We start from the raw sequence: 142196 nt of genomic DNA on the forward strand, positions 1-142196 counted from the left end.
CTCAGAAGCCTGTACCTCCTTGTGCCATCAAGTGGCCACCCCGGCTGGAGGGGAAGCCGTCACTTCTAATAGAGCTCAGTGCCCCCCCCACACACACACACACTTGGGATTCTGTGCAGGAAGGGCAAAAGAAATAGATTTGGGTTTGGGGGCAGGTAGCCACGTCTACCACACATGTTCTTGCTCAAAACCCCCTTCACCGACCAAAACGTTTCCTAATATCCCCTCCTCTTTGGAGATCAGATGATAGCAATGGACTGCCTCCCCCACAAGGTCACATGCGTGCATTTTGGGACGTTCACGAGTCCTTGCAGCCAGCACCTGGGCACCCATGACCCACGGGACCGACCCTGAAGGTGGGTCCTACCCTGGGCTCTTCAATAGCAGACCAGGAGGCTAGGACTTCGTGTGAGTGTTTTCCTAGGGATATGAGGCCAGTGTGTTCGCAGGGAGCAGCAGATGGATGGGAGGTGACTTCCACCAGAATGGAGGGAAAAATGGGGCGTCCCCTCACTGGACCCTCGACCTCACCGGTCAGCGTGCTCCAGGTCATAAGGATCCCACCCCCTGTTTCTGGGCATTTACCCTTGCAGTCCTCATGTCATGGCCTTGGTGAAGTCACCCCTCACAAACTCTCCAACCCCATTAATTTCCATCATGCCCATGCGCCGTGAGTGTCCGTTCACACGTGGCTTAGGAACCACAGCTTTACCCAGTTTGTGTCCACAGACACCACTGGGCAGGTGTGCACAGCTCCGGCAGCTCCTGGCCGCTGTGGGGGTGGATTGAGGAGCATGTGGCTGGGGGAGGCGCAGCTGGGGGGACGAGAATGAGGCGTTGAGAGCACATTGCCCCCACAGCTTGTCCAACCTCCTCGGCATGCTGCATGAAGTCCCAGGCTGTCCCCCCAGACCCAGCCGTGTGTGAAGAAGCTGGTATGCTTTTTCCAGCAGGCTTCACATGTCCTTGATTCACCCCTGAAAAAAAAATCACTTGAAGAGATTCTAGTTGAAACTTAAGGGCTCTTTTTTCTCTGTTTTTCTTTTCTTCAGCTTTATTAAGGTCTAATTGGAAAATAAAATTGTAATATATTTAAGGTGTTCCACAGGATAATATGATATATGAATACCTCGGGTCGGGATTTTCTCAATAAGGTGACACATCAGTCACCCTCATGTCTCACTTTTCTTCCTCCTCCTCTTGATGAGAACACTTGAAGTCTATTCTCTCATCAAATTTCAATACCATACAATGTATCAATTATAGCCACCACATTAAATACTAGATCCTCAGACATACTTACCTTATACCTGGAAGTTTGTCCCTTGACTAACATCTCCCCATTTCCCATGACCCCCTGCCCCCCAGTTCCTGGACATGTCCATTCTACTCTTTTTTCTTTTTTTGAATTTTTCCAAAGTTAGAAGTGGGGAGGCAGAGAGACAGACGCCTGCATGCGCCCCACTGGGATCCACCCAGCATGCCCACCAGGAGGCAATACTCTGCCCCTCTGGGGTGTTGCTCCATTGCAACCGGAGCCGTTCTAGTGCCTGAGGCAGAGGCCATGGAGCCATCCTCGGTGCCCGGGCCAACTCTGCTCCAATGGAGCCTTGGCTGCAGGAGGGGAAGAGAGAGAGACAGAGAGGAAGGAGAGGGGGAAGGGTGGAGAAGCAGATGGGCGCTTCTCCTGTGTGCCCTCACCAGGAATCAAACCCAGGACTTCTACACGCCAGGCCGATGTTCTACCACTAAGCAAACCGGCCAGGGCCCCATTCTACTCTTTGCTTCTATCAGTTGATTTTTTTTTGATTCCACATAGAAGTAATAGTAAGGTCCCATTTAACATATTTAATGACTGTGTACGTCAGTACTGATATACCTCACCAAAACATAGCAATTTTTCCACCCTTAGGTAAAACACACATGCACGCATTCAAAAAAAATAGTGTTCACCTAGGGACCATTGAACATGTATGAAGTACTTGGCCCTGTGTTAGGGGCCAAGGATACAGAGTGGACAAGACGGGGGGAAAAATCTCCCTGCTCATAGGGAGCTTAGATTTCGGTGGGGAGAGATGGACAATACGTCAATATGTGAACAGTAGAGCCGTAAAGGAGGTCAGAGTGTGCAGAGTGACTCTGAGGGCAGGGCTTTGGGGCGGGGGAAGCCTCCGTGCAGGACGGACACCAGGGGCGGGCCTGAAACGTCGCGTTCAGTGAAGGAGGGGCTCACCTGCCCTCCCAAGCAAGGAGAATTGGGCAGTTAAGGATGGAAGTGAGCACACACTTGATTGAGTCTGTGGGCACCTGGAGAGTGGGCTTGGATCCAGCTTCTGTGAATTCCTGCCGTTGGATTGGGGTGCCTCCTGGTGCCTTTTCGTAACTTTAACATTTGATAAGGAACACGTTGGCTTTGCCTAGGGTTGAAAATGGGCAAGGACTGTGTATTTCACAGGTTGTTGAATTCTTCTTTAGTTAAGACCTGAACTAAGAAAAAACAGCGTCCGTGGCCCCGCCCCGCACTCCGCGCTCACTTTCTTCCCCGAACCCCGATGAGACGGGGAGATAAAGGCTGTAAGTCAGTTTTTCTCTGAAGTGTGGGTCACGCCTCGGCAACAGGATAAAGTTCACTGTGGGAGCGGGGCCCTGTCGTTGGAGTTCACCGTGTTTCAGGCACTCGAGACACAAGTGCAGAGATGGTCTGACCCCAGCCACAGCCATGCAGGGCTCAAATGAGGCAGGAAAATCCCTTAGCAAGTAGAATGGGAAAACTGAGGCACCTAGTTGAACAAACTGGCTGGAGACAGAAGGTCATGTCCCTGAAGAGAACATCTGGGCCTCAGATATATTTTAGCTCCAGGTCAGCTGCAATGACTGATAACACCTGCCCTGGGCCTGACCAATCAGTGGAGACCATGACCCTGAAAGGGCACACCTGGAAGAGATGATGAAGAGTCTATTGAGATCCTCCCCTAAACTCCCAGCCTTCAAAAACCCTCAAAACAAAGTATCTGTGTCCTGGCCAGTTGGCTCAGTGGTAGAGCGTCAGCCCAGCCCGGCATGTGGATATTCTGGGTTCAATTACTCGTCAGGGCACACAAGAGAAGCGCCCATCTGCTTCTCCACCCTCCCCCTTCCCTTCTCTCTCTTTCTCTCTCTCTCTTCTCCTCCTGCAGCCATGGTTCCATTGGTTTGAGCACATTGGCCCCAGGTGTTGAAGATGACTCCATGGAACCTCTGTCTCAGGCGCTAAAAATAGCTTGGTTGCAAGCATGGCCCCAGATGGGCAGAGCATCAACCCCAGATGGGGATTGCCAAGTGGATCCCAGTCAGGGGCACATGTAGAAGTTTGATTCTCTATCCTCCTCCTCTCACATGGAAATGAAAGAAAAAAAAAAGAACACTCAGCATGCTCATCCTCCTGGGAGCACACCCAGGCCTTTCCCTTCCCTCTCTTCTTCCCCCACAGGCGTGCATCTCCTAAACTCTAAAGGACCCCATGAGACTTGCAACCAGGGGAGCCGTGGGTAGCAGCAGCTCGTCCTGGGCTAACCCTGTGAACCTGTCTCCAAGGCCCCCTTTTGTCTGACTTCCCAGTGTGGGCTCATTTCTCTCCCATAAATCTTGTCTCTCTCCTGTAGCTTCTTCTATCCTAGACCTTCCTTGGCTACTGTTCCTAGCTTTTAGTAAACTGTACTCTCAAAATCACCTGGACTTGGGCTGTGAAATTTCTCCTGCAAAGTCAAGAACTCACACCCGACGGCTGGCGCTAGGCAGACCCGAAGGGCCAGGTCCTCCTTTCGGTAACAGGATCACCAGACAGGTCCCTGGCTGCAGGCCCGAGTGAGAAACAATCACCTTGTGTTTGGACATCACGCTCTTTCCTCCCTCAAGAAGGCGGGAAGTCAATTTCACATCCTCTTTAGGAAGGCTCCTTGGGTATAAGACTCCATTCCCATTTAAAGTCAGGGCTAAGGAGGTCATATTAGCAAACATTTAATGGGTGTTATCTTCTCATTTGTAACCACCATCAGAGCTAACATTTATTGAGTGATATTTTTTGCTTTGAAAAAAAAAAAAGCTAACATTTATGGAGTGCTACATACTTTCCAAGCCCTGCTCTGAGAACCTTATATGTATCATCGCGTGTGCCCTTGCAGCCCTGCCTGGTGGAGGAAGGACCCAGACCACAGACACGCTTTGAAACAGAGAGATTCAGTAACTTGGCCAAGAGCACCCAGCCAATCAGTGTTGGCAACAGTGCAGAGAGGTAGGTGTGAGTTACATCAGATGGCAAATTATAGCTGTGAGTATAACGTGTGTGTGTGTGTGTGTGTGTGTGTGCGCACGCGCGCATGTATTTGGACTAGATCAAATCCACTTTCACCTTGAGTAAACCGAGGCACGGGCTGGCTCAGGGTCTGGCTGTTACTAGGTCGGGAGCGCCATCCTGGTGTTGTGGGAGGAGTATCTGGGGTCTGGTCCGGTGCGGCCACAGGGTGTCCCCCGTAAATAGCTGCACAGCTTCCATTCACCTCTGAAAGGGTTAAGGAGAAAAATGTGGTCAGTACTGATGTGGCGGGAACGTGGGTGGGGTTTATCTTCCTTGGCACCCATAGATCACCTCCTTTCTTTCTTTGGGCAAACAGGACGCAGCTCTTCACAGAGTTTATGGTTTGCCGTAGCCTGTGTAGTTTATTCACGTCTACGGTGACTCCGGCGGAGGGCGGGAGTGCTGGGGGGTTGGGGGTACTGATAAAGAGGCAGCCCCGTGCCTGTGTGCTCTGCAGATTTCCCCCATTGTCCTGAACAGGCTGGAGTTAGGACCCAGGAAGGACAGTGTGGTCCCGGGGATATAAATAGAGGACAGAGCAGAACAAAGTTTGAGGAGAGAGCTTGACATCACGCCCTCTCTCCACCCAGAGAGCTGGGGTGGGGGGTTAAGAGGTGTAAGCTTGAGTCAGACCAGAAGGACTTGGCCAGGGCTTGGGGGCAAAGTTCCTTCAGACATCCTTCCTTGATCACCGGACTTCAGGGAAGAAGAAATATCCCCTGGACGGAGACACACGAAGGCTGGGGACTGAGACAGCTGGCCGGTGACCGGCTGAGCTTCCTCCCTTCCTCCCTTTTTCCCTCCCTCCCTCCCTCTCTCTCCCTGGGCACGCTGCCTCCGGGTTGGGATTGCTGAATCTGCACCGTCGAGAGCTGGGCTTCCTCTGCGTTCTGCAGTCACTCTGGTCACTGCAATGTGTTTATCGATCATGGAAGACTCTCACGTCTGGAGACGAGGAGGAAACCCACACTAACTCCCCCGGACAGCTGCCTTCCACCGACGTGAGAGAGAAGCAGGTTTTGTTTTCTTTCCGGAACCTGTGACAATGTCCGTCGCCCCAGGCTGTGAAAGTTGAACGCTTCCCACCCACCCTCAGGAGCTGCACGGGGCTGGTGGTGAACCTCGCTGTCACCATGAGAAGGCTACCCTGTCACGGCTGGCCCTCCTGGTTCTTCTTACTTTATTGCCATTTTCAGGTAACGTCCCCACATGGCCAACACTGCGGCCGATCGGGCTGGGTTCTGTTGGGAGGTCCCGTGTCTTATGCTGTGGTGTTTTGTGTGCAGGTGCGTCCGGTCCTCTCCCGATCACAAGCCCATCCAGGTAAGGGAGCTTCCTTCTCATTCCATGTGCTACCTGCTCGTCCTACCCCAGGGGCCGCAGTGACCCCGCTTGGGTTAACTCCGGCCCAGCCGGCCGCTGCTGCACTTTGCTGTCCTCATCTCTTTGATCACCCTCGATGGGAGACCTCTGTGTCCCCGAGCTGAGGCTGGAGAGGCGGCTGTCTCTGTGCCCAGAGCTGTTAGCTCTTGGTCACTAGAAATCTTATATTCAGGACATGAAACATTCTCAGGCTGAGCGTGGTCTGTCTGTCTGTCTGTCTCACGTCTATGTGTCCAGTGAAGAAACTGCCAGGGTGACTTAGAGTCTCAGTCCTTCAGCCTCACGGAGCTGTCTCACTCCTCTCTCACTGTCCTGGGTTTGGGCGCTTGAGACCTGCTGCCCCCCTGAGATCATGGAGCAGCAGGAGGAACCCCCCACATGGCTGCCCGGCCCTCTGTCCTTTACTGTGTGAGTCCTCGGTCTGGCAGCATCACAGTGAGGCTTTTCTCGGTGGGGGTGGGGGGCAGAGGAGGCATCTACCAGTCACTGGAAGTGTGGGGACCACCCATGCTGACGGGGAGGCACATGGATGGGAGGAGAGCACGTGTGAGTGGCTGGGATTCGCTCTACAGGTGCGGTCGCCATTTCCTTCCTGGCTGGCATGGGCACGGTAGAGGGAAAACCCCACAGTGCTGTCCCCAGACCTTTGCTCAGACACCAGGAGCACAGCCCCTGACCTGAGTGTCAGGCCTATGTCACAGAGCTTCAGGGGGATGGGCAAGCTTCCCCAGTTGTTCCCATGGGCCACTCTACCACCTCTGGGGACTGACCTGTAATGACCAACCAGAGACCGTGGGCACAGCTACATGCCCAGCCCTGCCCAGGGACAAAGCCAGGTCCTTGGACAGTCTCGTGTGAGGGATGGACACATGGGGACCAGGGGGGGGGGTGTCTGTCAGACCTGGGGTGAGACTTCTGTCTCCTTTGTACTGTGACGTAGCTCAGAGTCAGGACAGTCTGACCATTGTCCCTGCCTCAGCTTATCAGCGTCGTGATAGATATGTGCGTGGCCACTGTTTTCTGTCCACATGTTCTAGTACAACCTCCTTTCAGAAGAGATGTGAAAGTGGAGAAGGTTCTCCTGCTCCCCTGTCCTCAGCCACAACGCTGGCAAAGAGGCCCTCTGTGGCCTGGGGAGAAGTAGTCACCTGGTACTGCATTAGAAAGAGGACACACATGCCCGGGACTCTCCCCTCCTCCTGTGGCAGTCTCGTAGGAGAAGACAATGACAGAGTTGACAGAGCAGGGGGTGGTGTCCTCCACCAGGACCAGCAGACAGGGTGGACAGGGCAGCCCCCAGAGACCCGGCCGCTGCTCGCGGTTAGGAAGGAGCCTGGAAAGGGGAGCTTCCTACATTGTGCCTGGACCCCATCCATGTCCACACCCTCCACACATGTCCACCGGCCTTCAAACACACCCATATGTGTCCCCATGCCTTCTCCCAGAACCTCACACAAGTCCACGTGTCCACACGCATGTCCGACCGTCAGCTCCAAGGAGCGAGTTGACTTCCATCCTTGTTCCCTAACTAGTTTTCTCTCAGGTCCTAATTAGGACAGAAAATAACATTTCTAGACCCACTCGCCACCGTGGAAGGTAGTAACAACACTGAGAACGACGGGAATGTTACTGAGAGCAGGCGAGGGCCAGGCTGGTGGGAGCCATGCCGCGGAGCCGTGCCCCTCAGCCCCGGCCCCGAGTCCCGGGTACCCTCTCTCCTCTGACTCTCCAGCTCCCAGCGATCTCCCTCTCCCTTCTCGTTCTCTCTCGCTTCCACTTTCCTCTCCTCTCCTTTCCTTCTTTTCCTTTCTGCTTCCGTCTTATAACAATGACGAAGCTCACACTCACTGAGCTCCGAGGGTGTTCCCCAGTGTTTCCGAGTCTTTTCTTCCTCTGCTATTCCCTCCCCTCTTCTCTCCTTCCCCATTCCCTTCCCCTCCCCGTCCTGTCCTTTCTTAACATCTTGGCCCCTGCTCACCCCTTCTATCCCTTCCAGCACCCCGGGGTGGCGGGGGTGGGGGGAGGGAGGGCTCCTCCACCTCTGCTCTGACCATCGGTCACAGTGTTCCACGAGAAGACTCAGTGCAGAAAGCCCTACTCCATGACTTCTTCTTACAGCCTCTGCTCGCAGACACAGCACGCTGCTCAGGGCTGGCCCTTCCTCGCCGGTAGAGGTCTGGAACCTCAGCCTAGACCCCCGCCTGCGTGGGGAAGGCTGCCGCAGGGCAGCGTTTTCTCCCAAGGGACTACGCAGTCTTCACCTAAATCCCTCCCCCCAACACTGCAAGGCAGGTGGTGTTAGTCCTCTCCCCCTGCAGGAGACGAAGAGTGACTTTCAGGGAGCAATAGCCTTGGCCAAAGCGGTGGAATGAGACGTAGAGATAAGTTTAAGGAGGAAGCCGGGGGAGACGGACGTCACGAGGTTATAGCAGATGACAGCGGAGTGGCCAGGCGGTGAGGAGGTGTGCCGGGATATCAGGGGTGCCTTTCGGGGTTCCCCGCATAGACCGGCACCCTGGTCTCCTGTCAGCCAGTCTCTTGTCCGCCACAACTGCACCAGACTTCTCTCTGAGGTTCCAGCAGGGGTAGCAGGCTTCTTTTGTGTTGTCATGGTGGCATCTGACTCAGGGCCTCCCACGTGGTCCATGAGATGTTCAGTAAACACCTGCTGGCAGGACTCGGCACCATCCCTTGGAGACTGGCTGGTCACCGGTGCCCTGGGACACTGATGGCCAGGACCTCCGGGGTGTGTTTGGGTTTCATTATCTGGTCTGTCTGTCCATACCAGCCAGAGTGGCTAGACCTGTGCCAGGTCCTCACCTCCACCAGATAGACAGGTGTTTAGTTTGGTGATTAATCAAAAAAGAACTTAAAATTGTTTTTGCACCCTTGTGGCGTCTGTGTCCCCCCCCCCCCATGACTGTATAGTCACTTCAGAGAAGTGACTGCACCAGGGACCACCTACACACTTCCCACTTGGCGGTGAGTCCCCGAGATGGAGAACCGGGGCCCCACCCCACCTCTGAAACCTTCGCCCTGTCCCCGGGTGGCCTGACTTCTTGCTCAGTCTCCAGGACAACGCTAAGGAGCCACGAGGGCAGACAAAACTGGATCTGTCCGTGGCCCGGCTAGGAAGTTGCAGGTCATTTCTCAACAGTTTAGGAAAACAGGCGCTTGACGGATAACTTTTGTAACAAGGCGAGAGAATGTGAACAAAACGTGCCATTCTCCAGATGTTGCCGGGCCCTGGAGCACTTGGAGCTGGCTGGCTTCTGTCCACTTCCAGGGGGTCAGGCCACTCACCTCGTCTCACCTCGCTGGCCTCTTAGAGGTTGGGGAAGCCCAAGCCTATGATTATAGTAATTAGAATTCCCTATATTTACTCGGTGGTTTTTTCTTTTCTGTGCGAATAAATAGTTTGTTCCCTTTATTTTTATTTTTTACATTGAGGTCTAGTTGACAAATGACATGAGAGTAGTTTCAGGTGCACAGAGTAACGATCAGTGAGTCTAGTTAACCCCTTGTCACCAGTGCAGGGTTGGATGGTTTCTAAAGGACCGTCAGAACCACTGGGCCATGGCAGAATCTTCATTCTTCATCTTTCTTCCTAGTGCAAAAAAAAAAAAAAAAAGTGTGTCTATGATGGAGTTTTATATCCTAGTGAACAAATGGGGATATGGCAAATAGAGATTTGGGGAGCACCAGAATTATATATAGATACACATACATATAATCTTTCTATGTTTATTCATTTATTCATAGCATGTACTCATTCATTCTATTTATATAGTTTTTAAAATAAATTGCTAACATTGAAATTTAGGAGCAATTTCAGACGCAAACGTCTGGATCTCTCTCTCTCTCTCCCTCTCTCTCTCACACACACAAACACACACACACACACACACACCCAGGCCATGTGTTAAACGTGAGGATACGATGCAGATAGAACAGACCCAGTCTCTATACTCCAGTCATGGAGAGTCTGGCAGGGAAGACAGTGAGCAAATATACTAACAAACAACACGTTTCAAAGAGTAGTCGATGTTACGAGAAAACACAACAAGGAAGGGAGGTGGGGGAGAGGACCCTTGGAGACAGAAGTCGGTCGTGGGGCTGAGGCTTGCACCATGGAGCTGGTCGTGCACAAGGGAGACGAGCACTCCCAGCCACGGTGGCGGCTGGCCAGTCCCGCGGGGTTGAGCCGGGTGTGAGGACGGTAGAGGCTGCGGAGCAGGGTCAGCCCGTCGATGGGCGGGGATCCCTGTCCTCGGTGCGGGGCACATTCCGTGGCCCAAGCCTGTGGACGCTGAAGATGTGTTTTCTACCAACATTTACAGGACAGGGGTGTCCTTCGGAGACACAAAGAGTGCATCATGGGGGAGAGGTGGACTAGGGGCAGTCTGGGAGGGGGGCTGAAAAGAAAGAATTAAAGGTTTTATTCGCTTTCTTTTTGAGTATTAATACTCCTGTCTGTTTGTCTGTCTCCAAACTGAATCACTGAAACATTACATATGGATGAGAAATTAATCTTGGAGAACTGATTTGTAATTGTGATGTGGACTCTCTCTCTCTCTCTCTTTCTCTCTCTCTCTTGTTTTCTTAATAAAGTTGGGGGATGTTTTGGAGTCCCAGAGCGAGCCGTGTTATCACTGGCCTTGCTGTCTTGTCTAAGTCAACATTTCGTCTTTCCGAGAGTTTACCTGGTGAAAACCGGGGTGATTACGTAACTAGGAGATGCCATGTCACCTTTTTGGGGGGAGGCGTAGCTGCAGGGTGTCTCATTGCAAAGAAGGCGACTTCCTGTTCTAACGACCACCGGCCAGCCTCTGGACTGTCCCCTCCTTCGGTTGTAAAGGGAATCTGGGCGTTGGGCTCAGCTCTTTATCCGTCTTGTTAGCAACACCATGTTTTAATTAAGAAAACACAATTCCTGACCTTAAAATTGGCGGAGGGTTGGATTTTAAATCTGAAAAGCTAGATCTCTGGTTTCTCTTTAAAAGCGGGAGGCTGATAACATCAGGCCCGTCTTCCTGCAAGGTGTTGGCCGTGGGGCCTAGCTAGCAGCTGCTCTCAGACAGGTCACCATCTCTCAGGGTGGCCCATGACCCCTCGGGATGGCACCGGCCTCTATCCTGATTGGTGTGTGCTTCTGCCGTCCAGGTCGGTAACCATTGTCCCGGACAGCAGCACCCCGGCCTCTAGCGAGAGAAGTCCACGTGACCGCTGGCCCCGTGCGTATTTCAGTTCGCGGCCCCTCCGTGACTCAATTCCAGCCCATGAACAAGCTCTGTGTGGCTAGTTACGGGATATTGGAGCCATGCTGTGGGCTGGCCGACACCCTCCTGACCTCAAACCTCTGTTTCCATCACAGGCTGCACGGGTACTGGAGAGCCTATGGGTGGTGGTGGTGGTAATGGGGTCTTTCTGGGTGGACAACACCCTCCCTTTTCTCCTGGACCATTTGCAAGTGGAGAGGACAGGAACACAGGGCTCGTTTTATGAAGATGCAGATTCTAAAGACAACATCTGTTCCTTGTACAACAGATGTTCTTTCCTTCTCTGACTTCTTTTCCCAGAGGAATTGAATTACAGGACAAGACTGTTTCCCCCTCAGCCCAAGGAGAAGCTGGGATTTTAGAAAAGACAAGGCATGGTGGGACAGGGCATGGCTATCTGACTTGACCTTTCAGGGTAGAGCTGTGCCCCGGGCACCCAGGCCAAAGTCACACGTCACCCGAGCACCAGCAGGAGTTAGGTGGTTGTATAGCTACTTTGTAGCCTATTTTCTAGAACAAACTTTGCTCTTGGCTCATGTTTGGGACTCATGCACACGACACTTGAGGAAGAGGAAGGACAGCGTCTCAGATGTCAACTGAAAAGTGGGACTAGGGACCTGGATGTGTGCAAGGCCAAAATTCAGATACCAGATGGGGAGAGGGGGCTTCAGTATGGACATTACCTCGGGGTTGTCCTAATTGTAAAGCGAGTCTTAGAATAAAATAAACCCAGGTCCCGACAATCAAGTAGAACACCAAGATAAGGAAATATAAATCTTAACATCCCACACCCAGGTCCCCAGGTTTCCTGAGCCCCTAAAACACTGTGGTCAGTTTCTAGAGTGTCCAGCCAACATCTCTCTCTTCCTTTCTTCCCTCTCCCAACTCCTGAACAACTGTGGTTTACACAAACAGTTCCTAGTACACACCTTGACTTTTGAAACTTAACAATGTAACTCAAAAACGTTCCATAGCAGGGGCATGTGGTCACCCACGTGTTGGCCTCACGGTTTGTCCAAACCACAGGCTTTGTATTTATTTAACCAGCACCCCTGTTGAGAAGCATTTAGGTGGTTTGCAGGATTTTGATACTGTCTATAAAAACCTGCAACAAACACCACTCCGCAGTGAGTTGATCTCTAGAATCAATTCCTTGGATGTGGGGATTATGAGGTCAAAGGGAATGCACGGTTAAAATTTGGACAGGTGTTGGAAAGCCTAGCCTAACGTCAGCACGCACCAAAAATGGGGTAGAACTTGGTAACTTCGGAGAGCTAACATTTTGCTTGCCAGCCTGCGCCAGGCTAGCTTGCTGTCCTGCCGACACACTTTTAACCCAATGCACCAGCTTCAACAAACACCCTTTGATATATTTTGAAATAATTCGCGTTGCTTTTTCTCTGGACTGTCTATATCCTTTGCCTCAAGAGTGTTCTTTTGGTTGACACTTTCTTCCCAACAGGAGGTTTGTTTTTTTTTTATTCGTTTACCATAAACGTAACACACCTGAAAAGAAATCGAATGCGTTTCTGTCCTCCGTGTGATGTGTGACCGACCCTCCTTCCCCAGTTCGGTGTAGCTTGATTTATTGTTCTGTGCAGACTTTAAAATTCTTATGCCGTCAGATTTACAACTGGTGCCCCTCTGCTTTATTGTGTTTAAATTTTGATCCATTAGACGCTGTTAGAGTCAAGAGTGAGGTTTGTGGGTGGCTAACGAGTTCTCAGACCTTTGGTTGAAATAATATGTCTCCTCCGATTTGAAATACCACCTTTATCATAAACTACATTTTCATGTGTGCTTGGTGATATCTATAGGCAATTTCCCCACGGACCTGCCCGTCCGTCTGTTGCACCAAATCATGTTTAGCGTGTGGCTTTATGATGTGTCTCACCATGGGCTGGTCTATCCCCTCATCCTCTCCTGCCCTGTCTCTCTGGTGGCTTGACTTTTTTGGGGGGCTTATTTATTTTTCTATGTAATCTCCACAATCAGCTTTCTCCCTCACCAAAAAAACCCACAAAAAACAACAACAACAACAACAAAACACCCAAAACAAAAACCTCTCAGTGTTTTGTTTTGTTTTATAACAAATTTCCTAATGTTTATATATCAGTTGAAGGCTAGTGGATATTTTTAGGGTTCTCAGTTTTCTTTTCCAAGAAGTCATGAAGTCCCTCATTGACTGAAGTGCTCTTCTGCACCTACCATGAGTCTTGTATTGTTGTTTTCTTGATGAGACTTCAGTACAGTTCTTTTCTTTTGTCTGTGTTTTCTTTTTGTTGGCACGCAATTATCCACAAGTGGTGGCTTTTTCTTTTTTCTTTTCTTTAGCATTACTGTTTGGAGACAGGGAACCGCTTGACACTTGCCTGCGAAGTCTGCACACTGAATTCTTTCGTTGTTTGTAATAACAGCTTTTCACTCACCAAATTCCTTTCTGATTTGTAATGGTATTTCATTTTCATTATCAGGCACACACCATGCAAAAATAACGATCCTATTATTTTCTCTTTAAAAAAATGATGTTTATTACAAAATAAACTGATGAACAAAATAGAAACGGAGGCAAGGAGGATATGTGGAACGGGATGGTCAGCCACAGCCAAAGGGGCAGGGGCAGAGCACACCAACCAGGGCTGTTCGGACCCACGTCCTCCTGCAGGTTGTGCATGCGGAGGCGAGTAGCGTGTGCGGAGAAGGTCACAACACGTCTGCGAGCGCTGTGTGTGCCGCATGCACCGTCATTCACTTTCCTAGAATATTTTGGGGGTTTTGTTTTGTTTTGTTTGTTTAAAATTCTTTTTTTTAATCGATTGGTTTTAGAGGAAGAAAGGATGAAAGATTGAGAGAGAGAGAGAGAAATTCTGATGTGTAATGTTCCACTAATTTATGCACACATTGGTTGATTCTCGCATGTGCCCTGGCCCCTGGGATTGAACCTGCAACCTTGGTGTAACGGCATGATGCTCTAACCCACTGAGCTACCTGGCCAGGGCTCGTTTCCCTAAAATAGAGTGAAGCTTTCTGTGGTTCTGATAATGCTTACCCTGCACCTTGTCAGGTCATGTAGGTAGTTGCGATTTACTGGTGGATCGCTTCTCCTTTTTATGCCCCTTCTGAAAAAGTGTGTGCAGCTTTCCTATAACACTTTCTTTCCCCCTTTGTGTCCTCTTAACGTGATTGCCTCTGAGTAAAAGTCATAGTGTGCTTTTCCCCTGGGCCTTGCACTTTGCACACGATTAATCCTTTCCCACCCACCTCAGTGGTGAAAACGGTAGCGATGCACGCGTGTGTGTAATGATTTCTTCCGGGTCAACCAAGACCCTTGTCTGAGCCGAGTCCAGTCTGGGACCGCTAAGCCCTCTTCCAAGTAGGCTTCTGCCTTAGGCTTCAGCACCCGTCTTTGTTGGGCCTGCAGCATCGTCCAGTTCAGCAAGAACTCCGTGAAGTCAGTGTCAGGAGAACACCCCCCCCCCCATCCGAGCACTTCGATATCTGATCAGATTCCTCCTCTCTCACCACCTCCCAGGTTATGTCGGACCTCCCGGGCCTGCCCTGGGCAAGACTCTGGTCAGGTTAGTTAAGCCAGAATCCTCCTTTCTGTCTGACATTTCCTTTCAGTAATTTTCCACTCTGACCCCCCACCCAGCCCCTTGGCTCTGAGCAGAGTCCCAATTTGTCCTCGTTATACTCAGCGCTGAGCCCAGCATTCCCCTGATGTCTCTTTCTCCCGATTGCAACAGTGCCTGAAATAAAAATGTCTTGCCAGTTTAATCAAATCTGTTCTCACTAGGAAATAAAACAATAATAATAAAATAAAAATAAAGTAAAACCTTTTATTGAAATGAATAATACAATGGTTAGTTTATTAGTTTTTTTCGTTTTCTACAGTCTGGCAGACATGGAGGGCGGTTGATTAGTATTTAGTCATCTGGACCATGATACTCACTCCTGGGAAGTGATCCAGGGAACCAACCCAAGGCGGCGGGGTTTCAGAGTGAGGGGTGCAGCTGAGTGTGGGACAGGGGCGGCCCCTCCAGGGACTGTTCCCAAATTCACCCGGAAGCCCGGAAAGAAGTCAATCAATGGGAAAACAGACATGGCACGAAGTGCAAAGAACACTCTAGAAAGGCGCACATCTGCACAAAATCATGTCGGCTCCAAGCGCGAGGACCATGCAGGAAACTGCAAAAACGATTGAAGTTAAAAATAAAGAAACAGAGATCATAGGAAGACCGGGACCGGATGGAGAGAGAGGCTCCTGTGCGAGGGTGGCCCCTGAACCTCCCCAGTGAGCCTACCTGCCATGCTCCATCTTTACAGGTCGGCTGAGACCTGTCTTTACGGTTCCCTCGAGGGTTACCATCAGGATGTAACCGGACAGGGTTGGCACAGCCTCGTAAGGCACCTCGGATGTGGTGGGCGCTGGTCGCCTCCTCCCTTTTTCAACCTTATTTCATCCTCTCATCTGATCGCGTCCAGGGGTTTCTTCAAAGCAGAGCTAAATAATTATGTGATAATGGACACGCTTATCTCTATCCTGACATTTAACAGGCTTGCGTCTGCTTGTTGCACCATGTGAAACATGGTGGCTTTATTTTCTTAGGTTAAAAGGTATCTATCTCTCCCCCTTTTTCATGTTTTATTCTTGTTAAGGAAATGTTGGTAGATTTTGAATTTATTATGAGTTTTTTGTTTTGTTTTACTTTTTAACCAGGAGAGAGTGTATTAAATTTATTCAAATGCCTTTTTAGTCTATCTTGTACTCACTGGGTAACTGCTACACACACACGCATGCACGTGCCCCCAACTCATGGGGCAGATTGCCAGTAGGGTATCACACTGGGTTCCTTTCTTCCAAACGGGGATTTAATGGCCTTTTCTTTGTCCGCAGGGTTCGAGGTCTTGCTCACTGCTTCCCATTACTGGCCCCTGGAGCACGTGGACGGGATCCATGAACTTCAGGAAACAACTGGAGGTAGAAATGGGTGATGAGGATGCCTGAGGCCACAAGGGCGGGTGACTGGGGGGAGGGGGAGGGGCCACAGGGAAAGGCACATGAACACCATGGAAGCCAAGAGGGTGTGCCCCCTCCTTAATCATTGCTATTCCAAAGCGACTAGAGTGTCCATGTACCTTAATGATTGAAGGGCAGAATTGACGATTCTTAATATTACAGCGTGTGTTTTCCCCAACAGCCTTCGGCTTTCAGCTGCGGGTGGGATGGGTCCAGGTGTGTGTTTTCCGGGAACATGGGGCTGGCGTGACCTCTGCGCCTGTCCAGATGGACCCATCTGAAATTAACCCAGGGCCGAAGTCTATGCCCACTAAGATGGGCTCACGTGTTCGTGGGTCATGGTCCTGGTCAGCAAAGGTGCCCCCACCTACCAATCAGCTGCTCCCCACTTCATGGCAATGCCACCTAAGATGCTTCCAGTGGTCCCCAACACCATGGAAACTTGTCTCTATCTGACTTGATTCAGACATTTCCCAGATGGAGGAACCCCCGGTGTTCCTGAGCACTTTTTCCCATTCCCATTAGAACTTTTAAAAAAAACTGTATGTGATTTTAAGTGATTCGGGTGCTTTTGCATTTCCATTTCCGCTTCCTCGATCACGCTCGATCGTGTTCGGGGGCTGATGTCCACAGCCAGCCTGGCACTGCCCACATCGTGCCTATGCTGGACTGTGGAATGGGTTTATTTAAAAAGCAAACCCACACAGTGCTGGTTATTATTATGCTTTGCACGCCAGCACACCGATACTCTCGTCGTTCCTGTGACGTCGTGTGCTCCATCAACAGCCACCTCAAGTTCTAGCACATTGCCCTTAAAAATTTGCAAGTTGAGAAGCGTCACAGCTGACGTCGTCCGAGCCTCTGGCCATCCTTAGAGTGGGGGTGGTGGCTCCTCGAGGGATGGCGGTGACCAGGGGGTGTCAGAAAACCGTCCCACAGCTCAGAACATTTCTTCCAGAGAGCAGGTTGGCACTGCAGGGCCACAGACCTCCCTGTGGAAGTTTATGATCTGCCTTGCCTGGGTTAAAATAAACCGTTCCCTGTTGTTACAGTGCAATCTTCTCTTCTCAGGGCCTTTATTTTAAAGCCTTTGTGAGGAGATCATTTCCACCAAGTGGAAATGCATTGTTGAAATAGCTCATTGTTTAGGACAGCGCAAACTACAATTTGGGGAGTTATTTCACACACAAGAGCTCAAAGAACAATAAGTACGTTTTTCTCCTCCCCCAAACCCCCTCGTCCAACTCATTGTTGTGGTTTGATCAAGTCCCCTTTGGCGTCTGCAAAACTTTTACCTAGGAAAAATCCTCCTTAGAAGGTGATATCATTACTCAGACACAATTACACTGAGATCGAATTGCATTCGCCAAGGGCATTTATTTCCCATAAAAGTCTCAATAGATGGATGTTTTTCCCCTGAAACCACCCGGATGATGAAGGTCTCATCGCGGCTTTGTGGCGTCCTCGTTGTTTATGGCACGAGGCTAGGTGGGCATATTTTTATGTGATTACAGGCTGTTTAGGGAACACACACACACACACACACAGAGAAAAAAATAGCACAAAACAAAACCCCCAGCAGAACCAAGCCATGAGCACATTTCACTGCTGGGACAGCCAAATGGCTTTGGAAAACACTTGTGGACAAGCCGCTTCGATGATTGTCGCTGGGTCCTCTGTTGTTTCGTGCACGTTGTCATAATATCATGTTGTTGTTTCCATGCCGTGTGTCTTTCTTGTCCCATCAGTTCCTGTGCCATCACCACCGTTCATTCGCCACCCCCACCCCCACCCCCGTGAAGGCTGCCGTGTGGCCGAAGTCAATGTCATATCTCTCAACCAAATGTCCAGGGGGGAGCTGGAGAGCCAGCTCCTTGGGAGCAAAGTCTGTGGCCAGATTCCGGGGATGTACGTCATCACGCTCCGGCTTAGGGAGCCCCAACGAAGCCACCGAGCATGAGCCATCCATGTGGCTGAGTGGGGTGGTGGTGGCAGGAGGGGTGAGGTCGGAGAGAGGAAACCCGCAAGGAGGGGAGCCCCGTCACCATGTGCGGACGTTGAGAGATATGTTATTGGTTGCACCTGTTATTCGTGTCACTCATGTGTTGTGCTTTGTCTTTTTTTTTTTCTTTTTCTTGTTGTCCAACCAGCATGGCGAGCTCACAACCTCACCGTGCTCCCTTTCCATAACGCTACCTTTGTGTCCACCAATGACTCAGCCTACTCAAATGGCTCTGCAACCGTAGGTGAGCACCCTCCATGCCGTCCTGCCCGCTGTCCCCTGTGTGTACCCTCCATGAACGTAGAAGCCCGTTCCACGAGGCTCTGGGTGGGTGCACTGTGCCACGACCAGCAGAAACGCCCAGACCCGGGAAAGAGGTGGCCTGGGGTTCCAACGATGACCGCTGCCTGGAGCAAGCGTCTGGTCTAGAGGAGGCGTCACAGGTTGCAATGCGCTGGAAGGTGCCTAAGACCTTTCCGGTGACCAGGCTCCTTTCAAACCAGCTGCTCGTTTTCAGAACAAAACAGACAGATGAAGAGAGATTTTTTTTTCTAAAAATAGACATTGTTTGGAATTTCTGGAGGGACGCTATTCTTGGGCGGAGGAAAAGCGAACCCTCTTCCTGGATAGTCCAAGTTGATGTTAAAATACCTCGTAAAACATTTGAGGTCTGACAAACATAAAACATCAGCTTTTTTCCCCCTATGGCTGGAATTTATTTTTTGTTTGTTTAATCGTTAGAAGCTGTTTTGTTAAACAGACACCGACTAGTGTCATGGTGAAATTATCATCTTATTTAATAACCTCCAGAGCCTGTATGTTAAACATTTTTTCCCCTGTGGAGCTCAAAGCAGAAGGACTAATGGCCGCAGTTGCATCTGTTGGGCTGGGTGGAGGGTGGAGAGTCAGACCAGGCAGTCGAGGTGTCAGACTTTCATCTCTTTCCAGCATAGAACTGATGGCTCATTCTGTGGGGAGCTGGTTTGGCTTCCAAAATCAACCTTGCCAAGCAGACAGTCTGGTTGCCAGCTGTACGCAGCCTAAGTCAATGATGCACCTGCTAGCTGTCCCTCTTGGGCATGTGCCTGAGGGCGGGCAAGGTGTTGAGGCGACTTTGACCCCATTAGCCATAAATTCCTGATCACGCCAGGATTTTATGATCCTCACTTATTGATTCTGGACACCAGCGGTTTTCAGCCTTTTTTCATGTCACGGCATACACAGACTAAATGACCGAAATTCTGCGGTGCACCAAAATATATATATATTTGTCGATCTGACAAAAAAGGGGGGGGGGAATGATTTTGATGCATTTGCACCCAGACGGCTATTATTGTGTGTGGGCTGTTGACATTTTTTGTTTGTTTGTTTGTTTGACAATCTAAGGGCAGAGAGGTCAGTGCCTCTAACTGAATAGTCAGGTACCGCCTTTTTTAACAGCTCTTGCAGACATGCCCACGGACAGTCCCTGCCATAAACCATTTACGTCACACTCACCCCATCGGATACGTCCGCTGTCAGAACGCCACAAATCCAAATGATGCCAGAGTGCCCAGTGCTTGGTCTTGTAGGTGGCAGGCTGTCCTGGGACGATTTGAAATATGACTCTGACTTTTCCTCTGAGAGTCAGAAAAAGGGATTTCTTTTTTTAAATCATGGATTTCCTCATTTGTGATTAGGGGCTGTCAATTAGAACTCACCCCCCCCCAAAAAAAAAAGAGAGAGAGAGAGAATTTAGGCATAGCTTTATGTCCACACTTGTATGGACAGTTTCACTTGGGAACTTGACTGTGACAATGACCTGGGAAGGGCTAACGCAGCCTGTGGGTGGAATTGAAGGTCAGAACATCCCATCGTATAGAAGGGTTATAATTATATCAGTCCTGGTAACTCAGCCCCGGACAAATATACTAATCATACAACATCATTAGAGCGCAGTCCACATTCTATCCTTGCGTAAGGTTCATGCAGATATTAATTGATCCTAAGCTCTTATTTCCTAGTCACATCAATGTATAGATTCCTTATGATTTAAATATTAATAACTAAGTATTGACTGAGGCTGATGCGAATATCACAAGGTAATAACATATATTAGAGATATTTAATGATGAACGTGAATAGCACAACGTGTTTATACGTATAGGTGGTCATGTCGGGCACATCACGAGGTGCCCAATCACACCAGGTGACTAACAGACAATGTCATTCCTCTCACTTAGATATCGTGGAAGGAAAAGTCAACAAAGGCATTTACCTCAAGGCAGAGAAAGGCGTCACCCTTCTCTACTATGGGAGGTACAAGACCTCCTGCATCAGCAACCCCGCTCAGTGCGGCCCTGAAGGTGCGTGGTCTGTCCATTTGGCAGATTTCTTTCTTTCTTTCTTTCTTTCTTTCTTTCTTTCTTTCTTTCTTTCTTTCTTTCTTTCTTTCTTTCTTCCTTCCTTCCTTCCTTCCTTCCTTCCTTCCTTCCTTCCTTTCTTTTTTTCTTTCTTTCTTTTTTTTTTCTTTCTTTCTTTCTTTCTTTCTTTCTTTCTTTCTTTCTTTCTTTCTTTCTTTCTACTTTTCTATTAAAATGTATTAACTTAAGAGAGAGGGAAAGGGAGAGAGAAACATTGATTTGTTGTTCCACTTATTCATGCTTCGGTGGTTGATTCCTGTATGTACCCTGACCAGGTATCGAACCTACAACCTTGGCATATTGGGATGATGCTCTAACCAACTGAGCTACCTGGCCGGGGCCTCAGCATTTTTTTAAAATGTGTTCTACTGTTAGGTGGCATCTGCCCCTCTGGGCGGTGGGAGACGTGACTGTGGAGTTCTTGTCAAGTCAGGGCGGGAGGGGAGGAACAGACGCAGGTGCTGGGATCCTTAATGAGAAGCCCGTCCTGTAGAGTAAAGCATCATCTTACAGAAATGTGAGCTCAGAGGATCTGGGCTTGTAAAGGGGGAAAAACCTCAAAACCTTCCATAAAAAGCTAGCACAGTGATGTCATGCGGGCGTTTGGATGGATCATGTGGAGCACACTGACTATTTCTGGCTGCCGGACGTTGACAGTGGCCTGGGCCGGGCGGGCTCGTGGCGCCCTGAGCCAGGGATGGCCAGCCTGGGGTTCAAATAATGCCCCGAATGAAACACACAGGTGTCAGAGAGAAATGAGGGGTGGATTCCTTCTTTACTTTCCTGTGAAAAGGAGCCTGCCCTCTGGAGTCTGAGCTTCGGACGCTGAACATCTGGGCCGCTTCTCCGAGCTTTCTGGGAGGTGGTTCATTCTCCGCCCTCCAGACCAGCTTTGATCCTTAGAATCTCATTATCCTAAGCAACGCAGAATTTTTATTCCTAGGGAGATTTAAAAAAAAAAGAGTTTAAGGCTGGCTTGTCTGAAGACTCTTGGGCTATTGAGATATTCGGCGGCTTTCTCAGAACAGCATGGTAATGAAATCATGGTCAAGGTTCTGGAACCAAGGGGCGACTTTCCAATGAAAATAAACAAAAGATTAATGAGGCAAACACACAAGGGAGCATGTGTATGGCGCTTCGCAGAACCCAGAGTTTGCTAAATGGTTCTGAGCTCCAGAACCACGGCCAGGTTGACAGATCGGTCACGTGGGCCATTCCCGAGTTCAGACAGCCCTGTGCGCATGTGAGGTGGGCTTGTTTCTATAAACTAAAAACAGCCCAGGCTCGGCTATAGGGGTGACAAGAGCCACAGAGCGGCCATGGTCCTCCCTGGACGCTGCCCCATCTCTGACAGGTTGGGTCTGGGTCTCTGGGGAGAGGAGGCTCATCAGCCCCGGCTGTGGACCAGAATTTATTTCCAATGGGATGCACATGATGTAGGTCCTAGGCATTCTAATCATTTGTCCCCCGAAAACCCACTCTTGAGGGGGGGACAGGCTGTGGGAAGTCACAGGCATGGGGAAGTTGTATCTGAACTCCAAGATCCCAAGCTCAGGGCCTCTAAGCTGACTTTGCCCCGTAGCTGTGTTCAGATGCACAGGCACAGAGCTAAAGTGTTTAATTAGCTGCCAACATGGAAAACTAGGAAAATGTCACGTGGAAATATGGGTTCCCAGTTTCTCTTGAGAAATGCCTCCACCCCTAGGCTCTGGGGGCACTGAATAGCGGTGGCCCCTTTAGAGTGGGCATTGCCCCCTCAATCCAACACAACCCCAACATCACAACCCTGTGAGACCTCACCCTCTTCATCTGCAGGCATATCGAACGCAGCATGTTAATAGCTTGGGCTCCCGGGCTGAAGGCCAAGTGCCAGTGCCAGGTCTGATCCTTTCTGTGATGACCTTGAGTGACCACTTAACCTCGGGGTCCAGGCTCCTTGTCTGCAAAATGGGTGACTTAACTGCGCCTTTCTCACAATTCTTGTGGAGCTTGGAAGCTAATCATATCTGCCCTGCACGGTGACCCAGTTTCACCAGGACGTTTGTCCTTAAGAGGCATCAATCTGCCTTCTGTTAGGGGCTAATTCAGCTGGACTGACCCTGACAATGACCCACAGGTGATAATGGTTTACTAAGGGCCAACCGTTCTCATTCTATGACATATGTCAACTCATTTAATCCTCAAAAAATAAAAAAGGAACTTGGGCTTCACCTCCCTCTCTCCTAACCTGAGCCTTTGAAGATAGTTCTCACGTGGACACGCTCTTCATACAGCCAGATATAAAATGAAGCTGGAAACGCTTCAATCCACCACAGGCTCCCTGGGTGGGTGTGTGCCTGAGGTGTGAGTAGATACAAACAGAGACCAGGCATTTGTCAGTCTATCTGCTCCATCCAGAGCTTGGCTTCAGGGCCTGGCACCCTGCCGTCAGGGGTCCTTTGCCCCAGCAGCTTTCCCTGGGGCCAGAATGAGCTTGTATTTATCCCTGGGCTCCAGAAGAACAAGCTGCAAATAGGGGAGATCCTCCCAGCATTGTCCAAATGCGACTTCACGCAGCACAACAAGCATGTGCCGTAATTCCAGGTGGCGTGGTGGTGGTGGGGGGGGAGCAGTTGAGTAAAAAATAGCCTGACCAGGCTGTGGCACAGTGGATAGAGCCTCGGACTGGAACACGGAGGACCCAGGTTTGAAATCCCAAGGTCACTGGCTTGAGCACGGGACCACCCGCTTGAGTGTGGGAATATAGACATGACCCCATAGTCGCTGGCTTGAAGCCCAAGGTCGCTGGCTTGAGCAAGGGGTCACTCACTCTGCTGTAGTCCCCCAGTCAAGGCACATATGAGAACGCAATCAATGAACAACTAAGGTGCCTCAATGAAGAATTGACGCTTCTCATCTCTTTCCCTTCCTGTCTGTCTGTCCCTATCTGTTCCTCTTTCTGTCTCTCTCTCTCTCTCTCTCTGTCTCTGTCACACAAAGAGAGAGAGAAAGAGAGAAAATGAATGGTTTTGTTTTTGTTTCAACATAAACAGCTCATGGGACATGTGCTTTCATCTATATTTACTTAGGAGGAGGTGTCAGTTAGTAGGAAGCTTTAAAACCGATAGGTTGACTTACAGAGCCGTGTTTTATAATAACATAGAGGGTGTTCCGATATGATGAAAACTGAGTGATTAAAACGTGAGGATCCCTGAATTAGTCTTTTCAGATATATTGGTTGTTGTTGTTTTTCCCAGCACCTAGGGCTTCTCGGTATTGAGAATGGATAATAGTCGATGGCTTAAAAACTGTGCCAGGGAAGCTCCCGTAGCCAGACATACCCTCATGGTCTCCATCTGGAAAAAATAAAACTGGCATGTCATCCCCTTCCCTCAGCTTACCTAACACGGGCCAGGGAGGCAGCGGGGCAGGGTGATGAATTGATACAATTATTTAAAATTCCGGTAATGGTAGGGTGCTCACTGGGACGAGTGATTCTTGTTTTAGGTTTTATTTATTCATTATAGAGTGGGGAGAGAGAGAAAGAGAAGGGGGGAGGAGCAGGAAGCATCAACTCCCATATGTGCCTTGACCAGGCAAGCCCAGGGTTTTCAACCGGCAACCTCAGCGTTTCCAGGTTGACACTTTATCCACTGTGCCACCACAGGTCAGGCCAGGGATGAGTGATTCTTACATTGAACTCACTTTAACTCATTTTACAACTAAAGAGGCGCCGTGTGACCGGAAGAAGTTGAACCAGCCAGGCCAAGTTAGAGGCTGTGCCCATCAGCAACGTCCCATCTGTTCTTCTAGAACCCTTTTTATTCTGGGATAATCATAAGTGAGCATGCAGTCGTCAAAAATAGTACAGAGATCCCAGTGTCCCCTCTACCGCTAGTGCGGTTGTGACATCAGGGAACTTGAGATGGGGAGGGTCCCAGGTCACCATGTGGGCCCAGTGTCAACACAGGTCCTTATAAGGGAGTGCAGAGGACAGAAGGGGGTCTGAAGGTGACTTTGCCCACAGGGAGGCCGGAAGTTGGGGCTGCAGGCACCTGGGGACACTGGGAAACAGGAGAAGCAGATTCTCCCTGGGGCGTCCACAGGGGACGCAGCCCTAGGGGACGCAGCCCTGGGGGACATCTCTGTGCTTTCAGCCATGAGACGTCTCACCCCCAGGGGACCATAGGGACAGGTGTGGTATTCTGAGGCAGAGAGCTGCTGTGAGGACATGTCACAGCAGCCCCAGGCGACACAGATGGAGGTTCAGGCTCGGCCGTCCCTTTGCGGCAGGTCACGGTCACTGGGCCTGGCTCTCTGCTGGCTTTGTGGCCTCACTAGCCCTGTTTTCTGCTTCTCTTCCCTTCCTCACCAAATCCTGCACAAACTGGCGTCAGCTGGGCCCCTCACTCAGATGCACCCTGGTCCTTCCCTTGTCTGAGTGGCACTGGAACCCCCCAGGTCCCCATCCCTGCGTGACTTGCTTTCTTGACCTTCTACTTAGATAGCGCTCACTATGCATGTGCCTTACGGCCTATGTGTCTCCTTAACACTCATTACAGTTGTCATTGTAGGGATCCTGTGACCCTTGACTGTCTGTCTGTCCCCCTGCCCTGCACAGAATTGGTCCCAGGAGCCCAGGCTCCTGGCGGGTTCATTCACCTTTCTGTCTCCAGACCCTCGCTTGGTATTTGAGCAAATGAATGCAGGGGGTGTTGTTGTGGACTGACCATGTGCTCCCCAAATTCATACGTAGAAACCAGATCCCCAGTGCGATGGTGTTAGGAGGTGCAGTCCATGATCACACCTACTTCGTAGGGCTTTGGGGAGGATGAGAAGAGCTAACATGCGTGAAATCCTTGGAACAAGTCCCCTTGAGCGAAGTACACTCTCATTAAATGCCAGTGAGCGCGCCTTTTTATAATAAAGCATTCTTTCTGTCGTAAGGACGTTCATCTCTTTGTCTATTCACTGTGTTACACATATTTTCCTCCCCCAGGGTTGTCATTTGTCTTTTGACTTCATTGTGGTGCATTTTTTTTTGTCTTGGAGAATTTTATAATGTTTACGTGTTCACCCTTATCCATTTTGTCTTGCGATGTCTGTACATTTATTTTCCATTTCTGCCTGGTTGAGCAAGTCTTTTCCTCACTGTGTCATTCGAACGGACTTATGGTTTCATGCTCAGAGGAAGAAGAAAAAGTGTTTCATTAATTTGTCAATATTTTACATAAGGAGCCTTTCCTTCAGATTTCTTTTCTTTGCATTGACAACACCCAAGCTCCCAAAGCAAGTTCCCTGTAAATGCTGACCGGGAAGGCTCGTGGTGGGTCTGTGAAGACTTAGTGAGAAGCAAATGGATATTTAGGTATAAGCCGTTCCCCAGACAGAGCACCTACGCTGTAAAAAACACAGGACACACAGGTGTAGGCGTGGCTGTCGGCCTCTGCTAACCTCATCTCACAAAAAGTTGGATTGAAAAAAAAATGTTTCTATTCATTGGGGCGGAGGGGGGGGGCGGGGGGGAGAGAAAGAGAAGTATCAACTCCTTCCACTTAAATTGTTCCACTGAGTTGCACCCTCATTTGATTGTTTCTCATACATGCCCTGACCGGGCGTTGAACCTGAGACCTTGGTGCACCAGGTTGATGCTTTATCCATTGAGCCACCCGGCCAGGGCCTAAGTTGAACATTTTATTTTCCTTTCCAGACAGAAAAGGACATTGGGCCAAGACAGGATTGAATGAAACAAACTTTTTTAAACGCAGCGAAGTGTTTGGGAAAAACTGACTTTCACGAATCCCTAAAATTTGTTTCATAACAAACATTTCGCAATGTGCTGAGTTTGTGTCCCGGTGAGATTGGTTGTTTCTGAGACCGGGGAGGCCTCTCAGGGAGGTGGGGTGGGGTTGAGTATATTCAGGCTCAGCGGCCACCCCTGTGCAGGGCCGATGGGAGAAGCGAGAATAGCGGGGGTGACCCAGCTGCCTTTCCGGGAAGCCGACTCGGGAGACAGCCAGTGTCCTCTGCGCAACCTTCCAAAGCTCCTGCTGCCATGGCGACCACATCATGGGGCACTCCTGAGGGCTTTTCAATTCCCTAAGTGGCCCTCAGAACATTCCCCTTACGCCTTGGACTTCCACTCTGAGCCTCTCGGAGGTCAGGAGAGGTCCAGGCCCCTTCCGTTTTTGTTGTTGTTGTTGTTGTTTTGTTTTTGTTCTTATATTTTAAAAAAAACACAATGGACAGGTTCCAAACCAGGTTATAAAATTAGGTATGTTTCATACACTGACTTTAATCATATTAGGGTTTTGAGCCCATAAAAGTCTAGCGCTATGTAATTATAACAATTATATTGCCACAAGGCACCTGCAAACTTGGAACAAATAAGGCATGACAGCCAGATTGGCTTTTAAGGGGACCCAAGTTTATAATCGATGACAAACGACTTCTTTTCAGTAAGTCTCTAAGATGGTGTCCATAATGATGTCATTCGAAGAGGAAACCCAAAGTCTGAATTTGGTGCCATTTACATGAATCAGGCCAATGGCTCTCACCTCTGTCCCACCCCTCCCCTGCTGCAGGCCTGCGTGGACCAGCTCTGGGCATGGCCCCCAACCCCCACTCCGCTGTCACCAAGAGCCCAGCCAGGTTGGGGGGCTGAGGCAGCTGGGTTTATCCCCAGCTGTCACACACTGAGTCCAGGCAGATGGCTAGTTTAGCACGCACCATGTGTGTGCACACACACACATACCCATGCACATGCATGCACACACACACGTCACTGTCGTGCAAAGGAAGGTAAATGTCATGGGAGTCAGAGAAGCAGAACCGATGTAATCCAAGCTCCAGACGGTGAGGGCTGCAGCCTAGAGCCCAGCCTCCCTCCGCTGCCTTACCCAGGAGCCTGGCCCTCCCAGGCAGCGAGGTGATCTTGGGCCAGGTCTTTTGGCTCTGGGTGCTTCCAGAAATGGAGACACATCAAGCCTGGGCAGCTCCTTCCCGCCAGCCCGTGGGCAAGGCCACTCAGTCCACAGGGAGCACCACCGTTACCCGTAGTGGGCGGGGTGGCTCAGGACCTAAAACCTGCAGGTGGAGGTTAGAAAGGAACTTGAGCCACAGGGCATCTATGCATCCCACTCTGTGGGACATGACCCATCGAAGCAGTCAAACTCCTAACACCGTATTCCGCCTGGGCCAGAAGCTCCTTGAGGGGCTTTATCCTACGGGCACCTCATCTGAGGTAGGCAAACAGGGTGACTCCCAGTTCTCTCTGGAAAATAAAAAGTCAAAGAACACCTTGAGAGCCAGGGGTTAAGATTAACACAGAGTCATTGTTTAAAAAAAGAAATCACGCACCTGTTTAGAAAGGTGATGTGCAGGCAGGAAGAGCACAACATAGAATGGTGTCCGCAGGCGTGGAAGAGAGGCAATTCCTGGCGTAGCGAGACCTGAAGACTGTGAGGTATAAACCAGCATGCGAATGTTGGCTCCTCTTTTTGTCAAATACATTTAGAGAAGAGATTCTGGAAGGATCTGCCGTAAGGACAAAGCCTGCAGACTCACAGCAGGAATAGACACATGGTATCAGTTATTGACGAGGGTTCTGGGATCAGACTACTTGAAATTGAATCTGATCTTCATTGAGCACTGGATCAGTGACCTTGGGCACGGGGTCTCAGTGTTCCCAGCTGTATAATGGGTTTTCACAATATTTGGGAGGAGACAGTTCATTTCAAATTCTTAGAAACGTAGCTGGTCCTTAGTGCTTAATAAATACTACCTATTACTTTTGGCTGCATTTTCTGAACTGAGTATACACTATCCCTAGGATGAGGAAAAAATTGCTCTTTTCAGGGAAAAAGCGCAGGGAGGTGGAGTTCCATTTCCGCTCGTCATTGGTAATGACCCAGTGCCTTTTTCCCTTCCTCAGGGGTCACATTCTCTTTTTTCTGGAAGACACAAGGGGAGCAGTCCAAACCGGTCCCCTCTGCATACGGGGGCCAGGTCATTTCCGAGGGGTTCAAAGTCTGTTCCAGCAACGGCAAGGGCTCCGTGGAGCTATACACGAGGGACAACTCCAAGACGTGGGAGGCTACCTTCAGCCCACCAGGTGAGGGCGCTGTCAGCCTAGGTGGACGGGCGTGGGGGGGGAGGGTCGCTGGGAGACCCTACCCATAACAAGGAGCTAAGGAACCCTGGCACAGAGCCCCTTCCCATAAGGGGTGGCTCGGGAAGACTTCTGGAGAGGTGGAAGGGGGTCTGTGCTGGACTGGCCCCTGGGGTGGCTTGCACAGGGCGGGACACAGAGGCCAGCACCCTGGGCAAGGGCGGCCGTGATCATGCAGGTGGGTGTTGACAGGCCAGCGTGGTTCTGTCTGGCCACTCCTGCTTTCTCACAGCTCGGGGTGAGCGGGTCATCTCAGGGCATGACAGAGGCATGGGGTCGGGGGTACAGGCCGGGAGCTGGGAAGCGTAGGTGATGGACAGGGCCTCAGAGGTATTTTGGGGTAGCCTTGGTGGTGTTGGGGGGGTGTGCCTAAGAAGGGAAGTGCGGAGGTGGAGGGGGCAGCATGAGGTCCAGATGGCTTCCTCCAGGAGGAAATGACATCTTTGAGATATTTAAGGAAAACTCGTTCTCTGGCCCATTTAAAAGAGGCCAGCCATGAGTTAAAAAACACAGACTCTGAGCCGACGACCTGGGTCATGTGCCTTCATGTGCTGTGTGAGCTGCATGAGTGCCTTGCTTCCCTCCGTGTGCCTCAGTTTCCTTGCTCATAGTATGAGCCTAATAACAGCCTCACCCTCAGACAAGGTGACTGAGACCTGAGTGACTTGATGCTCATGAAAGAGCCCAGAATAACGGGACCCAGGCAAGGCTTGCTCTCAGGGTGCTATTGCTCAGCCCAAGCATGGACCTCCACCCCCGTAAAAGAACAGTAAAAGGACATAGAGTTGGAGAGAATCTTGCATTTGTGTCCTCTCTGATCCCCTAAAGCAGAGACAACCTCTGCTTCCCCTCCACACCCCAGAACTGCCTGTACCTCGTCTGTGGCCCTCTTCACGCTGTACCTGCTGTCAGGGTCCTGTGCATGAGTCTTCCCTCCATGGTCTGCGGGGCTGACACGGTGGCAGGTGCCACGCAGGTCCTTGAACATGTTTTGAGGCAAAGTCGGCTGAGCTCTGCTTTCCCACCGGGCAATACGCTCTCTATTTTTTCATTGCAGGGATGTGTTCTTCTTGCTTCAGATTCAAGGGCAAGAGTACTCTAGACCCACGTAGGGTCCAAGGGCTCTGCAGGGACTCAACATTACAAAGCTGCTCAGTCCTGAGCAAGGAGCCCCAGTGGAATTGCTGGGAACCCGTTCAGTTGGGTCCTGGAATGGGCCACCCCGTTCCTTCCAGGAGCAAGTTTGTGAGGACGTCCAAACACAATGCTTGCAGAACAAAGCTGGGGGCCCTTTGTGGGGTACAGTCTGATGAACATTCTTCTAGCTGGTGAGCATAAAGCTCGTGTCAGAGAGAGGAGCAACCACATAAGCTCAGGGACGGAGCGTGGTCCTCACTACGGCAGTGCCGCCATGTTGGTTAATTTCATCAGCTCTGCGTTAGAGAAGTTGGGACCAATGGCCCTTGGATGGGCTCGATTGACCTGCACTGTGACAGCCTAGGCAGGAGTTAAAGAATGTTCTGAATAACTTGTGATTATTGGTCATAATTTCATTTTAATTTAAACTAGAAAAGGTTCTTATTTACAATATCAAAGGATCTCTTTGAATTGCTTCTGGGGTTTTGGGGGTGGGGGTAGTTTCTTTCCTGAGCTCCAAAGGGCCGAGGAAAGTCAGGTCTGCATTAGGAACAATGTGAGAACTCACCAAAGAAAACAAGGATCAGCCATCTCAGGAAAGAGGGATATGTCTAAAGCCTGGGAAGGCAAAGCCATGGCGTTCATTCCCACAGTTCTCAGAATGGCGGTCTCTGCTCTCTCCAGGCCCCTACTGGACTCATGTCCTGTTTACGTGGAAACCCAAGGAGGGCCTGAAGGTCTATGTCAATGGGACGCTGAGCACCTCGGACCCCAGTGGGAAAGTGTCCCATGCCTACGGGGAGCCCAACGTCAACCTCGTGATCAGCTCTGAGCAGGACCAGACCAGGCGTTATGAGAACAGAGCCTTCGACGAGTTTATCATCTGGGAGCGGGCGCTGACCCCGGAAGAGATCGCCATGTACTTCACGGCAGCCATCGGTCAGTGAGGGGGTGAGGTGGGGGCCAGGGCTGGCTGTTCCGGCGGGGGGAGGGGTTCCTACCTATAGGGTAGGGGGCCAGGGCTGGTATCTGTTCCCTGCAGGGGCACCTGTGTATCCATCCCCCTTTCCCAGCGCATCTCTGCTCCCCACGCTCCCGATGCAGCTGTCAGACCTGCGGAGACATGTGTCCTAATGAACCACAACGGCTTTTTCTAGAACATCTGTTCCCTAAGACAGAGGAAGTAATGATTTGCCAGAAACCCACTGAGATGAACAGTCCCCTGACATCGGGGAGTTCTCGAGGTCTGTGGGATGGGAGTTTGCAGGAGGCTTTGGGGAGCAGATATTGCAAGTCTTTCCATGCGTCTGCTCAATGAATGTTTACTGCCAGCCTCCTGCCCACTAGACGCACGGGCGGGCCCTCAGGTAACCCTGGGCTGTCCCTTCCTGCCCAGCATAGCGCGGGACCTGTGGGGCAGGTGGGCCTGGGGTCCTGTCTTCCCCCACCCACGATGAGTCATGGGACCTGGGAAGTCATGTTGTTTTTTATTTTTTTGTATTGAGATAAAACTCATATAACATCAATCTCACTACTTTAAAGTCACCATGAATGGCACTGACCATGTTTTTGCATCACGCAGCCTCCAAATAAACCCACCACCCGAGAGGGAGACCCCATGCCCCCAGCTGTGCCTCCCGGCTCCCCTGCCCCTCCCTGTAAATGGAACCGTGTCATTGGCAACCTTTTGTGTCCAAATCTCTGCCAATCGCTATTTTCTCCTAGTATGTCCACTGATGAACGTACTACCACCCCAGCGCTGGGGGTTGTGCCGATGAGCCATTTCCAGGGCATTTTAGCTGCTTTTAAGAGGAATATTTATCTCCCCCTTACAATTCCATTTTCATTCTGCCCACAAGTGAATAATAACATGCTGTCTATTTTTATGAGAAATGATCTGCCTGAAAGTGACAGCATGCGGCATAAACGTTTCTTGTTTGGCTGCTGCAGTGACACCCAGAGCCGTGAGGGACGTGGGGGATCATGACCAGGGTGAATGGCCCGGCTTCTGGGCCTGGCCTGACTGGGCCCTGGTTCCAACACGGAGCCCCTCAGTTGTTGGGACCTTGGCCATAATGTGACAGAAAACCCAAGGAGAAGGATTTAAGCTAAGAAGGTTTTTTTTTAATCTCGCATAATGGAAACAACAGTAGAGAGTCACTTCAAGACTGGCTTGATCCAGGTGCTCCAAAAATGTTGCCAGGGACCTGTCTTGACCCTGCCTCCCTCAGCTTTCTTGGAGTGACAGCACGGCTCTGCTGTTCCCTCTAGAGTCACACCCTCATCCTCTAGCAACCTCAGCAGAAAGCAGAGAGCTTCTCCCTTCTGTCCTCTCTGCAGCAGGGCTCATGGTCAGGACTCTTATTTGCCCAGTTGGCCCATGCATTCATTCCCCAAGAGCCAGTTCCTGTGGCTGGGGGTGTCACATAGGCTGATTTCCATATGCCTGAGTCACATCCACCAGGACATGGCAGTCTGGCAGGGTCAGCCTCGTCTGAAACACATGGGGGACAAGCAGGGTGCTGGTCTCGGACACACGAGGACAGCGTGTGTCCACTGCAGCCTCTGACTTGCCCGCCCACCTTTCACTAAGAAAGGACAATGGACATGGTGTAGTGTCCTTCAGAAGGAATGAGGATCTTCATCGACTGCATTTTATTCCCTGGGCATCAGAGATTTGTCACTCGAGATGCCTGAGATGTCTGTGATATGGAGAACCTCCAATGAATCCTGCCTTCCCGGTAGTTTATGAGCTCAGTAACTCTGGTGCTTGTAGCTGTCACAGCAGTCCCTTGTTACCAGGACACCTGTGGGCATAGGGACCCCCACACGGGGCAGCATTTCAGGAGGGCTGCATCCCTGATTCGTGTGCCGGCTGTTCACCTGGCTCTCTGCAACCGAGAACAGGGATGTCTGATTCTCTGGGGGATGAAGGACAGGCGTTCTGTTAATACTTCGTGCCCTGGGGAGCCATAGCTGGGCCAGATCTAGACCCATTGGAATCCCATGTCACTTAGGGACCTGATTCTGAGATGGTGTATGATGTCACGCATGAGTGGAGAAAGTGACTCTGACATCCCCAGGAAGGCCCCGTGTGGAGGGCCACGTGCTACTGCTCACAAGCCCAGCACAGATGCCTGGCAGCTGTGCTCAGATAGACAGCAGGGCTGACGCCGGCCTGCTCTCGGAGCCAGGGCCCTGGTGTGGCTGTGTCCACAGGAGGACCTAGAACCTGCTCTTTGCATCCAGAAACGTGCCTGAACAGGAAACTGGAGCAGCAGGTGCCCCCAGGAGGGCGCGTCTCCCGGTGAGCTGTCCAGAAGGGTGCCCTTCTACTCCCATTGGTCTGCTCTGTCCAAAGGGCAGGATCTTTCCTAATTCACACCAAATCACTGCCCAGGCTCCACCCAGCACTACTCCAGGTTCTGCCCATAACTATGCCAGGCTCCACCCACCACTACTCCAGGGGACATAGAGGCTGTGCTCAGAGCCCCAGACCGGACAGCCTCTCCCCTTGAACACGAGACACTCCCTCGGGACCACCGGACACTCACGTAGCACGTGGTGGGGACTGAGCCTGCCTGGGGACCTGGCACAGAGGTATTTCTCATCTGTCTCGTGTGGTCATCAGTCACCCGGCGGGCAGGATGGTAGACACATGCTTCCTGTCCTTGGCTTGACTGTGTGGGCTCACATGGGTCCTCAGGTGACAAGTGCCACTCCGACTCAGCGAATAGCCGTCCCGCTTTCTCCATCCACCCTCCTCTAGCCCCACCCCAGCCCACAAGGTTGATTCTCCGGGAGCTAACGAAGGCAATGAGGTCATTTCCTAGGTCACTCAAAGCTACCACGAGGACTTTCCCCAAAATAAGAGAGAGTAGAGTTCATCATGGCTTGATCTTTGATCTTGGATGGCTTCTCTCTTTGCAGCTCTTCATAATTATTCATAATGAACCAAGTTATTCATAACTAGCTATGTATAGTGATTCATAATTAATGAAATGGAGTCCTGAATAGAAGGAATAACTGAATCATCAGGGAGGAAGGGGCCCAGGGGGACTGTGCCCTCACCCCTTTCTTGGGTCTCCTTTCCTCTGTCTGTGGGAGAAGGTCTGATGAAGGTTGTCCCAGTGATCAGCCACCTGTCTTTTATGTCTAACTCACCCACATGTGATTGAACTCTCTTTCTTTTGGTTCCTTATTTATCTGAGGTTGGCAAAAGCTTGTGAAAAATCATCTTTTTATACAGTGACTTGAGGGAATGGCGTCCCGGAGCAACTGAGGATATAAATGGAGAAACAGTTTGACCTGGGAAATCCTTACAAGCGATCCGTGAAGCTCGTTTCTTAGCCTTTTATCTTTCCAGAGTCATTTCTGCTCAGAACCTCCCCGGCTCTCTTAGCTGTGTCGGAAGCCGGCAGATTTTCAAACAAGGACAGAACTTCCTGAGGGGTGACAGAGGTGCCCCGTGTTCTGGTCTGTCACCGATCACTCTCGATTTTTTTTTTCCAGGAAAGCATATTTGGCTGTCCTCAACACCCCCGAGCTTCCTCCTGACGCCCACGGCCAGCACCCTGGTGAGCAGGCGCTTGTGTTTTGTCCCCTGGTCTAGGTGCCTTTTTTCTGGGACTCTGTGCCAGGACTATAAAAATCCCATCAGAGAGCCCCTGTCCCCTACAGGCAGCGTGGTGTCTGGGGAAGATGTAATAAATGGATGGGAAGCCAGCGTGGGTGTGGGGCTGGTTGCGGAGAGCCACTGACCAGAAAACTCTCCGCTTCGGGCGGCGGCCAGTGACCTCAGATGCCTGAGGAACACACAAGACAGCAAGATTGCCTTGAGACGGTTGGACACTGGGACCTTTTCCAGGGCAGGTGGCACAGTGGCCCTTGGGCATGGCTCCTGTGTCCCTGTTTGAGGACAGGGACCATTCATACAGAACACGTCCCCTCTGACATCAGTATTGGTAACCAGACCGCTTTTCCTTCCTGAGAGCCCTAATGTAACAGTGAGTTTATACAGGGGAACCACCTGCTTGGGTTCAAATCCTAGTCCTAACACCTATTTCTGCCTAATCGCCTCTGAGCTTAGCTTCATCTAAGAAATGGGTGTGTATTTCATGGGGTCATCATGTCATGAGGATGCAGTGTTGACCAAGGGGACACAGCCACCGAGCCCCTGGTCTGTGGCAGGTGCCATCACTACTGTGACGGTGGGGAGATAAACCTGAGACCCAAGGACAGGTGACTGTGGAGAGGACAACCTTTCGGCTCCTGTTCTTAGCTCAGGAGCTCATGTTGCTGATTTTTTTTTAGATGCCCACCAATGCCTACCATCCCATCATAACCAACCTGACAGAAGAGAGGAAAAACTTTCAGAGCCCTGGGATTGTGCTGAGTTACCTTCAGAACATGTCCCTCAGTTTACCCGACAAATCCCTCTCTGCGGAAACAGCACTGAATCTTACCGAGGTAAAAAGCCCTTCAACTTCGGAGCTGGGGGCTTTGGGGGCGGCTGCCAGCCTGGCCAGCCTGGCCCATCTCCACACCTACCTGGTCCTTTGGCATCTGGGTTGGTGGCTCCTGCCTTAAACTCTGCTGCCTCCCTGGCACCAGGTGAGAGTCGGAGCTGCTTCTAGGGCAGCCATGAGGGCACAGACCATTGTCCGAACAGTGTGAGCCCAACACTGTGACTTTATATCTCAGTGAGAATTCCCAATGTTATCTATAGTGCAGCGTGAAGTCACCGTGCATGACCTTGTCACAGGGTGCTCCCTCTCTTTCCATTGTCCTTGGATACGTTCTGGGTGAAGGTAGAGGTGGACGCAGACTCTTGTGGACTTGGTATCTTCTATCTCAGCACCAGGGCTGGTGGCTGATGTGCAGAGAAGGGATGTTTCACCTCAAAAGCCCAGGGTTAAGAGCAGGTGTTCAGGCTCTGGTGGCCGGTTACTTGCCGTGTGCAAAAAAAGGCACCCTTGGTCACGTTCCTTAACACGTCACTGCCTTGCTATGCTCCCCGAGTCACGGAGGAGAAAACAGCATTGCTCTCCTCCTCGGGGAGTAAACGGGTTCCCAAGATGCACAGAACAGTGTCTAGCACTGGTGGGTTCTTAATTCTTACTGGTTTCCTCGCTGAAGACAGACCCAAAGCAGCATGTGCAAGGCCACATGTGTAGGAAATCGGACATCCTGCAGAGGAAGGAGGTTCATGTGGGCCCTCCTGCCCAGGTGATGGAAGCAGGTGTCAGACTCCTCATATTTCATTCATTCGTTCATGGGACCCTCTGGGTTCCAGAGATCTCAGCCCTCTCTGCTTCCAAGAGGCTCAGAGCTAAGAGGATGGAGATGGACCACAGGGTTTGAAAAGGGCTGTGACAGGATGTTCTGCGCTGTGAGGGGCTTGGGCCGCCCTCCGGGGTGGCCCCCCCCACTCTGTGTCCTTCTGCAGGTCATTTAACCTCTACGAGCCTCAGTTTCCCCTTGATAGCAGGACTGACAGAAACGGGGACCCTGCAGGTCTCAAGGTTCTGAGGCTTGCGGACAGTGCTAAGCAGGGTCATTCTGTCTGCCCTTAGACTTTCCTGAAGACCGTCGGTGAGGTCCTGCGCCTGTCCAGCTGGGCCACTGAGTCCGAGGTAAGAGGGAAGAATGCTTACTTGATCTGCGAACCTCACGCGCCTTGGGAACCATTCCATCTTCCTAGAAGCGGCATGAACATGGCCCCATTCACATCCAGAAGAGAGGATGCACCGCTCGGTCCCGAGCCCTGAGACCTAAGCCCTCAGAGCTCAGGATGGCAGCTGACTTGAAATGCCCTGTCTCCTACATGGCGTGGTGTCGTGTCAGCCCCCTAATGTCTCCGTCCTCCCCGCGGCATTTCTTAAGGAGGACGGAATCCTTGGCTGACCTCTGTGTCATTTTAATAATATATTTTATTACCATCCCATTATCCTGGAGAGGTAACAACAACAAAAAAAGCATCTCTGCCCTTTAAAGACCATTAGTACTCCGCAAAGTCAGTGGGAAAAACTAGAAAGCCTCTCCTCTGTACTCCCAGTAATTAGAAAGGAGAGTGGACTCATTTGTCTTCCCTTTTTAAAAGAAACTTTATTGATTGGCTCATTTAACAAATACAACAAGTGAATATTTGTGGAGAAGTTGGAACGGGCAGATGATAATAATAATAATAAAAAAAATAGCCAAGTCATCCAAAATCCCGAGATAGAGAGATAACAGTTGTTGACATTCTTGGACCGCTCTCTCCGAACCTAGGTTTCCATTCACTTACGTGCATAAGTGTTCCACAAACAGACTGTGCCTCTGATCTAGCCTGTTTCTCCTGACTCAGTTGAGAACACTTTCCAGGGATATCAGGTGTCATGGGACCCTCTGGGTTCCAGAGATCTCAGCCCTCTCTGCTTCCAAGAGGCTCAGAGCTAAGAGGATGGAGATGGACCACAGGGTTTGAAAAGGGCTGTGACCTTTTCAAAAGGGCTGGGCTTCCGTGACGACCAGAACCTGCCTCTCAGAGGTTCAGCAGAGCAGACAGCTAACTTCTCACTCCTGCCAAGTCCCACGCAGGCACAGAGCAGTCTCTTCTCAACCCTGTGACGCGGGGACCTGAGCTCTATCTCCATGCTGATGACCAGGGTTGCCGGTGGGGGTGGAAGCTGAAGAGGGCTCTCACCTGCCTTACCCAGCGGGGCTGCGACCCTGTCATGGGACAGCAGAGCTCACCTTCTCCTGAACTGCTGCACATTTTAAAAATATGTGCCAGTGTGAGGAGAGATGACATCTCATGCTCTCGTTGTCAATGAGATTGATCAAGGGTTCACACTGGATGAATTTTGATTAGAACGGTTTCCCGTGCAATGAACATGGGTTCATCTTTGGCAAAGGGAGCTAAAAGGGCAACGAGGTTAGTATTGTTATCATCTGTCCTAGAAACGAATCCTTTGGAAAAAGGCACCCCACCCCCCAGGGGTCATGATTACTAGCAGATGTTGTATGCCCGGCGGGAGCCCAGGAGCCCCCACAGTGGACGGCTGGTGGGAACCACACAGACATGTTAGCTTTGTCTGAATGCTCTGCTGCAGAATACGAATGGTTTGGTCGTGAAGCAATCAGACTTGGGAGGCTCTCACAGGCGGGTGCGGAGGAGAGGGATGATTCAGCTGCCACCCGGCCGGGCTGAGCTGCGCGCTGGAAACAGACTTCCACGTGCTCACCTGTCCCGGCCGACTGTAGTCGGGCTGTGGCCAGAAGTGAAATGTCTTAAGTCGGCCTCCGTGGTCTGGTCCCAGACCGTCAGGGTCTCACGGGCATGTCTGTGGGACCGTGACAAGGATGCTTAGCTGCAGACAATGCTCTGTCAGAAAAGCTGGGATGAGAGAAGGGTGGCAGGGGGATGCAAGCCACGTACGTCCCTCTCCCGGGTTGGCATGTGTCCGACGACAGGGACAGTCAACCCAGAGTGAACACCTAGGTGCTGAGCAGGCTGCAGAGATGGGGGTGACCAAGAGAGAAAAAAGCAGGGATGATTTGGGGTGCTGGCCCCTCTGGAACATCTCGCCGCTTCGCAGAGAATAGGACAAAACTGCTGGTGTCCTCATGCTAGGGGGGAGACATGGCAGTGATTAGCCCCCTCCTCGTGGGTGGGATGACCTGGGATAGGGGTAGATCAGAGACATGTCGAGGTCCCTTGGTGAGTTCAGAGTGGAGCTGAGACCGGGCGTGTGTCTGGGCACAGAAGTGTGTATGAGCAGGGCCCACATTCAAAGGGCTTGGCAGGCTGTGTGACCTCAGCAGTCACCTCTGTACCTGTGCAAGGGGGGAGGGGTAGGACTCATGGCTCCTCCTCACCTGGTGGTTGTGAGGACAGAGCCCAACCTACGATGACTCACCACACACTGGGTGTCCTTTTTCCTTTGGACCAATGTCCACAGAGCAAGGGCGGGCTTGACTCTGCATGTCTGGTGCACTGGTACCGCGATTCTGAGCAAAAGGGTCATGTCACAGCTCTCCCTGTGTCACTTCCAGAACAAGTCTGTGGTGCTGGGCTTGATAGAGACTGTGGATGTCGTCATGAGCCACATCTCCTCCAATCTGGAAGCTAGCAAGCCGCAGGTCGCCATCGTGGGCTCCTCCTCCGTGGCAGGTGCTTGGTGGGTCGGCAGAAGGGACAAGTGGGTGGGCAGAGAGGAGGGAAGGGTGGCCTCCCTGGTGACTGTGCCCCATTGAACCCTGGTTCCATCACATACACGCACACACACATGCACGCACACATGCGCACACACACATACACAGCCTCGCACTCCATGGATAACCGGTTCTGTCTCCCCGAACTCCGTTGTATTGTGTGAAATTGCACGTTGGGGAGACAGAGCGAGACCAGGGCAGTGTGTTCAGTGTGACGAGAGAACACACAGGACCTCGCGAGTGTTTGATGGTGACTCGAGGGCCGAGGGCCTGTTGTGCAACTGTCATCCAGTTCTGAGCAGGAGTCAGGCGGCAGCGACTCCTCCGTCTGTCTGGGGGATGTGAGGTGCAAAGCCAAGTGTCCCAGAGCTAGAGCTGGAAGCTTGGCCCGAAGCTGCCTTCCCACGGTCATTGTCCCACAGTCTATCCCTCAGGCCCTTCTGTTTTAAGTTTGTCTGGGATGTGGTCCTGTTAACTTTTTACTCTGAGAGCCGTTCATGCACACGGGATGGTGTCACAGGAGTACGTCGGACATGACAGCTACCTCCATGCGATGACGTTGGCCTGATGTCTAAAGACGGGCCCGTTGTTTCCATTTTCTGTGTCCCTCAGAGCTTGGGGAGCAGCAGCCCCCTCAGCACATGGGGTCTACTGCACGATCGGACATGTTCGGTGTTGAGGCTCCCAGAGCCAAAGGGCTGCCTAGGGAGGGAGGGGTCCCCTTGGGCCCAAAGTCCCGCACTGGGTATGGCGGAGTGGACACATGAGCCATTCGACTGCAGTCACTTCCCCAGGCTCATTATTTCAGGCCCTTGTTTTTCAAAGGTAACTACCCTGCCTGGGGAGCGTGGGGTTTCACCCCGACCCTGCCTGGAGGTCTGACTGGTCCTCTCTCCTGCCTCCCCTCAGAGTTCTCTGTGGCCAAGCTCCTGCCCAAGACCATGAACTCCTCCTTCTACCGCTTCCCGGCCCAGGGCCAGAACTACATCAAGATCCCCCATGAGGCCTTCCGCAGCCAAGGTGGGTGCCCCTGGACCCTCGGCAGAGGGGGATGCACTGTGGTCTTCCTTGAGAACCATCGGCCCCTGGAGGGCTGTGACTGGGCACCTGGCTGAGGTGCTGCCCACAGGCCTCACCTGTTCCTGTGGGAGCAACTTGCTCGCTCATAAGTGGACTCCAGGCCCACTCCACCCAGCCTGGTGCACGGGAGGAAACCGGGTGTGGGCTGGAAACCTGCGTCTCACACAGGCTCTCCGGGGTGACTCCGGTCCGCCTGGGAGGACACTGTATGTCCTCAAACATTCGCATAGCCCCGTTGGCTGAATAAGAACGGATATGCCATCTCCCCTCCACCCAGGGTGTCCTCAAACTGGAGTGTCAGCTCAGGGGCCCAGGGTTCTACTCCCCTGCAGGTCAGACAAGCAGCCAAGGGGACCCTGAGGACTGTCTCTGACTCTGGGAGCTCCATCTGGGGCCCAGGTGGCTCTGGCCAGTCTTAGTGCAATGACCATTGTCCCCTCTGATCCCTTGAAAAGTGAACATGTGTGTCCATCCATCCCAGGGGGCTTGGAAGCCAGGGAAAGTTGTGGATTCTCAGCTCCTGACACTGGCCAGAGGACATGCAGTTCGGGGTTCTGCCTTAGAGACAGGGAGCAAGTCCAGCCTGCGATCCAGGCTCGAATCTGGGTTCAGACACTCACTGGCCATGTGGCCTTGGGCAAGTTATGAGCCTGCCCATGCCTTAGTCTCCTCACCTGTAAAATGGGGACAACATTGGTACTTGCCCAATCATATTGTGAGAATTAAACAAGCAAAGCCCTCATACCCGTATGGAGCACATGATATGTGATTGTTAACTACATTCCTGAGACTTTAACATTCTCCATGAATAACCCTGAAGAAGTGAGAAAGTCCTCCCTAAGCTAGTGGAGGGAAACAATAGAAAGTAAGGAGTCCTGTTCCAAGATGGTTGTGTCAGAGAGGTGGGCCCGCCGCAGGCACGGAGGACGGTTGGGTGATCAACCGCTCCAGTCGGGGTACAAATATCCTGTGTGCAGACGGCAAACACACTGTGCCCACACCACAGAGCCGCGGGCTGGCACTGCCGTGCACGGCTCACGAGGCCTCAGCCTTCGGGGCTCAGCAGTGTCCTGATATGCCTGGCATCCTGGGAGCTGCTGTGTCTGCACGTCTGGAGCTGTCACAGGGAGGAAGCAGGGAGTCACTGTCACAGTTGAAGGGTCAGAGTCTCAGGAGGGTCCCTCAATTTCTTCTCCCCTGGTTCTTGGGTGTGAGGGTCCACACTGTGGGGTGAAGGGATCTGGCTAGAGGCTTTGTGCTTCTCCTGCTTGTCACTTGGAAGGTTGACAAAGGTCTCCGTCCCTCTGCTTTCCCACCAGTCTGGACCACCATCGTGGGCCTGCTCTACCACACGATGCATTATTACCTGAACAACATCCGGCCAGAAGACACCAAGTGAGTCTCAGGGGTCACATAGCACAAAGGAAACTCTGTATGTGTGTGTGTGTACAGGTGTGCACACTTGTTTACGGGTGGCTGACACTGTGACATGCCCAGCTCCTGCCATCACAGGTGTGTACGACATTCTGCAGAGTTCTCATGATGCTGACATCTGGTGCTTTGCTGTTACAGCGAAGAAATGTACAACCCTTAGAAGACGCAGGAGCTCTGCTTAGGGGTTTGCACGCCCTGGGGGCAGGCTGAGAGTGTGGAGGTCAGGAACACGGGCTGGTTGCCATATTGACCCCACCTGCAACTGTGTGACCGTGGACACGTGCCTTAATCACCCTGAGCCTCAGTTTTCATGTCTGCAGAATGAGAGGCCAGCAGCACATGCCTGCACCAGTCAGGACTATGTGGACACATGAGCTTAAGCAGAAGGTGAGGTCACTGAGGGCTCCTGGGCCCAGAAGGACAGGGGCAGGTGGATCTCAGGCTGGACCCAGGAACCCAGAGCACGCTTCTAGGCCTGGTCTCTCTGTCTCCCAGTTGGCTCATTTCCCGGAAAGCCCCTCCATAGGGGCGTGTTTGGCTCGGGTAGCTCCAGGCCCAGAGGGGGTTGGGTTCAGAGATCTCAGGAGAGGACCCTTTTCCCTGAAACTCCTGTGGAGACCCAGGGAGAGCTGTGATTGGTCCATTTGGGTTATGTGTCTAGCCTGGCACACCCTCCCCAACCACATGGGGAGGGGGCCTAGAAGATCCTGCTCTTTCATTGGTCAGTTATGCTCATATGACCCCTTGTGGAGACCCAGGGAAGGCTATGATTGGTCCATTTGGGTCATGTGCTCATCCTAGCACCCCAATCATGGGGCTAGGATCCTGTTCTTTCGTTGGTTAGTTAATTTTCACATGACCCCTAGAGCTTGGAGGTGGGTTAGCCCTATTCAACCCTTAGGGAAGGGCTGGTTCCCCCAAGGAGAGATTGGGAGGCAGGAATATCACCAGGCAGGACCCACTCCTCGCCTTTCGTGGGGTCCCTGGGACAGACACAGATCCCAGGGCCTGTGCCAGCCTGATGTGAGCCAAGGGATGTGTTTCCGCAGTTGGTGTTTGGACGGTCTGAGGGGCCCCTGGTCACGGTTGTCCACACTCCCCCCGGCCCATGGCCAGAGCGGGGCAGAAAGGTGTGTGGAGACAGCCACACATCTGAGTGTGAGCCTCATGCACTTCACCCTGGCCTTACTCTTGGCTTCCTGTGAAACTTGCAGACGGGCTGCTGGTTCCTCTGTGCCAAGGGTGTCAGCCCCCCACCCCGCTGTCCTCACTGCCCCCAGTGCCAGAAGTAGGACCCCTGGAAGCCTCAGGACCCTAGCCATCGTGACCTGGGTCCCCATGGTCAACTCCCATTTCTCCCCTGCAGTTGGGGACACTGTCACCTGCTCAGCCAGGTACCTCTCTACCCCTAGCGCCCCACCAGGAGACCGTGTGAACTCTGCCAGCAGCAAATCCAAGTCCTGACTGGTTTTTCTGAAGTCAAAGCAATTACTTTTCAATGACAAGAACACATTTTTCACGGGTTGAATGTGCAGCTCGGTGAAGCTCTGAAGTCAGCACTTCATGCGAAGGTGTTGCACGATCCTCGACAACAGCCACCACATGGCTTGAACAGGTGCTCCCTGGTTCATGGCAGTCTCTGCTGGGGTGTAAGCAGGACGGGAGGGGGAGCAGAGGCAGAGCTGAGGTCCCAGCCTGACTCCAGACTTCCTGCTCCAGCCCAGTGGTGCCCGACCGCATGTGGACCTTGGGCAGACACCAGGCGGCCCCCGAGCCTGTGTTCTCCTGCCGGATCAGAGGGGACGATTTCTGAGGGTCACTGCGGGCACTCAGAGAGTTAATTGTTTAAATAAATCTCGGCGCCCTTGACTGTGATGTGTAAGCGCTGACTCCCATCGCCTCAAGAGGGTGGCTGTCCGTTCTCATCACTCTGCCTTTGGGATAATTTTCAAATCCCACGGTTGATTGGAAGTAGAGTCATAGAAGCTCAGGACGGCTCTCCGGTGTCCCCGCTCATCCACACGGCTGACTTCCTTCCACATTACACCATATGATCTTCATGCACTGAGGGTTTCTCATGAGAGTGAAAGGAGGTGGTGGAATCTTAACGTCCTTGAAATCCCCAGGCAGGGCACATCTAAGTCAGCACATGAGTTTAATGCACGAAGAGTGAAGTCAGGGCCAGGACAAGCTTTTTATCCACGTGCCAAGCCCCAGGTTCAAGTGACAACTGCCTGGGACCAGCATCAGACCATCCACAGCTTCTGGGTGGTGGTGGACTTAGCTGGTTCCCACTGGGCCACCTGGATGCAGAGGGTCCTTCCAGGTTTGCTGTCCCCTGATCCCCACAGTGATAGACTGCTCACCTTTCCCTGACGCTCATGTTGGGCCAGCCATAGAACTGGGATGGCTGTTTCCTCAGAATGGAGCCAGGAGACCATTCTAAAGCAACAGCAGAGTTCATTGGATTGTGTACACTGGATGACACATGCGTTTCCTAGATGTAGGAGCAGCTTGGTCCGGCCTGCTAGTGATATCCTTTGGCTCCGTCTCAGCTCTCCACTCCCAATACTTGTGACTGTGATCCAGGACCCCATCCCTTAGGGCTGACGGGTAGCACAGAGAAGTGACCCTCTCTGACTGAGCGTTCTCCATCTGTGCCTTGGCGTCAACAGCGGAGCCCCTGGGCCAGAAGGAAATGGAGTGTCCTCCATCAGAAAGGCAGGTGCCCCGCAGTGCTGTTCATCACACCACGTGGTCACTAGGGAGACTGAAGTTCAGACAGAGCATGTCACATGCTCATGTTCACACTGCATGACAGTGGATGGCTGACATTCCAGCCCATCGTTTGGACCTTTGTGTCCCTGGGCCACCTCTCTGGGGCTTCTCCTAGATTAGAAACTCCGTGAGGTCAGGGCCCATCCCCCCAGTGGTAATGGCATCAAACCTTAAAGGGAACAGGTCTGAGCGATGGAATTCAAGCTACCAGCTTCGAATACTGAACATAAGACTCACCCAGCCTGAAAGGGAGCAGCGGGTACTGACCGATGGAAATCAAAGTCCCACCCGCCAAAAAAAAAAAAAAAGACACCAGTCCCAATATTTTGGGCTCTTCGCTGCATGCCCTCCCTTTCTTCTAGGTAATGACTTTCCGTTTATTTCCCAGGGTTGCCGAGGCAGCGACTTACAAGAACTGCCCGCTGTCAGCGGCCAGCTACCTCATTTCCCTGGAGGTCGCCCCGTTGCCCGTGCTCTCCCAGAATCTGTCAGGCTCTCCGCTCATCACCATTCGTCTCCAGCACAAATTGGTGAGCTTGGGAGGCTTCGCCCTCATCTCTGTCCTTTGATTTGCTTTTCGCATGGAGGAATATGCAGCCGTCTCCATGATTTTGTGTAAAGGATCTATGAGGAGATCGGTGATGCCAGCCCCATGGGTGTTGCCTGTCGCTGGAGCTCCCGTTTGAGGGACCGTGCAGTAGGAGAGGCATGCAGCTTAGATGTTCAAAGGGCTCTGAGGCAAGACGCAGCTTCTCCAATGTGTGTGGGTGGGTGTTCTGATTTATAGCAAATGTCCTGTTGGAAGCGAGGGATTGGCGGGCAGTTCTCGCTTACCGGGATGCCGGCCATTAGTGGGACGAAGGGAGTGGTTGTCTTTCCAGCTTCCTGTTCTGAGTGATGAGCTGTGGTTCCCTCACTGTGGTTCCCCATGCTCACTTTGTCTTTGTTGATGAAGCAAGCGCTACAAACAGGCTGGGGTCACAGACGGGCCACCACCCTTTAGAAAAGGGACAGCTGTTCTCCTGCCAAGATTTCGTCTTAAGGTAGAGTGGATTCAACCCCCAAAGGGCACGGTTTTTCCAGGAATTTATCAGGGGGACGCAATAGATCCGTGGTCATTTGATGTCATGTGGGAGGTATCTCCTGCCAGGATTTTCTGTGTCATTCCATCCTGTCCCATCGTTCTCCCAGCACTGACCGAAGACCTACTATGGGCTGCCACTGTGTTGGTCACCTCTGTGGTCAGTCCACATGTCTTTATGCCCCTCCTCAAAGGGGACAGCCACCTCGCCGACTGCTGAGTGAGGCAGCTTTGTGTTCCCCTGCCCTGTGCCCCTCTCCACCACCTGTACCCCTTTCTGAGCACCCTGAGATGCCAGCTCCAGTCAGCTGGCTGTGTTTGTGAGTCCCCATGTGGTTGGCACACCAGACAGTGACTCCTCCACTGACATTTCATCGTCAGGGTCTCACAGGTTTCCCACAGACCCTCCTCATCCCTTCCTTTCTCAGGAAAGGGCACTTCCTCATCCTGCACAGAGCTCACCTTTCTTCAAGGACCTGCCCTCCCTCAGGCACCGAGCCCTCTCCACAGATTGGTCCTCTGCCCACAGATCCCCCTGTCCCCTTGCCAACAGTCCTGCCCCAAGCATGCTCTAACACCCCCCACCTCTCTCTCTGAAAATCACAAAGCATTTAAATTTTTAAAAAGTTGCCATAAAATATACATAACAAAATGTACCATTTAACTATGTTTAGCGCACGGGTCAGTGGCATTTTGCATTCACACTGTTGTGTGGCCGCCACCACCATCTTCTCCAGATGACTTTGTCATTTTCCAAACTGAAGCTTGATCCCTATTATACACTAATGCCCCCCTGCCCTGTCCCCAAGCCTCTGACCCCCACCCTCTCCATGAATTCGACGTGTCTGGAGACCTCATACAAGTGGAATCACACAGCATTTATCCTTTTGTGACCGGTGTATTTCACTAAAGGTCATGTTCTCGAGGTCACCGTGCTGTGGCCCGTGTCAAAGCTGCCTGGACCCAGTGCTACCTTTTGTCCTTCCCGCCCGGTGCCGCGGTGAGCCCTGGTACAGAGAAGAGGCTGAGCTGCAGCATCTTGAGTGCCCTGTCCTGGGGCCGTGGTGTCATCTGTGTATTTATATGACTCTTTCTATGGGGACCATGCTCCGGGGAAGAAACTCCCCTGACACCACTTGAATAGTGCAAACACAGAAGGGTGCACTTGGCTGGTTGAGCCTCACTACACCCTGCACCCTGGTGGCCGGAAGCGGAGGCATTCTTAGTGCACCTAGCATTGGGATTTTGTCATGTGGATGTGAGAGACTGCAGGCCTGAGATGGAGCGTGTCTAGCAGCAGAAGAGGCTGTTGTGAAAGTCCTGGGACTGGGGTGTGCTTTGTGCGTGAGGCTGATGCAGCCCTAGTGCAGAGGCGGAGGGGACCATGTGACCCAGAGGCACAGATGCATTCTGGAGCTAACTTTCACCCAAGTCTGAAAGACATGGGCAGCATGCGCGGACAAGGTCTGAGGGCAGCCGGGCCCATCCTGGGGAGCTCTGGGCCGTGGGCCTGGGTCTGCTGCCTCTGCTGCCTCTGCAGCCCTTTCGTGGGGGCTCGGTGGGGCCAGCCGGTGCTGTGAGCGTGGGAACGTGCATCCGACAAGGGTGCCTGTGGTCCTGCAACCCAGAGCGTGTGGGCGGCTCCTCAGGGCGTTGCCACAGCTTCTGAGGTTGGCAGCGAAGCCATAAATCTGGATTTCAAATGATATCTTTGGATGTGTGTTGTTGGCAGCTCACTCAGATTTGCTTTTAACGTCGTCCGCCAGAATACATCTGTGGGTTGAAGTCAGCCAGCATGCTCACCAGTTTATAGCCTCTTTTTTTCTTTCTTTCTTTTTTGGCTTATTTGAAATAATTTTAAACTTAAAATGTTGCCAAACAGGACAGAGTTCCCTTATACCATTCACCCCTTGTACCCTAACATTGATATTTTTAAAAATTTTAATTTCTCAGCTATAGTTTATCTTCGCTATTATCTTGCATGGGTTGCAGACGGACAGCATAGGAGTGACAGTCATTTACCTTACAGAGTGGCCGAGCACCAGTCTGTGCATGGGAGGTAACTGGGAAACAAACCTTCCAGGCAGGCTCCCACCCCGTGAGCTCTCCTGTGACCCTTGGGTGAGGGAGGGTGTGTGTTTAATCATGTCTGAACACACAGCATTTTGAGTTGACCACAGATAATATAGAATGGATCTTATAGATTAAAAATCTTGTTACAGTCGTCACAATCCAGTTTTGGGAGCTGCAGAGCCTAGAATTAGCTGCCCTGGGATGACGGTGTATTTCTGCCCTACACTGAGGCCGGGCAGGAGTAGGGGCAGGTGCGAACAGCTCTGCTAGCCTGTGTGACCTGGACCAGGGCTGCAGGGAGGCAGGGTGGGGGGTGGTTTCCAATGGTCCTGAAAGCCACTGGGCTTCAGGCGAGGCAGCAAGGTGGCGTCAGATGAAACAGCGAGTTCTGTGTTTTTTTGGAAGCATGACTTTTTCCTTGAAGGACATTCAACATTCAGCCTTGTGGACGTGAGAGCTAGGGAGAACATGTTGGGGGGAGGCCTCTCTTGTCCAGGAAGGCTCTGGGCAGGGGCTCTGTAATATCATCCTCCACGGAGTCCTGGCCACTTTTGTTACCAGAGCATCTTGCCGGGTCCAGAGACCAGTGTGAGCGCTGGGGACGGGGAGGCCAGTCTTCCCAAAACGCTCCCAGCTTCCTGGCCACTGCTGGACTGGGGGCTCTGGGGGCCTGGCTGCCCTCGTGGGGCATTTGTGGAAGTCTGCGTTTTAGTCTCCGCGAGGTCATGTAGGTGCCAGTTTGGAAACGGGAGAAAAAGAAAGGGCGGGTTGCAATGCAGCCCTGGTTTCATGGCCGGTTGCCGCAGTTATTTCTGACACAGAGAGTTTCTGAGTGAGGCCTGTGTCCCGCAGGGAGGCGGGGGGCGGGGGGGTGTTTATCATACCAGAGAGGACAGTAATTGAGGCCTGCAAAGCCAAGCGCTCTCCAGGGTTTTGGGGTTTTCCTTTGAAGGTTGCTTTTACATTTCTGAGGAAGGTTTTTGGAAGCCCGCGTTTTTGAGTTGCAATGATTTGTCCAGTGAGAAACATCTGTCCGAGGGGAGACCAGTGTGCTGTGGGGTGGGGGCAGTGAACAGGAGCTCAGAATAGAGGTGGGTGCACGGTCTCGCCAGCACGAGGCTGAGGGGAGAAACATGGGGAGGGGCCCCTCAGCCCCCTGGTGTCAGGTCGCCTCGGACACACGCAGGCACGTCGTGGCCTCCGCCGCGTACTTGTCAGTCAAGCATGGTCTACCAAGAAGTGGCCCTGGTTCTTTTGCTCGCTGGCAGTGCAGGTGAAGCTCATCCCCGTCGGGCTCCTGAATGCGCTGTCCTGAGCACCAGAGGTGTGGACGGCCTGCCTGGCCTCTACACCTTCGATGCCAGGAGTGCCGCCTCCCAGCTGTGACTGCCATGCATGTCCCCAGACCATGTGGTGTGAACTGTTGAGACTCACGGTGCATGCTGCTGCCATAGCTGGTCCTTGTCGCTGCTGTGTCACCACCCAGTGAGGGACGATCCCACAACCCACCTATTCCTCGGTTGTCCCCAGGTTTGGACCATTAGAGACATCCCTTTCCTATGCTCCTCTAATTATATAACACTCAGAACCCGATGTAAGAGAGGTGAAGGCGGGTGGGCTGATGTCACTCTAAGGGTGAACCCTCCCGGCAGGTTGTGGAAGGCAGCGGGGGTGTCTCTAGGATTTGCTATGAATGAGGAAAGGTTTTGTTTTCTTCTTGTCATTCTTGGTACACTAGGGACCCAAATAGTCCTACTCTGCACACTCCTGCAAACCATGATGGTCACACATGGTCATTGAAAAAACACACACACACATGCACACAGATGTGCAGATGCATGCATATGTGAATGTGTGCACACATATGTATGCACATGCACACACAAACATGTATAAATGCATGCACACACACAAACATACCTACATGTACACACCTTGTGTTGCTCAACGTCACTTGAAGCCCCGCTGTGCAGAGATCACGGGTACAAGTGTTCAGATGAGCTTCCACTGGGACCCCTGGGGCACACGCGTGCTGCGCAGTTTCATGTCCACGGGGCACTGCTGACTATGCTGTTTGCAGCTCTCATCCACCTGTGCCTCTGTCCAGTAACTGCAGTGTGTGATCACTTCACTGGCTGCACACGCGTCCCATCCTCCTCCTTCCATGTGACAGCTGTCTGCTTCTCATTTTTGTTCCTGCAAATGACGCTGTGTCGAGGCTTCTGTGTCCCGTTTGGTCATCTCTTCAGGACATACTGAGAACTGAGATTGCTCACGTCAAGGCCAGCGTACACGTTACTCTTCTCCTTTTCAAGTGCATTTTGGATGTGTAGGCATCTCCTTGCCAAGGGAGCGGGTAGAACCACAGAATGAAAACGTTAGACCAAACGTCTGACTCCTCTGTTACTGGACTGCAACCTGCCTATAGGAAAGCTCACACACACATGTGCAGGACGGCATTTCTACCAAGTGAACACACCCAGGAAGCCACCCCCAGAAAAGAAGCTGAACGTGGATGCTGCCCAGTGGTCAGTCTGGTGGTGACAGACAGTACTTGGACACACATGTGCCCCGTGGTGACGGACACACACACATGCTTGTCTTAGCTGTAAACCCAGGGGAGGAGTTGTGAGGCCGCTGGGTACACGCCTACTCAACCTGAATAGGTCATGCCGACCAGTTTCTCCACATGGACCCCAGTTTACATCCCCCTGTCACGGATGAGAATCCCAGCCACCCATACGTGGAGTCACCTCACATCTGCAGGTTAGCCGCTCTGGTAGCTACACTTGTTTCTTTATTCACTTTTTCCCCAATGACCAAGGAAGTTGGACTCCCTTCTAACCCCGTATTGGACATCTGTCTCCCTTTCCATCCAGCCTGTTCAAGTCTTTGGTCCATTTTTTCTACGGGGGTGTCTGATTATTCTTTTACTGATACTTTTTTAGGAGTTCTTAATATACTGCATTTTGGATGTGAGCTGTTTGTTGGATGCATGAATTGCAAATGTCTTTTTTTGACTGGATCTTACCTTTTTCATCTCAGAGTATCTCCTGATGAGCCGTAGTTTTGAATGTCAATGCAGTCCAATGCGTCAAGCCCTTTCTGGTACCTGGTGGTTTTCGTGTCCCAGTCAAGGGTCTCGCCTGACCCGAGGCCACAGACATGATCTCCTGTGCCATTTTTCTGTCCACGTGACCTGTGGTCCTCCCCTCGTTGTCTCTGTGTGTGCCCTGAAGTGGGCACCAGGCTTTATTTATTTTTCCCCTGTGGACATCTAATCTCCCTCGATGCTGAACAGATAAGCCTCCCTGTGTCATAAATCAGGTGACTCACTACAGCCAAGCTATAAAGCGAGCCCATCTGTTCCGTGGGCCCTCGTTCTGGGCTTTGCTCCTTCTTTCTCTTTACTTGTTTTCCTGTTGCCACAACCCCCCTGACGAGCCCTGGCATCTGCCTCCCAGCCCCTGGCTTGGTTCTTTGGGGCTGCCATGTTTTTAAATCAATACACATTGCACCTGACCAGGCGGTGGCGCAGTGGATAGAGTGTCGGACTGGGATGCGGAGGACCCAGGTTCGAGACCCTGAAGTCGCCAGCTTGAGCACGGCCTCATCCAGCTTGATCATGGGGTCGCTGGCTTGAGCAAGGGTCACTCGCTCTGCTGTAGCCCCCCACGCCCATCAAGGCACATATGAGAAAGCAATCAATGAACAACTAAGGTGCCGCAATGAAGAATTGATGCTTCTCATCTCTCTCTCTCTTCTCGTCTGTCTGTCCCTATCTGTCCCTCTCTCTGTCTGTCACACAAAATAAATAAATGATAGATAGATAGATAGATATGCATTGAGAAACTGCCCTTCTGAAAGGTTGTAGCAATTTATACTGTCCCCAGAGCTGCAGCCGGCACTGATAGTCCCACATCTGACTTCGCTAGGCAAGCCTTGTGTTGACTGTTGCTGTTGTGATGTGCGTCCCCTTGATTATTAGTGAGGCTGGACACCATTTCCTGAGCAACAGGGCCGTTTGCCTTTTCACCATTTCTGTTGTTCATTTCCTCTTTGACTTCCAAGAACTCTCCGCATTCAGTCAGATGTATTCACTGTTTTCTCTGGAAGAAGGGTGTGTAGGCTTCCTATGGCTACTGTAGCAAATCCCCAAGGTCTGGGGGTTTAAGACTGCACTTCTTTGTTACCTTCCAGCTGGGAGGTCAGCCTCAGTCTCATTGGCTGCGAGGACCACGTGGGCAGGTCTGCGCCCCGGGGGCTCTGGAAGGGAACCCTGTTCCTTGCCTTTTGCCATCACTGGGTGATACTGGCGCTCCTCGGCTTGTCCCCCTCTTCCATCTCCCAGTCTCTCCCTTGTTGATGCCTGCTTCTGGCTCTGGCTCTGGCCCTCTTTCTTGTCACAGAGCCCCAGTGAGGACACAGGGCCCCAAGTCAAGTTCTCTACCCTAATCCCACCTGCAAAGCCCCTTGTGCCACATGACACTCACAGGATCTGGGGACTGCGACATGGACATTGTGGGGGGGCGGGTTTCGTCCACCACAGAGGGGACAGCAGGAACCTGGGGAGCCCCTTCCTTGCAGGGGTAAGTCACATGTTCTGAATGTGTGGCCACCAGGGCAGGGCAGGCAGTGTCCTCCTAAGCCGTGAGACCCTGAACCCAGACCTTTCCTTCCGACATGGTGCACATGTTGGGGCCAGGGTGTGGGACGCGGTCCGACACCCCAAGGAGCCACTGTCGGCTCCCTTCCTCGGACCAGCACTCCATCCTGGCTGTGCAGCCAGTGGACAGCACGTCACCCGCGTGTGTCCCAGTTACACTGAAGAGACTCAGGAGACCAGCCATGGAACACGCGTTTGTAAAAGCCGGCCACTTTGAATGAGCTGCAGTTGGCTGAGAGCACAGCTTCCCCCTGCCATCGGTTAGATGGGGCTCCTTATGCAAAGCGACCTCAGTCCTGTCCAGTTTCATGTACCACACAGGGGCAACTTTCCCTGCCACTCAAAAAAACAAAACAAAAACAAACAAACAACAAAATGATATCATTACCCCCTTCCACATCCGGGATGTCTGTTTGCTCGATCAGCTATTCTGTGAATTGCCACTTGGGCAGGAAGTCTTTGAAATGACCCCTGACTGGCCTTGGCCCCACGATTCCTCCCACTTTGGCTCACAGATAGAGCAGGGGACCTCTAGGTCTTCAGACACAGACACCACTCAGTCCGGCAAAGCCCCTCTTCCTGGACTCCGGCTCCCAAACCAGCAAGCAACCTCCTCCTCTGCCTGGGGAGCTGGGAGAGCTCCTAGGCCAGATCTGTTTGAAAAACATCTCATCTATCCACCCTTTATTGTTCCCACTTGTAGCCATTTGCGGCTCCTCCCGGGCACAAGGCACCTGACAGACGCTAACGCTTCTCAGCCTGGTGGAGGTTTCACAACTCTGTTTGGTGCCCTGAAAACACATCGGAGGCCTCGGCCGAAACTCCAGCCTCGCGCCGTGGCCTTGATGGTCAGGAAGGCAGACAGACTGGTGGCCCGTTCGGGATGCATGCCGGCTCCGTTCCCAGAATTTCTCATCCCTTTAGGACAGTCGTCACTGCCTGGAGTGACTGGGCAGCTGGCCGGCACCTCCCTCACAGTCTCTCTCCTTCCTCTGCCTGTCCCCAGGCGGGGACATTTATTAGAGAAATAGCGAGACTGTCACCACAGCCATTTCATTTGTCTGGTCACTGTCCTCCCCAATTAAATTAAATGTCATTAGCACTCGCTCCCGAGGAGGTTCCCGGGAGGCTGTGGTTTGTGCCCTGTAATGAGACCAACCTGGTTTATCCCTGAGCCGCCTGGAGGCAGGGTATGTGGTCTCAAGTGGCAATGGGCTGGGACTGTGGCTGGGGGGAATGTGGACGGAAAGATCCAGGCAGGTGAGGGGTGAGGGCCCCGCCAGGGGGCTAGCTCCTTTCTTTCTGTCCTGAGAGGGATAGAGGATTGAGGGGGACAGCTCATGCCCCTGCCCGTGAACTTGCTCCCCGGGAGGGTGGACATCCCCCCTCGTAGCCCTGATCAGCTGCAGCAGCTCACGGCCACCGACCTCTTTCCCAGGAGGACTGTCCAGCCAAGAGTGCATTCTTTCTCCTCCCCTGGACAGAGGTGTCTCTGGTACCACGTTCAGCACCCAAGATGACCCGAGCTGTTTTGAAACCGTTGTCAATATTCAAAATCCGGGGGTTTCGGCCTTAGCATTGCGTCTTCTACTTTCTCTCTGGACATCGGGTTTCTGGCTGCTCATGTCCACAGGGCGGGTGGACCCGAGCAGTGGCTGTGCCCTCTGCCCCCCAGGAGGGGCCATTGTCCACCTGGCCCTGCCTGTGGACCCCTGGGCTGTGACCGGTCAGTGGTGCAGCCGTGTCTCAGGGAGGCCCTTTGCAAATGTTCCATGTGCTGTTACCGGGAAGGGAGCTCACTGAGCTCAGAAACTGGGTACCAGCCCCTGAAGCGTGAATCTGAGGATCAGGCCTGCAGCAGCATCCATGGGGTCCCTTCAGGCCCCTCCCTTTATCTTGATGGTCACCTCCAGGGCCTGACATTCCTGTGGACGCGGCACCTCAGGCGTTCGGGAAGGGACAGGGACACAGGGGGGCCCAAGAGCACAGGGTGTGGAGGTGCCGGGTGGGGGTGACCGGGGAGACTGCACCACGCAGGCCCTGTACATCTATCTGCAGGGATGAAGGGGCTGTGAGCCCTGCCGTGGAGCCTTCTGCAGGATAAAAATCTGCAGGCTGTGCCGGCCACCTGTTGCTCCTCCTCTGAAGTGGCCACAGTCTCTCCTCCTGCCGCCCACGCTGACAGGAAGGAGGTGTGACCTTGGGGAGGCTTTGTCTCCTGGGCTGTGGAGGCCAAGCCGTGAGAAGCAAACACTCACTCACATCTGGGAAAGCATGCTTGTGGGTGAATGGGACTCCTGCAGAGGCCCGAGGCCTTGACCCGGCCCTCCAAGGTCACCCGGACGGAGGTCAGGGTGGACAGGGCTGAAGGATTCCGGTGTGGATGTCTCCGTGTGTGCCCTCCAGAAGGGCAGGCAGGCTGCAGCACCACCGAGCTGTCCGTGGCTCCGTCCGCTCTGTCTGTGTCCTGCCAGGCTCCGGGATGGGGCTGAGGGGAAGCCGGGTCCTTCTGATAGGGGAGGGTCAGAGTGGGGGGGCTTCATCCTCTCCTCCATCTGGCTCTGGTGGGACCAGATACAGATGTGAAGGACACAGGGGCTCTCAGCTCCATCAGCCTGGAAGCTGGGTGGTCTCCTCCGCTCAGGCGTCGGGTGTCCTAGTCCCCACCTGTGAGCTGAGGGACTCAGTTCAGGTGAGGAGCCCTTAGGGGCAGGAGGTGAGGCCCCCGCTGTCAGGACCCAGGGGCGGAGAACACTTGGTGAAGTGAGCAGGCAGGCGGTGGCATGTGGCCAGAGTGTAGTGTCGGGAAAGCCACGGGAGGTGTCCTGGAGGGACGTCCTGTCTCAACCCTGGGACAGATGTTCCCGCCAGAGCAGGCCCAGGCACAGGACCTCTGCTCCCTCAGAAGGAACTGCGATGCCGAGGTCTGTCCCAGTCACCTTATTTTACAATGTCGGCAGCAAATCGCGCCCTCCTGCCCTGCGGGCCCCACGTTCTGTGTCGTTTTCCTCCGCAATGTGCATCACTGCTGCGTATTGTGCGTCTTGCCCGTGCCCGTTTCCCTCACGGCTGCACGCATGCCTGGCTCACAGCCGTCACTGAGCAAAGGTCTGTGAAGGAAGGAATGACGGGTGGGTCACAGAAAACTTCCACCATGCTTTATGACTCCACGCGTCCTCCGTTTGAAAAATAATGTTATGATCGACCACTTTCCAAACCGAAGACGATTTGTTTTTAAAGAAAACTCCCCCACCCCTCACAAATTAGTGTCACCAGTGGACGCGCCCACACCACATGGGGCCATCTCCTAGGGGTGTCTCGTGAGCAGACCCTGTTCCTGTGGCCGCAGCAGGTGCTGCCAATGGCCAGGTGTTCTGGGAGCTTCGGGGTTACTGCGTCTCCCCCGAGCAGCTGGAGCTGGGCTCCGCTGGCCTATGGCCAGACTGATCATTTAATCCACTGGCGGCTGTGACGAGTTGCCTAAGCTCACACGCAGTCAGACTTGGGGCTGGGCTGGGTGGCTGCATTCCTTGCAGATAACGCTCGTCTGCGGCAGAGGGGTGGTGGCTCCTCAGCCGGCGGCTTTGCCCACGCCCACCCTGTGCACCCCTGAGCCCAGCCTGGCCCCGTGGGGAGCCGGGTATGCTGGTTCCGTTTCAGGGAGAGCCTGCAGTTCTCATGTGTCAGCTCAAAGCCAAGCAAAAGCAAAGTTAAGGGGCAGGGATGCTCCATTAAGATGGAAACATGTGGCCTGGGCCCCCAGAAGCAGCCAGAGTCAGGATGATGTCAATTCTTTGCGTCGAAACAAACGATGTCCCATGGGTCCCCCACCCCAGTTCCGGGAAAGAGATGGACCGTCCTCCCTCCAGGAGGGTGAGCACAGGGGTTTGTGGCATCCGTGGCTCGGGACCTGTGTCTCCAGGCTAGCACAGGAGTGGGGCCGATGGCCCCCATGGTCATGCAGGGTTGAGTGCTGCCTACCCACCCACCACCATGCGGACATGATGCATCTCTGCTGCGGAGCCCCCTGTTGAAGGTCCAGCCTGCGGGCAGGCTGCTGCTGTCTGCCCTATTGGTGAGGACGGGACCCTGCGCCCAGGTTACCAGCATGGCCACGATGCACACAGCACACGGGGCCACACGGGGCTGCATGCGGGAGCAGAGCCCACACCTGGGGAGTGGGAAGTAGTGACAGAGAGTGGTGACCCTGGTTCCGTGGGCTGGCAGAGACCTTGCACGCAGCCCAGGGGCTGCCCCTTCTGTTCTCATGTGGCCCGTGAGGGGGACTAAGGCCCGTGACCCTCAGGCCAAAAGATACTTAGTTCAGGGGACTCTCCCACCGCCCACCCTGTGCTCTGGACACCGGACAAGGGGACAGAGGCTTAAGTCAGTGGTCCCCAACCTTTTTTTGGGCCACGGACCGGTTTAATGTCAGAAAATATTTTCATGGACCGGCCTTTAGAGTGGGATGGATAAATGTATCACATGACCGAGACAAGTGTCAAGAGTGAGTCTTAGACGGATGTAACAGAGGGAATCTGGTCATTTTTTAAAAATAAAACATCGTTCAGACTTAAATAGAAATAAAACAGAAATAATGTAAGTTATTTATTCTTTCTCTGCGGACTGGTACCAAATGGCCCATGGACCGGTACCGGTCCATGGCCCGGGGCTTGGGCACCACTGGCTTAAGTAACCGGGTGAGTTGGCTCTGTGAGATGTTGAAATGGCCAGCAACCCCTGTGAGGGCATAAACTGTGTCCTTCTGCATGGCCAGGATGGGGATTCTCGTCTGAGGCTTTGGGCTCTCCAGAAGAGAGTTGGTGCCTGCAGGGCCCTCGTCGGGCGCTGGGCACAGCCCGGACACCACCAGATGCCCCGCGTGCTGCGAGGGAGGCCCTGAATTCGAGAGGAGGTTTGGCTTCACGTGAAACATTGTTGTCATGAACACCCCCCAATGACAGAGACCTAAATGGTGGCCTCTCTTTCTCTCAGAGGTGAATGACCCTAAACCTTGCAGGATGCGGCCCCAGGACACAGCCCGTCCCAGGACTGGGACCCTGTCCTCCAAGCCCAGAGAGCATTCTGCTTGTCACTTCCATGTCACACATGTGGGGGTGGGGGACTCAGAGCCTGGCAGGTCCTCTGAAGGAGGCTCCTGGGACCCGCATGCAGTGTGTTCACTGATGTCCTATAGGTCAGAACTGAGTCATGTGGCAGTGGCCACCTTCCAGGGCCGGAACATGGCCTCTCCTGGTGGTCAGTCAGAGGCCCTTTACTCTGACCACAGAGAACAGGTGTCCACAGGGTACGCCGGTCAGCAGCCTTTCTGACACCATGCATGGGGCCTGGACAGCCTGGGGTGGGGACCCCGTCTCCTCTGAGTCCCCTCCCCAGAGATAATGTTCCTTTCAGCCCCCCTGCAGCTGTGGGGATGCACCAGAGTCCCCTTCCTCGGGGAGCCCAGGAGCTGTGCAGGCGTGGTGATTTCTCGGGTCTGAGCCCTGGCCTCCAGGAAGAGCCCAGCAGGCCAGTGAGGGGGTTCCAGGAGGGGTTCTGGGCTGGACTCCATGCACTCGCAGGGCCCAGGGCCAGCCAGGCGCCGCCCCGCTGACATCCACCTCAGTAATCTATTCCGCGATGATGACAGGGTGGCGACCCTGTGACTTTTTATAGTTCACATGAAAGATTCCTGTCTGCTGAGGAACTGGCCACGCTTGTGGGCGGTTTCGAGAATTTTCGGATGGGCGAGGCCGTCTCTGCTCCCGGGGACTCACCCGCTTCTGGAACCAGGTCCCTCGCGTGCTGGGGCTTGGAGCATCTCTCCTCCACAGCTCCCTCCCCCGAGCCTCAGGCTGCTGAGCCTTCTGAGCACTCACAGGAGTGGCAGGGAGAACCCTGCCTGTCGACCTGGGGGCTGAGCTGTGGCCACAGCAAGAGGAGGAGGACGCTGAGAATGGTGTCCAGGAGGCAGGAGTGGGGGCGGGGATGACACAGGCAGTCTGCTCTGAAGCACGTAGCGTTTGCTGTGTACCCCTGGGCAAGTTCCTTGAGGTCTCTGGTCTCTGCTCCCTCCTGTGTAAAGTGAGGCCCATGGCGCTTGTGCCATTGGCTCAAAGTGTCTGGAGTTCCCAGGTGGGGGGGCAGGAGCTGCCCGGGGTCACGTGGCTGCCATCGTGGAGTGGCCACAGCCTCCCACCCAGGCACGACCCTAATGCTCCTCCTCAGCCTCACCCACGTGTCCCTCCCTCATGGTTTGCTCTTCTTTGCTTTATGTTGATAAGCTTCATTTCAACCTCAACACCCGCTTTTCTCACCTGAATAATCAATCATAGCCTGAAACTCCGTGTGGAAAGAAATCCTGGCATTTGCCCGGTCTGCACTGAAATACAGACGAAGCTAAAATCCAATGTCCACCCTGGTTCCGCCCACTGGGGGGTCACCTGGGCTGCCTTCTGCGAGTGCTGGTTACAAGGTAGGCGCCTTTCCAGGTGACCCCAAGACATGACTGTGAACTGTTGCACTCCCCGTGGGTGGGTGTAACAGCAGGGGACGCAGTGTCGTTTTTGTTGTGTTTTTTTTTTTTTATTTCCCTTTTTATATCAAGTGAGAGGCAGGGAGGCAAAGAGACAGACTCTTGCATGTGCCCGATCAGGATCCACCCGGCAACCTCTGTCTGGGGCTGATATTCTGCCCATCTGGGACAACCGATATATAAAATAGCTAGGCAACTGAGCTATTTTAGCACATGAGGTGAGACCATGAAGTCATCCTCAGCGCCTGGGCCAACTTTGCTCCAATGGAGCCTTGGCTGCGGGAGGGAAAGAGAGAGACAGAGAGGAAGGAGAGGGGGAGGGGTGGAGAAGCAGATGGGCGCTTCTCCTGTGTGCCCTGGCCGGGAATTGAACCTGGGATTTCCACATGCAGGGCTGACGCGCTACCACTGAGTCAACCGGCCAGGGCTAGTGTCAGCTTTCAAGAACAATTTTATTGGAGAAAGAGTGGCCTGTCCTAGAGGTAGTGGCAGCCAGAAGGCCCGCCCAGAGCAGAGGCGTCATGGACGTGGACGTGGACATGGGACCCATGGGAGGAAGAGTGGGTCTGATAGCACTTGCAGCTGAAACAGAGAGGATAGTTCCCGGCTTACAGATGTTGCCCTGGGTGGTCCAGGAAGCCCTCTTTCCTCTGCGTGGGCTTGGTCTTTTCCCCCAGGAACTGCGCAGAAATACTCCATGTGCACAACATCTGGGGCATATGTTGGAACAGGGGGTTCCAGGAGTTTGTGCAGGAGGCTGGGACCTGAGCCCATCCCGGCTGGGACAGCACCATCTTGCCGCCCTCTGGTGGCCCCTTGCACAGCGGAGTCCCCTGTGTTTCAGACAGGTCGTGGTCCAGCCTGAGCTGGAAGGTGACTTGCATTTTCATAGTCTAAATTCCCAGAGATCACAAACCTCTCTGGTGGCTAATTCACTTCAACGCTATCTGCGTGTGTTCAGCGGGGGATGAAGATGGCGCGTTGTGCCTTGTCAGGTTAAGATTACGCTGATACGCCCCCTGGGGACAGCAAGACTTCCTCTCTCCCTCGGATGGATGTCAACAAGAGCCCAGGCAGACCTCATTATTTTTTGTGATTTGATTTGAAAGAGAATTTGAGTGTTTGCCTTGAAACACATTTCCATCAAAGGTCCTCTGCTTAAGTAAATTGCGAAGTCTCCGTAACGATATATAATTTCCTGAAGGTGGGATCTTGGACGCGGTGGCCGGGCTATCATTTCCCAGGGCTTTCTTAACGATTTTGGACTGCCAGGTAACTATTTAGGGAGTGTGAATTGAAGCTCACCTGTGAACATCTCCATCCTCAGCATCCGTCCACCTTTGTTCATGAAACAGTTTCTGTTGGGATCTTGTCCTTCTCACGCTGCATAAATCACATCTGTCTTAGCCCAGTGAGCTCTGATCCAGGTTCCAACCCCTCCTGGCGTCTATGTGGGAGGCCCTCCTTTGTGAGCCCAGGAGAGACCAGGAGAGAAGGGGCCGTGGGAAGGAAAACTGCCATTGATGTTGAGCTCTGGGTGTTGCCTCTGGGTGGGCAGCTCATTACCTGTCTGGGCAGGACCATGCCTTCGTTATGTTACAGCCGAGGCCCCGGGTGACAAGAGAGCTCAGGGGCAGGAGGGACAGAGCAGGGGGGCTGTGAGACCGTGACTGAGGTCCGTCCTGGACGGGCTCCCACCCTTTCAATCCGGCAGGTCCGGAGACACTGAGCAGTGTCGTACATGCCACATTCTCGTTTCTGTCTTCTCATCTGTCCTGAATCCGGCCCCTGAGTGAGCTCTGGTGTTACCCACTCCCTTCTGGGCAGCAGAGCGGGTCTCCCCAAGGGTGGAGTTCCTGTCCTGGCCATGATCACTGGGGAATCAAAGGACAGAAGGGCTTCCTGGGCTTTCCTGGTGGCCATGGTGGGATAGCAGGACTGACAGACCTCGCTGATGCGAAGTTGGAGAGAGAGACAGAGACAGAGAGAGATTAGGGTAAATCGAGAGACGTGGGAACAGGTCCTGAGCAGCCAGAACGACAGGACTCGAAGACACTGTCCTTTCTCAGGGAGACGTTCGTGGTTCCGTGAGCTCTTTACCAGCCAGCGGTGTGAGGACAGGGGAGGGAAGTCCTGACATCAGCAACTCAACCTGCTGACAGGGACAGAGCTCCCCATGAGTGCGTCCAGGACCTGGGTCCCCAGGCACCTGGGGCTTGTCTCCAGCACGGACAGGTCTGAGGGACTCTGCCGGCCCCAGAACACGTGACATCTGGGTCAGCCACACCATCCTGTCCCTGACAGGGCTCAGGCTGCTGCTCTCTCTCAGGTCCAGGCTCTGACACCTCCCATCATCCCCGTCATGTGCCGGTTTGCACCATGCCATGTCTTCTCTCTGGGCACCTTTCGTGGACTCAACACCTGCCCCTCCCACCGATGGACGCCCCTCTGCTGCCTTCTCTCTTCCCCACACCCACTTTGTTCACAGCTTCTCCACTCTGCCCCATGCTCAGGAAAGGCGCATCTTTAACTAACAGCTCCGCCCAGCAGCAAGCACAGCGGAGTGGACAGTCCTGGGAACCGTGGGCACTCAGCAGACGAGTCTTGGGACCTCTGGGACCAGCTTAAGAATCCGTTGTCTGTCCCGCAAGGTCAGGCAGCGGCCTTCCTCACCCCCTCCTCTTACCTGTTTGTTCTTAGTGTTCACACTGAAATGTAAATTTTGTCTGTGGAAGAGACAGAAAGCCCATGGAAGGATTGTCTCCTCATGGATATAATCTGTGTTGACGGCTTTGTCTCCACGTAGCATGTGCATTCCCTCTTTCCTGATGGCCCGACGTACGTAGGACTCTTTGAAGTCTTCCCTGGAAGTGACGGGAACATCCCGGTGGTCGCCTCATTCGTCAGGGAGTTAAACTGTGCCTTTGATCCATGCGTGCGTTCCTTTTAGCCCTGTGTTGAGAGTCATGGTTTCAGCCTTTTGAAAAGGTGCCTTTTCATACACGGGCAGAGGATTTCGGTGGGGTGGGGCGAGGGAGGCTTTCTGTGAGTCCTCTTCCTGTGGGTCCTGTTATCTTATGAAAAGAATTTTTTCTCTCTTTCTTTTTTGTTGCATGTGAGGTGTTTCAGGTCCAAGAGAGATTTGGGCGAAACAGGTGTACTTACAAACCTATAAAACAGGGTAGCCTACAGCCAGAATCAGGGACAAGTGAGATAAATAGAAACATGTACCCCCAACCCGGATGGGCAAGACTCACGGGCCCCCAACACACCTCCTCTCAGACGGTGCTGGCCTACGCATTGTGGGGCTCTGACCCCTTCCTCTGTCTTCTATGTAAAATCACCCACTTCTCGTGGGAAATAACATTATTTCTTAACATGGTTTATAAGCTGGTTAGAGGTCCCCAAATAGGATACATTCTTATTATACCAGCTGCAGGATTGGGCTATCCAATAGATCAGGATTTTATAACCCTGCAAACCCATCCCATTATTTGCATAGAAATAAAAGCATTCCCCCCTCCGTGGAATGGACCCAAATTCCATGGCCTCCTGGGGTGGACCCAAAATTGAAATTTCTTGTTTATCTGCAAATCCTCCAGCCTGAGAGCGTGTGTCCTGGGAGTTCTGTCTGGTTGTTTGTGCTACGAAAACCGTATTTTCCCCTCTCACCTGAGGCGGCGTTTACCTGCTCTGACTGTGAACTCTGTTTTTCAGACAGACATTCGAGGGTATATTTTAGTTTATCATTCAGGAAGGTTTTCCAGCTGCAGGGGAAAAACAAAATTCTGACACGCAGCTTTGGAAACAAGCCCCGGTCCAGGGCAACGGATCGCGAACCACCGCTCGTTCTTCGTACCTTCGAGGAGAATGTCTTGGACAGTCCGGGCGGCCGCCCCGGGTCGGGGCAGGAGGGAGAGGCTGGGAGGCAGGCCAATTTTGCAGAAGCTGTTATCTTACATGTAGCTTCTTTTTCCCCTTCTGCTATAACAGTGAGGATAATATTAGAAGGAACTTTGTGGAACATCATAGAAAAAAAAAACCCGAGCCAGGTGTCTAGGGAAAAGTAAATGATGACAGGTATTCCCTGAGCGAGAGGTGTCTGGGGACAAAGAATGCAGGAGAGGCCGTGGCAGAGCTGAGCCCAGGGCGGGGGAGCAGGTTCCACTGGGCCAGGCTGGTCCTTCATGAATAAAGGCCTTGCTGGTTCCGGCTGGACCACCTGGAGGTGCTGTGCTTCAGAGTGAGAGGTGAACAGCTCCGGTGCCGACAGGACAGGACTGGAGCCCCCGGGGCCCCGGGCAGAGGGAAGGGTGCATGGTCGTGGAGTGTGCGGCGGACCTGACTGTGCTGGGATCGCTCACGACTGTCATCCAGTGACTGTGCACAGATGGTTAAGATCCAAGGCTCCAGGCAGGCGGGCAGAGATCATTACTAATTACGGATGAAGTGTCCACAATCATGAGAGTCACCATCTGTCACCTGTGCGCGGTCCCCTTAGCTGGCTCCAGTCCACGCTCCTGTGCAGAATTCTACCGATCCGGGGTTGCAATGCCCCTCAGGGACCAGCTGGCTGGGCGCGGGGGTCTCTTCCCTGGGGGGGGGTTCTGGGGATGCCCGGCATCTCTGTGGTCACTTGGGGGGATTAAGGGGGTGCAGGTAAAGGTTAGCAGTCCGAGGGCAGGATAGGTGCTCGATGCTACCTGAGCCAAACGGGAAGCCTGTCTAGGTGGCAGCCCCAGGCTCACAAGAAAGCAGGAAATGAGTAACACTCCCAACACCGATATCCTCAGCTTGGGGCTCGGCGCTAGCTCACAGCTGCCCTCGTCCATGCGTGACCCCACCTCAGTCCTGCCCCACCTGCCCCTCCCCGCTAGGTCCCCATCCCTCTGAGATGTCACAGCCCAGAATGCCACCCTCAGACACAGGCTGGGGGCCCATCTTCCTGGCGCAGTGTTCCTGGGCACAGGGGATAATTTGAAAACATTTCCTGTTCAATTTTTGGGGCAGGCTGTTCTCATTCCAGATTCTCGTGTCATTTCACGGGGTGTTTCTTTCCTCGTTTTTTGCTTGAAGCGTGAAAGCAGTCTCCTCTGTGCACGGGTCCCTCGCCGCTGCCCGGTGGTGAGGCCAACACACAAGCTGTGTACGTGAGTCAGGCAGCTGCAGGCTCCTGGGGTTCAGAGGAGGACGGTTTGGGGAACCTCGAGGACCCCAGCTTCGAATTCAGTTGTCCCCGAAGGGTCCCTGAATCCCACGCTGATGGCGAGAGGGAAACTGAAGCTCCCAGAGTTGTACAAACACCGTGTTCCCAGGGCCCTGGGACCTGGGGACTTGGGGATGGTGTGTCTGACCTGTTCCTAGCTGGGGACATTCCCGGGGGGTCCCCATCAGACACGCGTCAGTGGGGGTGTCTGCTACGGTCGGGGGCCGGCCCTGTGTCAGGAAGGCTTCTCTGTTGACCCCAGGACTCTGGAGGGTCCGCTGGCTTCAGAACTCGGGGATTCAAAGTGAATGTCACCTTCCCCTCACCCTGATGATAACATTGCCACTTCCCAGTCACTGATGACCGGATGACTAACAGAACAGCCCTTGTCCCCCTCTCAGGCACCCAGGAGGCTTATGGGCGGCTGGCACCTCCTGGTCTCTCCAGGAAAGTGGGCCATGACCATCCGTCAGTCCCTCTGCAGCACCACGCCCATGTCAGTCGTCCACCCTGGCCTGGATCCAGCTCCTAGGAACCTTCTAGCCTCTGTTCTGGGAGGCTGTGTGCAGCTTTTATTCCAGTCTGGTTGCAAACTCCACACACATACAGAGGCCATCTGCGTTTCCCACGGCAGGAGCCTGGCCAGCAGGGGCTGCGGCCAGTGGAGGGCAGGAGATTCCTGGTTTGGGTGTGACCTTGGCCCTGGCCCCAGTGAACACTGCCTGCCCTCCACCCTCTGACCACACGCACGCTGGGTTTGTTGTGGTTGGGGCTGAGTTTTTAATTCCCCCTCCACCCCTGTCGAGGGTGGTAATGTCGGCCTCCAGGGGGATCTGAGTGCGCCGGCTCTGCCCAGGTCATGGTGGAAAGTGGCGCTCAGTCTACGGCGGCCCTCAGCACCTCCAACACTACAGGTCCGGTGCTGCCTCCCTCCATCCAGTACTGGGCTGTGTGGACATTCCTTTCCTGTGACTTGAGCAGCATACAACTGCACCTCCTTGTTGCTGAAAAAGGTGACTCAAAAAGCCATGCTAAAGGGTTTCATGTCACATGCCCTGCCACCTGACAGGCCACTGAAGCCTGCTGCTGGCTCCCACCCCAGTAGGCCCCCACCCCAGTTGCTGGCTCTGTGGCTCCCCCGTGACGCTGGTGGGACCACATGTGGAAACCATTGAAGAGGCGGCAGCTGGGGTGTCCATGGGCGGCACCGTGGGCATTGTGGACGCAGCCCAGAAAAACAGGGAGAGAGTAAGTGTAGGCTGAGGATTTTAGGGTTTGTTCGTGGACTTTCTAGAGCCCGAGTCTGTGTTATCCGGGCTCCCCGAGTGTCTTCGTAGGTCCTGAGGTTCAGTGGAACTAGCCTGCTTGAACCATGCCCGCTCGGGCGAGGACGGGCTCTGGTCCCTGAGCCACATGTCCTGCAGCCCAGCCTGTCTGGGTGGGTGTCCCCTCAGAGACTCCTCTTAGAAACCAGGGCTCATGCCGCCGGCCCATAGACTTGCACGGCTAGCACTTCTGAGGGTCCACACGTGCTGGCGTGTGTGAGCCCAGCACCATGGTGTTCAGACAGAGAAACTCCTTGCGCAGGAAGCTGCATGCTAATAGGAGAACATGGGTGATACACGAATGGGCAGGGGATAACTGAGGATGTTTCAGAGAGTGGTCAGCACTGTGGAAGACATAAAGCAGGTAGATGGAGATGGTAGTGGGGAGCCCAGGGTGGCCGGGACAGGCCTCTCCGAGAAGGTGACAGCAGGAACGACTGCAGGAAGCAGGCATGGTCTCCAGGGAGATGTGCTTGCTGGCCCTGGACTGCAGGGTCTCCAGGCACAGGTGGTTTGACGAGACCCCATCCTATAGTAAATAATCCTAAGACACTACAGGAAGGGGCGAGAGGGGTCGTGAACGGCATTCATGGGTACATATGTGCCCAGGGGGACGAACAGAGAGGACTCTAGAATGAAGGACGACGGAGAGCCCTTTGGTGTGGCGCTGCTGGCCCTGGTGGAGGCAGAGGTTCCATGTGACAAGTGAAAACGGCTCCCGGGAGCAGAGGTCACACCGCTGTCTCTCACAGAAAGGGTGGCAATGAGGACGGGGCTCACCCTGAGTGCTCAAATTAGAGATGTTTGGCTTATTGATCACAGATCAATTAGGCATGTTTGTCCTGTGAGCCGCCTCGGTTTCTGGTGGAGCTGCTGGGTCCCCGAGCTTCTCTCATCAGTTCCTGGGTGGATGTCTCATTCAGGACAGAGGGGCGGCAGCCGGGTGCCCTGAGCTGGCAGCCAGGAGAGTCCAGGAGCAGACGCTTGAGCTCCTGGGCAGGAGCGACCATCCTAGGAACAGGATCAGTGAGCCACTGACTTGTTAATTCTTCTGTCTATCCAGTCAACAAATATTTAGTAAGTGCCTGCTGTGAGCTAGATGCCCAGGCCAGGCCCTGGGGTACGTCAGTGAACAAGACAGCCACAGGAGGCAGAAAAAAAATCCATAAGTAAAAACACAACGTACTGTGTGGTGATCAAGGCTATGGGAATGCAAACAGTGGGGAGGGTGGGGCAGTCACTGCTCTGAATTGGCAGGCCTCTCTCAGGGGCTAACGTGCAGCAGAGACCTGGAGGAAGGGAGGTTGTCTTGGGGAAAGGGCATTCTGAAGGGAGAGCACAGCACATGCAAAGGCCCTGAGGCTGCAGCCCTAGCCTGTGGGCCAGGACAGGGTGAAATGGAAAGTTGGCGATTTTGTGCATCACGAACCTGTGGCCTCACAGCTCTGGGGGTGCGGCTCTCACTTCAGTGTTGGGCACCCAGCATTCTGAAGCATGTCACTCTCTCATTTCAGACAACCAGACAGCACCATGAGGCCACCAATGAGAGCAACCGTGTCTTCCTGTACTGCGCCTTCCTGGACTTCAGGTACCGTCTGCGAGGGAGGCTCCGGGGGAGGGGAAGGGGAGGGGACCACCTGGGTGCCAGGCATCCAGGCCTGTTCTCCTCATGCGCCAGTCACAATCCGGGTCCCCCATTTCTGGTGGCCATGCGGTCACATCCCCTGTGGAGCAGGGAGATGACTCAGGGCACTGGCCTGAGGTGCTGGGACACGTTTCTCTCTGGACCACACTAGGACTTATCAGGATGCAGCCCTAAAGCCCAGGCCGATCTTCCAAACCCCCCTCATCTCGTTTGGCAGAGACACCAAGGCCTCAGGATGGATGACACTTCGCTGCTATGTGGTCCAGGGAAATGGGCCCCTTTAGCATTGTCCAGAGCCCCTCTCTCCCTGGGAAGTGGTCGTTCTCAAGTCCACTCGGTCTTGTGTTGATGTAGCTCTTCTGGGTTTCTTGCTTAGTTTGTATCTTTCCCATTCTTTTAGTTTACTTTACTTATCTCTATATTTAAAGTAAGTTTCTTCTCGATCGCATACAGCTGACACTTGCTTTTTTATTCAGTCTGAACATTTCTGTTTTTGATCGGTATATTTTCGATCATTTATATGCAATGTCATTATTGGTGTTATCGGATTACAATCTACCACCTTGCTAGCTGTTTTCTGATTTTTCTGTCTTTGTTCTTTTTAAATTTCTTCCATTGATTTGAGTGAGAGAGAGAGAGGAAGGGAGGAAGGAAAGAAGAGAGAGAGAGAGGGGAAGGGAAGAAGGAAAGAAGAGAGAGAGAGAGAGGAAGGGGAGGAGAAAGAGAGAGAGAAGAAGAGAGAAGCATCAACTCATTCCATTTAGTTGTTCTATTTAGTTGTGCACTCATTGGTTGCTTCTCATGTGTGCCCTGACCGGGGTCAAACCCTCGACCTCAGTGCACAGGAATGGCACTCAATCCACTGAGCCACCTGGCTATCTCTATCCTTGTTCCCTTATATCCTCTTCCTCTTCATTTAGATTTGGGGGTGAATTTTATGTCATCTTCACACCCTCGACCAACTGCTGATGTGCACGTCCCTTTAACTAGAGGTGCAAGGCGTTTGTGTCTGGAACTGATCCGCACCTACCTTCAAGTACTGTGACGTCACGTGTGTTCTGACATTCTCGTCATAGGTCTTTTCTTTCTGGTACCTTAAAGGAATGCTACATTGCTAGTAGTTTTGCTTTGGACAACTAGTGATCTTCTAGAGTAATCAGAAATAAGCACAGTAGTTATCCCCCCCCCCTTTGCATTTTCTGGCATAGATCAAAGTTTCCATCCGGCATCACACGCCGCCATTAACTTCCCTCAGAGGGCAAGTCTGCGGGCAGCGCAACCCGTATCTGTCAGTCTGAGAAAGAATTCTTTTTCATTTTGGAAAGATTGTCTCTCTGGGTGGGCGTAGAATTCTGGGTCACTTTTTTCTAGACGCTCATTTCAACCAACCAGCCGAGCAATCTATCAATACACTCTTCTTCTGAAATGAAAACCACTGTAAAGAAGCCCATGTCTACTACCTGGGGCCTTTCTGTCTGCTCCTGACCCGCTCCGGTCTCCCCAGCAGGAACCTCAGTGGGGTGACTTTTTGAGCACGTTTCTTTTCTTTTTTCTTTTTTTTTTTGTATTTTTCTGAAGTGAGAAGCAGGGTGGAGGGGTGGGGTGTGGGAGTCAGACAGACTCCCACATGCGCCCGACCAGGATCCACCTGGCATGCCCACCAGGGGGCGATGCTCTGCCCATCTGGGGCATCGCTCCATTACAGCTGGAGCCATTCTAGCACCTGAGGTGGAGGCCATGGAGCCATCCTCAGCGCCCAGGCCATCTTTGCTCCAGTGGAGCCTTGGCTGCGGAAGGGGAAGAGAGAGACAGAGAAGAAGGAGAGAGAAGAGGGTGGAGAAGCAGATGGGCGCTTCTCCTGTGTGCCCTGGCTGAGAATCGAACCCGGGTGTCGCTCCATTACATCTGGAACCATTCTAGCACCTAAGGTGGAGGCCATGGAGTCATCCTCAGTGCCCGGGCCAAACATTGCTCCAGTGGAGCCTTGGCTGCGGGAGGGGAAAAGAGAGATAGAGAGAAAGGAGAGAGGGGAGGGTAGAGAAGCAGATGGGCGCTTCTCCTGTGTGCCCTGGCTGGGACTCGAACCCAGGACTTCCGCATGCCAGGCTGATGCTCTACCGCTGAACCAACCGGCCAGGGCCTTGAGCAAGCTTCTTCAATAATTTAGGGACGACTTATATTAGTGTTCAGAGTGACTGTGCGGTCCTAGCTAGTGCCCCATTCTTTCCATTCTCCCATCACACCCTGTATCCTGTGGTGCTCATGTTTCTTGTAACAAATGTATAGTGTTTTATCATGTTTATACGCACACCCCGTGTGATGTCGACATGTGAGCTTTGCTGCTTAAGAGCAGACATCCCGGGTCACAGGGTGACACATGTTTGCGCTGTTATTGGCATAGCGGGGCTGGCCCTCCATGGCAGATTTATTTGTCCCCACTGACTCTTCGGGAAGTGGATTGTTAGACCCACGGGAAGGTGACGCCACACTAATTAAGGCATGGTCACACCTTCATGGCTCCATGGGGGAGATGTGCCTTTCACGGTTTGTGATTTCCAGCCACCCTTTGCCCAGGAGGGATGGTTTATGTCCCAGTAGCTGCATTCACCTAATTCAATGCCCATTAACTTCCAGGTCACTGTCTAATTGAGGTATGGCCTTCTTGCCATCGGTAGACGGGTGGAGGTGCGGTAGATAAATAACATAGCCAGGGCTGCTGGCTCTGCTCAAGGTCCTGGGAAAATTAGACCAAAGGGGCAGGTGTCGGGCGGAGGGGGGAGGGGACAGAACCCCATCTGCACATCTCTTTTTTCTGACGTCATTAGTGGGATTTGCTGCTCTAAACTGGTGTGTCAGAGACCCTGGCCATGCTCTTGGCCAGATGCCCCCACCATTTGTCAATGAAACTGCCTCGGAAGCCACTGTCCAGAGTCCCAGCCCTCAGCCCTAAGGCCCTCCTGAGTCACCTCCAAAGGGCCCCTCTCACCCGACCTGAAGCTCACCCACTTCCAACAACACCAGGTCCTCTTGGGGACCCTCCGCCTCAGGGATGAGAGTAAAAATGCCACCAGCGTGTGGTTCATTCATGGATGTGCCGCAGAAACCGTAATGGACCGACTGTCCTCTTCGGTCACCCCATCTGATGACCGCATGTATTAGTGATGCGTTCACGGCTGACATCACAGTTTAATCTGTACACATAGCAAAGCGAAACTAGAACGTTTTAAATTCTCCAAAGGGGCCCCGCCAATGATTCTTCCAGGAAGAACCATCTAAATATCTATTTTCAAGTTTAAAAATACAGGAAGAGCCACAGAAGGAAATTGGAATCCCTGATATTTTCCAGGTCAGGATGAACCACCGTTGACATTTGAGCATATTGGCTTCTGGTCACTTTTGTATCAGTCTCTGCCCTCTCTCCCTGGAGGTAACCACTCTGGGCAGTTTTGTCAATGATATACGCATAATTTAATGGTTCTGTTCATAGAAAACATGATCTTTTGTTTCATGCATGAGGCATGATACATAGTATGTTGTGTTCCACCCCTGCTGGTACCCAACCTGCCGTATTTGTGGGCCCACTTTCTATGTATCCAGTCCCCAGCATGGACACTGCGTTACTCTATGTCCCCAGGCACCCCCATCACTCAATAAATGCCCGACATGGCCCTGCACGTGGAGCCCAGAGCTGCCCTGGAAGGGACGCTGGGTCATCACACTTCATTGTTCAGTGGACACCAGCCCAGGTGCTTTCCAAAGTGATCGTGGCAACGCGGTTTTACGGCTCCCCTCTCCCAGAAGGAGCTCCTGGTGTCCCTGTGGCCTGACCGACCCTGGCCATGTTCTGCCCTCGTCAGCCAGGGCAGGTGCTGCCTCCCCACTAACCATCTTGCCCATGTATTTGCAGCTCCGGAGAAGGGGTCTGGTCGAGCGAGGGCTGTGTCCTCGTGGAAGGAAGCCTGAGCTACTCCGTCTGCCGCTGCACTCACCTCACCAACTTCGCCATCCTCATGCAGGTGGTGCCGCTGGAGGTAAGAGCCGGGGCCCTGAGGAGGTGCCCTCTCTGCATCAGTCTGAATGATGCAGCTTAGGGCGGCATGTCCTACAGGGCAGCACCCGGGGGGGCTGACGTCAGCCTTGGGGGCAGGCAGGAGGCCCTCTGACCGGAAACATTCTTGAGGCTTTGCTTCTTTGGCAGGTAGGTGTCTTTGGGCAGCCCCTGAAGACCCTGGTCCCCCTTGAGGCGTCGTGTGCGGACTGGGAGGCGGGCACGCCAGCATTTCAGCCTCAGGTCCCTGGGTTGTGAAACCCTCCTATGCTCTAGGGCAGGGGTCCCCAAACTTTTTACACAGGGGGACAGTTCACTGTCCCTCAGACCGCTGGAGGGCCGCCACATACAGTGCTCCTCTCACTGACCACCAATGAAAAAGGTGCCCCTTCCGGAAGTGCAGCGGGGGCCGGATAAATGGCCTTAGGGGGCTGCATGCGGCCCGCAGGCCATAGTTTGGGGACGCCTGCAGGGGGAAGTCAGGACATGGCCAGTCCTGCAGAGTGATGTTCTCGCTTCTCCCTGGTGTGTGTGAATGTCCAGAGACGATGTCCCCAGCAGTGACAGGTGGGTGGGTTTCTACACTGTACCCTCTGAGCATTTCTGCTGTGAGACCACAGGTGTTCTGGCGACCCCTCTCCTGTGACAGGTGTGGCCCGTCCTCCGTGGCACAAACAGCACAGGCTCTGCCTGTCGGAGAACAGACCCCCTTCTCCTGGGATCTGTGGCCCAGGGTCTGCGTGTGTTGGGCATGAGCAAACCCTTGATGGGTTGTGTCGGTTTTGTTTGGGGCATGTGGATCCTACAGCAATGCCAGGGTCACACCCTGTCACCTAGGATCACCCCTCAGCCCCCACCATCAAAAAGTCCTTTCGACCCCTAGAAGTGCGGGACCGGGGACAGGGCGGGGGTGTATGTGACAGTTGTCAACAAGAAAAAACAACGCAATTCTGCTTTTGAGGAGTTTATAGTCTTGTGGGAAAAACAGATAATACACAAATTAGCAGTGGAGGAGTATTAACCTGAACATAAAAAGCCAAATTGAGAGGCAATGAGTGTTTATTTTAAACCAAAGAATAGCTACTCCGGGAAGCACTGATTTCCTACATATATCCAAATAGTTTTCCAATTAGTATGTGAATGCCAGGAGGTGTTTATGGGGAGGGAGGAGAGATAATTTTCGTGAATGGAGGAAGGAGTTTTTATTGGTCCTAATAAGCCAAGTCCTTCTGCGCAGCCGGTGTTGGTGGCACTGATTCTGAGAACGTCCTTCATTAATGTCCAGTCCTGCCACCAGGGTGTCTGCTGCCCGGCTAGTTCTGCAAATGGTTGTGTGGGATGTGAGGTTGGTTGGGGGCTGTTTTAACTTTCCAGGGGTCTGGAGGCTAAGATGAGCAAGGCCCTTCACTGGGATGGTGGTTCCGGCTCTGTTTTCAAACGGTGCTGTTTCCAGGTGATTTCAAATAGTAGCAGTGCAGGATGGAAAGAGAGGAGAGGGTGGAGAGATGGCCGGCCAGGAAGGACACTTTTCTGCAGTGTGGTCAGAGAGGTGTCTGTGAGGAAGTGACCCGTGAGCGACCAGAAGGCTAGGGCAAACATTCCAGGCTTCGAGAGGGCAGGTGCGGCGGGTGGCACCCTGGATGGAGGGCTGTGCATGCGGGACACACGTTCTGTTTGCAGAATGCGCCGAGAGTGTCACACCCAGACTGGGAATGACGTACGGTGACTCCGAAGGGGATTCCAGGCTGACCCCTACAAGGATGCGGGGGCACCACACCCCATGCATAAGCACGCCTGCCTAGTCCATGTGTTAGAGCTGGGACAGTGACCCCCTTGCCCTGCCTGTGACAAGGCCCCCATGAGGAGTGGGATGTGCAGACTTCTCCAAACCTCATCAGGGGTTGGGGCACCTGGAAATCCCGACCGGGCCTGAGATGAGACCTGGACATTTTCACGGTGTCCTGCAGGCCATGAGCTTCCAGGGTTTCAGAAGGATGGTTCTGGAATCAGGGTGGAGGGTGTGTGCCCTGCGTTCACCCAGCACCCTTAGTGCTACGTGTTGGTTCAGGCAGGTGCGACCCCCACGCAACCCCCATGGCAGTGTTTTCTTTAAGGGGTGACATCCAGCCCCCATGGCAGTGTTTTCTTTAAGGGGTGACATCCAGGGAGCAGCCACTCCCACGTGAGCGAGGGGCTGCCATCCTCACTGCCACAGATAAGGGTCAGGGGACTTTTCCAAGGTCACTCAGGGGGCAGAGTCTGGCCTTGAGCGACACTCTCTAAACAAACCCCAAAGCTCGGGCTGGCCACCTCGAGCCCAGCCTCCTCCCCCAGGTCCTTTACACAGTGAGAGCTGGAGCCAGCCGTCTCCCCCTGTGATGTGGGTCGGTCTGCTGGACGGGCACGGAGGCAGAGGGGCTACACCCTCAGCAGGACGTTACATTTCTGCATGTTGGTGGTGGGAGTAGGGGTGGGGTCAGGGAAGGGAGGCAGTTTCATCCAATAAGCTAAAAAACGCAAGTGTGACTATAGATGATTGCAAATCTGTCACCTCTTGGTGTAGGAGACCAGATTTAGACTGTGGGGGGGGGCGTGTCTTCATAGAAGCAAATCCTATCAAGTCATTGCCAGGGAAGTTCGGCTTAAAAATGGTTTAAAATTATCCACACTAAGAAATGAAGCTTCTCATGAATGTTTAAAAAAAAAACCTGAAGGCAGTTATCACAGTTGACACCAAATCCGTGGAGCATTTAGAGAACGAATGAAGATAGCAGGGATGACAGGGCTCCCAGACGGATGGATGGATGGATGGACAGACAGACGGCTGTGGAGCCGGCATCTTTCTGAGATCCACCTCCTGGCCACAGGGAACTGGAAGGTGGGCTACGAGGACACACAGAACCCAGAACAGAGCCTGTCAGTTACGGATGCCCTCGTGAGACTCTGGCGTAGACCTGAAGGAATCAGGAAGCAAGATCGTACCTACAAGTAGAAAGTGAAAGAAGCTTCGCAGCCTTCCCTGGGGGGGGGGGGGGTATAGCCGATGTGCAGAAACATCAGCAACATAAATGGTGAAGTGCACAGACTCTGATGCATCTACGCCAGGGGTCTCAAACTCAACTCAGCATGTGGGCCACAGAGCAAGATTACAGCCGTTCGGCGGGCCACACTAGGTCTACAAAAGGCAACTGTTATGCAACACTTTTCCCACTGCAGTTGAAAACAAAAAAGAATCAGTACAACAAGCACAATTGTACATGCAGTTTACTCAGTGTCACAAAACGACCAGAAACTGTAGTTCGCATCACAACTGCTGTTAACTAAGCTGATATCTAGCTAGGATGCTAGAGAAATGAAAAATACAAGTAGGCCCCTAGGCTCACTTAATTTTATCCAAAATATTTTGAACTTTGTGGATTAGTCTGCGGGCCACACAAAATTGTTCGGCGGCCGCATGCGGCCCGCAGGCCGTGAGTTTGAGACCCCTGATCTACGCCATGCACCTCCATGTTAACAGGGGGGTGATTAATCAGGGAATAATATGCACTTATTAAATAAGGAGTTATAATGATGGCAATGGACCTGGAGGGGTTTTCGAGGCATGTGAAAGGGTAGCTCAGAGGCAAAGGGTGGATGGTCCCACCGAGGCTGCACACAGTGGGCAAGGGGGACACCTGAGGGAGGGTGGTGCCTGGCCCCTGAGTGGGCAGAAGCCCCAGGGGCCTCGCAGTGTAGGGGCTCTTTTCCCAGATGTCTGCGCCCCGATGTGTAGCCAGGTTATGCAGCCCCTTGCCTGCCCTTGGCTCCTCCGGTGGGCTCAGTGGGCGTGGCCTGGCCTGATATCAGGAGCACTTGGCCAGGCAGGTGCACCTGGGGATGCCAGAACAGGACCCAGGTGTAGAGCAGGCAGGGAGCCTGGGGAAAACCAGGGTAAGGATACCTGGCAGCTGCAGGGAAGGAGGGAGGAAGGGAAGGAGGGAAGGACAGAATCACAAACCGTGGTCTGGAGGCTGACCTCAGCCAGTGGACATATTTTATTTAGCCCATGGAGATTCTAAAAAATAGTTGTTAGTATTGCAAAACTCTATCTAAACTTTTAAATTTCTGGGTTTTGTTGTTTTTAAAAAATGAAGAGGGCTTCCACTTCTGACTGGGCCACCACTGCCCCCTACAGGCAGGGCTGTGGACGCTCACCACAGTCCCCACCATCCCCTCTCGCCCCCCTCACCCTGGTGGGAAGACAGCCATCATCGTCACGTATGCATTGTTGTCCTGCTTCTGGGAAGACAGTAAAATGTTTCCTTTTTCCTTCCAGGGTAGGAAACATTCACTAAGAGGGGAACTTTTGTCAAAGCAAGGGAAGATAAAGGGACCCCTTTTTGGAAGGACAGTCCCACTTGTTTACATGGCTGCATGCTTCCCAGTTGGTCTCCGAGTTTATATGAAATGCCTGTCAGAAGGCGCTGGAGCTTGTGGTCTCTGACTCAGAGGGACCATATCCTGAAGCAAAACTGGGCTTTTCTGGCCACTTCTAAATCTGGCCATGAGCTGGGAAAGGAAGGGCACCACTGGGTCGTAGCATGCCTCCCAAGCCCCCCCTCCCCCGACTCCACAGGGCCACGTCCACTCTGAGCCCTAGTGTCTGCGCCCCGGCCCCGGCTGCCAGGGAGGCCGGACTGGTTCGGTGTGCGGCCCAATGCCAAGGTTCTGAAGCTGCATTTGTGGCCCAGGGGGGTGTAGCACACACAGGCCTGTCCTCCTCCACGGCCTCCACATGTGCCGGACACTCATCCAAGCAACTTCTGACAAACCCCTACTGTGTGCAGCTCTGTTCCCTTAGCAGATGCGTGGGGTGCCTCCTTGACACACTGCATGAGCGTGGGAAGTGCTTGCCCTGAGTTTCAGCTTCCTGCCTGTGACATGTGGGGGACCCTCTCCTCCTGCAGCGGGGGTGGAGGTCGGACACCTCCCAGCCCCAAACACTGAGCTCTGAGCACAAAGCCCCAAACGCAGAGCGCCTGCCTCCCATCTCTACCCCGGGGCCCTGGTCTGGCTCCTCTCGAGGGGCTTGTTGGCTGAGTTCTGGGCCGGTGCTGAGCGAGGAGTGTGCAGGAGCCTATGCGCTGCTTCCAGGATGGAATGAAGCTGTCCCCTGGGTTTTCAGAGCCTTTGAGGACAGACATTAGGTGTCCACGACAGGATGGTGCCCGCCTAATGTTCATCTGGGCCGTAGCCAGGCTGAAGCGCCCCTCGGGCTTGGGCCACGCTAACCACAGGGCCAGTCCCCTACTGCAGTGGTCCCCAACCCGGTCCATGGGCCATTTGGTACTAGGCCGCAGAGAAAGAATAAATAACTTACATTATTTCCATTTTATTTATATTTAAGTCTGAATGATATTTTATTTTTTAAAAATGACCAGATTCCCTCTGTTACATCCAAGACTCACTCTTGACGCTTGTCTTGGTCACGTGATACATTTATCTGTCCCACCCTAAAGGCTAGTCCATGAAAATATTTTCTGACATTAAACCGGTCCGTGGCCCAAGAAAGGTTGGGTACCATTGCCCTACTGGGACCAGGCGGCTGACCCCTGTGCTCTGCTTTCTGCGCAGCTCACACTTGGACACCAGGTGGCGCTCTCGTCCATCAGTTACGTCGGCTGCTCCCTGTCGGTGTTCTGCCTGGCCATCACGCTGGTCACTTTCGCCATGCTCTCGTGAGTCACCTGCTCTCCCCCGTGTCTGGGGAAGTTTGTGTAAACATGAACATCCACCCTGCCCCCTTAATCTCTCTGCTGGCATTGGCACACATGAGCTTGCAAACACCTGGACCCTGAACGTCACAGCTGAGTGTCTGCTCCTGTCACTTTTTGTTTTGAGATCTGGGGTGCACTGAGGGGGCCTTGGGGTGCTGGAACGGGAGCGGACAGACTGGAGGAGCTATGGGATTATAAGGCACTGGCTTTAGCTAAGCTGGAAAGTTCTGGAAAGGGCCCACAGGTGACTGGCCAGGTGAGAGCCAGAACTGAGGATCCCCCCACCCCCTCCCAGTCCTACAAAGACATCAGAGTGGCTGCACCTCTTGGGGACAGAAAAATGAAATGGGAAGACAGCTGTGAAGCCACACTCCCCGTGGTGGTTGTGTGTTGCTCACACCTAGCGGGCCTCCCACCCTCTGGGGCTACTCATGGAGCTTCTCCTGGAGTCCTGTGCCCCCCTCACCTGCTCATCACCTGGGCGGTTCTGTGATTCTTGGTTGGTTGGGAGGTTTGAGGCAGGCAGGTGCTCAGGGGACACATGAAGAGGTTCTGGGAGTATCCAAGCCAGGCAGGAGCATGAGCCCAATCAGGAGGGACCCCATGCTATGCTCAGGACATTCAGTCTCTGACCCAGGTTCCTCACCTGTCAGCTCTGCACAGCGCCCCACCATGAGGAGGGGTCAGCTCTGAGGACACAGCCGTGCCAGAGACATAAACATGTCTGGGTGGGGCCGGGTGATGAGCAGGGACCCAAAGTTATGAACACAGATTTCATAGCCATCAGGGCCAGAAGGAGACAGTTACAGAGTGAGGAAATATGGAGTCCCTTCACAGGCAGGGACGTCCGAGCTGCCATGCAGACAGACACCCAGGAAGGCAGCTGACCTCAGAGGAACCGCTAGTGTGGAGGCCTGGAGGCCGCAGCGGGCTGGATGACCAGAAAGGGCTGCGTCTGAGCGGCAGGCAGGGCCAGGTCATTTCTAAGAGCAGCAGGGAGCCATTGAGGTCCACGGCTGCTGGGAGTGATTTCCTCTGGGCCAGCTTCATAGAGAACTCTCTGGAGCTCCCTGGGAACTGTAAGGAGTAACCAGCTCCAGGCCCGGGCCTCACCCCTGCCCTCTGCCCTCAGCTCGGTCAGCACCATCCGGAACCAACGCTACCACATTCACGCCAACCTGTCCTTCGCCGTCCTGGTGGCCCAGGTCCTGCTGCTCATCAGCTTCCACTGCCAGCCAGGCACCGTAAGTAGGCCCTCTATCCTCCCTCTGGCGTCGCTAGAGTGACACCTTCTGCTACCTAGAATCCTTCAGCTCAGAATTCAGATGTACCCACCCCCAGAAAGCCTGGCCAGGATCCCACCAGGGAGACAGAGAAGACGGTGTGCAGATAGTTTCTGTGCCCATCATTCAGGTGACTAACACCTAGAGGTGGACAAACCGAAATCCCAGAATCTAGGGGTGGAAGCCACGTCACAGAGCTGCTTTCTCTGTCTCTGAACCCCCTTCCCACAGGCCTCCCCTCCCCTCCAGGGCCAGGATGGCTCCCAAAGCTCCAGGCTCCTGTCCACCTCTGCAGGGAGGAGGGAAACCTCATTCCCTGGTGACTCTACAATGGGGAGTTAGGCAAGTCATATGCCCACTCTGAACCAATCCTGTTGCCGAGGATGGGGATGTTTATGCTGATTGGCCAGGCCTGATTCCCATGCCCTCTTGAACCAATCACTATGCCTGGGAAGGAGCATGGTGCAGGGATTGGTTACCTGTAAGTCACATGCTCCACCCAACTCACCCAGACTAGGAAACAGGAGCCAGGAGGCCCAGGGAAGATCAGGCCACATGACCAGGGGATGCTGGCAGACTGAGACAGCAAGAAACCCCAGAGAGTTCTTACCCTCTGCCTCTTTGCGTGGACCCTAGATCCCGTGCCAGGTGCTGGCCATGCTCCTGCACTACTTCTTCCTGAGCGCCTTCGCCTGGATGCTGGTGGAAGGGCTGCATCTCTACAGCATGGTGATCAAGGTCTTCGGCTCTGAGGACAGCAAGCACTGCTACTACTACGGGATAGGATGGGGTAGGTGCAGATGGGAGAGGGCAGGACAGGACGGGATGGATAGGGGTGGGACTTCCCCTTCATATTGTCCTTCTCTTCGCCTTGGAGTGGCAAGACAGAAGGAGAATCATGTTGGCCAAGCAAAAGCAAAAGTAAAAGTCTTATATCACTGGGCAACATTTGCTCCCAGCATTCCTGACTTAACTTTGGTGATCTTGACAAAGATTGATTTGGTTGGTTTTATTTCTTTTCTCAATGGTGTCTTTCTATTCCCTAGTTTATTCGTTTTTGCCACAATCTTGATTCTTTCTTTCCTTCCACTTGCTTTTGGTTCCGTGTGCGCTTTTTTCTTTTTTCCAGTATGTTAACGTGAAAATTTGGGTTATTGGTTCAAGATCTGTTTTCTTTTATTTTAACATAAGCGTTCACGGCTATAAATTCCTTCAAGCGCAGCTCTAGCTGCATTCCATAGGTTGGGTATGGGTGGCTTTGTTTTTATTCATCTGAAAGTATTTTCTCATTTGCTTTTTGACTTCTTCTTTGACACTGCTTTGGTTCTAGCATGTTGTTTAATTGTCACACATATTTTCATTTCTTGGGTTTTTTTTTCTGTTATTGATTTCTAACTTCATTCCATTGTGGACAAACAACATACATTGTATGTTTTCAGCCTTGTAAAATATATTAAAAATTAGTTTATAGCCTAATAAATGGCTTATCCTAGAGAATGTTCCATGTGCCCTTGAGAAAATAGAGAAGAAATATGTGCCCTATCTTTTATAATATCTTTTAGTAGTGCTGTGTGGTGTGTGTGTGTGTGTGTGTTTTCACAGTGCCTGGGGTTATTTTCTTTCAGCCTGAAGAAATTTCTTTAGCATGTCTTGCAAAGAAAGTCTCACAGCAACAAATCTCTTCCTTGCTGTTTATCTGGAAATATTTGTTTTATCGAAATTTATGAAAGAGTTTTACTAGCTATAGATTTTGGTTGACAGAGTTTTTCCTTCAGTAGATTATGTCATCTCATTGTCTTCTGGCTTCATTGTTCCACATGATAATTCATTAATCTCTTCATCTTATTAGGGTCCCTTCTATGTAAAGACTTTGTTTTTCTCTTGATTTTTTTTAAAGATTTTCTCTTTGTCTTCCAACATTTTTATTTGGGTGTATATCTCTTTGTATTTACCTTACCTGGAGTTTGTTGAGATTCTATCTATTTTCAAGTTCACCGATTCTCTCTTCTGCCATTTCAGATCTCCTAATTAACTCCTCTACTGAAGTTTCATTTTTATGTTGTACCTTTCAGTTCAGTTATTAGGGAGGTTGGATGGAGGAAGGGAGCTCTGATCTCTCAGCTGGTCTTATCTGGTATTGAACCTCTACCAACTTGGAGTGAGGGGATTGAGAAATGCCAGCAGCCTGCCCCCAAGGAGATGTCATGGCTCTCAATTGCGAGCTGGAGGAGAAGGACCTGTGTCCTTGATTGTCCCCTCTAGAGTAGTGCTTCCCTCGTGCTGAGTGGGGTGGAGAAGTGGGTTATGTCTTAAGTATCACAGACTCTTTATTCTTACCCAGACTAAATAGGTCTTCCTGAATAAATTTTTCTTAATTTGCTGTATGCCCTTAGGAAAATTTATAGAGACTTTTAAGTGGTTGGATGGATTTCTTTTTTTAACTAACTTTCACCCATTATCTTTGTCTCACTAAGGAGTAGCTCTGTGGAGTTGCTCATGCCATCATTCTGGAAGTCACCTCCTCGCTGATGCGACTGGTTTGTTTAGCTTCCTTCTCACCCATCCAGGGAGCACAGGGAGACCGTGTTTCCTGCCAGAGGGGCCTGTAGCAGTTGACATGTGGTGCTTTTGCATTTGCTATAAAGCATTTACCCAGCTGTTACAAACTAGCTTCTTGTTCCTGATTTTCTTCAGACTGATTTAATTTCCACAGCCCTCATTGTGCAAGGAGAAGTGAGCGTGTTTATTCTGTGCTGGGAGCTGGCTAATGCAATTTACCTGAGGGTGAAGTGAAGCCACCATGGCTTCACCTTGATGACCCAGAGAGAGGAGGCAGGGCATCCTCCTCCAAACCGCCCATGGCTACACGGAGCACCCTGTGCCCTGCCTGGGCGCAGGCTTGCTGCTCCTGCTGTGCTTTTCACAGCTGGGTGCCTTTGCCCACCAGGGACTCTCAGCACAAATGTCCTCTCCTCCCCGTTCTCCCCTTGGTGAGTCCAGTTCAAGCATGACCTGCTCCTCAACCCTCCCATGACTCCCATGGGAAAGAAGGCTGCTCCCACCTGTGATTTCTTACTTCGTTTACAGTAAGGATTTATAGGGTGATATGTGACAACTACCTGTAACTGCTAGTTCCTTTATGGCTCCGGTCACACAGTTTAGAGACGTGCACGCACACATGCATGCGCACGTACACATGTGCGTGCACACACCAAGAGCCACAGCAAAGACAATGGAAATGAATTAAAGTGTTTATGAAGTTTTCTCTACAGAGAGGAACTCAGTAGTGGAATTGTCTGTTAGCTGTAAGATGGAGGGAGGGGTCATAATCCAACTGAGTTCAGCTTGGAAGGGTGTCTTATTTTGTCTGCACAGTGCTAGAGGGGGGAAAAATTACTTGCCCATATTTTTAAGGGGAGACATTTATCTAAAATGACAGAAGGGGTGAGCTGGGAACCCTGAGTTTGCATTCCTCCTTGAGGATGTTTGCTGGACATGTATGGTGTCTGATACCCACTCGGGTCCCATGGATCTGCGTGTGTGGCCCCCTGGGTATAAACTTTCTGCAGACTGATGACCAGGCTGGCCTCCAGGGGGCCTGCAGCCCCGTCCCTATGTCCACTGTCCCTCACAGGTGTCGTCAGGGCTCACGAACTGTGTCCTCCCCGTCCTGATCGGGTTAGATTTCTCTTTGCGCCTAAATGGAGACAGTGCATGGGCTGCTGTGCTCACGAGACCTTCCGCTCATCACAGCTCCAGAAAGGAGCTGGATGCTGACCCAGGGCCCGGCCAGGCTGCGCTGCATGGAGAGCCCAGTGGAGAGAGCCTCTTCCCACCGGTGTGCACCTGCTCTGACCCCAGCCTCCCAGCAGCGTTGCTGTCTGAACCCCTGAGGCTCTGTTCAGAGCTGAGCCAGGTTGGAGGTGTCAATTCTCCAAGAAACTCCTTTCCAAAACTCCTTTCCAAGGAGATCATTTGAAACAAATACAGTAGCTCCCTCTCCCCTAATTCAGGGTTTCGGTTGCTTGCAGTCAGCCACAGCCCAAAATATTAAATGGAAAATTCCGGAAATGAACAATTCACCAGTTTTAAATCATGCCCCACACTGAGTAATGCGATGAAATCTCACACTGTCCCCTGCCAGCCCGCCTGGGACAGGAGTCATCCCCCTGTCCGCCGTCTCCGCACTGTGCACGCTCCCTGCCTGCCGGCCACTTAGTAACTGACTCCGTGGTCAGGTCCACTGTCGAGGGGGTCACGGCGCTTGCGTTCACGAAACCCTCATTTTACAGAGAAATGCCCCATTGACATAGCTTCTTTGACTGTCTATTGTTATACTTGCTCTATTTGATTACTGTGGGTGTTAATCTCTTACTGTGCCTAGTTTAGAAGTTAAACTTTATCTTAGGTATGGCTATTTAGGTTTAAAAATAAAAACAGTGCACACAGTGTGCGATACTATGTGCCATTTCAGGGGGGTCTTGGAATGTCACCCCCATGGACAAAAGGAGGACAGCTGTACTCCGAAGGGCAGGCGTGGAGTCAGGACAAGCGTCTCTTCTCTCTCTGGAGCAGAGACACCCCCCCCACACACACACACAGTCCCCCAGGGACCATGCAGCGTCAACCCCTGGCAGGCAGAGCAAAGAGTTGAGTTTTTGTGTGTTTATGCCCCTCCTCCACCCTTCTACGCTAGGAATGTGCGAGAGGCCGTTTTCCTGTCTGAGTGGGTTCTGTTGAGTGCTCACTTGAGAGAGTCCGTGGGTGGGCGGCGTGAGGGATGGGATCCTTGGCTGTCTCTCCCCTCGGCTCACAGTGTTCACTGCAGGGGGAGCAAGGGAGAGAGGCCGCTGTGCACAGAGACGCTGACCAGACGTCGGCCCTGGGGCAGCCCGGCCTTCCCGACAGCCAGAAGTGGGCTGTCCACAGAAATAGAATTGGATTCATAACAGAATCTATGTGTGCACGGCTGTGTGTGTGTGTGTGTGTGTGTGTGTGTGTGTGTGTGAAAGTGCGTGTCAGCTCTCTTCACACTATTCACGCTGTAGGTTCTTGGGGGACCAGGCTGCTCTGGGTCCACACACAGCACGTGCTCTGTGCGGATCAGGTACAAAATGCTAACGAGCCCCAGAAGACGGCATAGGCTCACATGGGTCCCCTCCCGTCTCTGCAGGGTCCCCTCTTCTCATCTGTGTCATCACCATCGCATCTGCCATGGACAGCTACGGAACCAGGAACAAGTAAGTGCCGGCTCTGCCACCGAGCCCCCGTGTGCCCCAGACTCCCAGGGGAAAGGCTCCCAGGGCCTCGACTCTTGTCTTCCATGTTCTTCAGGGGCAGGGGCAGCACGAGACTGGCGTCTCCCCCCCCCAACCTTCCAGTAAGAAAGCCCAGGCAGAGTGAGGACCAGCCCCGCAGTGCTCCGGGCACGCTCCCACCTCAGCACCAGCAACTGGGCTGTCAGAGGGCATCTGGGGTGGGGAGGTGGCTGGTGGAAACTGTTCCAGCCACGTGAGCTTCTGAACATGTGCTCACCCCGAGTGCAGCTGGAGTGTGTGACCCAGTAGCCCTTTTAGGGGTGGTGAGCAAGGGCTCAATAAGGACAAGCCGAGTGGAATGTGGGGCTAGGTGTGCTCGCTGTGCACCGGGCAAGGTCGGCTGCTCATGGTGTGTGCCGACGGGGCTGCACGACCAGCACACCTCCTGCCACGTGTTCCACGGCAGCTCAACCAGGATGAGGACGGCTTGGTGCCGTGGGCCAGGCCAGGGGTTCAAGTGCAGAAATATGATTTCCTCTCCGTGCAAGATATAAGGGCTTTAGCTCAGGTGTCTTTGGGGAGGCAGCCCCTCCCCTGGGCCGAGCTCAGGAGCCACTGAGTGAGAGTCCCCAGAGAAGAGAAAAGATGTTACGTTGTCACAGCTCCGGGACAAGACATTTTCAGCAGAATGGTTAAATTGGGAGGAATCTGGCCTTTTCCACGTCGGGGCAGCAGTACTCTGGAGACAGGCTCACAGAGGACGCTCATCTGAGCACACACAGGAACAAGAATAACCAAAGAGACCAAGCAGACCACACATAAAAGGCACTGTTCTGTCGCAAGGCCCCTTCCTTTCAACCCTGGACTGTTTCCGGGGTTGAGGCACAAATTAGAAAAGGAAACGTCTCGTCAGACACATTTCCGTGGCGTTTGCTCCGTTTTGTTCCATCTGGAGCTTGCAGCCCTGCGTCCACCCACGGCACGGCCAGGGGACTGTCTCTGACACAAGCATTTCCCGTGCACGAGTGCGAGGGCCAGGCGGCCCCCACGAAGGGGCAGGAAGCTCACTGAGTCTCGGAGCAGGGCCGGGTGCCGGGAGACCCTCATTGACTTACAACTTGGCATGACAATGTGGGGAAGCCCAAGCTCTTTGTGCAGAGCCATCCCCTCGGGAGCCTGGGCTGGAGCGGTCCTATGCAGAGGCCGCACTCAGACGGGCTGCACGTGCGTCCCCAGACGGGAGGCCTCTGCTCTCTGTGCTCTGGGTGCCTGGACAGAGGTGAACATGTTGGAAGGGCTGTCACCTGTTTGGGGGCTCCTAGGGTCCCTGGCCCAGGAGGTCTCAGGGGACAAATAGGGTCAGAAAGGCAGGGCATCTGATGAGTGGACTTGAATCACCTAACCACCCAACCTCTCTGGGCCTCAGATTCCTCAGCTGCAGGGGGAGCAGCCAGCCCTGCCTCAGGGGCGGGGGCACGGTGGGGGTGAGGCGTGCAGCATGGGCTTGGACATGCTGTAGGCAGACGTGTGGTCAGTGAGCAGTCCCTGAAGGGTGAAGGAGGCAGCCCCGCCCGGTCGTCCCCACCGTGGGTTAGGACTGTGCTGTGCACATGGCCAAGCCCCAGAGCTGTCCTCACGTCAGGAGAGACGAGGTGTCTTAGGAAACCCCAGGCTCTTGGCTGGTTTGATGCTCTGGGAGAAAAATGAGATTGTCCAGGAGCTGGTCTTCCTGTCTGAGTCCCTGAAGGTACATTTGAGAAGCAAGGGGGAATTTCACATCCTCACACTGGACCCCGCGTCCAAGAGCTGGCTTCTTGGAAGGTCAGAGCCGTTGCTGGGAACCACCGGGACGCTTCCTCTGGACCAAGAGGCGCTGCCCAGAGGTGTCAGTGACCCACACATAGCTGACGAGCAGAGAAAATGGTCAGTGTTGTGTCATGTGGTGACTCATTGGCCCCCTGACCCCCTACAGTGAGGTCAGTGTTGGCAGCGCTCTGGAAGAGAGCCAGGCCAGGCCAAGGTCTTTACATTTATTTTTTATAATAAAGTTAGAAGCCACTTTGGCTCCTGCCTGGACTTTTGCAAGGCGAAGCTCTCTACTCCCTGGGGGCTGTGAAAGCTCTTTGTTCCCTGAGCCCGTCTGCAAACCTGGAAAGTCCATCCAAGCACAGAGGCAGAGGTCACCGTGGACAGGACACAGCACAGGTGTTGGCGTGAGCAATGTCACATGACTGTGCCCGGGCTGACCCCGCGCTGACCTGGCAGCTCCTGCTGGGCAGAGGGGCCCGGGGCCGGAGCACAAGTTGTTGGAGTAACGTCCTGCTTCCCTCCACAGCTGCTGGCTGTCCCTCCACAGTGGCGCCATCTGGGCCTTCGTAGCACCTGCCCTGCTCATCATTGTGGTAGGTCCCCTGCCCTGAGGGCAGAAGGGCACAGACAGGCTGGGAGGAGGGAGGACTGGCGGGGAGGGGGGCATGAGGGATGTGGGCCTGGTGGCTGAGGTGGCTCTGCCTGGGCAGCCAGCATGGTTCCTGTCCCCTCCTGGGGGGTGGCCCAGACTCTCCCTTCCCCAAACGATAGGCTGGGGGATGGGGCGCAGGTTTCCAGGTAGAGCCACGGGTGTGGGTGCAGGGGCTGAGGTCAGGGGCCGCTGGGATTCTAGGGCTGCAGAGAACCACACCTGAACGACGGTTAGAACTCCTGTGGTCACAGGGCCAGGAAGGCCCGCTTGAGTCGAGCAGAGAAGGGGGTTTTCAGCCCACAGGCAGGAGCATTTTCTGTCACTGCTGGGCCAGGGGTCAGACAAGCCCCCTGTGTGTGTGTGTGTCCCCCTCCCCCCAAAGCTGCTTCCCTGAGAGCTGGCTCCTTCCTCGATGATTGTCTTAGTGCTGGTAACAAACTCTGGGATCACGGGAACTCCAGTGACAACTGTCAGGGTAGGGGAATGTCAGGTAGTTGTCCTCTTGAAGGGGCTGGCCCCTCCCTCCCTGGGCTGGGCCCCAGGCCATGCTGGGCTGGCAACTTCAAACTGTTCTCCCAGCCCTGTGACAAGTCACGCTTTCCACGTCACCAGTGAGGGCAGTCCGCAGGGACTTCGGGGAGGGTCTGTGGGTGATACAGACACATCATCCTGTGGCCCTCCTGCCCCTCCCCCCAGCTGCTACCTTGAAAGCGCCTTGGACCCTGTTGTGCATTCTGGGCGCCGACCAACCGTCACGTGGGCCCTGGCGGGTAATTAGAAAGGAATCGAGGGAAGCAGCTTGGAGACCTCGTTTATTGCCTCTGAATTAATATTCCCCTCAGACGTGCCCGTGCCATGGGACAGAGCAGCAGTGTCTTGTTGGGAAAGGGTTTCCAGAGGACAGACTGAGGGGATACATCGCTGGGTCACCGTCGTCCGTTAGGGACAGGGGGGTGCAGCCTCATCCAGGGGACTCAGCTCCCCTCCACACCCGTCCCCTGCCAGGTGATACATGCTCTGGGCTGTCCGAAGGCAATGGGTGATATCCTTGGTGAGGTGTGGGCTCTGCTGGCCTCCTGGGTCCTCTGTGACTGCAACCGCCATGCTGAGAGGACAGGGCTGGAGGGCTTTGTGCTACCAGCTTGGGAGGCTATGTGGGTCCACCGGCTGCTCCATGGGGTCCCAGTGGGGGCCTGGTGGGTGGGGAAGGGACAACAAGGAGACGGGGCTGTGTGGACATTGGCCGTGGCCCCTCCCACGCTGCTACCCCTCCTGCCCTCGCTGCTCTGGTCAGATGTGGACGAGGGTCCTCACCCTCTGGTCCTGGGGAGTCTGGGCACGTGGAGGCTCCAGCAGGCGGTCACAGGGCAAGACAGTAAGGCCAGCTCCCCCCCAGGCTCCCTCGTGCAGAGCTGGGGACACAGGGGCTGCTCCATCCTCCACAGGCCACAGCCCCGGCCACAGGGCTCCCTCTGCCCTCAGTTCCTCTCGACTCACAGGAGCCCGGGCCCAAGGCACCTTGCTACCCTGTCTCTTTCTAGTTGCTGGCTCTGGGTGGAACGATGCCTGGCTGTTTTCTTTGTCTCCGATGGTCAGAATCTCAACCCTGTGTTAGTTCTGTGAGTGGAGGGGAGGTCACCCTCTGTTCTGTAAGGGAAAGTCCTTCTGGATGGGCCCCGGGCTGGGGGACAGGAACAGGGCCATGGCCTGAGAGCACTGAGCTGAGTGCATGGTCCTTCAGATAATCACGCTCAGCTGGGAGGCAGCATGTTGTCATGGTGATGTGTTATTGAGCTTTCAAATCCAGAGCTGTCCCCATCCCCAGGGCTGCCCGAGGCTCTCGTCCGCAGTCACTTTGTCACCAGCCTTTTCGGGATTATGGGGGCTTCTGTCAGAGATCCTGGCCCCCCGCCTCCACTCTCTAGGGTCTGGCTGAGTCCTCACGTCTCCAAGCGAAATGGAGATGATTCTGCCACAGACGCCAGCCTCCTTCAGGAGTTCCACGCTTGGCCATCCGGGAGGGAGGTTTACAGGAAACATCGTGACAGACTTTTGAGGGGGAACGTTTGTAAGCCCCATGTCCCCGGTTCTCTCCCTGGCCCGATTTAACCTCCAGATCTGCAGGCCCCGGGCAGGGCCAGCCCGTCCCGGACGTTCCCAGGTGACCTGAGTTTTTCTCCGACTTTGGTCAGTGACAACGGGGGTCCGTAGGCTGCAGGCTGGGTCCTTCTCCTCCACCCACTAAGGCATAGGGTCCCCCGTCAGGATCCCTGTCCCCCCCAGGCTTGCTGGGGCCCTGCTGTCGTTCCTAAGGGGGTGTGACCTACAGGCCCTCTGGCTCAGCCCACTCCTCGAGGTCAAGCTCCCAGACAGTGTTAACATGGAGCCAGTTTGAGGTCCACGGTGCTCCCTGGGAAAGCTGGAGAGCGCAGGGCGGCAGGGAGGGAGTTGTGGGCTATAAAGCGGTTCCTCAGTGTCCTAGTCAAGTCCAGCAGTCAGCTAACCATGGCCCGAGGTGGCCCGCTGCCCGTGTTTGTAGATGGGCTTTTACTGGGACACAGACAGCATTTAGGATGGTTTGCATGTTGCCGTACAGACTGAGCCTGCCAAGCCAGATGTGTTGACTACCTGGGCCCGGGCAGAGAAAGCCCCCCGGTGAAGACCCCCCAGATTTTGAGTGCACATCCCACTCTTTGTTTTGCTGAAATGCAACCCGAGAATTATTCCTTTGACATCTGTCCTGAGTAGCCAGTTGGCTCTTCCAACGCAGAGACACCCAGCTGAGGAAATGCCTGAGACTCGTGTCCCCTGTGTCCCCCCCCCCCCCCACGCACCGCAGGGCCTTGTCCGATGGGCAGCAGGGCACACACCAGGATAAGTGACATGCAGTTGTGTTTCCGTGAAATTCCAGGTTGGTTTCTCACCATCTCCCTCCCCTTAGTTGTGTACTGATGGGGGCATGGAGGTTAGCTTTGTACTTACTGAAGAGGAGGAAGTGTGGGTGTTGATGAGATCAGACCCAGGCAGAGAGAGAGACAGAGAGAGAGAGAGCGAGAGAGAAATTAATAAACCCCAGCAAAACCTGTGGGCAGACGGGGGCAGCAGTGAATTGTAACAGCTGATAATGAGAGCCACTGAACCGTTCTCCCCACACTTTTGTTCTGAGTCGTAGAGAGGCCAGCCGGTGACAAAGGACCTGGGATCTAATTAATCATCTGTGGCATTGTGATGTTTGTAAAACACTTTGCCATAATTTGATCATCTGTTCAGTGGCCACACTGTGGAGTTGGCAAACAGCTGCCTTTGTATCCGTGACTTCTCACCTGAGAGGCTGGTGTGTGTGTGTGTGTGTGTGTGTGTGTGTGTGTGTGTGCAGAATACGCCTCTCACCAGCAGCATCAGAGGGGGTTGTGATGAGACCTCCAAGCTAACATGCATGTTGGTGGATAGACCTCCGGGCTCTTGTGGATGATTATGATGAGACCTCCACACGCATGTGGGGCATTCGAGCTTCTCTCTGGAGGCTGTCGGATGTGCTGTCCTGCTCCCTGTTCCCAGCTCCATGGTCTCCCCACCGCCTTCCCGAACTGCTGGGACACTTCACATGTGAATCTCTTTTCCTCCCGATCCCGAGGACACTACTGCAACTTTCAGAGGAGGAAAAGATTTCTATTATTTCCCTTTTAATTTTTCAAAACTGAAACTTAGTTAAGTCATTTGGTTTTTGACTTGTAACACATGGTTAGACATTGGAAAGAATAAGGCCGTAGAATACGTAGGGGTAGCGTCTGCCATCGCTCTCTCTCAACCCGCGGTTTCCTGTCACCGCCACACGGGCAACCCTGGCACCGACTTCCTGTGCGTGCCAGGGGCTTCACGCAGAACCGGAGGGATGGCCGCTACATACTCCCCCGGAACACAAGGGAGCAATGGGGGAAGGAGGCGTGTGAAAACCAAACCATTTAGAACTCTAGAAACTATCCAGAGGCGTAAGAGTGGAGAGCATTGAGTCAAGGAGAAAAGCCACTGAATCCTGGTGAAGAGTGGCAGGATCTGTGGTGTTTTGAGATGTCCTCCCCACTTCCTGCCCTCTGTCCCCACCTGGTGCCATGGAGACAGCGCCTCCAAGCAGACGCCCCACGCCGGCCTGCTTTCAGGCCAAAACCGTTCTCAGATGTTCGCTCTGTTCTCTGAAGCTGAGGTCCCCACCTCGCTCCTGATCTGGCTGAGCGTCTTCCTTGTGGCTGGACAGTCATGTCTGTTACCTCCTCCATGTTCCCCTGACCTTGGGAGAGACACCCACAACCACAACCACCCCCATTCTACTGGAGAGACGAGGGGGCCGGCAGGCTGGGAGCCGCCAGGGGGTGAGCTGCCCACTTAAGACAAGGAGCCAAGCTGGAAGCAACGATTGGGTCTTTCTCTGCCTGTTGGGGAAGAGTGAATAGGCCCGAAGGGGAAAGTGCTGAAGCCCCATGTTTCCTCTCCCTCAAAGGCTCCTGCTGACTCAGGACCAGGAGCTGGGAGGGGATCGGGGTGCAGGACCAGGGCTGGGGGTGGGAATGACAGTCCAGGGGCTGCAGTGCCTGGGAGTCTGCAAGGGTCCCTGAGATGATGTGGGACCACAGCAGGTGCTCGGCCCCGTAGGAGACCTTCGAATGCAGGTACCTAGGCTGGGGAGGCAGGTGTGCATGCGGTGCAGCCGGCCGCCCAGCAGGAAGGGTGGATCATTTTCTGCAGCTCCATTCAGAGTCCATGGCGCTCCACCCTGCGTACACCAGGTCGGGTGGGGGACAGCTCCTCCCTTCCGTTGCTACCTGTGGTCGGCCTGAAAGTTCACACGTGGGGTTTTGGCCTCCCTGATTCTGTAAATGACCTCAGAGTTTCCAAACACAAGGAGGACATTGCTCTGTCCTGACTTCAGGTGCAGACCTCACAGCTGAGGGAACTCAGAGCTGTCACCCCTTCCTGTCACCTGCTCTGACCCAGCCTCTCCTTCAGCACCTTGGAGAGCTGCCCATGGGCAGGGGACAGGTTGTGCTAGAGTGGTCAGGCCTCTCTCCACAACACCCTCACCTTGCCCCACAGACCCCAAGGCAGGTTCCCAGTAAGAAGGCGGCCCGGGGCGGGAGGTGGGTGCATCTGGGGTGGGCACAAGGTGAGCCAGGAAGTGTGGGGGCCTTTGCAGGTGCTCTCGGTGTCTTTGCCTTTTGTCATTACGTGGAGAAACTGAGGTTCAGAGGACACACGTGAGTCCTCCCCAGGGGGATGCAGTGAGCCAGGGCTCTGTCCGCTGTGCTCATGGGGACCAGAATGGGCGTGTTTTGCTGTCTTTTCTGTGTCACGCAGAGTTGAGCCCTCAGAGGGCATTGGGCAAATGCTTGGGGATGTGGGTTACATCTCTCCAGAGTGTTTGCAGCCTTGGGGGGGGGGCAGGAGAAGTCAGGCCAGGTGACCAGCAGGGGCAGCTCCAGCCCTCACCGTCTCTCCTGTCCCCCACTGTGCAGGTCAACATGGGCATCCTCATCGCCGTGACCAGGGTCATCTCACAGATCAGCGCGGACAACTATAAGGTCCACGGAGATCCCAGTGCCTTCAAGTAAGCTGGCCCCGCGGTGCAGGAGTGATGCTGCCCGCTGTGCCCCCCGTCCTACACACGGGCGGCTCAGGACACCGCACCCCTGGGGGTGTCCAGGTGGTGTCTCTCTGGATCCGTGCAGCACCTTCACATGCCTGTCTGTGTGATCATCACTTGTGGTCACTTCCCGAGGGGCCCCTAAGTGCAGGCACCATGCTCTACTCTGGGATTGCAGAGACAAAACAACGTCATCCCAGCCTCTGGGAACTCACAAGCTAGTGAGGGGGACAGACTGTCCCTGTGCCAGGCGATGAGGCAGGTGGGTGGCATGGGGCCCCTCAACCCCAGGCTTCTCTCTGAAGCTCAAATGCAGCGAGCCCCACTGCAAAAGCCAGGCTAGATGACCTGGTCAGCGTGCCGGGATTTGTAGGGCATGCCGGGCAGTTGGGGCTCGACAGCCCCTGGGCACAGCTCCATGCATTCAGATGCCTCTGGGCCGGCTCTGTTTTGGGCTCTGGGGGACCCCGATCCATTTTCCTGCCGAGCTCACTTTCCCAGGGTAAGCCACAAGGTGATGCTATCAGTGTCTGGATGCTGGGCACATCCCCCCACTGTGGTCCTCTGTGGGCGCCTGGAGCAGCTTTCCACCAACCTGTGTACCCAGCGGGCATCCAGCCCTGAGCCAGCTGGCCAGGACACCACGTCACTGTCCCAGGTGGTCAGCTCCTCACCAAGGTTACAAAGGGAGGGACCACTCCCAGCAGCGTCTGAGTCCACTCCATCAGGACGCTTCGCTCCCAGAGGCCTGTCCCCGTGGCCCAGCCATGCCTGCCACTGCCCAAGGTGGCATCACTCACTGTTCCTCTTCCAGGTTGACCGTGAAAGCTGTGGCCGTGCTGCTGCCCATCCTGGGCACCTCCTGGGTCTTTGGCGTGCTGGCCGTCAATGACCGGACGGTGGCCTTCCAGTACATGTTTGCCATTCTCAACTCCCTGCAGGTAGGTGCCCAGGAGGCCCTCGGGTGTGGGTGGGGCGAGATGGCTGTGAGCTTAGTGAGGGGCGTGCGGGGAGCAGGCTGTCACAGGGCTGGAGGGTCACCTTCTCTCTGTTCCACATACACACCTTCACGTGAGCCCATAGCTTAGGGCTCCTGTGTGTGGCCTGGGAGAGGGGCCCTCGGGAAGCATTTGTGACAGAGTGCATCTGGTCCTGACGGTCCCTCCCTCCCTCCCTTCCTCTCCAGGGCTTCTTCATCTTCCTCTTCCACTGTCTCCTGAATTCAGAGGTATGTGTCCTGCACGCCCAACAAGGTGATGAGGGTTCTTCACTTCTGAAAGGGCACAGAGCACAGGAACAGAGTTGCCCTGTAGGGCTGGTGTCAGCGACAGGCTGATGGTGGGGCTGCCTCCCATCAGCCCCATCTGTCTCTTCCTGTTGCTAAGCAACCTCCAAGCCTCCTCCCTCACTGCTGTCCTGCAGGGACTGTGAGCCGTGTGTGAGTGAGGCTGGGGAGAAGGGACAGGAGAGGTGGAGACTCAGAACCCCACTGATCTCTGGCACAAAAGGTGAAATGTGCAGCTGTTCCTAAGCGACCCCAGACCCTTGGGGAAACTGTCCAGGGTTTAAAGGAGGCCTCCAGGTGGCTGGTATCAGAGAAGGGACACTGGATGTGGGCTCATCTTTTCGGAGCCATCTGGGGTGTGGCCCCTGCTCCGTGTTTGGCCAAGGGGCAGGCGGGGGCTTCTCCAGTCCCCTGGGAGAAGTTTTACCCTTGAATTGTGGACTTGGCGTTGTACTCTTTGGCATGCGAGCCCCTGCCGACCTCAGTTGTGGGAAAGTCCCTCCGGGGTGACCAGTGTGAACCAGGCGGCGGGAACAGTCTGCACCATGACGAGTCAGGTGGGAGGAGAGGATGTGGGGTGGGGCACAGGCAGGGTGTGTGGCCAGTGGGAGAGGGGTCCCCAGATTGCAAAGACCAGGAGCAGCCCAGGCGGGCTCACGACGGTGGTCCTTGTGGTAGGTGGGTTGTGGTGGCCCATGTAGGCATCTGTGTCCACCCCTCTTGCTTCTGCCCCCTGTCACACCTGTCCCCCACGCCACTCAAGATTGTGTCCCATCTCCCTGTCAAAACTGTGAGGGGCCAGCAAGACCACACCAGACTCCGCCCCCGTTCCCCACACGGGGCCCGGCGCATGGTGGGCATGGCACTGGCACTGCCTGTGAGTTTGCAGGCCGAGGACACAGCGTGCAGGTCCTGTCCTGACCTTGCATCTGGCCTTTGGGGCCTCATGTCAGCAGAGGTCTCCACAGACCTTCCCCAGTGAGCTCTGGTTGTTACCATGTCCAGCTCTGAGGTTGTTCCTAATGAACGCGTTCTGCCCTCAAAGGTGAGAGCCGCCTTCAAGCACAAAACCAAGGTCTGGTCCCTGACGAGCAGCTCCAGCCGCAACGGCAACGCAAAGAACTTCAGCTCCGACGTGGTGAGTGCGAGGTCACGTCACACCGGTCCTCCTGGGGCATTCAGTGCGCTTCCCTCACCGCCACCCGGAAAGCTGTCCCGTCAGCTGGCCAGGGGGTCGCTGAGCCACACGCAGCCTCTGCCTCCGCAGCGTCTGCCTGGAGCTGAGGCTCTCGGTCCTTTAGTGCGGAGCCCCTGCCCCGTGGGCTGTAGGGAGGGTGCCATGCAGGTGGCTGCCAGGCAGCGGGGGTTGGGGGGGGGCTGATTGTGCTTGCTTAGCCTCTCACGCCTGACCTTGGCCTGCAGGCCACAGGTGCCCCAGGCTGGTGTCATATCCACATCGGGGCCTCTGTCCCGGTGAGGTCACACGAACATCTCCTGTCCCCCGCCCCACCCCAGGGCCAGTACTTCCCGTGCTGACTTAGGGGGATAGAAGGAGGTACAGGTCCGGTGACCAGGACACAGACACCCAACACACTGATGGGGAGGTCCCTGTGGGGACCTTTCCTCTGTGTCAGGTGTCCTCCCCCTGCAGGTGCCTGAGAAATTGAGTCTCCATGCTTGGAGTCCAAACCCCTCACCTTTCAGCCTGATGTGCCCTTGTGCTGTGGGAGGTGGTGGTCAGCTCCGTCCTCCATACCCCTGGACATTCGGGAGCAGACATGACCCCCCTGCCATTAGGTTCTCACTTGGGTGTCACATGCTTGGGAAGTCCTTCCTGGACTCACTGAAGCGGGTGCTCCTGCCCCGTGTCCCCCACTGGAATGCTAGCACCATGGAGCCAGGATCTGGTCAGCTTTGTTCACTACGGTGACCTCACAGCTGACATCAGTGCCCTGTCACTGCACACTCAAAAAAAGCAGATGACGGCCCTGGCCGGTTGGCTCAGTGGTAGAGCGTCGGCCTGGCGTGCAGAAGTCCCCGGTTCGATTCCCGGCCAGGGCACACAGGAGAAGCGTCCATCTGCTTCTCCACCCCTCCCCCTCTCCTTCCTCTCTGTCTCTCTCTTCCCCTCCCGCAGCCAAGGCTCCATTGGAGCAAAGATGGTGCGGGCGCTGGGGATGGCTCCTTGGCCTCTGTCCCAGGCACTAGAGTGGCTCTGGTCGCGACAGAGTGACGCCCCGGAGGGGCAGAGCATCGCCCCCTGGTGGGCGTGCCGGGTGGATCCCAGTAGGGGGCATGCGGGAGTCTGTCTGACTGTCTCTCCCCATTTCCAGCTTCAGAAAAATACAAAAAAAAAAAATGCAGATGGGGCAGATGTGTGAATGAACAGATAGAGAGGAAAATGGATGAATGAGTCAGTCAATCAATCAACAGAGGGAGAGGATAGGGTGGGATGTATTGAATGAATGAATGAATGAATGAGTGGATGGTTGGATGGATGGATGGATGGATAGATGGATGATGGGTGGATAGATGGATGGATGGTGGATGGATGGATGTATGATGGATGGATGGTGGATGGATGGATGGATGATGTATGGATGGCAGATGGATGATGAGTGGATGAATGGTGGATGGATGGATGGATACAAGAGTAGACTGATGAACGAATGATCATGAGTAAGTGAATGTACACCAGACCCTGGTAGGGATGAGGAAGGTAGGAGAAGGTCACCTTCTTCAGTTCAGGATTTTAGTTTCTGGGGAGCAGTGGGGCCCCAACAGGGAAGATGCCCAAGGCTGGCTTTCTGCATTCACGTGGGGCTTTGGTCTCATCCTAGAGCAGGCCCTCACTCCTCACTCCTCTGTGGTTTACAGATGAATGGGACCCGACCAGGCACAGCCTCCTCCAAGCTTAGCCCTTGGGACAAGAGCAGCAGCCACTCTGCCCACCGCGTGGACCTGTCCCCTGTGTGAGCAGAGGCTGCAAACCCGGCTGGCCTGCCACTCAGAAGCACTGCCCCCCAGACAAAATGCAACACACACTCTGCCTTCGCCAATGGGAACCTCTCCTCATTGCTGCCTGGTCGTGGGATGCCCATGACAGCTGTCCTACGTGTGACAGAGCCCACTGTTCAGCCCGCAGCCTGGTGCACAGCCTCGGGTGCCCCCCCCAGCTTGGGTCCCCTGTGTGCTGAGTGACTGCTCTCCGGGATCCCTGGGGACTCACAGAGGTCCTGCTGTCCTGCTGCATGGGCCTCACCTCATCTGTGCAAGTGCACCAGCGTCAGACCTGTGACTCCATGAGCACACAGGACCCCGGCGTCATAGCACCACACGGGGTTGTTTAACCTCTGCTCCGACGGGATTTGACACCACAGAGGCGGGTGGTACTGAGAGAGAGGCTGAGGCAGACAGGGGCACGTGGGCAAGCACATGAGGAAGGTGTCAGCCTGCTGAATCCACCATCAAAAAGCTCCCTGAAGCCAGGCTCGAGCCCAAAAGCCACTCTTTCCATCTGGGGACATTACAGCGTGAGGGCTGAATTAGGGTCTGTGCTGATGCCCGGGCCGTGGGCTGAGTCACCGGCTACCGGCCCACGTCCTGGAGGGCTTCGAGGCCACCGCTGCTTGGGAAGCTTCTCCACGTGCTCCTCACGCATGTTGACGCTTCAGAATCAGCGCTATCCGCTCTTCTAGGACCCGAGCCTTCTGCGTTCATGGTGGATGGCTCACCAGGGCCCCTACCTCGATGTTGTCCAAGGCCTCATGTCCCCTCGAGAGTTTTCTCCTCGTTACTCATAAGTGCTTCTCCGTCTCTAATGGAGATCACTGCAGCGGGCGGCACACTGTACTATTTTGCGTTGCTACAAAGGCTGCCTGCTGCCTACATGGCCGATGGCTCGAGGGGGTGGGGCAATTGATCTCTGTGACTTCTGAGTTGATGTTAATTCATGGACTCAGCCCCTCGGGCTGTGGAATAGTGACAACTCTGCATGTGGTCGGGACCCCACAGAACGCCGGGGTTTGCCATCGCGGATGTGAACCAGACACCGCTGCGATGTTTGGGAACAAGCTAACAGAGGCAATACTGTGACCACAGCACCAACAGTGTCTGTGAAATGTGTGCGTCAGAATCCAGACCCAGTTCCAATATTGGAGACGCTTCCTTTAACCCTGTGACCACCGATAGCCCCCAGCCCCCTCCACACGCCCGCACGTCTGCGTCTTACGTAGCTCTGTAGACCGTGGCCGTCCTCCAGCACCTTCTCCATGTCCCCTGCCCCGGTCACAGTGCGTGTGACAGGCATCCACAGGCAATCCCGCCGTGGCAGGGGCCCTGCGGAGCTGCACGTCCATGGGCGTGACATGTTCCTTCATCCAGTCTAGGTCCCAGATGCACCAGCCGACAAGCGCGCAGTGGCAACGCCACGCAGCTCGTGGACAGCCACCAGGGCTGCTGGGGGCCCCACATGCTGGTCCGGCCCCAGCTCCACCTCATGAGCCCCCAGAAGTGAGAACACTGTATTCCTCAGATTTACACTTGGATTTTTTTTTTTTTTTACTTAGTTCCTGGTGAAGCAGATCAGATAGGGACTGCCTTCCTTACAGATGAAGCTCTGTTTCGACTCTCTGTGTGCTCTCTCCTCACAGCTAATACATCAAGAGACTTCTAAGGCGTGAATAGGGCACTTTATTTATACACTGCATAGTCTGGCTTCCGTGTTTTATCCCTGACGCGTCATTCGGCCAAAGATAAAATGGAAAAGAACTGTGTGTTTAAAGCCGTTTACAGCACGGGGAAGGTGATAAATGCCACTCGGTAGTGAAAATGAGTTGTGATTTTTATGAAATAAAAACCTTAATGTCCTTAAAATAGAGTGTGGCTTCCCGTCTCTTGGCTTGCAAAAGTGGAGCAGGACCGTGTGAGGCGCACAACAAAAATCCAAAGAGAAACACGCGGCTCAGATGTGAGCTGGGACTCACAGCCCCAGACGTCTGCGGAGGGCCCACTGTGTGCAGCACAAGGCAGTTCTGGGGACACCGCGGTGGATGGCGCCCCTCACCTGCTTTTTCGGGAACCTCCGTGGGGTGAGCAGCACAGCCCGCAGCATGGGAGGAAGGGTGGGAAGGCGATATGCAGTCCGTGTCCTCAGGCCAGAGTTCTGCACGGTGGGCTGGTGCGTCTGCCCCGTGGGTGAAGGGGTCAGTCACACGCCAGCCTCCCAAGCTGACAGCCTACCTTCCCTCACATCCTTGTCCACAGGAAGATGTCACCCACATGGTCCGACATCCTACCTGCTATGCCACCATCTGCCTTTACACTGAAGGGCTCCCCTAAACCCTTTGCCGTATTCCTATACATTGTTCATAATTATAATTGTAATATATACATATATAATATATCTATACACACACACACACACACACACAAAGCACCCCTTATATATTTTGCAGAAATCTGTTTTACAATGAGGTGACGTCTATGCTTCTGTTGTCTATACAGCATACATTATATATTATTGACATACATGTTTATATGAGTTTTTAATATATATACAATGTGTCCATAAAGTCATGGTGCACTTTTGACTGGTCACAGGAAAGCAACAAAAGACGATAGAAATGTGAAATCTGCACCAAATAAAAGGAAAACTCTCCCAGTGTCATACCTATTCAGTGCAGTTCGATGTGGGCTCATGCACAGATTTTTTAGGGCTCCTTAGGTAGCTATCCCATATAGCCTCTACAGACTCATCACTGACTGATGGCCTACCAGAACAGGGTTTCTCCACCAAACTGCCGGTTTCCTTCAACTGCTTATCCCACTGAGTAATGTTATTCCTATGTGGTGGCGCTTCATTATAAACACGCTGATATTCACATTGCACTTTGATCACGGATTCAAATTTAGCGAGCCACAAAACACACTGAACTTTCCTCTGTACCGTCCACATCTCGACTGGCATGGCCGTGGGCTGCTCCTCTGTATACACAGTGTTACGTCATCATCTGCGCATGTGCACATGCTGCCACATCATCCTACAGAAACTGGGAGGGTTTTCCTTTTATTTGGTGCAGATTTCACATTTCTATCGTCTTTTGTGGCTTTCCTGTGACCAGTCAAAAGTGCACCATGACTTTACGGACACACTGTATATATACACGTACCTACACAAGATGTATCAATTGATAGATACTGATTTTTTTATGTCTTTCTGCTGATGGCTCCCCCCCCCCATATTGATTATGTTCCAGATTAGAATGTCAAAACGAGTTTCATCTTTGGAAAGAATACACAATTCCATGAGCCATGAAATATTTCCCCAAAACAGTGACTGGATCCCTTTTCGCCGCGATGATAGCTTATGGACGCTCTCGTTTTTCCAGAATTTCACCAGTGGAGAGTGTCACCCATATTTTTGTTGCCAATTTAACACGTGATTTCATCATCATGCACATCTCTGTTTTGGGTTTTTTTTTCCATGTGTCTTTCCTCTTTCATTTCCCTTAGAAGGGGGTGGGACTTTGGGATGCACAAAGGGGGATGTAGCTCACCTCAGCCAGGCTCTCCTGTGGCTGATGGGACTTGGACTTGGGCGAGAGGAGGGAGGCGCCCCTGTGGGCCAATCAGCGACAGGAGTGGAGCGGGAGCCCTTTTCTTGTTCTTCATCCTTCTGTGATGATGACGCTTCCACGTTGGAGGAGGTGGAGAGTGGCCAGGTGGGTCGCGCTAGCTGCTGCTCCCACCACACCACGCCTCCCACGGGGCTGCCTGTTTCTGCAGCTGCGAGAGAGGGGGGTGGGGCTGAGGCTGGGGGCTCCAAGCTAAGGTCTGCTGATGCCCTCAATGCGCTTGCTGTCCCGACGCCCCTGCTGGAACCCAGCCCCGCCTGGCACAGCCCCTTCTTATGCCACCTCTCCTCTGGTTGGTCCTCCACTCATGGGGACTGTCGTCTTTCTGGCTCAAACAGGCCTTGTTCTGAACACGCCTGTGCAGAGCATTTGGGTGTGAGTGCCGGGCTGTGCAGAGACAGAGGTGCAGCTCGGGGCACCTCACTGGCCAATCCCCTGCTTTCTAAAACACTTGATTACTTCGGTGAGATACATTCGACACAGAACACTGAGTTCGTGTTCCGCGTGCAACGTGATTGCACACTTGTATATATTATGCAGTGACCACCACGATAAGTTTAGTCATCACCCGTCACCCCACGTAGATACAGATATTTTTTCCCCTCATGATGAGGACTTTTAAGACCCATCATCTTTGCAACTTTCAAGTAGGCAACACAGCAGGGGTTAACTACGGTCTCTGTACCGTGCATGACACCCCGGGACTTGCATCTCGTTAAAAATAAGTTTGTACCTTTGACCGCCTTCCCCCGTTTCAACCTTCGCCCCCTCCCCACACACACCCCGCCTCTGGCCCCCACCCGTCCACTCTTCTTTTCAAGGAGTTTGGGTGATTTTTTTTTCAAATTCTTTCTATATATACGATCATACAGCATGCGTCTGTCTCGTCTGACTTATCTCACTTCGCTCAATGCCCCCAACGTCCATCGGGGTGTCACGGATGGCAGGGTGAGTAAGGTACCGCTGTATAATATACATCCCATCATAGACCACTTCTTTAAAAATGTATTCATTCATGATTTTGATTGAATTCATTAGTTCTAACCAGTTTTTTGTTGTTTTTTAAGAGACAGAGAGGCAGAGAGAGGGACAGATAGGGACAGACACAGGAAGGGAGAGAGATGAGAAGCATCAATTCTTTATTGCAGCATCTTAGTTGTTCATCAGTTGTTTTCTCATATGTGCCTTGACTGGGGAGCTACAGCAGAGCAAGTGACCCCTTGCTCAAGCCAGTGACCTTGGGCTTCAAGCCAGTGACCTTTGGGCTCAAGCCAGAGACCATGGGGTCGATACTGCAACTGCATGAGCCCGTGCTCAAGCCAGCGACTTCAGGGTTTCGAACCTGGGTCCTCTGCATCCTAGTCCGACACTATCCACTGCGCCACCACCTAGTCAGGCAGGTTTGTTTGGGGTTTATTTGTTATTGTTGTTTGTGGGATCATTAGGGTTTTCTATATAGAAGATCATGCCATCTGCAAACAGTTAACTTCACATCTTCCTTTATGATTTGGATAGACACCTTTTATTTCTTTTTCTGGCCTAATTGCCCTGGCCAGAACGGGCAGCACTGTATTGAGCATGGGTAACCTTGTCTTGTTCCTGATCTTAGAGGAAAAGCTTTCAACCTTTCACTGTTGGATATGATATTACCTGTGGGCTTGTCATGTATGAGCTTTGTCATGTTAAGAGTTGTTGTTTATTTGTTTGTTTGTTTTTTACCATGAAAGGATATTAAATTTTGTGAAATGCTTCTTCTGGGTCTCTAAAGCTGGTCCTTTGATTTCTAACTTCTGCTCTATTAATGAGTTGCGTCAGATTTATTGATTTGGGTCGGGTGAGTTATTCTTGCCTCCCAGGGCTAAATCCCACTTAATTGTGGTGTGCGATCCCTTTGACATGCTATTGGATTTGGTTTGCTAGTGTTTTGTTAAAGATTCTTGCATCGATGTTCATCAGGGCTATTGGTCTGTAGTTTTCTTCTCTAGTGGTGTCATCTGGCTTTAGAATCAGGGCGAGGCTGGCCTCGTAGAGAGTTTGGGGGTGTCCCCTCCTCTTCAGTTTGTTGGAAGAGTTTGAGAAGGATTGGTATTATCATTTTTTTAATGTTTGACAAGATCCACCAGGGAACCATGGGATCCTGGGGTTTACATTTTGTTATGTGGTGGGTGGGATGGGTATGATGAATGATTCATTCTCGTTACTCGTTATTGGTCTATTCCAATTTTCTGTCTCTTCAGGGCTCCATCTCAGCAGGTTGTATGTTTCTAAGAAATTATTCATTTCTTCTAGGTCTCCAATTTGTTGTCCTAATTGCTCACATGGGCCTGTCCATGGTGTCGGCTGCAATGTCTCATTTCTGATTTCTGTATTTGCGTCTTCTCTGTTTCTGGGTGGGGACACCCTCTTCCGGCCCTGCTATGTAACTGGAGGCCATCTAGGGCCTTTTCTGTCTGCACCACCGCTCCACACCTGTGGCTCCTTGTGTCGGAATTCTCAGGCTCACCTGCCTTCTCTGCAGAGCACGCCAGTGCCACCGCCCCCTCCCGCTGCCCCGAGGGCAGTGCTGAGCGCTCAGACCTGAGACGTCTTTCCCAGGCCTGCAGAATGCATTCTGTAGCCCCTGCCATGGGCTCCACCCCGCGGCCACAGAGAGCCCACAGGGAACCTGCCCTCATGGCTGAGAGGGTGGCTGAGATGCGCAGGGTGTTGGGAGTTCCTGACGGACTCTGCAGTGTGGTCAGTGTGCTCCTCCGGGAGCCCTGTCTGCTGTGCCCCTGCCGCCCCTGCCTCTGCAATGCCACATACTCAGTACTCGGGATGGAGGAGAAGGAAGGGGGTCCCTGCAGCGTCCATGCTGCTGGGGGAGCCCTGAGCTCCTGTCCCCGAGCTGCACCGCCTTGGGGAAGGTGAACCATTCTTCTTCATTGTCTTGAGACGTCCCATTTCGGACTCTTCTGGTCCAACCTTGAGCTGGAACCTCGCTGCTGTCCTCCTGGACTTCCCCAGAGGTGATTGTCTGCACTGGTGTTCTTTTTTTTTCTTTTTTGTATTTTTCCGAAGTTGGAAACAGGAGGCAGTCAGACAGACTCCCGCATGCGCCCGACCGGGATCCACCCGGCATGCCCACCAGGGGGCGATGCTCTGCCCATCTTGGGGCATCGCTCTGCCACAATCAGAGCCATTCCAGCGCCTGAGGCAGAGGCCACAGAGCCATCCTCAGCGCCCGGGAAAACTTTGCTCCAATGAAGCCTCGGCTGCGAGAGGGGAAGAGAGAGACAGAGAGGAAGGAGAGGGGGAGGGGTGGAAAAGCAGATGGGCGCCTCTCCTGTGTGCCCCGGCCAGGAATCGAACCCAGGACTTCTGCACGCCAGGCCGACGCTCTACCACTGAGCCAACCGGCCAGGGCCTACACTGGTGTTCTTTTGGAGGCAAGGTGGTAGGGAACTCCTCATCCACCATGACAAAGCTTTCTTTGTCTCTCTCCTGGACACTGGTGTCTTTCCAGGAAGCCTGGGACCCCGGTGTGACCCAGGGCAGCTGACCTGGCCACAGGCACCCCCAAGGATGGCTGTAGGGAGTATGGACAGAGCTGAGCGTGGGTTGCAGGAGGAGCTGGTTTATGGACGGACCCTGGAGCCACTGCTGAGAGAAGAGCTTCCATACCTCCATGAGAGCCAGAGCAGGTTTCGATCATTCACAGCCGGGGGCCCCTGGAGGACCCTGAGATATGGGGAGGGCCCCCCTGTGCCACGTGCTGGCCGCCACCTGCTTGGGGCTGGGGAAAAGCTGTGGGGACAGGTCCTATATGTCCCCTAGCTAACACGTGGCTGTTCCCCCCCACACACACACACACACTCCTGACAGCATCCTTAACAGAGGTTTAATCAGGAAGAGCAGTGGGCCTCATGGAGGCTGTCGGACAAGTGGGACGGGGACTGACCCTGCGTGCCGTGTCTCCTGGTCACATGGTTGGTATTCTGGAGCCTCCTCTGCTTCTGTTAGGTTAAAAGTTCTGTTTGCCCATTAGAGGGCAGACAGCTCTGTCCCTGTTTCTACTCCTGGTCTCACAGACCTCCTCACTCAGCCAGGACAAATATCTCTCCCAGGCTGGTTGATAGAGGGTGTTGGTGGGTGTGACTCGGCTGGCACCCAGAGGCCCGGGACACTGCGACACCTTGACTGTGTGGAAGACAAAACTCACTCATTACCCCAACAGGTGTTCGCTGAGTGCCACCTGGTAGGGAAAGTTGTCGACTACAAACCGTGCATCGGGGGAGACACTGAACAGATCTAGTGGGGCAGAGGACAACAGTGACCACAGTCACCGAACCGTAGACGCGGTGACCCCAGGTGGTGATGGTGGCGTCCTGAGGACCCGGATGCTGGGAGTGTAATAGACTCCGTGTGTGGGTAGGTGCATGCACAACTTTCTAATTTAAAATGAACGGTCAGGAAAAGGGTCCTGAGAACCGACCATTAAGCTGTCTTGGGGCAAAGGATCCAAGGAGAAAGGACAGAGTAATGGAGGCACTCAGGGGGGGGCACACAGGCGTCCTGTGGGCAGAGGAGCCCCGGGAGCAGAGAGGCGAGGTGGGTGAGGCCAGGTGCTCCCTGGGCTGCAGACCTGAGCAGCTTTATTCTAACTCCCGTGAGAAGCCCTGGGGTTTTGGAAAACATCTGTGTTGAGATGTAATGAGTGACCGGCACACATCGGTATCTTCACGGAGGCTCTCTTCTTTCTTTCTCCGCAGCTTTCACTGGGATAAATTTGCACAAACTTGTCAGTTACAAGGTGTCCGGTGTGCTGACTCATAGCCCTCGCATACTACAAAAGCTAACACCTGCATCCCCTCCCACGGTCACGTGAGAATGCGTGAGATTTTTGTTAGCAACTTTCAAGTCCCTAACAGCTGTCCATGAGATTCCCCAGAACTTACACTTCTCAGAACCGCACGTTTGAACCCTTGAGACAGCACTTCCCATTTCCCACCCCTTCCCTAGCCCCCCATCCCAGGCCACCAACATTCTACTCGCTCCAGGTCCATCCATGCTGTGCAAGTGGCCGATTTCCTCCTTTTTCATGGCTGAATAATATATATTACATTTTGTGTGCATGTGTGTGTGTGTGTGTGTGTGATCACATCTTCATCCATTCGTCCACTGTCAGACGCCGGGGCTGCTTCCATACGTTGGCTGTTGTGAATAATGGTGCACAGGACGTCTGTTTTCATTTCCTTTAGATGAACACCCAGAAGTGAGGGTTGCTGAGTCACATGGTTCATTCTATTTTTAATTTTTTTTAATTTTTATTTTATTTATTCATTTTAGAGAGGAGAGAGAGAGAGGGAGAGAGAGAGAGAGACAGAGAGAGATAGAGGAGAGAGAGAGAGAGGGAGAGAGAGAGAGAGACAGAGAGAGAGAGAGAGAGGAGAGAGAGAGAAGGGGGGGAGGAGCAGGAAGCATCAACTCCCATATGTACCTACCTTGACCAGGCAAGCCCAAGGTTTCGAACCGGCGACCTCATCTATTTTTAATTTTTAAAGGAATCCCACACTGGATTTCCACAGCGGCTGCACCAGCTGACATTCCCACCAGCACGGGGTTCCCTTCTCCCCATGCCCTCGCCAGGACTGAACCTCCTGTCTCTGACGATAGCCATCCTGGACAGGTGTGAGGAGGTGTCGCACTGTGGTTTTCATCCGCTTTGCCCTGACAATTCGTGTGACGCTGAACATCTTTTCAAGGTACCCCTTGGCCACCTGTATGTCTTCTTTTGAAGAATGATGTATTCAGTCCCCCCCACACACACACCCATTTTCTAATTGGATTTCTTCTGTTTTCCTTCCTGCTGTTGCGTTGTACGAACTCTTCATACACACTGCTCACAAAAACTAGGGGATATTTTATCGCTTCGTATTCATTTTGAAATACCCCCTAATTTTTTTTGTGAGCAGTATAGTTGGCATAGGAGCCTGTTTTCAGGCGCATGGCGTGTTCAGTACTTTCTCCCATTATGTAGGTTGCCGTGTTGTGTTGTTATTTTCTGTTGCTGTGCAGGAGAAGCTTTCTCATCGGATGGGACCTCGCTTTTTTTTAAACTTTTGCTCTTGTGGCTTGTGATTTGTTGTCATATTCAAAGCAATGCCACCGAGACTAACGCCCAGGACTGGCTTCATCTACGTTTGTTTTCCTCTGGGAGTTGTATGGCTGCAGGCATCGTAGGCAAATCATGCATTAATCTCAGTGTTGTGTGAGTGAGTATCCTTGGCTGCTTGTGAAATATTACTAGTTGAGCGTGTGTGCGTGCGTGCGTACATGCAAAGGTTTTATTTCTGGGCTCTCGATCCTATCTCCCTGGTTAATGTGATTGATTTCATGCCAGGACCGTGCTGTTTTGGTGACTAGAGTTCTGTATCCTATTTAGGGATCGGGCCGTCTGATGCCTCTGGCTTCGATCTTTTCTCAGTGTTTCTTTGGTTGTTTGGGGTCTTTTGTGGTTCCATAGAAATTTTAGGAAATTTTTTTTTCATATTTCTGTAAAAAAAAATGTCATTGGCATTTTGGTAGAGATGGCATTGAATCTGTAGATGGCTTTGGCGGGGGAGGGGGGCCCGAATGTTTTAACAGGGTCAATCATTCCGGTCCGTCAGCACGGAAGGTGTGTTGGCACCTTTGCTCTCTTGCATCAAAGCCTGTAGCTCTCATCAGTTCTGTTTTGACCTCCTTGGTTCAATTTCTTCTGGAGTATTTTACTGATTTTGTGACTTTTTTTTTACTGATCTTACTGTGAATGGGATTGTTTTCTTCCTTTTTCAGATACTTCATTATTAGTATCCAGACACAATTGATTTTTCTTAAGGTAGATTTTTTTTTTTTTTTTTTTTTTTTTTTTTTTCATTTTTCTGAAGCTGGAAACAGGGAGAGACAGTCAGACAGACTCCCGCATGCGCCCGACCGGGATCCACCCGGCACGCCCACCAGGGGCGACGCTCTGCCCACCAGGGGGCGATGCTCTGCCCATCCTGGGCGTCGCCATATTGCGACCAGAGCCACTCTAGCGCCTGAGGCAGAGGCCACAGAGCCATCCCCAGCGCCCGGGCCATCTTTGCTCCAATGGAGCCTTGGCTGCGGGAGGGGAAGAGAGAGACAGAGAGGAAAGCGCGGCGGAGGGGTGGAGAAGCAAATGGGCGCTTCTCCTGTGTGCCCTGGCCAGGAATCAAACCCGGGTCCTCCACACGCTAGGCCGACGCTCTACCGCTGAGCCAACCGGCCAGGGCAGATTTTATTTTTTAATGACAGTTGACATACACTATTAGCCTCAGGTGTCCCACATACTGATCAGACATTTATATAACGTACAAAGTGTTCCCCCAATAAATCTAGGACCCACCTGGCACCCTCCATAGTTATCCCAGAATTATTGATTATGTTACCCATGTGATACTTTTATTTTGTTTTTTAGATTCCTCCTATGAGTAAAATCATGTGGCATTTGTCTTTCTCTGACTGATTCCACTGAGTATAGTACTCTCTGGGTCCATCTTTTTTCTTTTTTCGCAAATGGTAAGGTTTCATGCGTTTTTATGGCTGAGTAGTATTTCATCATGTATATGTACCTTGTCTTTTTTATCCCCTTGTCTATTGATAGGTACTTAGGTTACTTCCATAGCTGGGTTGTTGTTAAATAACACTGCCATGAACACAGAAGGTGCATGCATTCTTTCGAATTAGGGTTTTGGGTTTCTTCAGATGTACACCCAGAAGTACTGAATCACTGGGTCATAAGGCAATTCCATGTTAATTATTTGAGGACCTTCCACACTGTTTTGGCTGAATGTCAAGTATTTAGGTTTTTGGTTTTTTTGTTTGTTTGTTTTTTGACAGAGACAGAGACAGATAGGGACAGACAGACAGGAAGGGAGAGAGATGAGAAACATCAATTCTTCATTGCGGTTCCTTAGTTGTTCATTGATTGCTTCTCATATATGCCTTGACCGGGGGGCTACAGCAGAGCGAGAAACCCCTTGCTCAAGCCAGTGACCTTGGGCTCAAGCTGGTGAGCCTTGCTCAAACCAGATGAGTCCACACTCAAGCTGGTGACCTTGGGGTTTCAAACCTGGGTCCTCCATGTCCCAGTCTGGTGCTCTATCCACTGCGCCACTGCCTGGTCAGGCTCAAGTGTTTGTTTTAACATGAGTATTTAGCAGTTTATTCCTCACGCTCCTTCACTGTTCTCATGGTAGCGGCACTTTTTTGCATTGGCTGCTCTTGTCTGCATCCCCACCAGCAGTTCATGAGGGTCCCCTTTCCTCCACACCCTTGCCAGGACCTATTCGTTGATTTATTGATGACAGCCATTCTGACAGGTGTGAGGCAACCTCTTTCTGATGATTGGTGACATCGAACATCTTTTCACGCCGGTCAGCCATCTGCACGCCCTCTTTGGGAAGATGTTTCTTTGTGTCATCTGCCCATTTCTTAAACCGAGTTATTTGCATTTGGTGTTGAATGGTATGAGTTCTGTGTATATTCAGGTACTAATAATCCCTTAGCGCAGGGGTCTGGAACCTATGGCTCACGAGCCAGTTGTGGCTCTTTTGATGGCTGCATCTGACTCGCAGACAAATCATTAATAAAAATAATAGTAACGTTAAAAATATAAAACATTCTCATGTATTACAATCCATTCATTTCCTACCTCTCATGTTCATGGTTGCGGGTGGCTGGAGCCAATCACAGTTTTCCTCCGGGACAACACCAAATTTTTACTGGATAATGCATAATGTACACGGGTCATTGTATGGCTCTCATGGAATTAAATTTTAAAATATGTGACGCAGTGGATAGAGCGTCGGACTGGGATGCAGAGGACCCAGGTTCGAGACCCCGAGGTCGCCAACTTGAGCGTGGGTTCACCTGGTTTGAGCAAAAGCTCACCAGTTTGGACCCAAGGTCACTGGCTCGAGCAAGAGGTTACTCGGTCTGCTGAAGGCCCACAGTCAAGGCACATATGAGAAAGCAATCAATGAACAACTAAGGTCTCACAACGAAAAACTAATGATTGATGCTTCTGATCTCTCTCCGTTCCTGTCTGTCTGTCCCTGTCTATCCCTCTCTCTGACTCTCTCTCTCTGTTCCTGTAAAAAATAATAATAATAGCCTGACCTGTGGTGGCACAGTGGATAAAGCTGAGGTCGCCGGTTCGAAACCCTGGGCTTGCCTGGTCAAGGCACATATGGGAGTTAATGCTTCCAGCTCCTCCCCCTGTCTCTCTCTCTCTGTCTCTCTCTCTCTCCCTCTCTCTCTCTCCTCTCTAAAATGAATAAATAAATAAAATAATAATAATAATAAATAAAATATGTGGCATTCATGGCTCTATCAGCCAAAAAGTTTCCCAACCCCTGCCTTATCGAATGTGTTCATGCGTTTGGGTAAATACTAATGAGCTTGGCTGCTGGAGGGTCCAGTAAGGCTATGTTTCATTTTTGGAGAAACCACCAAACTGTCTTCCAAAGTGGCTGCCTCATGTGCATGCCCACCAAGCAGACACACACCCGGTTTGAGTGGCACTCGGCACACACAGGCTGGCCAGCACAGCAGAGGGAGTCACCCTCTCTCCCACGAGTGCTAGCTTGTCCCTGAAGTCCAGCAGATGGCAAATGTGACCAGAGGAACGAATGTCAAATAGGTCTGAAATATAATGAAAAGCAATGGGTCAGAAACGCTGAAGGGCCATCATCAGCAGAGCTGTCATCTGGAGAGGAAAGTTCTCCGGGACCTATGCCTGAGACGGGGTGGCTGTTAGTGACCCACACACAGAAGCTCTGCTTCCGTTTGCCCTTTATTGTCTCTGATTTGGGCTTTGTTCGCATGGCCCTGGGTCCTCCCTGTATTCACAAGGAATCAAGTCCACTAGAAAAAAAACAAAAAACAAAAAGAGAGCAAAGGTACTTACTGTTACCATGAAAACACTTAAGGAGCACAGGGAATAAACCGCTTTAAAATCCACTCACGTTAAAATTGAACAAATACTTTACATTCAGCATTCATTTCCTCCGTTAGGTCTTGTTGTTTCTATGGCAACGTGGAGCACTTGTGCTAAAGGCACCCCCTCCACGCTCATGTCCCTGTACTCCCAGCTCTTTAGATGGAGGGGGCACCTCCGCCCACATCCAAAATGCCCTGCAGCGCACACTCTAGCCTCTGACTTACGGCTCCGGGGCCCATGGGCTCAACTTTCACTGCGAACCAACAGAAGTTGTGCCTCAGGAATGTCCGCACTAAATCTTTGTGGGGACAGAGCAGTGTCCCAGGGTTCCTCTGGGGCGTGGTTTTGTGTCTCCTCAGTGAATAAGAACCTACGTTTCCATGGCCCCTTTCCAGAGGAATGGAGGCTCTGAACCGGCTCTCGTTCACCGAACAGGAAAAGCCCTAATCCCAAGGGCTGGGCCGGGCCGGGCTGAGCTCAGACAGCTCGTGGGCAGAGAGGCTGGGATGGAACATGCCGAACATAAACTCCACTCCGAGCAGAGGGTTGGCATCTAAATCGGTGCCTCTGAGACAGTCTGCATGCCGTTGTCTCAGAATAACAGAAGTTAGTATCAAGATGAGGGGGGTCCCTCAGCCCTCAGTGTGAGTGGAGAGGTGCACACAGGGCTCACCAGCACAGCATGGGCCCTGCAGGTCCCCCTGAAAGGAGTGGTTACACCAGTGTCTGTGATCATGAGAGATTGGACAGTGGGCCCATCGCAGCGACGCTTTGATGACTTGGTATAAAAGTGTACGAGATGCAGAAATGGAACTGTTCATCCTTGGACAGCCCCAGTTCCCACTCAGTGTGGGCACCTCACTGCACTGAGGTTGCCTGCAGCTCAAAGACCTGTGCATCCCACGCCATGTTCTTGGAGAGCAAGTCGTCTCCCTCAGTGGACGCAGAGACGGAGTCTGCTCCTCTCTGCATGAAAAACTGTCCCTGGTGGGTGACCAGGGAGCTGCTGTGACCTCACTGTAATTTGGGGGTTTGGGGAGTGGTGTTGTCAGGGTCAACATTGAGCATTCAGGATTCCCACACAGGTACTGACTTTAATTTTCTTTTATTGATTGGTGTGAAAGAGAGAGAGAGAGAAACACTGATTTGTTGTCCCACTTATTTATGCATTCATTGGTTGATTCTTGCATGTGCCCTGATGGGGAATTGAACCTGCAACCTTGGCGTAACAGAATGATGCTCTAACCAACTTGGCTACCTGGTTAGAGCCCCCAGGTACTAACTTGAGAACTTCTAAAACAAAAGACGTAACTTGCCTATTTCTTTAAATAGTGTAATGTTGTTGGGTTTTTTTTTAAAGGGCCCCACTGCCTATGGGAACCCTTTAGAGTTCTGGGGTCAGGCCTGGAAACTCAGACCAAGGGAGGAATGTCTTGCCAGGAATATTGTCAAGGAGTTGGGTAACTCTATGTGGGAAGGATGAACATGGATAATAACAGGGCCCCTGCTATGTACACACCAAGTTAATTCCACTGGGGAGCCCGTCCTGCAGGTGAGGAAATGGAGTCATGGGGAGATAAGCCACAGCCGCACCAGCCCACCAGTGTGGATAACAACGGGGTGTAGACAAGCCCTGGGTCCCGGACCTGTGGCCTTGACCACCACACTGCCTACCTGTAGAGACAGAGCTCCGGGTATTGATTCAGTGTGAAACAACTTCTCCTCCAGCCAGATGGTCACCGTGGCCGGACCCAAGTCAATTCTTCTCCCCAGTGATGACCAGTGGACGGTTATTGCATCCTAGGGTCTCAGTAGAGGATGCTTGGCTCAGGAAGCAGGCTTCTTATGAAGTTCCCTCTTCCCATGTCCACCTCTGGGTTGGCTGAGGACCCCCTGGGGTGTCACTAGAGGCAGAGAGACCCCCCCACTCACATCACTGCTTCTGTTGGGTGAGCCGCACCCTTCCAGAGCCCCCTTGGATGCTGGTGCCCCCTGCTGGAGGAAAGCCAAAGCACCGAGTGACTTTCTGTTCCCATCCTGGGGAAGTGAAGGTTGAGACCAAGCATACGTGACTGAAAGCAGTCACGTCCAGGGAAGGCCTCAAGGACACGATGCTTGGCCCTGCTGGAGCTTTCTGCAGGTCAGGAATCAGACAGCAGATGGTGTGGTGTTATGTCTCAGAAAGGGCAAGAGCAATCTAATCAGTTTTGCAAAACTAAGCAATAAAATTGGACACTGTATTCTGCTTGTTAGTTTCTTATGCAAGATGACATATTTCTGCTTAATAAATTGGATAGCTATTCTCTTCAAGGCACCTCACTCCTAGACAGATTGGGGTCCTCCACTTGCAGTATTGTTGCTGCTGCCTCATTCCTTTGTGGCTCCTCTTCATGAGACCCTGAGCGTTAACAACAGCCGCCCTCTGTCCCTCCCCAGTTCTCTCACTGCATCAGCGCAGGGAGCATCTGAGCCCAGGACAGTCCCGACGCTGCTCCATCCTGTCTCACCCTGGGCGCCCGGCTTTCACCGAGGTTGGGAGGATGCTCCCCAATGTACGCATGTGAGCTCCATTTCTAGGGCAGTGACCTCCCAGAACCACGGTGGATGCTGTTGTTTTCGCTATCTCTTATTGCTGTGTCACCCGGCCTCCGCTGGACAAACTAATGGTCAAGGGGAGGCCGGGGCTGGGTAAAGGGGCGCTCTGCCTCCCTCCAAACCAATTTGTTCGCCCTGAAGACATCAGGAGGCTGAAATGGTGGAAGGGTAGAGAAATAGCTTCCCCTCCATGTGGTCGCACCTGAACAGGGACAGAGACAAACGGCTCAGGGCTCAGAGGTGTGGGTTCCGATCTCAGCCCCACTGCATTAAAAAAAAGATGGTCATTTCTCTGGAAATTACAAAGCTGGAGAGTGCTATTTGAAATTTTACACTCAGAGTGGCATGAATCAGGACGCTTACCAGGATCCCCTCCCGTCACGCAAAGGGCTCAGGACCACTTGTGGGAACGTGCTTGGGGGCTGGTACCCAGGGGAGTTCTCTCAGCATCGACACAAAGTTTTTAGAAGTTTTATAGGGTGTTTAGAACCTTTGATTGAATCTGCTGCAGCATTTTGGCTGAGGGTGGACAAGGACAGACACTTCTGTCCGTCTTCCAAATTGAGTCTTCAGCTCTGGGTTCTGGAAAAGGGACATTGGAGGGGGGCCGCTGTGGGGAAACAAACAGGCCTGGGAGGGACGCAGACGCCCGGGCACGTGGCTGGAATAGAAATCACTCAGCTGCGACCCACGCTCACGTCACATGCACAGAAAATGACTACCGTGGGCTCTCCATCATCTCCGTCCTATCTGACCTTTGCGTTCATGGAAATTGGAAAGCTGAGCCACTCAGCCCTCAAGCCCATTAGCAGCTAACCTGGGGCTGGATTCTGAGATCCTCGGAGAAGGGATGGGGACCCAGAGGGCAACTAGCTCCCCATGGTGGGGGCGCCTGGGCCCTGAGATGGACCTGAGATGAGAGGCTCAGGGCTCGGCAGTGTGGATTCTGGTCCCAGCCCCACCACGTGAAGAGGGACAGTCACGCTCCCCACGTACCCAGAGGAAAGACCATGGGAGGATGTGGCCGTAAGGCAGCTTGGGAAGACAGTTCTTATGCAAGACCGACCCCAGCACCTTGGCCTTCTAGCCTCCAGGGCTGTGAGAAAATGTCTTTTGCTTTCACTTAAAAGAAAAAAAAGGGGGGGATGATCATTTCTTTGGAAATGACGAAACTGGAGCGTGCCATTTAAAACTTGATACTCAGAGCAGCATGAATCGTGACCCTCGCCAGGACCCCTCCCACCACGTGGAAGGAGCCAGGGCACAGACAGGGCGTTCAGGACGAGATGCCAGTCTGTTCCAGTGACAGGACCCCCTCCCTGAGCCTTATCAGAGGACACTTGGGGGCCCTGAAGGGGAAGAGTCAGCAAAGAGAATGCAGAAGTGGTTCAAACATACAAAAGCCTGCGTCACACACAACATGAACAGAATGAAGGGGCCAACGCGTTCTCTAAGTTGGGGCAGGAGAAGATGTTGACAAAACGCGATGCTGTCACGTGAAGACAACTTCACCCACTTGCACTGGTGACAAAGGTCACGTAGGGAACACCCACAAGCATCGTACCCAATGGTGAAACCGTGACAGCTGTCCTCGGATCAGGGACAATCAGTTGATGGCGAGATATGGGACGTGGAGGAGTTGGGAACCCGTGTGCGTTGCTGATAGGAATGTAGAATGACGCAGCCACGGCAGAGACAGCATGGATGTTACTGATGGGAGGAAACACAGAATGACCCTACAATGCAGCCATCCTCCTAGTTGTCTACCCAAGGGACCCAAGCCAGGAATTTAGAAGATATCTGTGTTCAGAGGTCATAGCAGCACTGGTCACAATAGCCAAAAGGTAGAGACAACCCAGCCCCAGGGGCTGCCCCAGGGACTACCCCATGGCCAACCACTCCTGAGCCATGATGGGGGACCCTTTGTGCCCTCTAGACTCTGCCTTCCCTGGGGTCAGCTGCAGTGGGGTCTTTTCCCCTGGAGCTCTCTCCCCGGTGGACCCTCTCCTGCCCTGGGAAGGTGGCAGCCAAGCGTCAGGTCTTCGACATGGCATTTTCCAAAATCATATTTCTCTGCCAGGGGCTTGTCACTCACGTGACAGTGTCCTTGTTGCTCATTCACAGGAGCCCGGGGATGTGATGTCAAAGGGATAGAGAGAAGGCTTTTCTGTGCTTTTTGCCGAAGGCACCAAACCCCATTTCTTATTAGTTTCCTGCTGGCAGATTTACGGTGGCATCTCCTCTTTATCGGTGGACTCGGGGACCTAAGGGGGGAGGCACTCTGAGGGCCACCCTCTGTGCTGTGTGGTTCGTCAACACAGGCTGGTTCAGGCAGCAGAGGTGTCAGGAGACATGAATGAGGCACGGGGGAGGGGGCTGCTAACGCCCAGGGGTATCTGTTCTGACCTGGTATAGCTCCCTGCTTTCCACCAGCTCATTCCCACGGGGATGTCTCCCTTCCTACCAGGTGGGGTAAGCGTATCTGACAATGAAGGTGACAGACATCCCAGTCAAAGACATCTGGGGAGTCAGATCTCTCAGGCAGAGAGATACACCTGGGATCTTAAGTGGGAAACCCAAGTAAGAGGAGGCAAACCTGGAGATACAGGGAGACCACCCATGGCATTGTTGACACATCTGCTAAGGAGGTGATGTCCAAACTGTGTAAAGAATAGAGGATAGCCCCTGGCCAGTTGGCTCAGCTGTCCCGGGTTCGATTCCCAGCCAGGGCACACAGGAGAAGCACCCATCTGCTTCTCCACCCTTCCCCCTCTCCTTCCTCTCTGTCTCTCTCTTCCCCTCCCACAGCCAAGGCTCTATTGGAACAAAGTTGGCCTGGGTGCTGAGGCTCCATGGCCTCAGCCTCAGGTGCTAGAATGACTCCGCTTGCAATGGTGCAACACCCCAGATGGGCAGAGCATCGCCCCCTGGTGGGCATGCCCTGTGGATCCCAGTTGGGTTCATGTGGGAGTCTGTCTCTCTGACTCCCCTCTTCTCACTTCAGAAAAATACAGAAATAAATAAATAAAAAAGAGGATAAAGGGGCAGACTGTGTATCAGGATGAAATGAGATAACGTATGGAGTGTACTTAGTACACAGCAAGTGCTCAATCATGTCAATGACTGGGTGAGATGTCTGTGGGAGGTGACACGTTGTCCCTCGGACAGACAGTCCTGGTGCTCCAAGTTGGCTATAGGCAGCTTGTGACATGTGAGATGGTTGCAGGCTCGGGGACAGGTCCGGGATCAGGGGATGCTGCCCCACCAGGTCTCTCCGGCTGGTGCTTGGTTTTGTGAACAAGGTTCTGGTGGCACGGTCACGCCTGTGTCCGTTCCTCACCGTCCCTGGCTGCTTCCAGCTCTAACGACGACTCTTGAATAATTGCAAAGGAGGCCGTGCTGCCCCCACAGCCTGCAGCGGGTCCTGCATAGTCCTCCATAGGAAGCCCGGCCGGGAGCGGGGAGCTGGACCAGAACGTGGCACATGGGGAAAGCCAGGGCATCCGAGACTGGCCCCTGCAGGTCCTCAGCACTCAGGTGTCCTCGGGGGAAGTGGGGGGTAGGGGGGCAAGGGACATCCGGGGACTGGAAGAAACCAGAAACGCTCAGTGATGGAAAAGTCAAGAAAACGGAGGGCACCGGGGAGAGAGGAGCCCACTCACCTCAACCCCGTCCCATGTGACTGTTGCTGCCGTGACAACGGCAGGTGTCTCTGCTGGCCAGAAGACATATGGCAGGCCCTCAAATTCAACAGCATCTCTATTACATGGGGTTCTTGTCTGCAAGGTCAGAGGCTCAGGGGAAGGGTCCTGGAGGGCTGGCTCATGTCAGCACTCCCTAAAGATCTGTGCATCTATGCTCGAGGTGGGGGAGGGGGAGAGGGACAGTAAGTGCATGGCGGCAGGTCCCACCTGAGTGTCTGTAACCCCAGGTCCTCAGATATACCCAGCCTGCTGCACCCCGTCTGCCCTCGCTGGCCCTTAACACCTCGAAGCTGAGTACTCTGCTTAAGCAAACCTAGTCCCTGGAGCCACACCAGAGAGGTGGGCATCTCCCCCTGCCATGCCCCTCCCAGGGTGCAGGGATGGCTGCTCCTGTCCTGCAAGGCCCCCAGACGCTGACACATTGCGGGTCCTCCTGCCCCCACGGGGGGAGAGGGGCTCTTAGTATCTGGCACCTGCCCCACCTTCCTCACCAAGTCAGTCTGAGAAATGCAACCTCCTCTCCTCCCAAGCCTTTCCCTAGGAAACCAGAACCACTCTTTCCTTAGGAATTAATATGTCATAAATCTAATAATATGGATTTATGGTTGCATTTTAAGGGAAATTAAAGGGATAAATAACCCGCAAGTCTAATGTGTTGTCCTCATGCAGAAATCTCTCCGCGAGCTCCCAGGCTTCCTGCTGAATTATTTACGTTAATGTCACTCAGAAAATATTCTTAATTTTAACAATCCGAGCATCCTTTTTATTAATATTAAAATTGATACAAAACACAGGGATATAAAGTTCTGCAGAAAGTTCAGTAAACTACGGAAATCATACTTTAACTGTTGATGATTCAGCTAAGTTCTGACAGGTAGAATCACAGCTCCTGCCTTGGGGGGCTCCCCCAGGCGCCCAGAGGGTGGGGGTCTCCGTGGATTTGTGCTCCAGCACCTGGGCGCTTCCCTGAAGTACCAGAGGGGGTGCAGGTGGCTGATCCTGAGTTCCTAATGAGGTCAGAGTGGCCACCTGGGGGTGGGGGAGGAGATGGTCTCTGTCCCCACCCCAGCGAGGGAATCAGTTCCTGGGGCATCAACTTCAAGGGTAGCTCCAGGCTCCAGGTCACCACCTGCCCGATCTGTGTGGGACCCTCCCCCACGCCACAAGCCCCTCCCCCGGCGCGTGCTCCCACCCCCGCAGGACTCATTCGGAGCAGGAGAAAACCTGCACTGGTCAGCAGAGACCACCTTCACCCCGACCTCGATCTTGGTGCAGGGGTGGGGTCTCTGGGCCTCTCTCCCTGTGACCACTGCCCCCCACTCAATGCTCCTCAGTTCAGGTGGATCAGCATCCCTGTGGCCACGGGCACTGAAGCCCGTGAGGGGGTCGTGGTTCAGGATCTAGGTGGCAGGACCCCCGGTCAGCGAGGTCCGGCCATGGCGGCCTCCTGCTGGTTCCAGGATCTGCATGGGGAACAGAGGGCGCGTGAGATGGAGGGTCTGTGCGTGGGGCAGACTCATTAGGGGGAGGCCGCACAGGTGTGCACATGCCAGCACACACCAGATTATATACTCCACATGCATGTGGTTCCTGGGCCTCATCACAACACAACACAGGTGTTTTCCAAAACCCCGGGGATCCTTATAGGCGTTAAAATAAAGCCGCAACCCCTGACTCAGGTCTGCAGCCCTGTGGGCACCCGGCCCTACCCACCTCTCTCTCCGCCTCTCCCCTGTCACCTGTCCTGGGTGAGAAGGGGCCAGCGTGTTACACTCCTGATGTGGGAGGGATAATACACTCTTCCAGCCTCCTGCCCTGTGATGAAAGACTGATGAACATGAGAAAAACAAGTTAATTAACATGTCATGCTCCGATCCACCCGGGAGAGACTCAGGAAATGAGAACCTCCAGACCAGGACTCAGAATTCAGACTTCAACACCACGTTAGGGAAAGGGGAGGGCAGGTGTGAGCTTCTTAGGGGAGAGAGGGGATTCTAGGAAGATGACTGGGACCTACTGGAGGTGAGATACTTTGTGACAAGCTTTGTCTGATGCAGACTCCTAGTCTCCCCTTCTGTGACCAGTGAATCCCTCCTGGAGAAGTGAAATTCGGAGGAGGAATGGGGGAAGAAGGGGGTGCATGATGACAATGGAACTCCTCTGGAGGGTCTGTGTTCTGGCCAATCTATCAGGGGAGTTCAGAGAAGCCTGTCCCTGCATTGGCTGTCTTCCAAGTGCCTTCAGCTGCAAATAATCAACATAGCAAATATTTGGGTTCATGTTCTCCGCTACCTTCACCATGGTAAGAGATCGTGCCTGAACTACTAGAGGTTCCAAGGTAGGACAGGGTCCTGGTCTGACACCTAAAGACCTAGGTTTGAGTCTGTCTCCAAGACTTGGGTCTGGGGAGAACACAGGCCAGACCGTGGATGATGTGAGGGCATTTTGTGTGGTGAGTGGACACCTGCCTGGGACAGTGAGGAGGAGTAGGTCACACCTGTGAACTGGGCTGCTGAGCACAGCCCAGTGCTGGGAGGAGAAACGAGCACTGGCTGGAGAAGCTTCCAGGAGCTCAGATTGGATGGGGTCCTGCCAAAGAGCCTTGCTCAGGAATGGAGGGCCACAGCCCCTTTTGAGGGCTGGGACCCTAAGACCCGCTACCGGGCACAGGGTTGGCTTCCTGCTTCATGTGACCTCGTCTCTCAGCAGCCCGGGATGGGTGCTCTCTTCCGCTACCCACCCCCACCCCCAACCCCCACCAAGCATCTGGCCACTTGGATTTTCATGCTAGGTGTCTTGGGCGACCTTCTTTCTTTTCATGAGTTTACGGGAACCCCCCTGAAGTACGATGGTCTCCTTGGCCGCATTTACACGTTTAGGAACGCTGAGACTGTTGTCAGGTCCCATGATTTATAGCTGAGGAGACGCTGCCGTCACCAGCAGTTCGTGCTCTGCTTTGACTCTGAAGCATTCTTGGCAGCAAGGCCACTGTCCCTCCTAACAATGGCCATGACTGTGGACTGTGACAAGCCTGTTGAATGCCCCGTGCTAATAGGATCGTGTGGGGAAAGTTGCTGTGACTTTGACCATCCTGCCACCTAGAAATCCCCACCATAAATGCAGGTGCCCCAGCCGCTTGGCACACAGGTGTGGAAGGGGTGTACAAACCTGATGCACACGCACAGTCCTTCAAAATTCTAGGAAGTTGCTGTCCAGGTTGGACGCCCAGTGCACCTTCTCTGATCTGTCCCCCAAGTCGCATCCTGGACGTACGTCCAAGGTCGTCTGTCAGATCCACAGGCCCTGTGTTGTTTCCTGGACCCACACGTTCAATGTCCTCCTGCGGTAGGCAGTCTTCTTCCGCAGCCCGCCGGGTAGCACCTGTGACCTCAGGAGAATCACCAGTTTGGCCACATGTCTTCACAGGGCAACGCCCAGCGCTCAGCAGCTCTTGGAATCAGTCCTGGGCTCAGCTCAGCTTTGGATTCTGTGATGATCTCAAACCATCCTACTGAGGACACCTGGGGGTGGGGGTTGTGGGGGTGCCAGGCTGCTTCCACTGCAAGGTGCCAGGGCTAAGTGCTGTCTATTCCTCTGCAGGAGAAGTGTCCTGTGTCCCTTCTCACACAGACAGCGTGGCTCAGAGCAAACTGAGCCAGACGGCACTGCTGACCCTGTATGGGGACATGAGACTGGGTCACTGTCCAGTGTGGAGTTCCCCACAGCAAACATGTCACCGGTTGAGGAACTGCCTGGGAGTAGTGGACATGGGCTGAGATCAGTCGGTACTCCTTTCCTGAGAGAGTTGTCAGCTTCTCTAAGAATCAGGGCCACCTGCTCGTGGGCTCCTGGCATTTGTCCACTTTTACCCTGAAACGGCATGGTCTGCCTCTCTCTCTCCAGCTCCCAGCAGGGCTTTTCTGGCAGGCAGGGCAGCATGGCCAGGCTGGCTGGGCCTGTTTTCAAAGGTTTGCCCACTATCCAAATAGGTGACTAATGTCCAGGATCTGAGGTTGGCTCATGCCTGGAGATCTAATCCGGTTAGTGACCAGCTGGGATTGTGGAATGGGATACCACTGTGTCATGATTGCTCCCAAGGGTAAGCGGGAGCAATGTGGATGACCCACGGCCCTTCCAATGTCCTAGCTTGGATGGTATTTCTGCGGGAGGGGAACACTGCTTCCCACTGCAGGGAAGCATCCCATGTGTCCTTCTCATTATTTTATTTAAAATGTCAGGTGACACAGAGCCCAGTACTGTGCTGGGAAGCAGTCCCTATAAGAGAGAGGCTTTGCCTGCTTCCCCAGCCTCTTCTCAGCTGTTACAACAAAACATGGACACCATCAAAAGATGTTCTTCTCACTTAAGGACAGGGTGGCAGGCGAAGCAGCCAGGGCAGGGTTATCAATCGGAATCCCACTGTCCTGCTGCATCGGCAGGGATGCTGTGGCCTCTGCCCTGGAGTTTACTGTCCATCCAACCAGACATTTGGCAAGTGTTGCTGAGCACCGACTGCATACCAAGCCCTGGGCCGGCAAATGCTGACGCCATTCAGAAAGAGGAAGCAGATGCCTGAGTCCTGGGAACACAGGATTGTGCTCCTGGACTCTATCAGAGAGGCAATTCTGTCTTTATCTCCAACTCAGGGGGACCATTGTTCCTAGAAGTGAAAGGCAAGAGAGAGGCTATTGTGCAGGAAAAATTGCTCTCAAAGAGAGAGAAAGTTTGGCCCTCCCACCTGCGGACAGCACTGACTTATGCATGTGCAGATGTATAGCATGTTCATCTGTAAACGTCTCAGCAGAACAATAAACTAGATAATGCAAACTGTGTCTCTCTTCGAATGGCAGCCCTCCCTCATAGTGTTGGGGACCGCTGTGCTCACTGAGAAGGGGTGTCTGGCTGATCGAATCTCTGCGGGTAGACAGACAGCATCCTGCCCACCATGTAGTGGGCTTCACCAGGTGATAGCCAAGGACCTGGGAGCGAAGGGCCGTTTGAGAGAAGAGAGTGTTTCGATTTCCATGGCAGAGGGAGGGCGGTTGATATGTGGCTGTTATAAAATGCATGAAATGGCTGTCATGGTGACAGAGAATAAAAGTAATGAGTGTTGAAGAGAGTCCAGCAGCACAAAAGCAACTGACAAGTATCACCAAGCATTCTTGGTGGGCCCTTTTGGCTGTGGTGGCATAAATGTTTTAAGAAGTAATTTCCATCTCCCTTCTAGTCGGAGCTGGCTCTCATCCTTTTGTTTTTAAATTGTAAATTTGCACCCTCGAATTACTTGTGGATCTCGTGCACTTAAAATTCCACTTTGTTTGAAATCGCCTGAGTCTTCTTCCCAACTTATCAGGGATTACCTGTACCCAGCTGAAATCTTCAGTGCTGCCTCCTTCATCTCGAATTACTTTTTATAAATGAAAAGGGCCCTCCTGGCTTGGAAACATCCCCTATGCCCCCTTGGGGGCAGTAGCTCTTACCCCCAATGTCCATCCCTCCGCTTTGTGCTGTAGCAATAGAGCCCCAAGGTTTAGCGGCACAACTGTTCTTCATGAAAGACTAAAATTTCCAACCTCCCTTGCAGCAAGGTATGGTCACATGACCAAGTTTCAGCCAATGGGCTGAGAGAGGGAAAATATGATGCCTATATTTCCAGTTGTGTCATTAAAGCCCGCCCTCACTTCCTCTCCTTCCCCCTGACTGAGGGGGATGAGCGTGCGCCATCTTGGGTCGCAGGAGCAGGATGGAGATTCAGCCCGGGGTGAATCCATCTTGTGAGGGTCACACTGGCTCACACTGAGACCCTGACATTTCTGCCCCCTCCTCTCTGCCTGGGTGCAGACGTCGGGACCTTCCCGTGCTGAGTGGACAGGGGCCTGTGCGTGTGGCCCACAGATGCCACCATAAGCCTGGCTCAGGGTCTCTGCAGTCAAGTCCCTTCTGTCACAGCTCCGAGCCTTTGCCTCTTTTCTTCCCTCCTCGCTGCCTTTTTTCCTTGCGGCCTAAAAGCATGGGATGGTGAAGCCTGACATGTAGGGAACGCTAACGTGTCCCATAATAGATACATGAATTTACCAGGAATTCCAGCTGCCCTTTTGATGTTCCGCTTATCTGTCAGACCTCACCCTTACTCACTGGACTATCGCCCCTGAGACAGAGAAATTTCAAGAAGCTGGTCAGCCGCCCCAAGGAGGAGCATTCCGGACATACCAGGACTTATATTCAACACCCACTTGCTCAAGATTCTCCTTTACCCTATAAAATTCGTCCCCTAGCTTGTACTGGTGCCCTTCTCCCTGGAGAAGTGCCCGGCAGGGTTCCTTTCTTCCTTTCAATAAAGCCTGTTACTCTGGTCTTTTCAGACTCCCATGGATTCCAACAGCTCCATGGATGAACTCACCAATCGGCACAACAGCCCCCTTTCTACAGGTGTGGAAACTGAGGCTCCCAGGCCAGGAGAGATGAAGGCAGCGGGGGACAGTGTGAGAGCCCCTGACTTCCCGCACAGGCACATCCCATCATCGGCCTGTGGGAATGTAACACGGGGAGCTGGTGCCCGTGTCTGTTCCCGTTTGTTTCTTTCATAAAAGAACCTCACAGGACAACTGCCGGCCCCTCCAAGTGACCTCAGACCGTGACAGCCCCCGCGGGTACAGGATGTACAAGATTCAGCGAAGGACACTTGGTCTCCTTTCCTTAGTACATGCCCATAGCCTTCTCCACCCCAGAAGGCCTGGAGGGAGGTCTTGGCCCAGGAGCCTGAGATTCTGAGCTGCCTGCTCAGAATGACCTGTGACCTGTCACAAGGGATGGTCACTGATAGCTGGTGGCAGGATGATCCTTGCTAGGACGAATTGATGTATTTTTCCTTGGGGCTTCCCTTTTCTCTCTCCATCCACAGCTGTGGCCCCGAGGCCTCTGCTTTAGGGCAAGTCCCACAGCGGAAATAGAGAACAAAGGAATAATGTTACTTTTTTTTTTTTTTTTACAGTTTTTCTCAAATACATTATTGGGCAGAGAGACTTGGGAGACTACCTTCAGAGTCGATTGTTTCCCAGACCTCAAATAGGTCAAGATTATCTCTGGGTTGGGGGAGAGAAATCATCCAGAAGGAGACGCCAACGGGGAGGGTCTGTGAGAAGGGGTCTTGTACCCAACACCCTTCCCCAAAGTCACCTCTGAAATGGACAGTAACAGATGCTCATGATAAAGGGGGATCTGAATGCAGAGAGGACCTAGGGTTGTCTCCTACTTAAGATGCCGGAAGCAGCCACCTCACAGGGGACCCCACACAGCTGGAGAGAGGGCAGGTGAAGAGGAGGTAGCAGGTGAGGCTTCAGGGCAGCAAGGACCCAGGACAGACCCTTTGGGTTCTCACTTGTGATATGTAGGGGAGCATGTGGTACACCTCCAGTCCCACAGAGGTCAAAGTCCCATAGCGAAGAAAAGGCTGGGCACCAGGATAGCGTGCTTGGTCAGGGCGTGGCACCCAGCACGCTGAGCACCATTGGACCAGACCCTCAATGGCAATATGTCCAGTCAGCTGATATTAGCATGGGAAGTGACGACTTGAGGGTCCCACCCCAACCCCATGTAAGCCAGCAACTCAGAGGCACCTAAGAGGAGGGAAGAGAAAAATCCTCAATTGTCCAGAAAAAGTATCCACTGCCCTGAATCAATGCCATTCACCTGGAATCGAATCTATTTTCTTCTACCATTAGGCAGAGGAGGGCTCTGGAGAGACACTATATTTAGTTATCAAAGATTCAAGTTATCTCACACACCTGAGTTGATGGGTTGGAAACCCGGGCCACTGGACTGATGAGAGTGCTTTGGGGAAAATCGTTACTGCAGCGGAAGAAATGTCAGATTTGCTTAAGGGCTCAGGAGAAACATAAACAATTATTTTTTTTTTCTTCCTTAACCAGGAAATAGGGTTTGCCCAGCGCTGAGGAGCCTGGTCTGGTTCTGACACCGTCTTGGGTCTAGACTCAAGGGTCAGTTCAGGGGGACAGTCAGTGGCTTCAGGGAAAAGGGGGGCTGCTCACCCAGATTCTGGGAGTAGCTCAGCTGGGAAGGAGATGGGAGAAGCAGGGGACAGATTGGAGGAAAGCGGAATAAGAGAGACAGCCGGGCTCGGAGGAGGAGCGTGGTGTTGGGAGACCAAAGGTAAGGAGCTGACCTCTCCTCAGCGTCGTGACTTGCAAGCAGCTGCCTCCCTGCCATCTGGGGAGGAGAGGGGGCTGCAGATTGGGAGGAAACACCAGCAGGATTTCTTCCTCAGACTCATCAAAGGGCGTATAATTCATTGGTTCCTTCACTTCTTCTGTCAGAACAGGTTTATTGGTCATCGACTATGTCCCTGACACTGCCGACAGACTGAGATCAAGGATGCCGAAGTCCTTGCACTCTTAGGAAACAGACAGCAGGCAGCAAATTAAGTAACAAAGCAAGACAGTCCTAGATAGTGACAACGGCTACATAACAGAAATAGCGATGAGATGGAGAATAACTTGGGGAGGCCACTTCCATGGGGTCAGAGAAGTTCTCTGTGATGTGCTGTTTGTGCCGAGAAGGGGAAGGAGAGGAGAAACCAGCCATGCTGATGGTTCAGGAAGAACGTTCTAGAATAGATGGAGGGAAGAGCAAATGCAGAGTTCTATGAGGTGAGGTCAAGTTGGGAGCATTTGACAAACTTAAAAGAATAGGAGGGCCACTGAAAGGATCTAACCAAAGAGCAAGCACTTACATACCAGGTCGGACTCCAGAGGGTGGTTGGGGCAGACCAGGGGCCACCTCCCCGGCCAGGTGCGGTGTGACGTGGAGGAGATTGGCCTCCACCAGACCCTGACCCCACAGTCTTCTTCTAGAAACAGCTTTCTACCATCTTCACGTGCATTCCCTCCATTGTCCTGCTTCAGGGACCTTTCTCTGGAAAATGACCTGCCTCACTGGGACCAGCGGCCCCTTTCAAGGTCCCCATCCACCTCGTAGAAGTATTTTCAGGTGCCCAGGTGACCAGGGGGTTGGCAAGGAGTTGTCAGGATCCTCTGGATACTAGGGACCTGATGGAGAAATGCTGAGTAGGTGACTGCCCAGAGAGGAGACCTGGGCTTGATGGGCCAGGGAGGAACCTGTGAGGAGCTGCAGGGCTCCACCTGGGTTTGTCCTCACATTGTTCCCACTGACTGGCTCTGTCCCCAGAGTGCAGACTTCATGCTTGCGTGCTGATGCTTTGGGAGCATGTGACTGGGGCAAAGGATGCCACTTCTCTGAACGCCAGTGTTCTACTTATCAAATGGAGGGGATAATGGGAAAACTGAGGAGATGACAGGGCGTGGCAGTTCTGCACATCCTCCACGGTCATAAACTTGATGTAGTAAAATTTCTGTCTAGAGTGTAAACTACATTTTCCAGCCTTCTCTGTCTCTATGTGGCCTTGTACCCAGTTTCTGACCAGTAGGCAATGAGGAAAAGTCATATATCCTTTAAGGGAAGGGTCATGTCTGGTTTCCACTTAAGTTGTAAAATTTAAGTGGTAAGAGCCTCATTTCCACATCAAAAAGGAGAAAAAGGCGGGTAATTCACAAAAATCAGAACTTCTCTTGAAGTCAATAGAGGGCTGAGATCGCAGGAGACCCCACTAACTTGAAACTAAGGGAGACAGGTGTCTCCGAGGAGAGAGGGGCTGAGCTGAGGTGGCGTGTGGGAGGTGCACGGGACCTTCATAGCCTTGGCTTAGGGCTGTTCAGCTAAAAGGTTTGGCAGTCTTCTGCTGCTCTGGAAGGGCTAGCCTGTGAGCACGGACTCCTGGGAGCCACAGACACGTGGAAGTCCGCAACCACTGCAGTCGCTCTCCCAGAGACCACGTCACATGCTCAGGAGAAAGACAAGAGGTGCCCCCGGTGCTGCCAGCCTGGGTGAGGGGCACTGTTGTTACTGCAGGGAAGGAATGACACCCTTCCCAAACCCTTGCCCTCTCTCACCTACAGGGCAAAAGGCTTATGCTCCTAACTCTGTTACCTCCAGGACAAGGAGAAGACCTGTTGTGACAAGAGGAAGGGAATAGAAAAAAACACGCTCCCGGGAGACAGCCTAAAAAAAAAATCCTGGGCCCAGACCCTAAACGGTCCTGTTTCTGCCACAGGAAAGCAAGGAATTCACAGAAGACTTTCTGAAACGACGAAGCAGAATGTTGCCTTTGCCATGACGAAGGGTGACCGAGTCACAGCAGAAGCCCCACCCTCTCGATGCGGTGATTCTGAACCTACCCAGTGCTGGCACCACATAAGGACAAGAGAGACTCCACACAGCATCCCCGTCATAAGGCTGGCAGGCGTTGGATAACAACTAAGTGCAGACTGGTGCTGGCAGAGGGGCAAGTGTGTGGCGAGACTCTGAGCACAAGCTCAGAGATAAATTCCAAACCAGGGGGTAGAGCAGGCATATTGAGGAAAAGCCTCTAGTAACTCCAACCCCATCCCAGGTACAAGGTAACCCTAACAGGCATCCCCAAACTATGGCCTGTGGGTCGAATGTGGTCCCCTGAGGCCATTTATCCGCGCCCCCCCCCCCCCGCCGCCGCACTTCCGGAAGGGGCACTTCTTTCATTGGTGGTCAGTGAGAGGAGCACTGTATGTGGCAGCCCTTCAATGGTCTGAAGGACAGTGAACTGGCCCCCTGTGTAAAAAGTTTGGGGACCCCTGCACTAGGAGGATTAGAGGCCAGCAGCACACTGAGGGTAGCCATAGAACAACATTCAAACCCAGCTCAACTCCTGTCTAGAGTCACTCACCCCCACTCCAAATAAAAGGCCTGATAAAAGAAGAAGCCTATTTCCAGTTATAAAAAATATACATACAGTATTTTCTAAATTTCTACTCCCCATACTTATGTCCAGCTTTCATCCAACAATTACAAGACACAGTGAAGGCAAGAAAAAAAGAACCCACTGTCAAAATACAAAGCACACAACAGAACCACACTCAGACAGGACAGAGGTGTTGGAAGTATCAGAGAATTTTAAATAACTAGGACTAAAGATGTTTAAGGCTCTAATGAAAATATGGAGAACACACAGGAAGAGATGGGGAATTTCCACAGAGAGACAGAAACTGAATCAAATGCCAGTGCAGAAAACAATAAGAGTAATAAAGATGAAGAAAGCCTTCCACAGACTCATCAGTCAACTTGACACGGCTGAGGGAAGCAATAAGTCAACAGACATTAAACAAACTGAAGCACAAAGAGAAAAATATTTTTTAAATCTTGGCTTCAGAGCAGGGCTCGGCAAACTCTGAATTTGTTTCAAAAGTATTTGGTTTGTTCTGCGCTCCAGACGTTTGAAGATGTAATTTAAAACAATTATAAATGGAACAGAGGGAAGCGTGGTACAGGGGGGAAGAACAAGGACTTTATAGAGTCAACCTGTCTTTTATGTAAGCGATGGCTTCACCACCTCCTAGCTGGGGACTACGGGCAAGTTCCTGAGCCTCTCAGAACCTTGTTTTCTTCATCTGTGGAATGAATAGGGATCAGCATAGCACATATCTCACTGGTACATTGTGAGGATGAAATCACTAAGCGTAATTATACCTAGTGAGGTGTTTGGCCCACAGTGGGTACCTGAGATTTGGTGACTGCCCTTTCCAGCCAGGATTCTCCTCCTCTCCCTGGGTTCGAGGTCTGACTAAACTTAACAATTTTAGATCTTTACAGATAACAAGTCATCACTATAGAAATCGTCTAGAACAGGGTAGTCAACCTTTTTATACCTACCGCCCACTTTTGTATTTCTGTTAGTAGTAAAATTTTCTAACCACCCACCGGTTCCACAGTAATGGTGATTTATAAAGTAGGGAAGTAACTTTACTTTATAAAAATTTTAAAGCAGAGTTACAGCAAGTTAAAGCATATAATAATAATTAGTTATCAAGTACCTTATGTCAGATTTTCACTAAGTTTGGCAGAATAAATCTTTATAAAACAACTTACTATAGTTAAATCTATCTTTTTATTTATACTTTGGTTGCTCCGCTACCACCCACCATGAAAGCTGGAATGCCCACTAGTGGGCGGTAGGGACAAGGTTGACTACCACTGGTCTAGAAGAACAATGTCTCGTGAGAGGGTAAAGAAACTATAAAAGAGGGAAAGTCTAGCAATTAAAATAGCAATAATAATAATAGCTCACATGCCCTGAGTGTTTAATTAATCTTCCAGGCTCAATGCTTCTCTCTGTAGGTATGCTGACTCACTGACTCACCTCCTGTACTTATGTAGTATGTCCTATTGTAATTCCAAGTTCACAGAGGAGGAGACTGGAGCTCAGATATTAAGTGACTTTACCAGGGCCACACAGCTGGTGAGGGTAGGGCCAGGGCTCTATCCCAGCTGACTCCTTGCTCTGCAGGGCTCAGCACAACATGATAACTGCCCCCTCCCCACCAGGGAAGCACAAGGTTATTGAAAAGGAGAACCCAGGAAGGCTGAGGTGGATATATATACACCAAGAACATGACAGTTGTGAAAACTTTTAGGATGTGCAATGGGCTGAAATGGAAGAGAGCAGAGGGGAAAAATGTCCTCTGATTTTGACAATGATAACACCAGAATGAATGGTGACTTATCTTTCCACACCAGCCTCCCTTGCAAGAGCGCATTTCTGAGGGGGCGGGGAGGGAACATTATAAAAGGAGGATAAAAAAAGTACATCGAAGGAGAGTTTGCATGTTGACAGTTCCCAGGAAACAAGCTTTGTGAAGCTGACAGTGTTGGATGCCTGTTGTTGTGTGAGTCCTCAAAAATGTCATAACTTCCAGTGACTAAACCGAGACTGGTTCCAGGTACAACAGGCCTGAAATTAGGAGCCGGGAGGATGGTGCTGAGGCCAAGGGATGTGAAGCTGAGATGGCTTTGCTTTTCCTCAGCCCCGGGGTTTCTGACCTGGGCTGTTGCTCCTGACGCACTCGGCAAGAATGGCTCGGGGAGGAAAGCAGTATTCTGCTGGTGTGTGGATGCGGAACACGGCCAGGGACACATCCTACAGCCGCCCCTCCCCCGGCCCCTGCTCGCGCGTGTGCGCGCGCGCGCGCAAACACACACACACACACACACACACACACACACACACACACACACACCATGTGCTCAGAGCTGAGCCGGGGGCTGGTAAGAATGTGCTGTGCCGATGTGCGTGAGTGCACCAGGCACGGCTAGACCCTTCCGTGGGACGGCTTTGCAGGTGCTGGTGTCTTGCTGCTGCTCCCCCAGTGTGGGGTCAAATATTGACCACATCTGAATAATGGTCATTGTCTTTCTGTGAGTGCTGAGGGCATAACATGGACTGTCATCCAGGGATGGAAGTGTGCCCAGACTCGCTGACTATGGGCTGAGAATCACCAAACCCTCAGTGGACAACAGGGGTGCTTTGTCTGGGACTCCCGAGACCACTTCAGAGAGCCCCCACTCGTGGTGCCTCATCCAGTGGGCCTCACACGTAACCCCACGCCTGTGCAGGTACATCCTGGCCAGTGCTGCAGCAGGCAGGCAGGATGGACAATGCACATGAGGGTGAATTAACTCCCAAATTAGTCCTTCACACGACCCGGCACTATCGGCCACGATGTTTTCGTCCACGCAGACCGTTTCCACCAGTGCCTCCTAGAGAGGCATTGGGCACCCCATGAACATGGGAAAGTGGGCACCCCGGTGGGTGACACAGAGCACTCCATGGAATCTCCCATCCACCCTCTCTGCAGACATTTTCCGAGGCTGGGCTGGGAGGTGGCTGCAGCTCACAGCAGAAGGTGCAAAAGACGCCCCTCAGCAGGTGGGTGGTAGCTCTTAGCTGGGGAAGGTGATTCAGGAGCACACCCTCAGCTGAGCCTGAACCCCAGAGGAGCAAGATCCTCCCTGCCCTGCTCGTGGGGGCAGTGGAGTTTCGGGAGATTACATGAACTGTATTTCACCTGTTCCCCAGGTAGCCCAGCAGTGACACAGGCTGCATGCAGTTCATTGCCCTTAACGGCTCTGACCTTGGAAATGCACATGTTCCCCAGCGCACACCCTTTCTCCAGGGGAGTGCGAAGAGAAGGCCTGGGTAGTTCAGCCCTCTATGAACCACATGGGTCAGGAAAAAGCCAGTTCCAACGGTGCAAAGGCTAAGGGTGGGAAGGTGTGGTCTCCCAGGGCAAAGCCAGGCTTTGTGGAAGTGGAGGGAATGAACAACAGCCAAACAGAAGGTGAGGTGCCTGTCGCCACAGAGTGTGTGGCCGCTACCACTGGACTGCGGATAGACGATGACCACAGCCCTGCGAGGAAAAATGAACTGGCCCCTTGATGTTCCTGATGACGGCACCTTGGCAAGCAACCCTGCCCTCGGGCCCCACCTGGCCCTGGCGTGGCCCGTGCTGTGAGATGTGGGACGCAGAAGTACCTTCACGCTGGACAGCCCCTCTGTTCAATCACAGATGTAGTAAGACACCCACATGCCTGAAGCATCCTGGGGGATGGGGGTGGAGGAATCGGAGATGAAAACTGTCCAAGTCAGGTAGAGGAATTAACTTCAGCATCTCTCCACACACACGGTTTGGACTCATGAAAGCTAACAGGAATCAGCTGCCAGGTGACCCACCAGGGGAAACAAGAACCTGATGGAAAAGATTTACAAATGGCAGTCAGCAGGGTGGAGATCTGGGGTCACGGACAAATGGACAGCCCTACGGGGACTCCTCCTGACTGATGAGAGTCTATCCCAGCCCAGCCTATGCCACCGCCCCTGACTCCATCTTGTCCTGTTGGGTGTTGGCGCAGTCATCAGTGACCCATGATTTCCCACAATCCCCTGGTGCTGCTTCCACCGCACTTGACCTTGGCTGGGGTCCCTCCCTCGGAGGACGACTGCTGGCTGGGCTTAGCTAGAAGGTCCTAGAAGGTTCTTATGCACCCCCCACGTTGTTTCAGCATCACTGAAACCAGCCCATGTAGGGCACCACCAAGACCTCACAGTTTCCATGGAAACCATTTTCTCACCAAGAGAGCTGGGGACAAGAACCTGTCAAGTGAGTGAAGGCTGTCAGGTGTCAGTCCCTCTCATCTGAGGGCCAGTTCTGATCCACAGGCCATGGGGCTGCTTCTCCTTGAAGTCTGAGCAGCCAGGACCTCAGATGATGAGTCATTCTAACCTTGAACTTCAATTTTTTAATTAAACTGGTCAAATCTTGAGCCCCGGGCTCCCTCCCTCCTCCACTCGCCTTGATCTCAGGTGGGAGGAAGGGAGACTTGGGACAGTTCGGGAAATACAGTGCTTGATTTGCTAACTCCCAAGAAAAGGCATCCAGGAAACCTCATTTGTGGGCAATCCGGGAAGCTCGACTGTTGGCTCCATCTAACGACTGAAGCTTGTTGTGCATGCGACCCAGTGGTTAAGTTTTCCAGTGAGGAGACTGAGGGAGGGCTCACTGCCGAATGCACCCATGCCCCCTGCCCTCGTGCCCTGCAAAGACCTGTGCTCTGCCCTCCACCCACTCATCCCCAGGAGGGACGGGGCCCCAGGCGCTCCCGGATGCAAACTATCACTTCTCCACTGTGTTCTGCGCACAGAGAATCTTCCAGGGCACTGCCTGCTGCAGGGCTGTCTCAGTGACCATCTAGGTAGGTGCTTTTCCTCCCCAGCTACTGGCCACTCGCACTCACCCCACCCCACCCAGCACGGTCTTTTCCACAGACCCTCCACCTGCCCACCCTCTTCCTAGCAGGCCCATTGTCCCGTTTCGAACACACCCTCAGCGGTGTACTTAGAGGAAAAAAAATCACTTGTTGTTTAGCTGAAATTGAAGTTGAGCTGACATCTTGTATTTTTACCCATGCGGTGGTTCTATCCGAAGTGACTTTAGCTGTCCCCATAACGTCCTTCTGCAGTATCGGCTGGGCCCACAGATGTTCACTTGGACCCTGACTGCATGTGCGGGTGGGGGGGGGGTGAGGAATTCATACTGAGAATGCTGCTCCCGAGTGGGGTCTCCTCCCCATCCAGGTTGTCTGGTTGGCAGGTGGCTGGGGCCTGTGCTCAGTGGGAGAGCCCACCAGGGGGGCAGGGTGGGCCTGGGGCTGCAACACAGCGACCCCTGGAAGGTGCAGGCAGAACCCAGTCACTCATTCATGTCCTGCTCGTGCCTTGTGACCTGACACCAGCTCCAGCTTAAAATCAGGCTGGTGACCATGTCCAAAATGGGCAAATGCTATGAACTACCTCCCTGCACCCCCAGCCAGTTAAACACTTAGCAACAGGACTGCTCTCTAATCCGCCACCCACCCCCAGGGAGGCCTTTAACCAGGGCAGTGTCTCCCCCAAGTCCCAGAGCCTCCTTCCATCAGCACAGCGCTGAGCCAGGATGACCCCGTGCTCCCGTGCACTCATGCTGAGGCCACCAGCTGAGGATTACATGGAGACGACGCTTGTCCTAATCCCCTCCGGCCCTGGTTCCCCATTCCTCACAGTGTCCCCAGAGCACCTGAGGCCCCTTCAGAGCGTATGATTAGGGACCAGGTCTAAGGTAGCAGGCCTACAGGACCCCAAAAGCCAGACCCTCACCCAGCTGCAGCCGGAGTGAGAACCGTGTTTATGGTGGTGAGGACGATGTTTTCATTAGGTTTGTTTTGTCCTAAACAGCACAGCCAACAAAAACTAGAACATTTCTGCAAAACTGACAGCCTGAGTCACTTGTTCACACGGTGGCTCCACAGCAGGGAAGAGAGACGGACAGGGTGGGAGGCGGTGGGGTGCCGCCTGGCTGTCCACCCAAAGAAAGACAAGTTCCAACCTCACACCACAGACAACAGTGGGCCAGTGGTTAAGACCCTACAGAGGGAAGGAAGTGAAACAACGACTCTATCGGATCTTTGTGAAATTGTGGCTGGGAATTACTGTAAAGCAAATTTTAAAAGCACAAACCAGACATACAAATGAGTAATTGTCTTAACAGAACAAAGGATGTCTGTTCCTGAAGGAGACCCTGCACAAAATTAACAGACAATGACAGATGACAGAACGTTTAAAGCCGGCAAGCATCTAGGACATACAATGTCATTTTATAAACCAGCAAGGAAAGGAATTCCCACCAATGGACAAAGGAATAATGACAGCTAATCCTCAGAGACGGGAACCTCAGAATACTCCCAAGCATACACCACCATGCTCCAAACAGCTGCTAACAAGAGCAACGCAAGTTAAAAACACAATGTGATATCTGTTCTTTCACACCTAATAGACCAGCCAGAGTGGCCAGGGAGACGAGACACAGGGACACCTGTGCCCTTGCCAGTGGGAGGGTAAGTGGAGGGGAACCTAGCACTATTGAATCAAATCAAGTACACCCACAGTTTGTGTCCGAGGGTCCCACCCAAGTGCGCATCTAAGGAAATGCCAACGGGTCCATAACGAACACCTAACACGATGTTCCCTGAGCATACTTGTGGTAGCCAGAGTCGGAGGCACTTAGGTGGGGGTCCTGGAAGACTGACCAGAGAAAACATGCTGTATTTATACTTTGCAAAGTGACCACAGGTGTGAAGACAACCACGGCACTGTATGCTTGGCAGGATGTATGTATGTCCTACACATAATTATCCGTAAAACTTACTGACATTGACCCTGGCCGGTTGGCTCAGTGGTAGAGCATTGGCCTTGCATGCAGAAGTCCCGGGTTCGATTCCCGGCCAGGGCACACAGGAGAAGCGCCCATCTGCTTTTCCTCCCCTCCCGCTCTCCTTCCTCTCTGTCTCTCTCTTCCCCTCCCGCAGCCGAGGTTCCACTGGAGCAAAGATGGCCCAGGCACTGGGGATGGCTCCTCGGCCTCTGCCCCAGGCGCTAGAGTGGCTCTGGTTGCAACAGAGTGATGCCTCGGAGGGGCAGAGCGTCACCCCCTGGGGGGTAGAGCATCACCCCCTGGGGGGCAGAGCGTCGCCCCCTGGTGGGCGTGCCGGGTGGATGCCGGTCGGGCGCATGTGGGAGTCTGTCTGTCTCTCCCCGTTTCCGGCTTCAGGAAAAAAAAAAAAAAAAAAAAAAAAACAAACTTACTGACATTGTGAACAGAATGACATGTATAACACCATGCCCTCAAAGTCAATTTAAAATCGTGCTCACTAAACAGCCATGGGCATTTTGCAAGAGCCCATTCAAATAAAAAGTCAGTCACAGCTGAAGGGTTCCCTAAGAATAAAATCTTAGAAAAGAGTGTCATCTAACACTTTAAAGCAAATAAGATGAAAAGTCAATAAAGAAGTGATTCGCTTAAACATGGTTTTATGAGTCTCTAAGAGGGGAGCACGAAGAGGAATGAGATGAATTGGCGAATAAAGAATAAAAGCAGGTGCAGTCAGAACAGGTACAGAAATGGCAAATGTGTCCTGTGTCGTGGGCTCCGTTCTCCTCATTGCTCTGATGTCCAATAAGGAAGATGGTGAAAGAGAGAAAATGAGTCCCACGGGGACCATCCAAGGTGGACGTCGCTTGGTCTATCCTCCCCTCAGCCCCCATGCTGGGCAGTGTGGCCCCACCCCCTGGTCGACCCCACCCCCTGGCTCCTTCCTAGGTGCTCTGCAGGGCACGGAACACACAGCACACCTGCGCTAGCACACCTGATCCAACAACAGGTGTGCTGGCTTTTTATCTGTCCGGTGAAGTCCGAGCTTCCAGACGCCGGGTCCGCACAGCTCTGGGCCGGGCTCTCTGACTGATACAAACCAGACCCTGCAGAGGCAACCGTGTGAAGTTCTGGGACACCCCCTCCTCATGCCCACCCAGCATTTGCTATTTCCTCCTCTCTGGGCTGCTGGCCCCCTAGGAAGGAGCCTGCAGAGATTGGGGGCCCCCGGAGATCCGCAGGAAGCTTTCCCCGGGCTCAAGGACATTGGCATTCCGAGCACGAAGACAATCCTGAGGAAACAGCAAACATGACGGATGGCACTTGAAGCCAGGCCACCAGTGTCAGCAATTTCCCCCACATGCTTCTTCTCATCTTTGTTTCATTCTGACTCCAACAGGAAGAATCAAGGTAAAGAGGGACCGTGAGCGGCGGTTGGCTCTGGGAGAGGGGCTCAGGGTCAGCAGGTGTGGGGCTGGACAGTGCCTGTCTGAAGCCCCAGGTTCTGTGCACAACCTGGTGGCATTGCCTCAGGGCCCTGGGCTCAAGTCCTGGCCTTGGCTCAGCATCTACCCTCCACCCACCTGCACTGCTGCCCCTGCCCAGGCTATACCTTCTGTCCAGTGAGCCCCAGTCCCTGGCTGCTGGCTGCCCTGCCTCTGCCCCCACCCTCTCCCCTGGTCCTTCTCTGTCAGGGATGGACTCACCTTTCAAAAACAGGAATTGAATAAAGTCACTTCCTCCCTTAGAATCTCATCAGTGACTTCCCACTATGCCCAGCCCCAGGGCTCTGCAGGCCAGCTGGGGAGCTAGAGCAGACACCCCCCCCTCCCTCAGAGGCCCCTCCCTGCCAGGGTCCCCACCAGCATCCAGGTTGCTAGGACCTGCTTCTCATCCCAGGAGCACATTCACAGGCCACAGGCCCCTTACAGAGCAGAGCAGGGTGGGGCTGTGTAAGCCGGAGACCTCTGCACAGGGGCCAATAGGGCCCTGGGGTCTGTCCCCCATGTGGAGAACATCTCCCCATGTCCCCTGACCTCCCACCCCTCTACCCATCAGGCCCCCCTAACCCCCTCCTCACCTGTCCTGTCTCACCTCAGCCACCCTCCCCAGGCAAGTGCTCCTCACCCCGTGGGGGTCCCCTCCAGCATCCCACTCAGGACAGCTGACAAGGTAATATCTGGGCGACGCTGGCCCCTGCCCACACAGGTCTTGTGCGCAGGGACCACCCATTCCCACTGCCTTGCACACAGTAGGCACCCATTAAATAATTGCTGGATGACTGGGTGGTAGGTTCACGGGATGTTAGAGCAGGGAGTGACCTCCCAGCCCAGGAGAAGGCCTGAGCTGGCTGGGCCACCATAGCAGCCCCCTTGCAGCTGGGAGGGTCCCTGTGGGGTGGCCCTGCAGCACAGAGAGGGCATGTTCAATGTTCATGAGAAAGGAACACATGGGTGGGGGTGGGGGACCGCAGGGCCCAGGGAGCAGTCAGGAGCTGAAGCCAGAGCAACGCTGCAGGGGTGTCCAAGCTGAGAACTCCAGCATAGCGCAGTGTCTGGTTCACTTATCCTGCTGCTGAGTCTGGGGCTGCCACGGAGGGGGCAGGAGCTGGTGGCAGGAAGCGTCTGGTCTGCAGAGCGCTGAGGGTGGGGGTGTTTGTTATCACAGGGTATATCCCCACCCCCTCACCACCTCCACCCCCCCACTCCTGTCTGCAGGATCTGATCCATACCTCCTGGCCCACTCTCCCTGGTCCCCTGGTCCTGTCCTGGCCCAGGCTGTGTGCTCTCCCACCTGGACACAACGGCAGCGGCCTTGCATGTCCACACTTAAGTTATGTGACTTTAGAGTTGCACACTTGGGAAGAAAGCAAAAGGCCCACACCTATCAGGGATTTGGGTGCCTGTGGAGATCCTGTCACTGTGGGTGACGGACAGCTGCCTGAGATCCTTATTTTACATCTTTCTGTGATTAAAAAAAAATAAATGACAGGCACAGAGTCCTCAGGTAGGTGGTGGATTCATACATCACGCAGGAGCCGTGTCTTAACGTGAGCACAGGAGGTGCTCGGTCAAAATTGCCTTTAATGTCTCTTCAATCACCCATAAAACACAATACTCAGTGGCGTTGCAAAATGCATACAGAATAGTTGTGAATATACTGAGAATGCAAAATGCAACCTGAAATGAACAGCCTCTAATAAATAGTACAGTATTAAATTTAATCTTACTGTTTCATTTAGATTAGTTCTCTATTTTTTTTCTTGCAAAAATGCATATATTTGAAATCTTATGCATCACATGTGGGTATGGTGAGAATGTGGACTCGCTCAGTTTTAGAATGGCCAACAGAGACCACACCCCCGCCCCAGCAGGTACACACCTCCCATCAGCCCCATGATACACCACCACCACCACCACCCCGACAATTCTATGGAGAAAGCCCCAGGGCACCGGTCACTGGGAGCTGGGCACTGATCCGGGCACTTTCTATGCAGGACTCACTTAACCTGCACAACCCCCAGGTTTATCACTGTCCTTGGTTGTAGGTCAAGGACGCAGAAGGTAAGTGACTTGTCCCAGGTAACACAGCCAGTGAGCAGAGGAGCAAGACACCACATCGTCGGGAGTCTGGTCCTGTCTCTGAACTGACTGTACATGTGGAGTTCCCGACGAGATCCCCATTCACAAGTCTGTTCACAGTTTCTACTGGCATCTTCAGCTGTAAGTAACTATGGATGGATGAATGGCTGGCTGGCTGGAGGGATGTCTGTGAGCTGAGCTGAACCCACACAGCCCTGGGTCCTCAGGGAACATTGTCTCTCAGAAAACTCTCTCCACTCTGCCCAGACCCCATGGGGCTGTGGACACCTCTTGGCCAGGAATCAGTATCTGTCAGCACCCGCTGTGTAACAAACAACCAATCCCCATCCAGGGGCACATAACAACGGGACTTATTTCTCCTGGAGTGGTGGCCCTGCTCAGTGGGCTCACTGAGGGGTCGGAGGGCTGGCTGCCCATCTCTAATCCTGTCGAGGCCCAGCTGGCAGCCCCTCACAGCCTGCAGGCCTGCAGTCAGCTCTGTTCCACGTGTCTCCCATCCTCCTGGACCAACAGGCTCATCTCATGGGAACAGCAGGGCACAATGAGCCAATCTGATTGTGCAAGATCTCTCTAGCTTGTGGTGGCCTCTGTCCGTGAACACTTCACTAGACAAAGCATGCTGATGACCAAGCCCACACATGAAGTATAGACCCATATATTCCACACATGGAGGTGGAGGCAGGAAGAGGGGAAAATGCTCTGACAAGTCATGCAGTGTCCTCAGAAGATTAGAGTGTGTGGGCCTGGGGCTGGCTGGGCAGCAGGGGGCCACCCTCTACAGAACTGATCCACTTGGACCTGCCTCTGCCTCCCACGATGTCCGAAATAAGCGCAAAGCATTATTGTCACTTCCTGGCAAAATGCTGCAGTCTCTGCCACCCCGGGAGCTCAGCGTCTGAGCTCAGTGTTGCTTTTGATGATGAGAAATGTCTTCACCTGGAGCGGGATTACCTCCCTCACGTCTGATGTGTCACCAGTTAATCATAGCGTCCCACAGCGGACACTTCTCCAGACGTGCCCGGTGCTCGGAACATAAAAGCGTATTACAACCCGATGGCTCCCCGGGAGCAAACGCCTTGCAAATCACTGTGCCAGGAGGGGTGTGGGCAGGGACATCTTTCTTCCTTAGACTCCTCTGATCAAAGACCCATTTCCCCATATTGCAGTCATAAAGCCTCCATAAACGGTAATTCTGTTTGCCGGGCGAGTCCTAAATCACCTGGTTGGTGTGTGAGGCGCGCCAGCCCACGGGAGCCCATGTTTCAGACCATGCAGCAGAGAACAGTGTCCTCCCTGTGGTGGGGATTCCTATGTCCATGGGGTGAGGAGCCCGGACATTGGCAGACTGGAAGCCTTGGTGGGCTCATCCTAAGTGCCTCCCCTTCCTCCTGGCTAGAGCCCGTCACAGGCTCAAAGCCAAAGTGCAGAACACAGGGTGGGGACAACAACAGAGAGGGGAAAAGGCCTGGGCCCCCAGCTCAGGGCAGCCCTGGCCCTCTCAGGGGATCTTACAAAAGGACCCCCGGCATGACGGAGCAGGCACCGGTGGGCGTGACTACTGCCAACCTCGCAGAAGGACCACCGCCTGCCCCAGGGCCAGCACGCTTTCCTACTGAGGGTTGGCTCGGAAATGGAGAGACTGAGGGGTCGGCCATGCTCACAGGGACACAGATTGACCCCTAGAAATATTTTGAAGTGATAGGAAAAAAGGGAGATGTTAGCTCCTGGAGCCCGTCGCTGCTGAATCCCGACAGGAAATGGGTGAAGAGCAAAGTTAGAGGCGGAGAGGCAAAGCCTGAGAAACAATGGGTTACAGTTACAACAAGTGAAGGAACCCGCACTTGCTGTAATAGTAATTATCGTACAATAATAGTAACAGCCAAAGAAGGAATGCCAAGACAAACAGAGCCGAAGGGGGGGTAGCCATGGCCCTTCCACCCGAGGGCAGTGACTAAAATTCACAATTACCATTTAAAAGGCAGGGAGACCCACGGATTGAGTGTGATAAGTAAAATACACATGTTAAAAGTGAAGGCAACAGTGAAGGAGAGACAGTGAATGACCGTCTTAACGGACTAGGAGACGAAGGAAAGACAAGAATGTTCCCAGGGGGACAAGAGCACAAGGTCCTGCAGTTTTGTTTTGTTTTTAAGAACACACACACTTCTATACACACACATATATACAAACACGAATACGTACACACATACACAAGCACACACATGTCTGTCTGTGTGTATGGTGACCATCCCCCAAAGGTTCGCTAGCAACAGGCTCGCCTGCAGAGAGAACCTGTATATTCACCTCTGAGAGGTACTTGATAGAGGAAGAGCTACACTCATTGGAAGTCACAGCACAGTCCTCCCAGCAACAATAAATTTAAGGACACTAATGACACAGAACGCAGCAGGAGAGAGAGCTGGCAGCTGTTCGGGCAGGCTCGACAATCATCTCGAAATTAAACGTCCTGTTAACTGAGTATACAGGATCTTCTGTGGCTGCCTCAGACGTGTGCCTTGCTTCCTTGGTCCTGTGTCCCAGACACAGACGATCAGGCTGCTGCACAGCCCTGGTGATACCGCTGGCTCACAGGTGGACGTGTGACCCAAGCCAGCCGCCTGGGAGATAAGGAAACTCAACTTTGAACTTTCATTGGAATGAGTGGGAAAAGTCCAGCACTCCCTCTCCCCCACTGGGGTTCCTAAGAGGCACAGGTACATACCTCATGGGTTCTAGGAAGTATCTTGACCCACAATGAGGGGCATCTGTCCGAGAATGCAGCTGGTGCAGAGGAACGCAGGATACTATGGGCAGAGAATCCTGAAGTTTGCCTGGATCCAACCATGCCTGAACCAATTACCCGTGGATGGTTAAGGTATTTGCATCAGCAAACACTTTGGCATTTAAACCAGTTCTTGTCAGGGTTTCTGACACTTATAATTGAAAATAAACTTCCATTATCCTGAGGTATCTCCAGCACCCACGTGGAGAACAGTAGAGCCAAGAGGGGTAGAGAACTAGCATTCTACTGATGTAAGTTAATCACCTGGATCCAGCCTTACCTAAAGCTAGCATACCTATGGACCATTATCTTATGTGAGTCGATAAAATGTCCTTCTCTCTTGAGCCAGTTTGAGCTGGGATTTTTGCCACTTACAACTGAGGGAGTCTGGATTGTCCTGCTCTACCACAGTGGTTAATATCTAGTTAACATAAGTAACTGGTGAATACAGAATGACTAAAAGTGAACCTGTGGCTGACCAGGCGGTGGCACAGTGGATAGAGCGTCGGACTGGGATGCGGAGGACCCAGGTTCGAGACCCCAAGGTCGCCAGTCTGAGTGTGGGCTCATCTGGTTTGAGCAAAAGCTCACCAGCTTGGACCCAAGATCGCTGGCTCGAGCAAGGGGTTACTTGGTCTGCTGAAGACCCGTGGTCAAGGCACATATGAGAAAGCAATCAATGAACAACTAAAGTGTCGCAATGCACAACAAAAAAGCTAATGATTGATGCTTCTCATCTCTCCGTTCCTGTCTGTCCCTCTCTATCCCTCTGACTCTCTGTCTCTGAAAAAAATAAAAATTAAAAAAAAATTTAGCCCTGGCCAGTTGGCTCAGCGGTAGAGCGTCAGCCTGGCATGCGGGGGACCCGGGTTCGATTCCCGGCCAGGGAACACAAGGAGAAGTGCCCATTTGCTTCTCCACCCCCACCCCCTCCTTCCTCTCTGTCTCTCTCTTCCCCTCCCGCAGCCGAGGCTCCATTGGAGCAAAGATGGCCCGGACGCTGGGGATGGCTCCTTGGCCTCTGCCCCAGGCGCTAGAGTGGCTCTGGTCTCGGCAGAGCGACGCCCCGGAGGGGCAGAGCATCGCCCCCTGGTGGGCTTGCCGGGTGGATCCCGGTCGGGCACATGCGGGAGTCTGTCTGTCTCTCCCCGTTTCCAGCTTCAGAAAAAATACAAAAAAAAAAATTTAAAAAGTGAACCTGTGGGATGATCCCAAGAGGCGACAGACAAGCAGCATAAGCAAAGGCCCTGGGGCCACATGGAGATGGCAGGCAGCCTGTGGTGCTGAGGCAGAGGGTGCATGGGGATGGGGGCTGACATGGTGAGGAGCATGTCTGCACCAGGTCCAACTTGGGACACAGAGTCATGGTTGGGGGCAGGGTATCTAACCCAGGAAGGGGTAATGCAGGAATCAGCATGGAAAAGCTGAGAAAGCAGACGGGCTGTGAGGCAATGGGCAGCCGCCATAGCAACCTTCCACTGACCCAAGGGTCAGAGGGACGGAGAGAGGGGTGGAATTCTCTGAGGTCAGGGCAACAGAGGGCACTGGAGCTGTGGTGGAGACACAGTGCTGCAGAGACAGAGTTCTCCCTCCCCATACCCTGCACCATCGCCCCCCTCAGCTAATCTGGGCAGAGACCAGCCCACAGGGCCTGGGGCATGCAGCCCGGATTCAGCCCAGGATACAGGAGACGGGGGGGGGGGTCTGAAAGCCAACAGGCCCAGGGTGGGCATCATGTCCTTACAAACTGAGCTTCCAGGACAGACTGAATGTTCCAGAAATTTCCAGAAGACCCTCATGGTGCCGCTCTAAACACACCACCTTCAATGAACAAGACAGACAGCCTTTGGGAAAAAGCATCATCCCTCATAAGAGCAACAGGAAATGTGGTTAAACAATCCAAACTTCTATTAGTCTAGACATAAATAATGTGATTTCCTCGGATTATAATTCCAAGTGCAGTACACTGCACAGTGACTGTCTTTCAAATGTAATTTTCCTCCATGGAAATGGACCAGTGGGACAGCCCCGGCCTACGGAGAAACGGTGCTCATAGCTGAGCAAGGACAGAAGTCAATGTCCCCACTTCGCCATGCCAGGTCCCTCTGTGCATTCACGCGTGACAGCTGCCTCATCACCGACCTGCGATCACAGTCAGTGGCGGACATCCAAGGTTCCCAGGGGTCAGTGCTGGTCCCCTCCAGCCCCGGTGGGAGCTGGGCCGAGCGCCCTCCCCACAGAGGCAGGAACGTGCCTGTCATGCAGCCCCGGGGGGAGGGGACCGGTCATGGAAGGAGCCGTCTCCCAAACTCGCTCCCACCTTGCAGGACATTAGTTCAGCTGCAAGGTTTTCTACAGCACGCGGGGAACAAAGTCGGCAGCGTGGTTCCCTCTTGCCCTTGTGGGGACACGGAAGAAGGCACCACGGGGCCGTCACCCCAGCCTGTGTCTGCGTCGGCAGTCTGCGTTCTCTGTGTCACGAAGTGCTTCTGGGTGCATGTGCACGGGCGTGCCCTCCCTCTGCCCCTTGTCACCCACAGCTCCTCCCTGCCCCACCCACCAGGCCTGCCCCACCTGCACTTCTAGAACATTCCCCCACATCTCTAGCCAGCCCAAATGCCACCTCCTCAGACAGTGCCCTCCCTGGATCCCCAGACATCACGCCCAAACCAAGGCCAGAGTCACCGAGAACAGGCATGGTCATTACCTTCCCTCACGCTCAACACCAGGTTACAAAACTCCTTCCCATGCCGGTGGATAGCTGTTCACTTACCCGACCCTGTGACCCCAGCA

The 142196-nt window shown here is 53.1% G+C and overlaps 1 protein-coding gene and 1 non-coding gene across 3 annotated transcripts; both read left to right on the forward strand.

The window, feature by feature from the left end:
* The first annotated feature begins 4655 nt into the window (after nucleotides 1-4655).
* ADGRD1 (adhesion G protein-coupled receptor D1) lies at nucleotides 4656-97327 on the forward strand. 2 transcript variants are annotated; one of them, XM_066260853.1, is made up of 26 exons: nucleotides 4656-5529; nucleotides 5620-5656; nucleotides 15893-15976; nucleotides 18166-18261; nucleotides 20240-20362; nucleotides 28332-28511; nucleotides 30390-30644; nucleotides 34218-34282; nucleotides 35019-35174; nucleotides 36281-36340; nucleotides 38745-38862; nucleotides 39813-39923; nucleotides 41303-41378; nucleotides 44584-44725; nucleotides 66596-66669; nucleotides 70634-70757; nucleotides 76388-76491; nucleotides 77663-77774; nucleotides 78450-78603; nucleotides 82987-83053; nucleotides 85407-85473; nucleotides 91040-91131; nucleotides 91982-92108; nucleotides 92354-92395; nucleotides 93498-93590; nucleotides 95330-97327. In XM_066260853.1, the coding sequence occupies exons 1-26, from the start codon at nucleotides 5467-5469 to the stop codon at nucleotides 95426-95428; spliced, it is 2721 nt and encodes a 906-aa protein (XP_066116950.1). In that variant the 5' UTR covers nucleotides 4656-5466; the 3' UTR covers nucleotides 95429-97327. The 2 variants fall into 2 exon arrangements, with proteins under 2 accessions (XP_066116950.1, XP_066116952.1); XM_066260855.1 differs by lacking the exon at nucleotides 18166-18261.
* A 35697-nt stretch (nucleotides 97328-133024) lies between these two features.
* Nucleotides 133025-133100, forward strand: TRNAA-UGC (transfer RNA alanine (anticodon UGC)). The gene has a single exon. It is a non-coding gene; the product is annotated as a tRNA-Ala (tRNA).
* Nucleotides 133101-142196: the final 9096 nt, after the last annotated feature.

The sequence above is a fragment of the Saccopteryx bilineata genome, chromosome 2 (assembly GCF_036850765.1).
Source record: "Saccopteryx bilineata isolate mSacBil1 chromosome 2, mSacBil1_pri_phased_curated, whole genome shotgun sequence".
Classification (NCBI taxonomy): Eukaryota; Metazoa; Chordata; class Mammalia; order Chiroptera; family Emballonuridae; genus Saccopteryx; species Saccopteryx bilineata.

What these genes read in the sequence shown, in the direction of transcription:
- ADGRD1 (XM_066260853.1), top strand. Translation starts at nt 5,467, where the DNA reads ATGAGAAGGCTACCCTGTCACGGCTGGCCCTCCTGGTTCTTCTTACTT. An exon ending in GGGCTCCTCCTCCGTGGCAG is followed by an intron (nt 38,863 to 39,812) that starts GTGCTTGGTGGG and finishes GCCTCCCCTCAG; the next exon opens with AGTTCTCTGTGGCCAAGCTC. An exon ending in CCATTCTCAACTCCCTGCAG is followed by an intron (nt 92,109 to 92,353) that starts GTAGGTGCCCAG and finishes CTTCCTCTCCAG; the next exon opens with GGCTTCTTCATCTTCCTCTT.